The 141980-nt window shown below is 45.7% G+C and overlaps 9 protein-coding genes and 2 pseudogenes across 13 annotated transcripts in view; 5 read left to right on the top strand and 6 right to left on the bottom strand.

Moving 5' to 3' along the window:
* Positions 1-2633, top strand: part of dnajb5 (DnaJ heat shock protein family (Hsp40) member B5) — a 9610-nt gene extending 6977 nt beyond the window's left edge. For 2 of the 3 annotated variants that reach the window (XM_055919992.1, XM_055919993.1), the window contains exon 4: positions 2326-2633. In XM_055919992.1, coding sequence (XP_055775967.1) covers positions 2326-2559 — 234 coding nt within the window. In that variant the 3' untranslated portion in view covers positions 2560-2633. The remainder of the gene's footprint in view (positions 1-2325) is intronic. The other variant, XM_055919991.1, reaches the window with a different exon arrangement.
* A 2649-nt stretch (positions 2634-5282) lies between these two features.
* LOC129852866 (aldo-keto reductase family 1 member A1-A-like) lies at positions 5283-7354 on the bottom strand (annotated as a pseudogene).
* Positions 7355-9907: 2553 nt separating this feature from the next.
* LOC129853673 (transitional endoplasmic reticulum ATPase-like) lies at positions 9908-20020 on the bottom strand. The gene is made up of 17 exons (XM_055919989.1): positions 19872-20020; positions 18710-18821; positions 18359-18531; positions 14920-15062; positions 14691-14821; positions 14340-14471; positions 13852-13954; positions 13577-13710; positions 13207-13342; positions 12982-13094; positions 12105-12269; positions 11859-11981; positions 11558-11770; positions 11108-11416; positions 10753-10908; positions 10497-10651; positions 9908-10406 (listed from the first exon to the last, which is right to left on the bottom strand). The coding sequence occupies exons 1-17, from the start codon at positions 19886-19888 to the stop codon at positions 10301-10303; spliced, it is 2421 nt and encodes an 806-aa protein (XP_055775964.1). The 5' UTR covers positions 19889-20020; the 3' UTR covers positions 9908-10300.
* A 490-nt stretch (positions 20021-20510) lies between these two features.
* fancg (FA complementation group G) lies at positions 20511-34270 on the bottom strand. 3 transcript variants are annotated; one of them, XM_055919986.1, is made up of 13 exons: positions 34058-34270; positions 28946-29045; positions 28661-28786; positions 28388-28563; positions 28080-28215; positions 27856-27986; positions 27627-27773; positions 27389-27546; positions 26872-27258; positions 21717-21757; positions 21470-21613; positions 21268-21382; positions 20511-21095 (listed from the first exon to the last, which is right to left on the bottom strand). In XM_055919986.1, the coding sequence occupies exons 1-13, from the start codon at positions 34130-34132 to the stop codon at positions 20993-20995; spliced, it is 1839 nt and encodes a 612-aa protein (XP_055775961.1). In that variant the 5' UTR covers positions 34133-34270; the 3' UTR covers positions 20511-20992. The 3 variants fall into 3 exon arrangements, with proteins under 3 accessions (XP_055775961.1, XP_055775962.1, XP_055775963.1); XM_055919987.1 differs by lacking the exon at positions 34058-34270 and adding an exon at positions 29435-33279; XM_055919988.1 differs by lacking the exons at positions 28946-29045; positions 34058-34270 and having other exon boundaries at positions 28638-28727.
* A 10261-nt stretch (positions 34271-44531) lies between these two features.
* LOC129853671 (neurofilament medium polypeptide-like) lies at positions 44532-48763 on the top strand. Its single transcript, XM_055919985.1, has 4 exons — positions 44532-45372; positions 46305-46504; positions 46616-46740; positions 46888-48763. Exons 1-4 carry the CDS (start codon positions 44586-44588, stop codon positions 48077-48079), a joined length of 2304 nt encoding a protein of 767 aa, XP_055775960.1. The 5' UTR covers positions 44532-44585; the 3' UTR covers positions 48080-48763.
* A 5865-nt stretch (positions 48764-54628) lies between these two features.
* On the bottom strand, positions 54629-69117 carry LOC129853670 (THO complex subunit 5 homolog). Its single transcript, XM_055919984.1, has 20 exons — positions 69009-69117; positions 64485-64599; positions 64130-64273; positions 63914-64027; positions 60611-60708; positions 60342-60488; positions 60121-60235; positions 59706-59838; positions 59375-59452; positions 59162-59208; positions 58137-58236; positions 57089-57197; positions 56911-57012; positions 56697-56793; positions 56483-56594; positions 55922-56025; positions 55600-55687; positions 55336-55451; positions 54998-55188; positions 54629-54908 (listed from the first exon to the last, which is right to left on the bottom strand). The coding sequence occupies exons 2-20, from the start codon at positions 64575-64577 to the stop codon at positions 54845-54847; spliced, it is 2052 nt and encodes a 683-aa protein (XP_055775959.1). The 5' UTR covers positions 64578-64599; positions 69009-69117; the 3' UTR covers positions 54629-54844.
* Positions 69118-69786: 669 nt separating this feature from the next.
* Positions 69787-77575, bottom strand: tfip11 (tuftelin interacting protein 11). Its single transcript, XM_055919981.1, has 15 exons — positions 77473-77575; positions 76816-77034; positions 76501-76672; positions 76155-76323; positions 75902-76029; positions 72991-73152; positions 72683-72874; positions 72371-72550; positions 72108-72242; positions 71862-71968; positions 71531-71699; positions 71066-71309; positions 70697-70839; positions 70377-70542; positions 69787-70277 (listed from the first exon to the last, which is right to left on the bottom strand). Exons 2-15 carry the CDS (start codon positions 77022-77024, stop codon positions 69928-69930), a joined length of 2526 nt encoding a protein of 841 aa, XP_055775956.1. The 5' UTR covers positions 77025-77034; positions 77473-77575; the 3' UTR covers positions 69787-69927.
* A 50-nt stretch (positions 77576-77625) lies between these two features.
* Positions 77626-80290, top strand: srrd (SRR1 domain containing). The gene is made up of 7 exons (XM_055919983.1): positions 77626-77948; positions 78102-78142; positions 78297-78508; positions 78780-78878; positions 78968-79119; positions 79196-79241; positions 79366-80290. The coding sequence occupies exons 1-7, from the start codon at positions 77800-77802 to the stop codon at positions 79618-79620; spliced, it is 954 nt and encodes a 317-aa protein (XP_055775958.1). The 5' UTR covers positions 77626-77799; the 3' UTR covers positions 79621-80290.
* A 10-nt stretch (positions 80291-80300) lies between these two features.
* On the bottom strand, positions 80301-98486 carry si:ch211-166a6.5 (clustered mitochondria protein homolog). The gene is made up of 28 exons (XM_055919980.1): positions 97953-98486; positions 93202-93311; positions 91124-91295; positions 90139-90276; positions 89790-89947; positions 89553-89707; positions 89038-89160; positions 88790-88922; positions 88554-88646; positions 88230-88396; positions 87904-88086; positions 87275-87673; positions 87031-87104; positions 86840-86944; positions 86599-86699; positions 86373-86525; positions 85547-85609; positions 85179-85411; positions 84934-85018; positions 84689-84842; positions 84436-84575; positions 84245-84325; positions 83957-84082; positions 83719-83828; positions 83527-83620; positions 81948-82064; positions 81773-81852; positions 80301-81674 (listed from the first exon to the last, which is right to left on the bottom strand). Exons 1-28 carry the CDS (start codon positions 97999-98001, stop codon positions 80978-80980), a joined length of 4293 nt encoding a protein of 1430 aa, XP_055775955.1. The 5' UTR covers positions 98002-98486; the 3' UTR covers positions 80301-80977.
* A 7556-nt stretch (positions 98487-106042) lies between these two features.
* On the top strand, positions 106043-113531 carry LOC129852865 (phospholipase DDHD2-like; annotated as a pseudogene).
* A 16199-nt stretch (positions 113532-129730) lies between these two features.
* LOC129853665 (transforming acidic coiled-coil-containing protein 1-like) overlaps positions 129731-141980 on the top strand; it is a 35689-nt gene continuing 23439 nt past the window's right edge. Inside the window, exon 1 of the mRNA XM_055919976.1 lies at positions 129731-130365. Coding sequence (XP_055775951.1) covers positions 130301-130365 — 65 coding nt within the window. The 5' untranslated portion in view covers positions 129731-130300. The remainder of the gene's footprint in view (positions 130366-141980) is intronic.

Raw genomic sequence — 141980 nt, 5'->3', positions numbered from 1 at the left:
TGTTTGATATGTGAGAGCATAAATATCCTACAACTCATATGTTTGATATGTGAGAGCATAAATATCCTACAACTCATATGTTTGATATGTAAGAGCATAAAGATCCTACAACTCATATGTTTGATATGTGAGAGCATAAAGATCCTACAACTAATTTGTTTGATATGTGAGAGCATAAAGATCCTACAACTCATATGTTTGATATGTGAGAGCATAAATATCCTACAACTCATATGTTTGATATGTAAGAGCATAAAGATCCTACAACTCATATGTTTGATATGTGAGAGCATAAATATCCTACAACTCATATGTTTGATATGTGAGAGCATAAATATCCTACAACTCATATGTTTGATATGTAAGAGCATAAAGATCCTACAACTCATATGTTTGATATGTGAGAGCATAAATATCCTACAACTCATATGTTTGATATGTGAGAGCATAGTCACACGGCTCCATACCAACATTTTCAGTTGTTGGGACCAGCCCATAATATGGTCGCACCAACATTTTGTTGCGGGGTCACGCAGTAGAAAAAACGGGTTGCCTAATCATTTTGTTAAGTAATTCAACCTGCTTCATTAAGTACTAGAATGAAATGGTATGATCAATAAATTAATTTGAATGCACAATTCCAGATATTTTTATGATGCACACCCTAAATTGTCACGAATTTTGAGTTTGACAATTAGGCAATTGTTGCTAGTGTATAGCAACTGTCAAAATGCAGTCCCAGCATTTGTAGATTTTTTTTTGTTCAATAGAAATTAAGTAACTATTTTAGGGCACAAAAATCACAAACAAATTCATTTGGGGCTAATTCCCAAATTAAGAAGTAGTTAGCTAGATTGCAAACAATAAATCTAGCCTAATATTAGACTACTGATAGTTAGACTACTGATAGTCTGCCGTATTATTTACACCAGTAAATGTAATATATAGGCCTATGTGGTCACCTTGAATGGCCGACGTGAGTGCCCTATGTTCAATAGTAAGAGTTGATCAATAGAATTCAGACCTACAGAACGCTGGGACCCAATTCTCTTCAGTGTTTTTCTGGGATTGTGTCTTGAAATATTGCGCAATCAGAAAGCGTTTCTCTACTGCTACGGACAGAGCTCACAACGGAGAAAGAGTGAAAGTGCAACGCAGCAAGCAGGAACTCTATGACGACTGTCTGACCAGAAGGCTAGGTGTAAATGTTTTGCAAGCCTTACCTATTCATTCAACCAGTTTAATACTAAAGAAGCCATCCATCCTTGATGAGAGATCAGCAGAACGATAGAACCTTTAAGAGCGTGTGAGAAGTCTTGAGGGTGCGCTAAATGAAAGTGGGCAAATGCTGGCAAAGTTTTACAAATGTTGCCTCTTGAGATTAGATGAAGTAATCCCAAATGCAATCAGTTGTTTTTAAGAATGCAAGTATAATCAGATTATTCATTTTTGTAATTAATCCAAGCTGAGTAGTTACTTTGTTTTTGTATTCTGATTACTCAGCTACTACCCAACCCTGGCCCTAGGTTAGGGTTGGAGTTTAGTATGGTGTGCTGCCTGCTCTGGGTAGGAGTTGCAGATCTAGGATCAGTTTACTTTTACTTAATTGTAGGGTGCAAAACAGACCTAAGATCAGTGGACACCCATGTTTCAGTCTCTCTCTCTCTGTGTGTGTGTGTGTGTGTGTGTGTGTGTGTGTGTGTGTGTGTGTGTGTGTGTGTGTGTGTGTGTGTGTGTGTGTGTGTGTGTGTGTGTGTGTGTGTGTGTGTGTGTGTGTGTGTGTGTGTGTGTGTGTGTGTGTGTGACCACGACCTCAGCTTATTCGGTCTTACTTCAGTAGCTGTAGAAATGAGATCACACTCTAAAATTAGCCTCCTGTGCACTCTACAACCCCCCCAACTATCAAAGCTACACACACAAGCACACACACACACTGGGGTTTTCCAAGTTCGGGAAACTTGTTTTAGTGTCAGAGAGGGAGTGATCCATTGTAGATGATGATGTCATTCTGTTCCACTCTGAGCGCCAAGTCATGTTCTCTAATGTTCTCCAGTTGAACCTGTGTTCCAGACTGCTAAACTGGAACAGATACTAGTTTACTACGTCCATAGCTCCCGAAACACACGTTTTCACCTATCCTTAATCACTGAATTAATGAACAACTAACAACATATGATTTTGTCATCATTGGGTGTGAGTAGAACAACTATGTGCAACGCCAAGAGGAACAGATTGAGAATCACTGTTGTAATGAAGCAGTCATATAGTAAACATGCTTGTGTCATATGATACAGTAGTAAACCCTCTCATATCCCCCTCCCCCAGGCACTGTGTGGCTGTACGGTGAACATTCCCACCCTGGATAACCGCGTCATCCCGCTATCCTGCCATGAGGTCATCAAGCCGGGGATGGTAAAGCGGCTGAGGGGGGAGGGCCTGCCCCTCCCTAAGAGCCCCACTCAGCGCGGCGACCTCATCGTAGAGTTCACGGTTCGCTTCCCAGACAGGATCCCTCCCCAGTCCAGAGAGATCATCAGACAACACCTACCCCAGTCTTAGGACAACACACCACCCCCCCCCCCCAGACTCATTACCCCCCCTACACTCCTCCCTTCCCCAACCCCCCAGACTCATTACCCCCCCCCCCCCCACACTCCTCCCTTCCCCAACCCCCCAGACTCATTACCCCCCCTACACTCCTCCCTTCCCCAACCCCCCAGACTCATTACCCCCCCACACTCCTCCCTTCCCCAACCCCCCAGACTCATTACCCCCCCACACTCCTCCCTTCCCCAACCCCCCCAGACTCATTACACCCCTACACTCCTCCCTTCCCCCAACCCCCCAGACTCCTTACCCCCGTACACTCCTCCTTTCCCCAACCCCCCAGACTCATTACCCCCCACCCCCCAGACTCATTACCCCCCTCCCCACCTCCCAGACTCATTACCCCCCTAGCCACCCTTCCCCACCCCCCCAGACTCATTACCCCCCTCCCCACCTCCCAGACTCATTACCCCCCTAGCCATCCTTCCCCACCCCCCCAGACTCATTACCCCCCTCCCCACCTCCCAGACTCATTACCCCCCTAGCCATCCTTCCCCACCCCCCCAGACTCATTACCCCCCTCCCCACCTCCCAGACTCATTACCCCCCTAGCCATCCTTCCCCACCCGCCCAGACTCATTAGCCCCCTAGCCATCCTTCCCCACCCCCCCAGACTCATTACCCCCCTAGCCATCCTTCCCCACCCCCCCAGACTCATTACCCCCCTAGCCATCCCTCCCCACCCCACCACATAGACACAAACCGTTTTTACCAGTTGGACCCAACCCCTCTTCCCCCATTTCAAGAACTCACTGTTTCTACCACACAACACAACATGAACACTTGTATTTTTAAGGGAAAGTTTTTTTTTCTGGGAATGACAAGAGGACCTCCAGTTTTCGGATGTTTTTGTTTCTTTTCGCCCAAGCGCACACACACGGACATGGCGAAGTGATACGGAGGAACGGCTCAGCGTGGCTTTGGCTTTTACCGGAACTCCTTTTCTTAATGCTCTTTTTTTCTACACATTTATCAAGGGTTTTATACATCCCTCTGATCCTCTTCTTATGGATGAGTTGAGAGGAACACTTTATTTGAAAAAGAGAAGATTGTCCAGGATTTTCCAGAGGAAAGTTAAAAGTGGATTATTTTATTGTTTATCTACCAGCAGCTTCAGTCTCTGCTCCCCGTTTTAACGTAATCATCTGTTTCTGTTTCTAATGTTTAATAAAGCATAATGTGTGAACTCTGTGTTATCTGCTGGACAAGGCTACTGCTACAGCCACTACTACCAGGTCCTCCCAGTGCAGAACCACTGACATAGATATATAGTTTGGCAAACATATTTTGACATTTGGATTTGCTCACTATAATCAGCACTTGAAGTGCAAATGAGCCAGTAATTCTTGTGAAAGGTTTGGTTGTAACATGGTGGACAGTTTGCTGAACTCTGTATCTATGTCTCTGGTCCAGACCCCCTGACTGGCTGAGAACCCCAACAGCCCAGCAGTGTGTGATCCACTTTGGCCCTCAAATTCAACTACGGACCTCGAAGCCTTTTCCACTGCTTTCCCCCCCATTCTTATCCCTCTAATCAGGGACTGATTTAGACCTGGGACATCAGGTGTGTGCAATTAATTAAAAGGTACAACAGAAAAGCAGGCTCCGGACCTCATAGGGTAAGAGTTGAATACCCCTGCACTATGGGTCATCATCATATAGGTCAGGGCTTAACCTTCTGGTTTTTACCCTCTCCTAATCAGGGACTGATTCAGACCTGGGACACCAGGTGAGTGCAATTAACTACCAGGTAGAAACAAAAGACAGAAGGGTTTTGGTCCTCCAGGACCAGAATTGAACCATTTCATCTAAGTCTGTCATCCATAGGTGCTTTGGTCCCTGTGGTGTGTGGCTCTCAAAGGGAATGATTAAGTCTTTAATAACTGCCTTAAGCTCTCCCTGACTCAATGAGTGACTGGTAAGTGCCTTAACTTGGAGACACACACATACACACACTCAGTGTCCACAGGTTAAAAGCAGAGAATGTGAAGACACATTTCTATGAAACTTTATGATAGGTTTTGTGAAACACATTCAATGTAAACCTGCCCAGATAGCCAGGACTGATCTACTGTGGATGCGGTCTTTTGGCTGTGGGGAGTTTAGTGGGAGTGATACTGTATGCGGTGCTTGAAGTGAAGGAATGAAATAGATGCTGGTACTCATTTTGGTTCCCGGTACTGTTTCTATTAAATGGAGACCCTTTTCTTGGTCTTTTTGCCACTTGTAATATGTTTTCTATTGAAGAAATATCTACAGCAGAGCTCTCCAACCCTGTTCTTGAAGAGCTACAGTCCTGTAGGTTTTCACTCCAACCATAATTTAGCTCACCTGATTCTAGTAATTAGCAGGTTGATAAGCAGAATCAGGTTAGTTACAACTGGGGTTGGACTGAACCTACAGGAGGGTAGCTCTCCAGGAACAGGGATGGAGAGCCCTGGTCTACAGTATAGAGGAATATGTAAGGAAACAGAATGATACGGTTGTTGCTCCCTGCCTATAGGTTGTGCCAAACGTATTTTCATGTTCACACACAGATACAGGCGTCGAGAGAGATTGACAGAAATCAGAGGGACTCTATCTGAATCTAATCATGATGCCTGTCAAGCAGAGCAGCCACAGGGTCTCTGGATGGGGTGGGGCTAAAGCAGGAAGTGAGCCTTAGCCTGGCGCTGTGTGAGAATGTGTTTTCCTGCGACTGAGTGATTCTCGCTGTTCCACAGCTTCTGTACTTTTGACAAAGTTTCTCATGTGAGTTGAATTTTACGACAACCAATAAACCAAGTATTGAGCTATGTATGGTCTTTTTTGTTTATGTGAGGAGTTATTTGTAGCCGACCCCCTTTCGACTGCTTTCACCTATCATCACACTCAGCTCTGTTACTTCAAGGACAGAAGGAAAGGATGATGTATCTATCATTTATTGTCCAACAATCTCACAGATTAGATATCCACACATCGGAACACTGGATCAGTTGGAGTATAACAAAATGAAGGATTAGAAACAAATATATTTTCGCACTAATAATGAATTAAGATGTATGTGGATTCTTACTAAGGGAACATGAGCTGCATTACAGATGGTTCTTGTCTGATCAAATATTCAAATCTCTAGTGACTCAGATCCAAGAATTCTGTATAAATAAAATTTGTGTGGGTCAGCAAATCAAATGTATTTATATAGCCCTTAGATCAGCTGATATCTCAAAGTGCTAAAGAGCTGACTCTAGATCAGGTCGGGAAATGAGGGTGGTCTGCGTCCCTCCACTCTCTGTCCCTCTGAAGAGAACACGCACAGTTCCATTCAGTACCACCACAAAATCCCCATGGCTCAACTGAAACTCAGCATCTCAGTAGTCTCATATGGCATCCTCGTCTATCTAGTTGTGACTAGGGAATGAGGCTGTATATAAGACTATTGACCTGCACCCTGAGGTCTCATCTGAGACAATCACAACTCACCTCCACAGCCAGGATGATGTACCTCTCGTTTCTGTTGAACGACTCGATCTGCTCCAGGTCTTCATCCGACAGAAGTCAAACACCTGTCAATCAAACAAATTCCCACTCAAGAAAACAATCCCAGCAGCTACACAGAATTATAGCCTGTAGTTTCCTAGAATCAGCCAGCGAAAAGTCACATTTTGGGGAAGAGGTGAGTAGTTTCCAAACTGGTAAAACATCATGCAGTTCAATTGGTATTTCTTCCACTAGATGGCGCTGTCCTCCTGACCTGCAGATTCTGCAGGATTCTGGAAGGAGTAACGCTCTTGGGGATGCAGACCACCCCTCTCTGTACCTGCCACCTGGAGACAGAGAGACACACACACTTGAGCATTGTTAATTACACTACGGCTAGTTACACTGTGTTACGTGAGTATATCCTGAGCAGGGGTCTTTCTGTGGTGGAGGGTGACAGCCCCCCAGTCCAGGGTCCTGCAGCAGGCAGGATTCGTCAGGCAAAGCCCTGGACTGCTCAGCACTACCCACACACACCTACCTGCAGTCACTCAGCAGCTCGGCCTGGGACAGGCATGGGTGACACTCCACCTACTAACACACAGAGTGAAACACCATTACAAAAACATACTGTACACACACACAGTCACATACCTAGTTGAAGATAGACAGATCAATGCCTCGGACCAGCCCCTTATCAACCAGGTTCTCCATGGCAACCCAGGTTTCCCAGTAGCGTATGTCATCGTAACACACACTGCCAACAGTCCGCTTGGGCATCAGCTCTGTCCCACGCCTGGAGAACACGCAGGCAGCTCAGAGGGCTAACATGTGTGGGACAAATTCAAGGTGTGATTAGGCGTATGTGTGTGTTGCTCACTGGAAGGCTGTGGGCCAGTACATAAGGTAGAGGGCCAGGTATTCCAGTCCCAGGTGTATTAGACTCTTACTACAGGCTGTCTCTACGTAGTCAGGTTGATGCTGGGTGTTACACAGCTTAGAGGTCAGAAACACATCCTCATGACGCAGGGCCTGGGGGACTGCACAGGGGATCAACACACTTAACACACATACACCATATGTACAAAAGTATGTGGACACCCATTCAAATTAGTGGATTCGGAAATTTCAGCCACACCCGTTGCTGACAGGTGTATAAAATCGAGCACATAGCCATGCAACCTCCATAGACAAACATTGGCAGTAGAATGGCCTTACTGAAGAGCTCAGTGACTTTCAACGTGGCACCGTCATAGGATGACACCTTGCCAACAATCAGCTTCCTCATCTGGCAGTCCGACGGACAAATCTGGGTTTGGCGGGTGTCAGGAGAAAGTTACCTGCCCCAATGCATAGTGCCAACTGTAAAGTTTGGTGGAGAAGGATTAATGGTCTGGGGCTGTGTTTTCATAGTTTGGGCTAGGCCCCTTAGTTCCACTGAAGCGATATCTTAAAGCTACAGCATACAATGACATTCTAGACAATTCTGTGCTTCCAAATTAGTGGCAACAGTTTGGGCAAGGCTCTTTCCTGCTTCAGCATGACAATGCCCCTGTGCACAAAGCGAGGTCCATACAGAAAAGTTTTGTTGAGATCGGTGTGGAAGAACTTGACTGGCCTGCACAGAGCCCCGACCTCAACCCCATCGAACACCTTTGAGAGGAATTGGAACGCCAACTGCGAGCCAGGCCTAATCACCCAACATCAGTGCCCGACCTCACTCGTGCTCTTGTGGCTGAATGGAAGCAAGTCACCGCAGCAATGTTCCAACATCTAGTGGAAAGCCTTCCCAGAAGAGTGGAGGCTGTTATAGCAGCAAAGGTCTGGACCAACTCCATATTAATACCCATGATTTTGGAATGAGATGTTCGAGCAGGTGTCCACATACTTGTGATCATGTGTAGCTTTTAAAGACTTTTCGTAATGCTCTTTGATCAAACTTCTACTTTTCCTTGACCTGATTATTGCTTCCTCCTGCTTCACCTGGAGACGCAGATGGTCAAACCATACACACATACACAAATTGCATCTATTTTTTATGCCAATTATAGGTGTCCTGACACTTCTTTTTGCAATTAAACTAGATTTTCTTTCCAGTTGCGTGCTTGCACATGCCTTCTCATTTATCCTATCACCACAATAGGAACAAGAATGTTTCCGCATGCTCGTGTTACGGAGTTAACGTACCATTAACTCATTCCACAGGTAGGTTGAAATGTTGGTTTAAAATTTTATCTTTTAATAGCATTCTGACCTGTCCGGGAGCGCTCTTCCAGGTGCCCAGACGACAGGGTCACGTAGGAACTTATGGTTCAGACCAGAGGTTCTGACAGGCAGGCAGACAAACACATTATGAATTAATGGAATTGTATATGAGGTAGCAACATGGCATCTAGCGCTAGAGGTCAAACCATCTCTATAGGACTCGGAGAATGACCCAGATGACCGGGAGTGAGCTGCAAGTCACCATGACTAAGTCTGAATGCGGTGTTAGATTATCACTCATGTCGGAATTCATCAACTCAGCACAGGGGTCTCACGTGTGACAAGTGCTTATATCATCTGAGACAGGGGTATGATGCCCCATATACATAGTACAGTTAAAACAGCCAAATCCCCCCGTTTCTCGGTCTCGCTTTCAAACATCTCTGAACCCATCATATTTTAACGATATTAATTTAGCTTCTGTAGCTAAATAGCTAATCCAACTATATGAGTCACAGGCTGGCTTGAACACATTTCTAAATAATAGTATCATCCTATTACATTATGTCACGTGATAGAGAGTTGTATTACAGCATAGTACAATACCCAAAGCAGGTTGAGTGGTCTGAGGTCATGCTGCTTAAATCAGAATTACCCCCGCTACTTGTTTCAGCTTCAGTTTAAAATTGCGTTTGCTACCATCTATATATACCTTTTCAACGCTGCTCTGAACTTCATGGCGCGCAAATAGTGACGAAAGAATTAAGACAATAGTGCAGCTTAGTCACAACCATCCTGGCGCCTTTCCACCTGTGGATAGAGTAAAGGTTCCCTGTAATGTGAGAAGTTACATCCGTGTATAAATAACATGCTAGAGTAAATAACCGTAAGGAGTGATAGTTCTTATGTCTGTCAGCCAGTGTGTAATGTTCAGGCGTCATTCTGGTTTTAGACAAGTTCAAAGTCTGGCTGGATCTGTAACCCAAATTGTTGGAAAACAGCCCAAACGGACTTTACGCATCTAGAGGAACAGGGCCCGAAACAGCCCACCTGCAAATAAACCATTTGTACTCGTAGACAGAATAACACTCAGGCGCATTAAATACATTTGAATATAAACAATCAATATCATGTGCGTCAAAGTGTAAATGGCGGTTTTTGCACCCTGGGATGAGCTGGTCAGGTAAGTGGGACACAGTGTGGTCAGATAAGGGATTGCAGACATTGAAACAATGGCCACCATTTTGGATATAAACGTTAATGACAGCTCATGCATTCAACTCCTACCCATTGTAATTTAATTTACAGGTATTTAACGCAAGGTTGTCATGGTGGTATAGTGACCAGGTTTGGAAGGACACTAGGGTTAACACTCCTTCTGAACAAGCTTGTGTTATAACTAACCCTGAAGACCTAAGGGCTCAGGTTAGCGACCAGAGCAAAAAGGCTTTTTAGCACAGTGGGCTAACACGGTCCTAAAGCATGCAGATGTCCTGGGTTCAATACCCGGTCCCACAATAGGTCAGACCTCTGACATCCCATCTAAAGGAATGAGAACCTGGTTAGACAACTTTGTTATGGTGAACCTGGTGTCAAACAAGGAATTGGAACAGACAGACATCAATAACGTCAAACATTGTCATTTCGTGAGATTTTATTCAACATTTTCAAACTTGTCATACATTATATGCTACTACTCATAAAAAAATTAAGTCATTAGCTATTCTTTAATCCCCTTTTATAGTCTCGCATAGAATCCCACAACTAAAACCAGTCACATGGGATTGTAATAAACTCAGAATGAGGCCACTCAAGCCCCCCCACCCCCATCAACCAATCACCTCTATCCACTGCCCCCCTTCCAGATCAAACCAGGCAGCTACATGTTGTTTTCTCCACCAGAGAGGAATCATACAAAAAGAAACACATGAAAGAAGCACAGAGTCCTAAAAATGGTCAATTGGGTTTGAGTGTTTGTACAGGTATGATAACAGAGCTGGCCACCATGTGGCACCGTCCATCCGTCCATCTATCCATACAGGTCATCATCATTATCCTCGTTAAACACTGGCCCCCCACCAGTGCCCCCAGTACCCTGGCTGGGACCACTGCCCCCTGCAGCATTGGAGGGGAACCTGGGAGAGAGACAATATTCACCATTAAAAAAAAACACACAAAAAAAAAACACCACCGACCCCACCTCGCAGTCTCAGTCACACCCGTACCTGAAGCTGCCAAATCCTCGGCTCTGCTGCAGTGTCTGGGCAAACATCTCGTATTTGCGGATGTCATTGTCACTGACGGAGCGGCGGGCGAATCGCATGGCCTCCTCAAAGTGGTCCTTCCTGATCTCAGGCACAGGGTCGTCTTCCTCCACCTCCTGGAGACGAGGAGAAAGGTTAATTGAAAAAGAGAAAAGTAGACATAAGGAGAGAAACATTAAATGAGCAAGTGAGGTGTGTGAGCGAACTGTGAGCTGACCATAGCAGAGGGGTTGGTCTGCCTCTCCCTCTCCCGGCGAATCTCGTTCTCAATGCACTCTCTGATAGCCAGCTTACAGGCCCGCTGGCAGATCTCTGTAAGGTCAGCACCCGAGAACCCATTGGTCATCTTAGCCAGGAAGTCCAGATCAACATCCTACAGGACAGACGGAAGAGACCGGGTTTAACCAATCATCTTAAAGGATATGACAGATCTATAGCACCTGAAACATCTTACAGATTGGTGTGAGCCACTAAATCTTGTTACATTTATATTATAACGGCATCATCAGCCCTTGCTACATTGGCATGATGACAGGCGTAGAAGGGTGGACTGTTGGGGAACTGTGTTTTACCTTGCTAATGGGGCTCTTCCGGAGGTTAGCCTTGAGAATATTGATCCTGCTCTTCTCGTCAGGCAAAGGGATGTATATGAGCTGATCCAGACGGCCGGGTCGGAGGATGGCAGGGTCGATGATGTCGGGGCGATTGGTGGCGCCAATGATGAAGACGTTCTTCTTGCTGGACATGCCGTCCATCTCAGTCAGGATCTGGTTGATGACACGGTCGGCCGCTCCACCACCGTCTCCCACATTACCACCACGTGCCTTCGCTATGGAGTCCAACTCGTCAAAGAACAACACACATGGAGCTGCCTGGCGAGCCTGCACACAGAGAAACACACAGCATTGAACCCTGCGGTTCAATCTCCTAACACCCCAGTTTTTCTCCATGTTGATTTAGAATCTACTATAGTGCACTAATACAAAATGTTCACTTATTGTTGGGGAGTCACTATGTCATACCTTGTCAAAGATCTCCCTGACGTTAGCCTCTGACTCTCCAAACCACATGGTGAGAAGCTCAGGTCCTTTAATGGAGATGAAGTTAGCCTGGCACTCGTTGGCAATGGCTTTGGCCAGCAGGGTCTTACCGCAACCCGGAGGCCCGTAGAACAACACTCCCTTTGAAGGGGTCATACCGAACTTCAGGAACTTATCTGGGTGCTCCACTGGGTACTACAGGGAAAATAAGAAGTAATTAGGTATGATAATGTGTAATTAGGTATGACAACGTGTAAGGTTAAACTATGTGCGCACGCCTTACCTGCACCAGCTCCTGCAGCTCCCGCTTGACGTCTTCCAGTCCTCCGATGTCCCCCCAGGTGATGTTAGGAACCTCCACCACTGTCTCCCTCAGAGCTGATGGGTTACTCTGGCTGAGAGCCCACTGAAACAAATACCCACGTTTAATATAAAAACACATAACAGGTAGATGTATAGTTATTATATGCAGGATTGTGATGTGTGTAGTCTACCCTACGTAGCTTACACTTGGTAGAGTGTTTCTTACCCTAAAGTCGTCCATGGTAACGGCAAGGGAGTTCATGACCTCCGCATCGATGGTCTCGTCCTCCAGGTCGATGAGGTCCATCTTCTTCCTGATGGCCTGGAGAGCAGCCTCTGAGCACAGGGCAGCCAGATCAGCACCCACGTGGCCGTGGGTCTCATTAGCCACCTATACAAAGAAAGACAGAGGGAGTTAACACATGCAGGAGCCCCTCAGAACACAATGCTGACAGTTAAATGGGTTTGGCAAATGCAGGGCTGGGCAGTAAAAATGATACTGGTATTCATTCACGGACCGGTTTGGATTTTTACTTTCTCCAACACAAAAATACCGTTATAGTTGTTACATTAAAGTTGTTCAGTAATGTTTAGAAGATTATGGTAATCATACATTTTTAAAATCGCCAGTAAGAAACTGCTAAATGCTGAGAACTGCTAGCAAACTTTCTAGCTTGCCAAACAGATCCCCAGAAATCGTCCGACTAACCCTAGTGGCGAAAATAAGAAAGAGTATTACTAAGACAAAAGAAATGACACAATGATAAATTAGTGCATTAAATAAATTACGATATGCTGGAATTTATCAATAATGCAAATGGACACCCATTGATCGAGTATCATATGCAAAGTTGTACAAACCAGAATACTGTCAGTTTGGCCTCTATATTTGGTTGAACGGTATAAAGCAAACAGAAAAGGAGAAAACCCATTAAAACTACTTAGAATTAATTTGTTGCCATGAACTACACAAAGCATACATTTTCTAACAATTATTCGGAAACATCAAATACCGTCAGAAACTAGAGAAATAGTAATATGATATTTGGCCCATATCACCCAGCCCTAGGCATATGAGAAACACCCAAAGAGTCAGCACACACCTGCTCAAGGTCAACATCATCATTCAGTTTCATGTTCTTGGTGTGGATCTGCAGGATCTCCAGTCTGCCTGTAGCATCGGGGATACCAATGTCCACCTCCTTGTCAAAACGCCCTGGACACACACACACACACACACGTTATAGCATTGGGAAAACCTATACACAACACCTGCACAATAAAACATCAATAACACCCTGTATCCAACAGATAGTGTGTATACGTACCAAATCTTCTAAGCGCAGCATCTATGCTGTTTGGTCTGTTGGTGGCTGCCATGACAATGACATGAGCTCTCTGCTTCAGCCCGTCCATCAGGGTCAGCAGCTGAGACACGATACGCCTCTCCACTTCTCCATGAGTCTACAAACACAGTCAACATAACAGCATGAAATGTCTCTCCATCTAACAGTTGGTCTACAGAAAATTTCAGATCACCATTTATAGCTGCTATACTTTGTCTTTATTAAAGTGTCATTGTTGGGTGACCTATTACTGTCCTTTAAAGGGGATTTCAGGTTCCTTTGTATTCCATTTTGATTAACCTCTTCTGCACATCAACCAATATACACCATTAATACCCATTCCCTCTCTCACCTTCTCTCTCTTGGGAGCGATAGCATCCAGTTCATCAATGAAGATGATGGCAGGAGAGTTCTTCTCAGCCTCCTCAAAGGCCTTCCTCAGGTTGCTCTCACTCTCTCCAGCCAGCTTACTCATAATCTCAGGACCTACGCACACACGGACCGGCACACAGACCAAGAGAGGTCATACTGAGCAAAATCAAAACAGCTACCACAAAATGACAAAAGAATAGTGATATCATGGACAGTGATCCTCTACCAGGGACCGGGTAAGGTTTAGCATCTCACCGTTGATGAGGAAGAAGAAGGCTCCGGTCTCGTTAGCGACAGCTCTGGCAATCAGGGTCTTTCCTGTACCGGGAGGTCCGTACAGCAGGATACCACGGGGGGGCTGGAGGAAAGTGGAGGTACATGTCAATCTCCTTAGTGTTGACGACAGGGGACATTTCCAATACAACAAAATGTTTCCTATGCTTATGCCAACTGAAATCATTGACTTTAAAAGTCAAGAACGCATGCGTTTAAACTCTACTAATCAAAAAAGTGTATAGAGGCTGACAGAAGGCCTAGAACCTTAAAACTAAATGCTGGACCTCAAAGCCAAATCCACTGCTTTAATTCATTGTTCCCCTCTAATCAGAGACTGATTTAGACTTTGGACACCAGGTGAGTGGAATTAATTATCGGGTAGAACCCGAAAACCAGCAGGCTCCAGACCTCATAGGGTAAGAGTTGAATACACCTGGCCTAGAAGATAGGAGCTCTCTGTGTTTTACCTTGACTCCTATAGCCTTGAACAGTGCAGGGTGTCTGAGAGGGAGCTCAACCATCTCCTTGATCTGAGCCAGCTGCTTCCTCACTCCTCCGATATCATCGTAGCCCACCTCATTCAGGGACTCCTCCTCATCCTACAAACACAGGAAACGCACAGAAGTAAGTCTGAGGGTAGGTTTGCTTACCGTTTGCCGGGTATTGGCAGGGACTTCAGGATACATAGGTCACGATTCAATATCGATAACACCCCCCCTGTGGCTGTGGACTTCGGGAAAGCAAGCACAGCTCCTACATTTCCATAGGCTAAATGAAGAGTGCTCTGCCCACAAGTGATGGTGTAGGTTGTGACCCACCTCTCTCCTGATAGGCTCTCCCTCGCAGTGGATGACTGTATCCGGGGCGACGATGCAGTAGGGGTTGGGGTCGGTCTCTACCACCTTGAACTCCACCGCACGCATACCCCCCCGAACCAGGAAGATATCACCTACACACAATGCCATCACATAATTAAATACAAAACAAATTCTATTGTTCAGTCTCACTTTGGAAACAAAATGATTGTTAACAGGTGTGTGTACTGACCCTTGCGGATGGGCCTGTAGGCCTCTAGGAAGTAGGGTTTGAGGTAGACCTCAAACAGGTTGCCAGTGATCCCCTCGACTGTGTCATCAATAGGCAGAACATGAATCCTCTTCCCATACTTTACATCAGGACATGGCTGGATACTGTAGCAGGAGAAAGAGAAACACTCATCTCAATTTGCTTTGGGAATATTATTTATATATCAAATCGTATAGGTCACATACACAAGATTAGCAGATGTTATTGCGAGTGTAGCGAAATGCTTATGCTTCTAGATCCGACAGTGCAGCAGTATCTAACAGGTAATATCTAACAATTCTACAACAAAACCTAATAATGAACAAAATCTAACACACAATCTAGTAAAGGAATGAGAATATATAAGTATTACATATGGATGAGCAGCGACAGAGCGGCTAAGACCCAATAGATCGTGAAGGACAGTATATACATATACGAGATATGTAAACATTATTAAAAGTGGCATTATTAAAGTGGACTAGTGTCCCATTTATTAATGATAGGGACTAGTGTCCCAATTATGGCCAATGATATCAAGTCTGTAGGTAGGCAGCCACCTCTGTGCTAGTGGTGACCTTTTCACTGTCTGATGGCCTTCAGATTGAAAAACAGCTTCTCTCCCTCTGTCCCAGCTCTGATGCACCTGTACTGACCTCTCCTTTTGGATGGAAGCAGGGTAAACAGGTAGTGGCTCGGGTGATTATTGTCCTTGTTTTTTTTTGCCTTCATCAGATGTTGTAGGTGTCCTGAAGGGCAGGTAGTTTGCCCCCGGTGATGTGTTGTGCAGACTGCACCACCCTCTGGAAAGCCCTGCGGTTGAGGGCGGTGCAGTTGGCGTACCAGGCGGTGATACAGCCCGACAGGATGCTCTCAATTGTGTACCAGTAAAAGTTTGTGAGGGTTTTCGGTAACAACCCATATTTTTTTTCACCCTCCTGAGGTTGAAGAGGCGTTGTTGCGCCTTCACCACACTGTCGGTGTGTGTGTGGACCGTTTCAGTTTGTCGGTGTACACCGAGGAACTTAAGACTGTCCACCTTCAATGCTGTCCCGTCGATGTGGATAGTGGGGTGCTCGCTCTGCTGTTTCCTAAAATCCACAATCTCTTTTGTTTTGCTGACATTGACAGAGGTTATTTTCCTGACACCACACTCCGAGGGCCCTCACCTCCTCCCTGTAGGCTGTCTCGTTGTTGTTGGTAATCAAGCCTAACACAACACCCTGGTGTCGTCTGCAAACTTGATTGAGTTGGAGGCGTGCATGGCCACGCAGTCGTGGGTGAACAGGGAGTAAAGGAGAAACCTGAGAACAAATCCTTGTGGGGCCCCAGTGTTGAGCATCAGCGGAGTGGAGACGTTGTTTCCTACCTTGATCACCTGGGGGCGCCTCGTCATGAAGTCCAGGACCCAGTTGCACAGGGCAGGGTCGAGACCCAGGGTCTCAAGCTTAATGATGAGTTGAGGGTACTATGGTGTTGAATGCTGAGCTGTAGTCAATGAACAGCATTCTTACATATTCCTCTTTTTCAGATGGGATAGGGCAGTGTGCAGTGTGACGGCGATTGCATTGTCTGTGGACCTATTGGGGCACTAAGCAAACTGGAGTGGGTCTAGGGTGACGGTGATATGATCCTTGACAAGTCTCTCAAAGCACTTCATGATGACAGAAGTGAGTGGTACGGGGCGATAGTCATTTAGTTCAGTTACCTTAGCTTTCTTGGGAACAGGATCAATGGTGGCCATTTTGAAGCATGTGGAGACAGCAGACATGTGATTGATTGAATATGTCCGTAAACACGCCAGCCAGTCTGCGCATGCTCTGAGGACGCGGCTAGGGATGCCGTCTGGGCCGACAGCCTTGCGAGGGTTAACACCTTTAAATGTTTTACTCACGTCAGCCACAGAGAAGGAGAGCCCACAGTCTGTGGTAGCGAGCCGTGTCGTGGCACTGTATTGTCCTCAAAGCTGTTTAATTTGTCTGGGAGCAAGACGTCGATGTCCGTGATGGGGCTCGTTTTCTTTTCGTAATCCTTGATTGTCTGTAGACCCTGTCACATACATCTCGTGTTTGAGCAGTTTAATTGCTTGTTTGATTGCCTTAGAGGGAATAATTACACTGTATTCGGTCATGTTTCCAGTCGCCTTGCCATGATTAAATGCAGTCGTACATGCTTTCAGTTTTGCGCAAATGCTGCAAATGTTTCTGGTTAGGGAAGGTTTTAATAGTCACAGTGGGTACAACATCTCCTATACGCTTCCTTATAAAAACTCGCTCAGCGAGTAGGTCAATGTTATTGTCTGAAGCTACCCGGAACATATCCCAGTCCGCGTGATTGAAGCAATCTTGGAGCATGGAATCCGATTGGTCAGACCAGCATTGGATAGAAATAAGCACATGCGCTTCCTGTTTTAGTTTCTGCCTATAGGAGGGGAGTTATAATATGGAGTAATGGTCAGATTTGCCAAAAGGAGAGCGGGGAGAGGGCCTTGTATGCATTGCGGAAGTTAGAGTAGCAGTGGTCGAGTGTGTTTCTCGTGTACTGCAATCGATGTGCTGATAGAATTTAGGTAACCTTGTTCTCAGATTAGCTTTGTTCTAATCCCCAGCTACAACAAATGCAGCCTCAGGATATATGGTTTCCAGTTTGCATAAAGTCCAGTGAAGTTCCTTGATGGCCGTCTTGGTAGCCGCTTGTGGAGGGATATACACAGCTGTGACAACCGAGGAGAGTTCTCTTGGGAGATAATACGGTCGGCATTTGATTGTGAGGAATTCTAGGTCAGGTCAACAAAAGGACTTGAGCTCTTCTATGTTGTTACAATTACACCATGAGTCGTTAATCATGAAACATACACCCCCCGCCCATCTTACCAGAGACGTTTGTTCTATGCACTGAAAATCCCGTTGGCTGTAAGGACTCCGACAGCATGTACCCAGCTAGCCATGTCTCCGTGAAACAGTAGGTTACCATCCCGGATCCCTCTTTGGAAAGCTACTCTTGCCCTAATTTCGGCAACTTTGTTAACTAGGGACTGGACATTAGCGAGTAATATACTCGGAAGCTATGGGTGGTGTGCGCGCATCAGAAGCTTCACTAGAAGACCACCTCGGCACCATCTCCTCCGACAGCGTTGTTTTGGTAAGCCTCGAATCAGTTCAAATGCCCTGGCAGGTGAAAACAAAGGATCCGCTTTGGGAAAGTCGTATTCCTGGTCGTAGTGCTGGTAAGTTGACGTCTCTCTGATATCCAATAGTTATTCCCGTCTGTATGTAATAACACTTAAGGTTGTTTGCTGGGCTAACAATTTAAGAAATACAAAAAAAAAAAAATGCAGTTTCCTAAGGACTTGAAGCGAAGCTGCCATCTCTATCGGCGCCATCCAGTTAATATACAGTTGTGTGTGTGTGTGTGTGTGTACCTGATGACATCCCCCAGACGGACACGGAGATTGTTGCGGACCACACGGTTCATGCGGACCTTCTCATCAGAGCAGGTGTCGTCAGACAGGACAATACACACAGACTCCCTGCGCTTCTTCCCCTTCATCAGCACTGTGTCGCCACGGAACAGCTGCAGCTCATCCATCTTTGCCTAAAAACAGAGCACGAATGACATGAATTTTACTAAGTGTACTGAATACGTAGACAGCAGGACCAGATCTTTTCCATACAAGCAGCAGTGTACCAAAATAAGACATAATAAAATAATTACATTCTGGGATTCAAAACGTGAACACAAATCCACCCAATGACCTGTATTTTAGGCCTACCTGAGAGAGAGAGACCACACTGTTGTCCTCGTTGATGGATTCATCGACAATCAATCTGTTTGGTCTGGTCTTCTGCTTCAGAATCGCAGTGGAAAGGTCATCATTTTTGGATCTAGTTCAAACAGAAACAAAAGCGACAAATTAAAACTCAAAGCTGACCGTTAGATAATTCGCAGTTGTTACTCCATACACATCATTCAGTCCTTGTCTTATTCAGATTATTGATTTAGAAACGTAATTTTCGTAGTCAGCTAGTCAACTATGCTAATGTTAGATAACTCGGCATAAATACTGTTAATTCATCGCCAGCTAGCAAATGTTGGCTAGCTAGCTACCGTTAGCTCAGCAGCAGTGAGCAGATGACACAGCAAAAGGACAACTTTTGGGATCCCGAGCTACGGTTATTAAAACATTGATGTCGCTAACGTTAGCTAGTTCGGTATATAAACCTTATTGCATTAGCTAGATATCTAGTTTACAATTTCGCAATATGCCATACTCCTAAATTACCTAAACCATCATAAAACTAACCGTTTTTTTAGTTAGCTAGGCTGGTAACGTTAGGCTAGTATGTTAGCTAAGCCAGTGACAAGGCCGACATTTTCACCCAGCTTTGAGTTAGCTAGCCACTTACATTACCTAACGTTAGGTAGCTAGCGAGTTGGCTAACTAGTAACTTTTAACGAATTGAGTTTGCAGTAACTTAGACATTTCCTGCCTCTAATTTATCATCATGGTCGTTGGATGAGCTTGTCAAGCCTGCAGGCCCGTGTCACAAGCTAGTTAGCTTACATAGTTAGTAAAATGTGCCGGTAGGCCCAGCCAACTTAGCTTGACAAAGCGTAACTTAACTAGCTAACGTTAACTTCCTACCTACAAATGTTTGTCAATCACTAACAGTAGTTTTGTCAATCCCTAACAGTAGTTTGGGTCATTCCAATAACTGGTCCAAATTACACTTTACATTAACTCATACGTTAGTTAGCTAGCTAAGTTAATTCGTAACGTTAGTAGGGCATGACATATACACTAACTAGCTAGCTAACCTTAGCTGAGGTATAATACTCGAGTTTACTAACACGCTAGTGAAAATATACTTTTCTAGATGTGTTGGCTGTTTAGCTAACGGTAGTTAGCCAACTGGTAACACATTTCTACTTACTCTCCCCCCGAGGCCATGGTCCTACTGAAATAGTATGTATAAATAAAAAGTAGCTCGCTATTTGTGAAGCGTCACTGGCAAAGTAACTTCACACCGTTCTCTTCAGTTCCAATGGCTACTGTTGTGGACTCGAGCTCTCAAATCGATGCATAACGAGACAAACCTACAACATTCGAGAACCCAATCACATAGGCCGTTTTAACATTTCTAGAACCTTGTGACATTTGTGACCAATTGGATCCACAGACAGTTAGTGGGCGACGTCCATGCACTCAGACGCATTGGCTAAGGCGCCTGTCATTAAACTGCTATGTTCCAATCAGAGTGCACCGCGTTGATGCTATGGCGACATGGCAGATGCACTCGATTTATTGAAACCGGCTTAGTGGCATTATCGGTCCATTCTCTGGTCCATATCTCGACTCTGCCTCGGTTTGTTGGGGCGTAAAATAAGTGCAATCCTCCATATCACGCTGACTGTATATAATCACTGTGTTTCTTTATCTCTCTCGAGCTAACCTTATAGCACAAGTTCATCCTAATAGCAAAACAGAGACAGTTGTTTTTACCAGTAACAGGGGCTTGCTAGCTCCAAATCTCCCACACTAAACATTCATTAAAACAATAATCGAGACAGAAGAGATAAACCACACTCTTTATGGTGCTGAGTAAATACAAAATAATTTCAAACAAAAATATTACATATTTACAGAAATAAGGTTACATCGTATCATATTTGTCATATCACAATAATGTACTGCTGCCACATTATTACATAAGTCACTCAGACAGAGCACTGTGGCATTCCCAAAGAGTTGCCTGTCCTGTTCCTTCTGTATGATGAACAGGACAGGCAACTGCCTCATCAAGCAGTATGGCTACGGCTCACAGTTGGTCTACAGAGTTCTAGTCTCGAGTGGCCATCCTCCAAAATCTTGGCTGGGCTTCAGAGGTTAATAGTGTTCAAACTCCACTTAATTGGAACTCCATTTCAGCCAGGATATGAACCTCACACTATGTTGGGTGGGTAAAACCAGCTTGTTCCAGGTACAGGGCTTACTAAGCCTTATGAGGACATCCCAGAGCCTATGTGGACACGCCAGTGTTTCTGGAGACACCCCCTAGCTGTGCTGAGTGTTGATGAACTCCTCCACTCTGCGTCGGAGGTCACTGAGGTCCAGGGAGGGGCCAGTCTGGGGGTCCAGCAGGTACAAGGGAACACCTCTGGAAGGAGAGAACGCAGACAAACAGAGCGTTAGGATGTGTCTCAAATGACACCTATAACTCTCAATTTTATACTCAAAACAATGTTTTTCAAACATATTTTCCCATTTGTATTGCGAGTAAATCCAGGTGATCATTTGTAGTGAACCATTGACCACTGATGTCATCTTACTCTAATGATGAAGTTGTGCTGGAGCTCTGGGTCTTCTCCCAAAAGGCTGCAGCCTCCTGTCTCCTTCCCAGCCTCCACAGAACCTCAGTCAGCCACAGCCCAGCGCTCGCACACCCTGTATGCACACCCAGGGGCTGGATTACAATCATGTATTACTTACTAGATACTAGTCTACATAAAGACAATTTAACCCTGTAGTTGCCTGGTGCAGCCTGCAGGCTGAGCTGTAGGTCTCTCAGGGATTCCCTCTTCTGGTCTCTGTGTGTGAAGCTGATTCCTCTCCCTGCCAGAGCCAGCCCTTTCAGCCTCTGCAGGGTCCTAACACCTAGCTCCAGCTTCACACAGCCTGCAACACACCAACACATGTCAAGACAACCTCCAGATACACAAATCAACAAACATACATACATCAATTGATACATGTCCAAGTGGCCAGTCTGAATACTCACCTTTCTGTTTAACACACACCTTCATCAGCAGGTTGATGCACCTGAAACAACACACACTCCTTCAGAACTGGAACACACTTCCTCAGAACTAGAAGACACAGTTTCAGCACTCATGTGTAAGGACTGATGCTCACCTGGTGGAGTCGGTAACCCAACTAGTCTAATGGGAACTTCTATGTTTTGATGTGATGCGATGTGAACTTCGCCTGGCGCAGCGTGATGCGATATGAGACTCGCCTGGCGCAGCGTGATGCGATATGAGACTCGCCTGGCGCAGCGTGATGCGATATGAGACTCGCCTGGCGAAGCGTGATGCGATATGAGACTCCCCTGGCGCAGCGGGCGAAGCGTGATGCGATATGAGACTCCCCTGGTGCAGCGGGCGAAGCGTGATGAGATATGAGACTCCCCTGGCGCAGCGGGCGAAGCGTGATGCGATATGAGACTCCCCTGGCGCAGCGGGCGAAGCGTGATGCGATATGAGACTCCCCTGGCGCAGCGGGCGAAGCGTGATGCGATATGAGACTCCCCTGGCGCAGCGGGCGAAGCGTGATGCGATATGAGACTCCCCTGGCGCAGCGGGCGGAAGTGTGATGCGATATGAGACTCGCCTGGCGCAGCGGGCGGAAGTGTGATGCGATATGAGACTCGCCTGGCGCAGCGGGCGGAAGTGTGATGCGATATGAGACTCGCCTGGCGCAGCGGGCGGAAGTGTGATGCGATATGAGACTCGCCTGGCGCAGCGGGCGGAAGTGTGATGCGATATGAGACTCGCCTGGCGCAGCGGGCGAAGTGTGATGCGATATGAGACTCCCCTGGCGCAGCGGGCGAAGTGTGATGCGATATGAGACTCCCCTGGCGCAGCGGGCGAAGTGTGATGCGATATGAGACTCCCCTGGCGCAGCGGGCGAAGTGTGATGCGATATGAGACTCCCCTGGCGCAGCGGGCGAAGTGTGATGCGATATGAGACTCCCCTGGCGCAGCGGGCGAAGTGTGATGGGATATGAGACTCCCCTGGCGCAGCGGGCGAAGTGTGATGCGATATGAGACTCCCCTGGCGCAGCGGGCGAAGTGTGATGCGATATGAGACTCCCCTGGCGCAGCGGGCGAAGTGTGATGCGATATGAGACTCCCCTGGCGCAGCGGGCGAAGTGTGATGCGATATGAGACTCCCCTGGCGCAGCGGGCGAAGTGTGATGCGATATGAGACTCGCCTGGCGCAGCGGGCGAAGTGTGATGCGATATGAGACTCGCCTGGCGCAGCGGGCGAAGTGTGATGCGATATGAGACTCGCCTGGCGCAGCGTGATGCGATATGAGACTCGCCTGGCGCAGCGTGATGCGATATGAGACTCGCCTGGCGCAGCGTGATGCGATATGAGACTCGCCTGGCGCAGCGTGATGCGATATGAGACTCGCCTGGCGCAGCGTGATGCGATATGAGACTCGCCTGGCGCAGCGTGATGCGATATGAGACTCGCCTGGCGCAGCGTGATGCGATATGAGACTCGCCTGGCGAAGCGTGATGCGATATGAGACTCCCCTGGCGCAGCGGGCGAAGCGTGATGCGATATGAGACTCCCCTGGCGCAGCGGGCGAAGCGTGATGCGATATGAGACTCCCCTGGCGCAGCGGGCGGAAGTGTGATGCGATATGAGACTCCCCTGGCGCAGCGGGCGGAAGTGTGATGCGATATGAGACTCCCCTGGCGCAGCGGGCGGAAGTGTGATGCGATATGAGACTCCCCTGGCGCAGCGGGCGGAAGTGTGATGCGATATGAGACTCGCCTGGCGCAGCGGGCGAAGTGTGATGCGATATGAGACTCGCCTGGCGCAGCGGGCGAAGTGTGATGCGATATGAGACTCGCCTGGCGCAGCGGGCGAAGTGTGATGCGATATGAGACTCGCCTGGCGCAGCGGGCGAAGTGTGATGCGATATGAGACTCGCCTGGCGCAGCGGGCGAAGTGTGATGCGATATGAGACTCGCCTGGCGCAGCGGGCGAAGTGTGATGCGATATGAGACTCGCCTGGCGCAGCGGGCGAAGTGTGATGCGATATGAGACTCGCCTGGCGCAGCGGGCGAAGTGTGATGCGATAAGAGACTCGCCTGGCGCAGCGGGCGAAGTGTGATGCGATATGAGACTCGCCTGGCGCAGCGGGCGAAGTGTGATGCGATATGAGACTCGCCTGGCGCAGCGGGCGAAGTGTGATGCGATATGAGACTCCCCTGGCGCAGCGGGCGAAGTGTGATGCGATATGAGACTCCCCTGGCGCAGCGGGCGAAGTGTGATGCGATATGAGACTCCCCTGGCGCAGCGGGCGAAGTGTGATGCGATATGAGACTCCCCTGGCGCAGCGGGCGAAGTGTGATGCGATATGAGACTCCCCTGGCGCAGCGGGCAAAGTGTGATGCGATATGAGACTCCCCTGGCGCAGCGGGCGAAGTGTGATGCGATATGAGACTCCCCTGGCGCAGCGGGCGAAGTGTGATGCGATATGAGACTCCCCTGGCGCAGCGGGCGAAGTGTGATGCGATATGAGACTCCCCTGGCGCAGCGGGCGAAGTGTGATGCGATATGAGACTCCCCTGGCGCAGCGGGCGAAGTGTGATGCGATATGAGACTCCCCTGGCGCAGCGGGCGAAGTGTGATGCGATATGAGACTCCCCTGGCGCAGCGGGCGAAGTGTGATGCGATATGAGACTCCCCTGGCGCAGCGGGCGAAGTGTGATGCGATATGAGACTCCCCTGGCGCAGCGGGCGAAGTGTGATGCGATATGAGACTCCCCTGGCGCAGCGGGCGAAGTGTGATGCGATATGAGACTCCCCTGGCGCAGCGGGCGAAGTGTGATGCGATATGAGACTCCCCTGGCGCAGCGGGCGAAGTGTGATGCGATATGAGACTCCCCTGGCGCAGCGAGTGAAGTGTGATGCGATATGAGACTCACCTGGCGCAGTGTGATGCGATATGAGACTCCCCTGGCGCAGTGGGCGCAGTGTGATGCGATATGAGACTCCCCTGGCTCAGCGGGTGAAGTGTGATGCGATATGAGACTCCCCTGGCGCAGCGGGTGAAGTGTGATGCGATATGAGACTCACCTGGCGCAGTGTGATGCGATATGAGACTCCCCTGGCGCAGCGGGTGAAGTGTGATGCGATATGAGACTCCCCTGGCGCAGCGGGTGAAGTGTGATGCGATATGAGACTCCCCTGGCGCAGCGGGTGAAGTGTGATGCGATATGAGACTCCCCTGGCTCAGCGGGTGAAGTGTGATGCGATATGAGACTCCCCTGGCTCAGCGGGTGAAGTGTGATGCGATATGAGACTCCCCTGGCGCAGCGGGTGAAGTGTGATGCGATATGAGACTCCCCTGGCGCAGCGAGTGAAGTGTGATGTGATATGAGACTCACCTGGCGCAGTGTGATGCGATATGAGACTCCCCTGGCGCAGTGGGCGCAGTGTGATGCGATATGAGACTCCCCTGGCGCAGCGGGCGAAGTGTGATGCGATATGAGACTCCCCTGGCGCAGCGGGCGAAGTGTGATGCGATATGAGACTCCCCTGGCGCAGCGGGCGAAGTGTGATGCGATATGAGACTCCCCTGGCGCAGCGGGCGAAGTGTGATGCGATATGAGACTCCCCTGGCGCAGCGGGCGAAGTGTGATGCGATATGAGACTCCCCTGGCGCAGCGGGCGAAGTGTGATGCGATATGAGACTCCCCTGGCGCAGCGGGCGAAGTGTGATGCGATATGAGACTCCCCTGGCGCAGCGGGCGAAGTGTGATGCGATATGAGACTCCCCTGGCGCAGCGGGCGAAGTGTGATGCGATATGAGACTCCCCTGGCGCAGCGGGCGAAGTGTGATGCGATATGAGACTCCCCTGGCGCAGCGGGCGAAGTGTGATGCGATATGAGACTCCCCTGGCGCAGCGGGCGAAGTGTGATGCGATATGAGACTCCCCTGGCGCAGCGGGCGAAGTGTGATGCGATATGAGACTCCCCTGGCGCAGCGGGTGAAGTGTGATGCGATATGAGACTCCCCTGGCGCAGCGGGTGAAGTGTGATGCGATATGAGACTCCCCTGGCGCAGCGGGTGAAGTGTGATGCGATATGAGACTCCCCTGGCTCAGCGGGTGAAGTGTGATGCGATATGAGACTCCCCTGGCTCAGCGGGTGAAGTGTGATGCGATATGAGACTCCCCTGGCGCAGCGGGTGAAGTGTGATGCGATATGAGACTCCCCTGGCGCAGCGAGTGAAGTGTGATGTGATATGAGACTCACCTGGCGCAGTGTGACGCGATATGAGACTCCCCTGGCGCAGTGTGATGCGATATGAGACTCCCCTGGCTCAGCGGGTGAAGTGTGATGCGATATGAGACTCCCCTGGCGCAGCGGGTGAAGTGTGATGCGATATGAGACTCACCTGGCGCAGTGTGATGCGATATGAGACTCCCCTGGCGCAGCGGGTGAAGTGTGATGCGATATGAGACTCCCCTGGCGCAGCGGGTGAAGTGTGATGCGATATGAGACTCCCCTGGCGCAGCGGGTGAAGTGTGATGCGATATGAGACTCCCCTGGCGCAGCGGGTGAAGTGTGATGCGATATGAGACTCCCCTGGCTCAGCGGGTGAAGTGTGATGCGATATGAGACTCCCCTGGCTCAGCGGGTGAAGTGTGATGCGATATGAGACTCCCCTGGCGCAGCGGGTGAAGTGTGATGCGATATGAGACTCCCCTGGCGCAGCGAGTGAAGTGTGATGTGATATGAGACTCACCTGGCGCAGTGTGATGCGATATGAGACTCCCCTGGCGCAGTGGGCGCAGTGTGATGCGATATGAGACTCCCCTGGCTCAGCGGGTGAAGTGTGATGCGATATGAGACTCCCCTGGCGCAGCGGGTGAAGTGTGATGCGATATGAGACTCACCTGGCGCAGTGTGATGCGATATGAGACTCCCCTGGCGCAGTGGGCGCAGTGTGATGCGATATGAGACTCCCCTGGCGCAGTGGGTGAAGTGTGATGCGATATGAGACTCCCCTGGCGCAGTGGGTGAAGTGTGATGCGATATGAGGCTCCCCTGGCACAGTGGGTGAAGTGTGATGCGATATGAGGCTCACCTGGCGCAGTGGGTGAAGTGTGATGCAATATGAGGCTCACCTGGTGTAGTGGGTGACAGCCTGCTTCCAGTCCTTGAGGTGGGAGTAGCAGTGGGCCTGGAGAAGGTAGGCAGCCCCAGACCACAGCACCACACCCAGCCGGTCCAGGCCTAACCCCAGCTTTTTTGGAGACCCAGGCACAGACGCCTCCATGGGCTCCTCCAGCAACAGCCTCTCTGGGAGCAGCTCCAGAGTCGTACTGATGACTTCATCACAAAGTGCCAGGCAGTCTGCAGGCCGCTGGGCCGTCAACAGGGAGGAGCCAGCCTCCAGGTAGAGCTCAGGTAACCTGGGGGGGGGAGGGGCCTCAGAGAACCCCTGAGACAGCTGGTGGTCTGACTGAAGAGCAGCTAGGAGGTCCAAGTAGTGCTCTACACCCTCTGACACACTACAACACAAACACACAACCATAGGATAGCACACTACAAGATAAACAACAGTGGTACAAATTCAACCCTGTCAAATCTGAAGAAGTTCCAAGGAGGTATGTTGACAATGTTGGCTATCTGGGAACTTGCCTTCCGTGGAGCACACACTTCTGAGCCAGACTGTGTAGTACGCTGAGGGGGGAGGGGACAGAAAGCAGGCTGGATAGGGATTGGCCAGGGAGCAGAGAGGCGGGACAGATGATAGGTGGGGCCACAGCAGGCTGGGTGGCAGGTGGCATCATCAGAACCTGGCACAGACACAAAACCCATCACATCTCAGTCAACTACTGCCTCAGACAGATAGCTTTAATCTGTGTGTGTCACTCACTGAGTGTAGCAGACGTAGAGCCTGGATCTCTGCTTGTGTGTTTCCCAGCTGCCTGTAGACCAGGATGCTCTGGTGCAGCGCACACACACACCTCACGTCCGTCTCCAACGCCTTCCTATAACACTGCATAGCACTGTGTGGACGACCCTGCACATAAACACATCTCAGTGGTCGTCACTCTCTCTCTCACCATGCGTCTGAAGGGCTTGTGAGGTGTGTGTGTTTTTACCGTGCGGCTGAGGCAGAGGCCTGTGAGTGTGTGTATCTGGGCCAGCAGTTCTCTGGGGGCCAATGGGAAGGAGTCTCTCTGAAGAACAGTCAGGGCCTCTGAACACCGCCCCTCACACAGCAGCTCAGCACCTGCAAAGGTAAGGACAGGTAAGGGTTAAACCTCTCTGACCTTGGACAGGTAAGGGTTAAACTAACCAGCATGGGGAGCTCAATGGTTCAGACCTTGAGCGATGACAGTGCAGATGAGAAGGAGGTCTTTTAGATCCCTGGGGTGCACTAGCACCGCTGGCCTGACTGCACTCCTCTCCACAGTCACCTCTCGTGCCCCCAGTCCCTCAGAGAGAGATCGCAGCTCTTCCTGCAGACAGAGGGAACCAGAAAAACATGAATATTTGTGATGTCAGTGTGTAACGGTAAGGAACTATTGTTTCAAGACCTAATTTCTGATTACTTCATCATGACCTAATACGCCAATCCTAGTGTTTTACACACAGAGAAATCCAATAACAGGTTGGTTTCACACACACTACCTGCAGCTCCTGTATGTGCCCCAGTCTGCAGGTAGACAGCCAGAGAGCCCAGTGCAGACAGAGCAGCTGCAGAGTACAGGAGCGCAGGGAAGGTGTGGAACCCAGGGACTTTAGAACCATACACCAGAACACTGGGGGGTTGGGAGGTGGACGATCACAACCTACAGCACCTAGAGCTGCACAAAGTATAGGGGGTGAGGTGAGAGAGATGGGGGAAGAGGGCAAAGATAGATATGTGTGTGTTTCCTACCTGTGTGAGTGTGTGTTTCGTACCTCTCTCCAGGCTGTGTGTGAGGAGATGCTCTGCCTCAGTGAGTTGTGTCTGACTGAAGGAGAACAGACAGCAGTTATACACCACTGTCAACTCCAACTGGACATGGGCCGGCACCGCAAGTACACCTGGAGGGGAAGGGAGGTGAGGGGGCGGGAAGGGATGGAGTGGAGGTGAGGGAAGGTGGGGTGGATGGAGAGAGGAGGGGGGGATGAGGAGTGGAGACTTATCTGTATGACTGTTTTGGGGGTGCTAGCTTAAATTAAATGCCATCTTAGATATTGCACCTTGTATTTTCTGTAGTAGTTTGTGACTCTCCACGTAGCACCATTTCAGTAGTGTCAGACCCTGTTCCCGTGTTACTGCGTCTCCTCTGTCACAATGTTGCTGAAAAGACACGTTTGTTAGGGTGTTTTCACACTTGGTCCCTTTCAGCCAATTTTTGTGAACTCAGAGCTGTTCGCTTAATTTTCTGTTCAGTGTTAATGCTCCAAAGGAACTCAGACCCTTAGAAAAGAGCCCTGTAGCGAACTGAACCGAGACCATATCGAGAAGTGGTCTGAGTTTGGTACACTTGAATTCCATGGTGCTGTTTCCTTTTTCAAGGCAATGTGAACACCAACCTCTCCAGGTTTGCATGTTATTATTCCCACACCACACAATAGGCTACTGCAACACTGTTTCCCCTGCCAAATCCCCTCACATTGGTGCCACCATCCATTTGGCGACAGATACATACATTTCTTTTGCAAAAAAACAATATGGCATTTTCCTACCAGAGATGGGTTTCCATCAAATTGACTTGAGGAGAAAAGGCTGTGCGTGATGCCGTAGTGCCCATAAAACGACATTAACGGTTAATTTCCAATGTATCGAATAAAAAATACAAGCTAAATGATTTTCCACAAATGTTCAACTCTACTGTTTGCATTATATAAGGTGTGCCCCCTCTGGTATTGGCAAGTGCGCTCCAGCCAACAGCTTGCAGATACAAGCTGGTATAGCCCACTGGTATAGCCCACTACATGATGAAATTATTCAGGACAAAATAGCGATCATGTCACCAGAATAAGACAATCAATATTTATTGGAAAGGAGCACCAAGCTGTGCACTTTAACCTGTGAAATTCATCTTAACTTATTTCATCTGTAGCCTAATAAATGATTAGGGTGCAATTGCTGCCCGCAATTTGGGGGGTTCCTACATCTTTATACTTGGTCATTTTTTAAATTAGGATAGTCGGGAGGCGGGGCGTAGCGGAGTGGACTAATCCATTGTGGAGGCTGCAGGATCGCACACCAGTATCACATCACCAGTAGTACATTTACCGTTAATTTCCAGTTACTGTCATTTCTATTAAAATGGGCCCCCGAGTGGCGCAGCAGTCTAAGGCACTGCATCTCAGTGGTAGAGGAGTCACTGGTTCGATTCCAGGCTGTATCCAGGCACCCAATCAATGGCTGTGATTGGGTGTCCCATAGGGCGTCGCTCAATTGGCACAGCGTCATCCGGGTTAGGGTTTGGCTGGGGTAGGCCGTCATTGTAAATAATAATTTGTTCCTAACTGACTTGCCTAGTTAAATAAAAACTATGCATTCAATATACTATTATTACAGTCTTGTGGGCACGTTGTTTGCAACAAGTTTTGGTTTATTTCATTCCATTTACGAGTGGTCAATTTATTAAATTGTCTTTTGTTTGGAGCGCTACTGTCAATCTTGAGTAGGAACACGCACCTTTTTATGCATAGAAGTAGGCCTAGGCTACCTGGCCTGCGCGTAAATGTAGGCCCTTTAACTCACCACCACTGTGGAGTATCTCAGTCATTTTTTTCACCTCAAAACAGCAAGTAAACTAAGTGTGTTTTTACATCCATTGATAATGACAATTCCTCAACGTAGCCTAATTGAAAATCTTTTCAGTTCTCTCGCTTTCGACAACCACAACATGAAAGAGGGAAAAATGTCATGCGCCGATGCCTCTCTGATTACTTCTTATCCCTTGTGCAAATAGCTTACAGCTGTGTCTGTCCAGAGCTCACTGGCACGGAAACTGAGGGCCCAGAATAATTTATACAATGCTGCTAGCACGAGCTTTGGGCTGGACCAAGTTGATACAATGTTTCAGGTTCATGCCTAGCCAATGTGATTTATAGGATAATTATTTTTAAATCGGGATATTTTCTACCTGTAGGCTGCAATGTTTTAATTTGTTGGCTTAATGTAGGCTATTTTTACATATCGGCAATGACAATAGAAGTTACAATGTTAAAAGTATCATTTTCATTTAGATAGAATTTGGATCAACCACATGACATGGATCTTGAGATAAGACTATTATAAATTAAATGAAACTAACGAAAATGTGCATATGAAAATCATAACTGGAACGCAGATCAGTGGAAATGGTATGATAAATTGGCACTCCAAATGGAAAAGGTTGCCGACCGCTGGCGTAGCCTATTACCGGCAACTTCAGGAGCATAATGGCAGAATCTGCGGTGGTCAGGAACAGTTTACATTTTTATTCTGGTTAGGCTATATTGATCTCTGGCTCCCTCTTAAAATGAAGACACAAATAATGTTTTATCAAAATGCATAATGCATCAGACAAGCTCAGAAGCATACATATAGTTGCTTTTATTAAAACTTTGGGTGTGTCTACATATGGCAAAATACAATCGATTGGTTGAAAGAACAGACTGTCTACTAAGATTTTTTTAGTCGGGGACAGCCCTAGACCACACGACATGTCATCGCGTGACTCCAAGTTCACTTCCATATGATGTTATTATATCAATATGCTCATAAAAGCGTTTCCACCAAGATTTCTCGCATAAATCATTTTACAGACAAAAAGATCCCACCTTGTCTAGCGTATTTGGTTTTGTCGACATTTGAAAAGTTTCCATCAGGCCTGTCATGACATTTTTTATCCGACATGTACTTTACGTGCATAAAAAGGTTGGATGAAACCTGGTTGATGATGAAAAACGTGTGCAGTTTTTTGTATATTAAATCTCAATTGTCTAGCGTGAACAGAAATGCAAAAATGTGGAGTTTTGTACCGACACGATGTTCAAACTATTTGTTTGCATTATGTGACCTACAGGCTGAGAGAGCTTCATAAACTGTTTATTTGATGATGGGTCTTGAATAGTGTGAGAAGACAACAATATTCGGTGAGAATCGCAACATAGAGCTAGCATTGATTTTGTACCCTTAAAGGGACAGTAGCCTACATTGGGTGTACAATTTAATTACATAACTATTTAATCTGAAGTTAGTGTTACCAATAACATTCACATGTTAATATTATCTTCTGATTATAATTGTCTCAACTAAATGCAATCTATTAGCTTCCAAAATGTAAATAGGCACAGTGCATTTGGGAAAGTATTCAGACCCCTTTACTTTTCCCACATTTTGTTACGTTACAGCCTTATTCTAAAATTGAATTAACAGGTTTAGAAATGTTGCAAAATTATTGAAAATAAAAACTGAAATATCACATTTACATAAGTATTCAGACCCTTAGTACTTTTTAAATACATTTTCTAAAAACCTGTTTTCACTGTCATTTTGGGGTATTTTGTGTATATTGATGAGGAAAATATCTGTCTGATAAAGGGTTATCATGACTCTCAGATCAATTACATTCCACGAGTCATTGGACGAAGGCGTTTTCTGTAGTTGGGAGTTTAAGAGCCGTGATGCTTGGTCTGAACATTAGCACGCATCGCTTGCTGTACGGTTTTGGAAGCAAAAGGCCCTTCTCTCTCATTTCATTGAGAGTTTTTTTTATTTATCCACACTTTTATAGGGTAAGTGTTAGGGTTCCCACACAGCCATATTTCCATGTTATGAGCACTTGTTTATGGAAAACAGACTGATGAGAGAGTGGACTACCTGTGCTAATTAGCTATCTGCATCTCCGAACTTGCGCGTAAACGGAAGACCGACATCATAAACGTGTTGTCACTAAAAAATACTGTCGGTTGCAATTGTGTTAAAGCAGTGTACAGTAAGTGTATATTTTGCATTTGTGAAATTGTTGATGTGATATTAAAGTAGAGGGATTTATGTTTCAAGAACCATATCGCAATTGAGAATTGATTCACGTTTAAATGGAGTATTTGGCTGTTTTGGCTTCCAGAGCAAATTCTCCCTTTAAACAGAACATGTAAGGTCCCTGGACTAAGGAGTAACATTAGGCTCCTTTAGTCCATTATTGAGCTAGCTGTCTGATAACACATGCTAATGGAATGGCTTGTCCTGCACTTTGTAAAAACCCAGAGTGCATTGAGTTAATGTTGGAAAAAGAAATTGGTTCCTTTCCTTCATGTCTAATGGTGTATTCTCATATAGTCCTCTTTAAAGTGAACTCTGGGATAAAAAAAAAAGCGAAATAACTGTTCTCTTTGTATTCACATTGTCCTTGCCTTTGAATGAAAACTCAACTCTTTTGCCAGTTTACTTCACCTATTTTGTGGTCTGAGTCTTTGCTTTCACATTCATTGCTATGTTTACATGTTTACATAGCAATGAATGTGAAAGCAAATGCAGATGAGCATGCAGATGAGCTTCCCTGAGACGGTTTCTGACAGTTTGTTCAGAAATTCTTTGGTTGTGCAAACCCAGTGTCATCAGCTGTCCAGGTGGCTGGTCTCAGACAATCCTGCTGGTGAAGAAGTCAGATGTGGAAGTCCTGGGCTGGCGTGGTTACACGTGGTCTGCGGTTGTGAGGCCAGTTGGACATACTGCCAAATTCTCTAAAATTACATTGGAGGCAGCTTATGGTAGAGAAATTCTGGCAACAGCGCTGGTGGACCTTCCTGCAATAAGCATGCCAATTGCACACTCCATTAAAACATCTATGGCATTGTGTTGTGACAAAACTGCACATTTTATAGTGGCCTTTTATTGCCCCCAACACAAGGTGCACCTGTGTAATGATTATGCTGTTTAATCATCTTCTTGATATGCCACACCTGTCAGGTGGATGGATGGATTATCTTGGCAAAGGAGAAATGCTCACTAACAGGGATGTAAACACCTTTGTGCACAACATTTTTGAGAAAGAAGCTTTTTGTTTCAGCTCATTAAACCAACACTTTACATGTTGCGTTCATATTTGTGTTCAGTATAACGTTAACTGCCGAAATTCAATTGATTGAGGGTAACAATTTGTGGTCAAGAAGGGATCCATCATTTGTAGAAAGTTTAGGAGAATTTACGTGACAGGTTGAGAATTAGGAAAAGGATTAGGGTTAGCTAAAATGTTTAAAAAATATATATATATCGCGTATACTTTTGACGTAAGTTTTACAAATGTTGGATCCATCTAGACATGACCCTTCTTTTGTTGGCTAGCTAGCTAGCTAGCTATAGTAGCTCACCTTCCACTTGTCTACGACAGCGTTATTTTCTTCAGTCCATCTGTCCAGCAAACATGGAGCAGATACGTGAGACATCGTTGTCACACAATCCTTTACAAATCATTCAAAATACAACCGCTCATGTTTCTTTGTTGTTGTTTCGAACTTTCCCTCTCTGGAGTCAAAGACAGGAAGCTATTTGTCAGCGAAGAATGTTCTTTCCGGCGTACGTCCATGTTGCTCTACCGCCGCCTACTGGATAAAGCAGGTAACACTCTCGATTCCATTCAAAGGGGCTTTAATGGCATGTGAAACATGTTACATTAGTAAAGCATGTGGGAAAAAACAAAAGTGAAAATAAACTAACGTAAAAATAAAAAAAATACAAATGCACAGTAAACATTGCACTCAAATGTTATCAGCTATGTACAGTGATTTTAACAATGTGCAAATAGTTGTAGTGTGAACAGCAGGGGACGATAAGAAAACAGATAATATCGGTTGTATTTACCAATGTTGTACGTACTCCACTGGTTGCCCTGTTTCCATGGCAACGGGTCACAAATCTTGCTGCTGTGATTGCACATTGAAGTATTTAGCCTAACATATATTTACATTTACATTTAAGTCATTTAGCAGACGCTCTTATCCAGAGCGAATTACAAATTGGTGCATTCACCTTAATATATGGGAGTTTATCAGTGTTTGACTTGTTTTCCAATTCTTTGTGGATCTGTGGGAAATATGTGTTTCTAATATGGCCATAACTTTAAAAGGAGGTAAGGAAGTGCAGTTCAAATAAAATTAAATCAACTTTACACATATTGTAACGACCCTGGGTTTATAACCGCGGAAAACGACTCTGCCGCGCGAGCTAGCTTTTGCGGCACAGTCGATAGCGCGCCGGACCTCGGGCTCGAAGGTCGAGGGTTCGAGACCTGCTTCCTGACTGTTTCATTAAAAATATTTTTCAGATGTTATCGCAGGTGCAAATGTCAGAACGAGCAATGTCAGAGTCCGGAATATACTGTAAATATATTTGTGTGTATAAAGACTATGGACAGTATACAGTATGAATAGAAAATATATGTACAGCAGTAGATATTTTTTTATTCGATTTTTATTTAATCTTTATTTAACTAGGCAAGTCAGTTAAGAACAAATTCTTATTTACAATGACGGCCTAACCCGGACAACGCTGAGCCAATTGTGCGCCGCCCTATAAGACTTCCAATCACGGCCGGTTGTGATACAGCCTGGAATCGAACCAGGGTCTGTAGTGACACCTCTAGCACTGTGATGGTATATAGGATCAGCCTTGACTAGAATAGAGTATATACATATGAAGTATAAAAAAAATGTATGTAAACATTATTAAAGTGACCAGTGTTCAATGACTATGTACATAGGGCAGCAGTCTCTAAGGTGCAGGGTAGAGTACCAGGTGGTAGCCGGCTAGAACAGTAACTAAGGTTCAGGGCAGGATACTGGGCGGAGACCAGTTAATGGTGACTATTTCCAGTCTGATGGCCTCGAAATAGAAGCTGTTTTTCAGTCTCTCGGTCGCAGTTTTGACACACCTGCACTGTCTTCTGGGGAACAGGCGTGGGTAGGGTGGCTGAGGTCCTTGATGATATTCTTGGCGTTCCTGGGACATCTGGTGCTTTATTACATTGACCCAGTTCAATGTAACATCAATAGGTTTTGGCTACTACATGTTACTCAAATGTTCCCTATACCCATTATGAGGTTGCTATAACCTGGGCTGTTTTAATATTGCCTCCTGAGAGTTTCAAGTTCCTTGCTCTCCACATCACCAACAAACTAACTTGGTACAAGCACATCAAGACAGTCGTGAAGAGGGCATGACTAAACCTATTCCCCCTCAGGAGACTGAAAATATTTGGGATGGGTTCTCAGATCCTCAAAAGGTTCTACAGCTACACCATCGAGCGCATCCTGACTGGTTGCATCACTGCCTGGTATGGCAACTGCTCGGCCTCCGACGGTAAGGCACAAAGGGTAGTGCGTACGGCCCAGTACATCACTGGGGCCAAGCTTCCTGCCATCCAGGACCGAGCGGTGTCAGAGGAAGGCCCTAAAAATTGTCAAAGCCTCCAGCCACCCTAGTCATAGACCGTTCTCTCAGCTACCGCACGGCAAGCGGGACCGGAGCGCCAAGTCTAGGTCCAAGAGGCTTCTAAATAGCTTCTACACCAAACCATAAGACTCCTGAACATCTAATCAAATGGCTACCAAGACTATTTACATTTCCCCCCCTTTTATGCTGCTGCTACTCTCTGTTTATTATTTATGCATAGTCACTTTAATAACTCTACCTACATGTACATATTACCTCAACTAACCGGTGCCCCTGCACATTGACTCTGTACCTGTACCCCCTGTATAAAGCCTCACTATTGTTAGTTTACTGCTGCTCTTTCATTTTTTATTTATTTTTATGTATTTTTCTTAAAACTGCATTGTTGGTTAAGGGCTTATAAGTAAGAATTTCACTGTAAGGTCTACCTATTGTATTTGGCACATGTTACAAATCAAATTTGATTTGGTTTCACCACACTGTCTGTGTAAATGGACCAATTCATGTTGTCAGTGATGTCTGTCACATTGGTCGGGTATTCTGCCACTGTGTATTCTCTGTTTAGGGCTAGATCGTATTCCAGTTTGCTCTTTTTTTTTGTTTATTCTTTCCAGTGTGTTAAATAGTTATCCTTTTGTTTTCTCATAATTTGGTTGGTTCTAATTGTGTTGCTGTCCTGGGGCTCTGTGAGGTCTGTTTGTGAACAGAGCCCAAGAACCAGCTGGCTAGGTTCCTCTCTCTGTAAGTGAGGGCTTTGTGGTGTAATGTGTGGGCAACACTTCCCTTAAGGTGGCTGCAGAATTGGTTTTCTGGATTTTGATAATTAGCGAGTATAGTCCCAATTCTGCTCTGCATGCATTGTTTGGGGTTTTGCGTTGCACATTAAGGATATTTTTGCAGAATTCTGCATGCAGAGTCTCCATTGGGTGTCTCATTTTGGGAATTATTGTCACGCCCTGGCCTTAGTATTCTTTGTTTTCATAATTATTTTAGTTAGGTCAGGGTGTGACATGGGGAATGTATGTGTTTTTTGTAGTGTCTAGGGTGGTTGTAAAGTTTAGGGGGTTTATTAGAGTAGTTGGGTTTATGTTTAGTATAGAAGTCTAGCTGTGTCTATGGTTGAGTGTAGGTATCTAGGAAAGTCTATGGTTTCCTGAATTGGGTCTCAATTAGAGACAGCTGGTTATTGTTGTCTCTGATTGGGAGCCATATTTAAGGCAACCATAGGCTTTAGCTGTTTGTGGGGAATTGTCTATGTCAGTGTGTAGTGTTTGTGTCAGCACTATTTATATGTATAGCTTCACGGTCGTCATTTTGTTAGTTTTTTTGTATAGTTGTTAGTTTCTTGTTTTTCTCTCTTCTATAATAAAAGAAGATGTACTTTCCACGCGCTGCGCCTTGGTCCTCTCTCAGTCCCTTTGACGATCGTGACAATTATTGGTTGGTGAGTGGACCCCAGACCTCACAACCATAGAGAGTAACGGGTTCTATAACTGATTGAAGTATTTTTAGACAGATCCTAATTGGGATGTAGAGTTTTATGTTCGTTTTGATGGCATTGAAAGCCCTTCTAGCCCTCTAGTCTCTTAGATCGTTTGCAGCCTTGTGGAAGTTACCTGTGGTTTTGATGTTTAGGCAGAGGTACAGTTGAAGTCGGAAGTTTACATACACTTAGGTTGGAGTCATTAAAACTAGTTTTTCAACCACTCTACACATTTCTTGTTAACAAACTATAGTTTTGGCAAGTCGGTTAGGACATCTACTTTGTGTATGACACAAGTATTTTTCCAACAATTATTTACAGACAGATTATTTCACTGTATCACAATTCCAGTGGGTCAGAAGATTACATACACTAAGTTGACTGTGCCTTTAAGCAGCTTGGAAAATTCCAGAAAGTTATGTAATGGCTTTAGAAGCTTCCGATAGGCTAATTGACATAATTTGATTCAATTGGAGGTGAACCGGTGGATGTAGGCCTATCTTCAAACTCAGTGCCTCTTTGCTTGACATCATGGGAAAATCCAAATAAATCAACCAAGACCTCAGAAAATAAATTGTAGACCTCCACAAGTCTGATTCATCCTTGGGAGCAATTTACAAACGCCTGAAGGTAGCACGTTCATCTGTACAAACAATAGTACGCAAGTATAAACACCATGGGACCACGCAGCCGTCATACCGCTCAGGAAGGTGACGTGTTCTGTCTCCTAGAGATGAACGTACTTTGGTGCGAAAAGTGCAAATCAATCCCAGAACAACAGCAAAGGACCTCGTGAAGATGCTGGAGGAAACAGGCACAAAAGTATCTATATCCACAGTAAAACGAGTCCTATATCGACATAACCTGAAAGGACGCTCAGCAAGGAAGAAGCTACTGCTCAAAAACCGCCATGAAAATGGGGACAAAGATCATACTTTTTGGAGAAATGTCCTCTGGTCTGATGAAACAAAAATAGAACTGTTTGGCCATAATGACCATCGTTATGTTTGGAGGAAAAAGGGAGAAGCAGGCAAGCCGAAGAACACCATCCCAACCGTGAAGCATGGGGGTGGCAGCATCATGATGTGGGGGTGCTTTGCTGCAGGAGGGACTGGTGCACTTCACAAAATAGATGGCATCATGAGGAAAGAAAATTATGTGGATATATTGAAGCAATATCTCAAGACATCAGTCAGGAAGTTAAAGCTTGGTCGCAAATGGGTCTTCCAAATGGACAATGACCCCAAGCATACTTCCAAAGTTGTGTCAAAATGGCTTAAGGACAACAAAGTCAAGGTGTGGCCATCACAAAGCCCTGTCCTCAATCCTATAGAAAATTTGTGGGCAGAACTGAGAAAGTGTGTGCGAGCAAGGAGGCCTACAAACCTGACTCAGTTACACCAGCTCTGTCAGAAGGAATGGGCCAAAATTCACCCAACCTATTGTGGGAAGCTTGTGGAAGGCTACCCAAAACGTTTGACTCAAGTTAAACAATTTAAAGGCAATGCTACCAAATACTAATTGAGTATGTAAACTTCTGACCCACTGGGAATATGATGAAAGAAATAAAAGCTGAAATAAATAATTTTCTCTACTATTATCCTGACATTTCAGTCTTAAAATAAAGTGGTGATCCTAACTGACCTAAAACAGGGAATCTTTACTAGGATTAAGTGTAAGGAATTGTGAAAAACTGAGTTTAAATGTATTTGGCTAAGGTGTGTGTAAACTTCCGACTTCAACTGTAGGTATACATCTTTGTATAATCTATGGCAACGGTATCTAGAAAGAATTTGCATTTATTGTCCTGGCAAGTGGAACTTTTTTGGAACACCATTATTTTTGTCTTACTGCGATTTACCATCTGGGCCCAAGTCTGACAGAATCTGTGCAGAAGATATAGGTGGTGCTGTAGGCCCTTCTTGGTTGGGGACAGAAGCACCATATCATTTGCAAACAGTAAACATTTTACTTCAGAGTCTAGTATGGTGAGGCAGGGTGATGCAGACTGTTCTAATTCCCTCACCAATGAATTGATATATACTGTATATATATGTTGAAAAGGGTGGGACTCAAGCTGCATCCCTGTCTCGCCCCACGGCTCTTTATTGCCAATATTAACTGCACACTTGTTTGTGTACATCGATTTTAGAATAGCTTTTTTGTTTTGTAAATTAGGGTTTGCAAGGTGTACACGTGGTCTGCCGTGTGATATTTTGGTAAGAAGCCATTTTGCCATTTGCTCAGGACATTGTTTTCACTGAGGAAATGTTAGTCTGCTTTTGGTGATACTGCAGAGGATTTTCCTGAAGTTACTGTTGACGCAGATTCCAGTGTAACTGTAGAGGTCAAATTTGTCTCCATTTTTATGGACTGGGGTGATCAGACCTTGGTTATAAATATTGGGAAAGATGCTAGAGCTGAGCATAATAATGACGAGTTTAAGTATAGGCCATTTTAATTTGTGGTCTGTGAATTTTATCATTTTGTTTAGTATACCATCAACACCACAGGCCTTTTTGGGTCGAGAGTTTGTATTTTGTCCTGTAGCTCATTCAATGTAATTGGAAAATCCAGTGGGTTCTGGTAGTCTTTAATAGCTGATTCTGGGTTTTGCAAATGATCATGCATATGTGTTTGCTCTTGGTTCTTTGTTATATGGCCTAAAATGTTGTTCAAGTGGTTCATCCATACATCTCCATTTTGGATAGATGGCTCTTTGTGTTGTTTGTTTAATGTGTTTAAATTTCCACAGCAGTGATTTTATTCTGTATTCTTCAATCACAAGAGAGCTGTTTTATGACATGCTGTTCTTTATTTTTTATTTGTGTATTTCTTTACTGTTTTAGTGTTTCCCCATAGTGAATGCGTAGGTTCTGGTAATCTGTGTTTTTGGTTGGATAGGCTTCTCAATTTCTTTCTTATGTTTTTATATTCTTCATCAAGATTTCTCATTTTTGTTTTCTTAGGTTTTCTTCTAGAATGTTTTTATTTGATAATTCCTACTGCTAAGTTCACACCTTCACTATTGAAGAGAAACATTTTGTCTAGGAGGGATTGTGGTTGGTCAATTGTTTTTTGGTACGTTTCTACACTACCCTCCTTCCATCTGTAGCATTTCTTAATAGCATGCAGTTTGTTCGGCTTCGCTATCTCATGGCTGAGTATTGCTCTGTTCAAGTAGGTTGTGATTTTGTTGTGGTCTGATAACAGTGGTCAGTTGGCTGACTGTGAACGAGCTGAGAGACTCTAGGATGAGTTTGGTGATAAAAAGTTGTCCATAGTACTATGGCCAAGAGATGAGTTGTAGGTTACCCTACTGTAGGAATCCCCTCGAAGCCTACCATTGACTCTGTACAGATCCAGTGTGCGACAGAGCTAAAAAAGTTGTGACAAAAAAGGTTGTTTTGTTGTAGCTGTGTCTAGGGGGGCATATTTGGGAGGGAATGCTGTCCACTCCAGGTAGGTGCTTGTCCCCCTGTGTGCTGAAGGTGTCAGGTTCTTGTCGAGTTCTGGCGTTTAGATCACCAAAGACAAGTACATGTCACTGGACCTGGAAATGGTTGAGATCTCTCTCTTGCTCACTCTCTTACACACACACACACACACACACAATGTAATATCATCCAAAACGTTAAATGTACAGACGCTGACTCATCTATATGAGGCCTGCCAGTAGAGCTCTGTCTTCCCAAGGTCACTCTCTTCACCCTCCCTCCATCATCTCTCTCCTCCCTCCATGTCCATCAAGTCTATCTCCCCTTCCTCTTCATCTCCCTCCTCCCCTCTTCTCTTACTTCATCCCTTTTCACTTCACTTGCCTTCCTCAAACTTCAAACTGATTGACATTCCAAGGACTGAGAATGCAGGCCACCCCTCCACCCCTCCATTCTGGCTCAGTGATCTCTGCTCCACTCGCAGTGAACTCACAGTGCTTTTGGAAAGTATTCAGACCCCTTGACTTTTTCCACATTTTGTTAGGTTACAGCCTTATTGTAAAATGGATTAAATTGTGTTTTCCCCCTCATCAATCTACACACAATACCCTATAATGACAAAGAAAACATTTTTTTTTTTTTTGCTAATTTACATAAGTATTCAGACCCTTTACTCAGTAATTTGTTGAAGCATCTTTGCCAGCGATTACAGCCTCAAGTCTTAGTGGTTAGAGCATTGGGTTCGAATCCCTGAGCTGACAAGGTCAAAATAAGTCATTCTGACCCTGAACAAGGCAGTTAACCCACTGTTCCCCAGTAAGCCGTATTTGTAAATAAGAATTTGTTCTTAACTGACTTGCCTAGTTAAAAAAATATTTGGCACCCCTGTATTTCGGGAGTTTCTCCCATTCTTTTCTACAGATCCTCTCTAGCTCTGTCAGGTTGGATGGGGAGCATTGCTGCACAGCTATTTTCAGGTCTCTCAGGAGATGTTCGATCGGATTCAAGTCCGGGCTCTGGCTGGGCCACTCAAGGATATTCAGAGATTTGTCCCAAAGCCACTCCTACGTTGTCTTGGCTGTGTACTTAGGGTCGTTGTCCTGTTGGAAGGTGAACCTTAGCCTCAGTCTGAGGTCCTGAGCACTCAGGAGCAGGTTTTCACCAAGGATCTCTCTGTACTTTGCTCCGTTCATCTTTGCCTCGATACTGACTAGTCTCCCAGTCCCTGCCAGGGAAAAATATCCCCACAGCATGAAGCTGCCACCACCATGCTTCACCGTATGGATGGTGCCAGGTTTCTTCCAGAGGTGGCGCTTGGCTTTCAGGCCAAAGAGTTCAATCTTGGTTTCATCAGACCAGAGAATCTTGTTTCTCATGGTCTGAGAGTCTTTAGGTGCCTTTTGGCAAACTACAAGCAGGCTGTCAGGTGCCTTTTACTGAGGAGTGGCTTCCATCTGGCCACTCTGCAGCACACGACCAATCAGGCCTTTATGGTAGAGATGGTTGTCCTTCTGGAATGCTCTCCCATTTCCACAGAGGAACTCTGGCGCTCTGTCAGAGGGACCATCGGATTCTTGGTCACCTCCCCGACCAAGGTCCTTCTCCCCTGACTCCGGGCGGCCAGCTCTAGAAAGAGTCTTGGTTGTTCCAAACTTCTTCCATTTAATAATGATGGAGGCCACTGTGTTCTTGGGGACATTCAATGCTACAGTCATTTGTTGGTACCCTTCCCCAGATCAATGCCTCGACACAATCCTGTCTCGGAGCTCTACGGACAATTCTCAGGTGTGTGCCTTTCCAAATCATGTCCAATCAATTGAATTTACCACAGGTGGACACCAATCAAGTTGTAGAAACATCTCAAGGATGATCAATGGAAAGAGGATGCACTTGAGCTCAATTTCGAGTCTCATAGCAAAGGGTCTGAATACTTATGTAAATAAGGTATTTCTGTTTTTAATTTTTAATACATTTGCAAACAATTCTAAAAACCTGCTTTCGTTTTGTCATTATGGGGTGTTGTGTGTAGATTGCTGACGTAACGTAACAAAATGAGGAAAAAGTCAAGGAGTCTGAATACTTTCCGAAGGCACTATATATAGTGGATGTAGTGAGTAACTGGGACTAGAAGCATGTGGAGTGTTTATTTCGGGTCTAAATGTGATACTCTGTCTGATAAATATGTGATTATAAATGTGATTCCAAATATGTGGCAGGTAGCCTAGCGGTTATTAATAAGAGCGTTGGGCCAAAGAGTTGCTGATTCGAATCACCATGCCGACTGGGCTTCTGTGAGTCGTTCTGGATAAGAGCATCTGCTAAATGACAAAAATGTCAATGTGATGTGAGAGTTTGTGACTGAGAAGGCCATGACAACGTATGGGTCTCGGTCTGAGGGTGATCACCTGCCATATAAGAGAGAAAATACAAGGGTTTGTGCAATGTTGACACGTGCAGAAATATTTCAGTCTTTGTATCCAAGATCGTGACGTTATAACGTTGTGGAAAATGGGTCTGCAGAACTTTACAGTGACCGAGAAATATTTAAGGTGTTCCTTTAAGATTTACAGCCGTGTGTGTGTGTGTGTGTGTGTGTGTGTGTGTGTGTGTGTGTGTGTGTGTGTGTGTGTGTGTAGCCTGAAGGAGTCTGATCAATAGGTGCTGTAGTAGGGACAGAATTATCCTCCTCAGACACATTCTTCCAAATCAGCTGACACACCTACAAGGACCGCACTAAAATAGCAGTGTGCGTACTTAATTCTCCGCTGTCTGATTTTTCAAAGAACCTGCGTTATTGACAGCGGTCATTCTGATCTATCCACTTATATACATTCTGAGGATCATGATGAAGACGTCAAACCTCACACACTGTTATGAGGTGTAAAGTTGTCAGTGGACCAGCCAGGTGTGTGTGTGTGTGAGAGAGAAGGAGAGCGAGAGAGAGAGAGAGGGGGGAGAGACAAAGAGGACGCGCTGCTTTCTGCTGATGTGCAGTCGGATTACCTCTGCAGTGTGAGTCTGCAGATCCACTCCAACCCACCTGGGGGACACACCTGGCCCACTGACAGAACCACACACACTTTCACTGTCATGTTTTCACAGCACTGACAAATAGAAAGAAGAGCTGCACATTAAACGTTCAACTAGTCCAAACACAATCATATCATTTAAACCCAGTTTGTATTAACTATATACTTTTCTTCTGATGAACATGGTATTGTGGACATCATTTGTTTCAAAAAGTTGAAGCCTATAGGCCTAGGTCTACTGTAACGAACATGGCACATAATCCCATTGTGGGATAATATCATACAATTGGACATTTGGGTGAAAATTCAAGAAGCCTATCATGCGCTGTATCATGGTGTTTCTGTAGTTAGTCTGTGTGATAAGGAAGGAGTAGTGATGACGATAGCGAAGATGTCTCTTTAAAGAGAGAGATTGTTCGTGCTGAGTTGTGACTTTCTCCTCCCGCGGTATAAAAGCTCATCTCTCTTCACCCTGCCGCAGTCTGCATCCGGCTTAGAGATGAGCTACCCAATGGACTACCTCTACGGCCACGGCTCCTATTCCAGGACACCACAGGGACACTCTGCCCGGCCCGCCGCTTCCCTCTCCTCCTCCGGCTACCACTCTCAGCCATGGACGACCTCCCAGCGCCGCCGCCCGGCCTACAGCCAGGCAGCCTCTGCCGACAGCTTGGAAATCTTTAATGGCGACATGACTCGGAGGAACGAGAAGGAGATTCTGCAGACACTCAACGACCGGTTCGCCGGTTACATCGACAAGGTGCGGAACCTCGAGCTGATTAACTCGAATCTGGAGCAGGAAGCGGCTGCGCTGCGACAGAGCCAGACGGGGCGGGCTACCGTGGGAGAGCACTATCAGCGTGAGCTGGGGGACCTGAGGGCTATGGTCCAGCAGTTGACCGGGGAGAAGGCACGCACACTCTTGGAGCATGACCACCTTGAAGAGGACATCCAGCATGTGCGGACCAGGCTCGAGGACGAGGCACGCAGCCGGGAGGAGCTGGAGTCCGCAGCACGCGTCATGAACAAGTATGTGGATGAGTCTGGGCTCGCGCGGCTGGAGCTGGACAAGAAGCTGTTCGCGCTGCAGGAAGAAGCCGCGTTCCTGAAGAAAAACCACGAGGATGAGGTGGCCGAGATGCTTGCACAGATCCAGGGTGCACAGGTGAGGTTCGAGGCTCGAGACACGATCAAGGCGGACGTCACGAGCGCACTGCGGGAGATCCGCGCACAGCTGGATGGCCACGCGACTAAGAGCGCAATGCAGGCAGAGGGATGGTTCAAAGGTGAGAGGTGCAACTTTATATCAATCTACCTTAATATCTTTAATACCCACCTGGTTTTACCGAGTGGTGGTGAGAAAGACAGTTTTATAGTCTTATAGGACTATAATGTGTGGCCGTGCGGTGACGCATCCTTGTTCGCTGTCCATGGCCCTGAACTTGGGAGCGCTTTGGTTTTACAATCAAATAGGCTAATGGTACATAGTGGTGCATATAGGCTATTATCAATCCCATTTGGGACATTGATGCCTCGTAAGATCACCATTGGAAGCAAACTGCTTTAAACTCTCTAGGCTATATATTCAGCTAAACCTGCGTAAACATCATCCAATGAGTGCATACCAATTACTATAATGACACCTTGAGTGACAAGGGTACTTTCGAATCAAACGCCATAGTTATGAAATGATAGACTATGATTGCACTTGGAAAAAAAATTGGATGTGAATAATGTGGTGAAATAGCCCACTGGTTTATTTTATGGAGAGGACTAAGTGTTCTGTCTGGTGTAAACTCGTGTCTTTAACTATCTGTCCACCTGCCGCCTGTCACCTACAGTCCTGTTTGGAAAATCTTATTACTGTTCATCATGCATTCCTGCCGCAGGCAACTATGAGTCAGCAGTATTAGGTCCCTAAAAACACAGATGGCGCATTCAAGACTCCTTGGAAGTTTCTTTTGACAAGATTTATCAATATGTTGTTCAGTGTCATGTATCTGAGTCAGACCTCTGACAGACAGACTGTCAAGGTCACTCCTTCCTGGAGGAGAGGATGTGTGTTCTCAGTGACAGACCTTTACTAAAGCTCAATACAGAAAAGCATTCAGGCACCTGGCCAGTACTAAGACAGGAGACTATTTTATAATTTTGGGTTATAGCCCCTGTCCCCATGACCTGTAACACCCTGTCTCTGACCCTGTCCCCCCTTCTGAAGTGCGTATGGAACGGTTGGCGGATGCAGCTCACTCTAACACGGATGCAATCCGCGGTGCCCAAGAGGAGATAGCCGAGTATAGACGGCAGCTGCAGAGCCGCACCATCGAACTGGAGACCCTCAAAGGAACCAAGGACTCGTTGGAGAGACAATGCATGGATAGTGAGGACAGACACCATGGAGATATCCACTCCCTACAGGTACACTCCTCTGCCTGACTGACCATCAGTCTGGCTTTTCTCTTTCTCCTTCATTGACACACATTGCTCACCAACGTGTGTGTGTGTGTGTGTGTGTGTGTGTGTGTGTAGGAGACCATCCACCAGCTGGACGGTGAGCTGAAGAGTACTAAGTGGGAGATGGCCAGTCAGCTTAGAGAATACCAGGAGCTGCTGAACGTCAAGATGGCTCTGGACATAGAGATAGCTGCTTACAGGTGGGTCAGGGGTTCTGGGTGAGAGGTTAAAGGTGTTCAGACTGGCTCGGAACAACCTTGCTCTTGGAATATATATCTTTTTTAAACAGGAGACTGTATTGACACACCCAACTCAGACTGTACTTCCCATGTTCTTCCCCTAAACAGGAAGTTGCTGGAAGGGGAGGAGACTCGGTTCCTATCTGGGCCAAGCCTGTTCTCCTACTCCTCCGTTCACCTTAAGCTGAAGGGGGAGGAGCTCTCAGACACAGTCATACTGGAGGAACAGACGGATGAGACACAGGTCACTGAGGTGACAGAGGAAGGAGAGGAAGAGGAGAAGGGTGAAGAGGAAGAGGGGGAAGGATCTGAGGATAAGGGAGGAGAGGAGGAAGAGGGTGATAAGGAGGAAGAGGAAGGATCTGAGGATAAGGGAGGAGAGGAGGAAGAGGGTGATAAGGAGGAAGAGGAAGGATCTGAGGATAAGGGGGAAGAGGAGGCAGGTGAGGTTAAAGAGAAGTCTAAGTCACCTGAGGAGGCTGCTTCTCCATCTAAGTCTCCCATCAAAACCCCCCAGCCCAAATCTCCCGCCGTCAAATCCCCTGAATCCAAATCACCCCAAGCCAAATCTCCCCTCCCCAAATCACCCGCCAAGTCTCCTGCCCCCAAATCTCCCACAGAGAAATCTCCCCAGCCCAAATCCCTGGCTGTGAAATCACCATCTAAATCTCCCCCTAGCAAATCCCCAGAGTCTAAGTCCCCTCCTCCCAAGTCCCCCCTCCCCAAGTCTCCTGAACCCAAGTCCCCCATCCAGGAGAAGGCCAAGCCCCCTGCAGAAGACAAACCAGCCAAGGAGGAGAAGAAAGAGAAGGAACAACCCCAGCCTGTAAAAGAGGAGAAGAAACAGGAGCCAGAACCCAAGGAGAGAGAGAAGAGTGAGAGCCCGCCTAAAGAGAAGGCTGAGGAGAAGAAAGACAAACCAGATCCCAAGGAGAGCAAGCCAGAGGAGACCCCAACACCTGCCCCTCCTGCCGCCGCCTTGGCCAAGCCTGCAGAGGAGAAGCCCGCCCCCGCCAAGGAGAGTCCCACCCCTGCTAAGAAGGAAGATGAGAAACAGGCCCCATCCAAAACAGACGACAAACCTCAGGCAGAGTTGAAGCCTGCCCCCAAAGAATCACCAGAGAAAACAGAGAGCAAGAAAGAGAAGAAACCAGAGCCCAAAGAGGAGGTGAAGGAGGACAAGCAGGAGGCCTCTAAAGGGTCCGACAGTACAGAGGTGAAGGATACGAAGGTGGAAGGGAAGGCAGAGAAGGACGAAAAGTCCTCCAGCACTGAGGTCAAAGAGAAAGCCATGAAGTGAATCACTAACGCATTGTGTATGAGCCAAGAGGAGTGAGAGAGAGAGACGCCAAAGAACTATCGGGGAGGGATGGGAGGGGGAAGGGAGGGAGGGAGGCTACTGAAGATCTGAGCAGCCTTTGTCTCCTACTCTGCTCTGGCCTTCCTTTACAAACAGTAAACAAGCAAAGCAATAGTGTTTCTCTAGTTACTAATCCCTGGGTACTCAACCCTGATATGATGCTTCTTCTAATATATGACTGTAAAGAATGCAGAATGCTCTAAACTCTATCTGAATGTGTCTGACTTCCCGTCAATAATAACAAGTGCATTAAACAGCAACATCGCTCTGGCTGGGAGCACAGCACAGTGCCATGTACCTTCTGAAGCCTTCAAGGGCAGAGATGTCAACAAATGTCTATAAAAGATTGTGTCAAATGAATATATTGTACTGTTTGTGTGTATTTATGACGATATAAATTAGTATATTATATTGACGGCTATAAAAAGCAGAGAGACTATGAACCCGCTCATTGTGCACCTTAAACAGCTCCCTGTCTGATGGTTGTGCTGAGTCACTGTGCTGTTGTTAGTATGCTAGGTCAGGGAGGATAACTCTGAAGTCAGGGATGACTGTGCCATGTATAAACTGCTGAGAATATGCAATACAAACTGATGTAACTAATAAAAGGTTCAAACTGAACAATTTCTGTGTGTTCTCATCATTATATCATTCTAATACTAAAATATACTCTGGTGTGAATTATACTGATTGTCGCGGTGATGGTCTCGACCTGACCTGGGCAAAGACGTCAATTCAACGTCTATTCCACATTGGTTCAATGTAATTCCATTGAAATGGCGTGGAAACATTGATTCAACCATTGCGTGTCCAGTGAGAAACAAATTGCTGGCTAAAATATATCATTTACTGGTATAGTACTGAGGTACTAGACAAATTATATCGCTTACGTCTAGTTCCTCTCATGTACAGTTGAAGTCGGAACTTAGGTTGGAGTCATTGAAACTCATTTTTCAACCACTCCACAAATTTCTTGTTAACAAACTCTACTTTTGGCAAGTTGGTTAAGAGATCTACTTTATGCATGACAAGTAATTTTTCCAACAATTGTTAACAGACAGATTATTTCACTTATCACAATTCCAGTGGGTCAGAAGTTTACATACACTAAGTTGACTCTGCCTTTAAACAGCTTGGAAAATTCCAGAAAATTATGTAATGGCTTTAGAAGCTTCTGATAGGCTAATTGACATCATTTGAGTCAATTGGAGGTGTACCTGTGGATGAATTTCAAGGCCTACCTTCAAACTCAGTGCCTCTGCTTGACATCATGGGAAAATCAAAAGAAATTAGCCAAGACCTCAATTTCCAAACGCCTGAAGGTACCACGATCATCTGTACAAACAATAGTACGCAAGTATAAACACCATGGGACCACGCAGCCGTCACACTGCTCAGGAAGGAGACGTGTTCTGTCTCCTAGAGATGAACGTACTTTGGTGCGAAAAGTGCAAATAAATCCCAGAACAGCAGCAAAGGACCTTGTGAAGATGCTGGAGGAAACCGGTACAAAAGTATCTATATCCACAGTAAAACGAGTCCTATATCGACGTAACCTGAAAGGCCGGTTTGCAACTGCACATGGAGACAAAGATCGTACTTTTTGGAGAAATGTTCTCTGGTCTGATGAAACAAAAAGAGAACTGTTTGGCCATAATGACCATCGTTATGTTTGGAGGAAAAAGGGGGAGGCTTGCAAGCCGAAGAACACCAACCCAACCGTGAAGCACGGGGATGGCAGCATCATGTTGTGGGGGTGCTTTGCTGCAGGAGGGACTGGTGCACTTCACAAAATAGATGGCATCATGAGGCAGGGAAATTATGTGGATATATTGAAGCAACATCTCAAGACATCAGTCAGGAAGTTAAAGCTTGGTCGCAAATGGGTCTTCCAAATGGACAATGACCCCAAGCATACTTCCAAAGTTGTGGCAAAATGGCTTAAGGACAACAAAGTCATGGTATTGGAGTGGCCATCACAAAGCCCCGTCCTCAATCCTATAGAAAATTTGTGGGCAGAACTGAAAAAGTGTGTGCGAGCAAGGAGGCCTACAAACCTGACTCAGTTACACCAGCTCTGTCAGGAGGAATGGGCCAAAATTCACCCAACTTATTGTGGGAAGCTTGTGGAAGGCTACCCGAAACATTTGACCCAAGTTAAACTATTTAAAGGCAATGCTACCAAATACTAATTGAGTGTATGTAAACTTCTGACCCATTCCCAGCATTCTCTGTACTAGGGTTAAATCTGTTTAATCTTCGTTGAGAGAGACTTTTTTGTTTTTATTTGATGTTCTTGATTTAAGCTGCTGTGGTAAAACCTAAAATATTGTATTGCAATTTCTTGAATGTGATGAAATAAATAAAAGCTGAAATAAATCATTCTCTCTTCTATTATTCTGACATTTCACATTCTTAAAATAAAGTGGTGATCCTAACTGACCTAAGACAGGGAATTTTTACTTGGATTAAATGTCAGGAATTGTGAAAAACTGAGTTTAAAGGTGCAGGTAAACCTCCGACTTCAACTGTACATGCCAGTTCTACACACTCTGAAGAAAGGAACAGTTCTGAACGGAACACCAACTGAGGCGGTATGAAAAGCACAGCGGAGGTGAGGAAGATGAGAGGTGTGAGGATCTCACTATGTGGGTGTGTGTGGGTGTGTGTGTGTTCTGCATTGCGGCTGAGGAGTGCACCTCCCCTCCCTGCTCTGACATCACATAGCCTGGGCTCATACATAAATCAGGTGTTCTGGAGAACAGAGCTACCTGAACAGAGCGGTTCCCCCTCTTCTTTCTACTCCACAACATCCTGGAGTTAGAGAATACAGCTGCCCCCTGCACATCTCTCGCGATTATCCTTAGGTTAAGTCTCTCCTCCTCATCGCACCCTCATTTGAACTCTCTTCTATACCTGCTCCACAAAGCTAGCCTGCTGAAACGGTAAGCATGGATCAGAACAGTCCAAAAGCATAATCATCATAAATAATATGATAACGTACATCTAGTAGATCGATTCTGGAGTAACCTGCCAAGCCAGAGATGATCTACACCAGTTCACCTGAGGCTCCATGCATGTGCTGCTAAAGACAGAGCAGTGAGACCACATTATGAGAAGTGCTATAAACAGACATCACAACCTTTATTTCATAACAAAGGCTTCCATTACACTTTGATGTCAGTTTTAGAGTCCTGTCTATGTCCTTGATGTGACAGTTGTCCACAATCATTGTGGAAACTACAGTGGAGTCAGTAGTTGTGATATGCTGTGGAGTTACAATGGAAACAATGTTTTCCTTAGGGACTGGAGAGCATGTACAGTGCCTTCAGAAAGTATCCACACTGCACACTGCCCTAACCCATCTGGACAAGAGGAATACCTATGTGAGAATTCTGTCCATTGACACCAGCTCAGCATTTAACACCATAGTACCCTCCAAACTCGTCTTCAAGACCCTGGGTCTGGACCCCGTCCTGTGCAACTGGGTACTGGACTTCCTGACGGGCCGCCCCCAGGTGGTGAGGGTAGGTAACAGCATCTCCACCCCGCTGATCCTCAACACTGGGGCCCCACAAGGGTGCGTTCTGAGCCCTCTCATGTACTCCCTGTTCACCCACGACTGCGTGGCCATGCACGCCTCCAACTCAATCATCAAGTTTGTGGACGACACTACAGTGGTAGGCTTGATTACCAACAACGACGAGACGGTCTACAGGGAGGAGGTGAGGGCCCTCGGAGTGTGGTGTCAAGAAAATAACCTCACACTCAATGTCAACAAAACAAAGGTGATGATTGTGGACTTCAGGAAACAGCAGAGGGAGCACCCCCCTATCCACATCAACGGGACAGTAGTGGAGAGGGTAGTACGTTTTAAGTTCCTCGGCGTACACATCACGGACAAACTGAATTGGTCCACCCACACAGACAACGTTGTGAAGAAGGCGTAGCAACCTCAGGAGGCTGAAGAAATTCGGCTTGTCACCAAAAGCAATCACAAACTTCTACAGATGCACAATCGAAAGCATCCTGTCGGGCTGTATCACCGCCTGGTACGGCAACTGCTCCGCCCACAACCATAAGGCTCTCCAGAGGGTAGTGAGGTCTGCACAACGCATCACTGGGGGCAAACTACCTGCCCTCCAGGACACCTACACCACCCGATGTCACAGGAAGGCCATAAAGATCATCAAGGACAACAACCACCCGAGCCACTGCCTGTTCACCCCGCTATCATTCAGAAGGCGAGGTCAGTACAGGTGCATCAAAGCAGGGACCGAGAGACTGAAAAACAGCTTCTATCTCAAGGCCATCAGACTGTTAAACAGCCACTACTAACATTGAGTGGCTGCTGCCAACATATTGACTCAACTCCAGCTCACTTTAATAATGGAAATTGATCAAAAATGTATCACTAGCCACTTTAAACAATGCCACTTAATATAATGTATATGTATATACTGTACTCTATATCATCTACTGCATCTTGCCATCTTTATGTAATACATGTATCACTAGCCACTTTAAACTATGCACTTTTATGTTTACAGACCCTACATTACTCATCTCATATGTATATACTGTACTCGATACCAGCTACTGCATCTTGCCTATGCCGTTCTGTACCATCACTCATTCATATATCTTTATGTACATATTCTTTATTCCTTTACACTTGTGTGTATAAGGTAGTAGTTGTGGAATTGTTAGGTTAGATTACTCGTTGGTTATTACTGCATTGTCGGAACTAGAAACACAAGCATTTCGCTACACTCGCATTAACATCTGCTAACCATGTGTATGTGACAAATACAATTTGATTTGACACCTCTTGACTCATACAAATTGACACATACAAATTATCTATAAAAAGGTCCCTCAGTCGAGCAGTGAATTTCAAACAGATTCAACCACAAAGACCAGGGAGGTTTTCCAATGCCTCACAAAGAAGGGCACCTATTGGTAGATGGGTAAAAATAAAAAAGCAGACAATGAAATATCCCTTTGAGCATGGTGATGTTATTAATTACACTTTGGATGGTGTATCAATACACCAAGAAGAAAGGGAATATTCCCGAGTGTCCGAGTTACAGTTTTGACTTAAATCTGCTTGAAAATCTATGTCAAGAGCTGAAAATGGTTGTCGAGCAATGTTCAACAACCAATTTGACAGAGCTTGAAGAATTCTGAAAATAATACATGGGCAAATGATGCACATTCCAGGTGTGGAAAGCTCTTTGAGACTCATCCATAAAGACTCACAGCTTTAATAGCTGCCTAAGGTACTTCAATCAAGTATTGACTCAGGGGTGTGAATACTTACGTAAATTTGGCATTTATGGATTTCATTTTTAATATATTTGCAAACATTTCTAAAAACATGTTTTCACTGTGTCATTATGGGGTATTGCACATAGACGGGTGAGAAAAATATATACTGTACAGTACACCAGCCAAAAGTTTGGACACACCTACTCATTCAAGGGTTTCTTTTTTTATTACTATTTTCTACATTGTATAATAGTGAAGACATTAAAGCTATGAAATAACACATGGAATAATTTTAGTAACCAAAATGTTACACAAATCAAAAAAGATTTTTTTATTTTATATTCTTCTGTTTTTATCATCTTTTTGGTTACTACATTATTCCATGTGTTATTTCATAGTTTTGATGTAGAAATAAAGAAAAACCCTGGAATGAGTAGGTGTGTCCAAACTTTTGACTGGTACTGTATAGTTAATCCATCTCGAATTAAAGCCGTAACAACAAAATGTGGAATATTTTAAGGGGTCTGAATACTTTCTTTAGGAAGTTGCTCTGTTGACATAGAGATGCTGCATCGCCCTGAATTCTGACTGTATATCACCATAAACGTTACGTTTCTCCTTGAATTCTTTCCTCATGATCATTAGGTTTCTCCTTGGGGTTGTAATGGCAAAATGTAATCTCTTTATGCCTGATGGATGACTGTGTATTAACAGGAGACAACCTGCAGCAAAAAACGTCCTCAGAATGATCATCATGGCATAAGGAGCCCCAAAAAACACAGTGGCTACATCCTAACAGCGGAATGCTTGTCCTGCAGGGGAGAGGGCTACTGGCATTCTGTGATGCTGCACCAATGTCCGTTTAAACCCAGAGCAGTGATCCAGTCCACCAGTAGTCCTGTTATCAGCTCTTACTACACTAACTACAGGATAGAGAACGCATTTTTAGGTGTGTGTGTGATAATGTATTCTCTGTATTTCCAGAACAAGTGGGCATGAGTCAGCTTAGAGAAGTGCTGAGCCAAGATAATATAAGCCATAAAATAATGTGATCCGATGCAGAGGAAAGAAAACAAGAGGGAGAGAGGGAAGGCAGGGAGAGATAATGAAATATGCAATAGCTAAAAGAGGCGGAAGAAAGGAGAGGTAATTCATGATAGAATACAGCTGAACATAAATCATAGCAGCGAATAACAAAAAATGCAGAGAACTTGCTGATTCAAACAAAATCACTAGCTTTTTATTGTCCAACCAACACACAGAATGTGTGAAACTAAAACAGACAAAACTACATTGTATTAAAAAAGAGAGGGGGATAAGAGGGCAGGGACGTGGCAGAAGGTACAGGTCAGGGATGACTGAAGAAGCCCTGAGGTGGGCTATGAAATCAGGTGTAAGATATAAGAGGTGAAGGGATAGCGGTTAAGGCGGAGGTCAGCGGTGACTGAAGAAGCCCTGGGGGTGGTTGTACTTGAACGGCTTCAGACGGTTCGGACCCCTGAAACACAACCAGAGAGAAACACGCTGTCAGAAATACTGAGAAAGGAGTGTGTGTGTGTGTACGCGCGTACGTGTGTGTGTGTGTACCTTACGGTGCGTAGACACATCTTCTCTCTGAGAAACTCCCGTGGTCCCTCCACGCTGTCATCCTGTCCGTCGGTCTCCAGGTATACGTCCAGACAGACACACAGACGAGCCACCTGATTGGTTAGCAGCTGGTGCCCTGGGCGGGGCCCCTGGAGCTCTGACTTAAACACATTCACCTCACTCTCCATGGCCTGGGGGAGCGGTTACACATGTCAGTCACAGCCGGTGTGCATGACTAACCAGTGACATCAAAGGACATAATAGAATATAGAGATCCTCCCCTGGGTTAGAGTCTCATATTCAGTGTGTGATGTGTGTGTGTGTGTGTTTACACTCACTCTAAGGTTGTCATCTGTACGTCCGCTGCACTCGCCCTTCCAGCTGAGTGAAAGAGCAAACAGAGGAGAGATTTCTGGATAGCGGGGGTTCAACACCACTGCAGCCTGAAGACGAGCTGAGGGGGGAAGGAGAGATAGCTTATGGTTCCAGACTTTTCTAAGGAATCTTATGGTCAAAACAAAGCAAAGAGAGAGGCCTCCATTTCTTCAGGAATGTCTTCATATATTAAGTAGTGAAGCATCACTTTGGGCCCTGATCTTTACCTGTTCCTCTCTCCACCACAGCCATGAAGAACAGGTCAGTTTCCCGAGCCAGACCTGCGTCTGACACATGCTGCGTGAACGACAGATTCTAGAGAGATAGAACACACAAAGAAAAGTAAGCCACCAGTATACGTTTTACTTAATTAAACCGCCTTGTTTTATACAATGCTTTTTATAGTAACACCATTTTCACCGCAGCTCCAATGAGAGCCAGAAGTTATAGTGAGTGTGAGGTTGAGTTGTAGTCAAGTTTGTGCGCTTCCTGTGTACTCCTCGATTGCGTAGCGAGATGAAACAAAACGGGAGGTTGTGCGTGTCTTACTGTGTACTCCTGATGTGACATGGTTGTCCAGCGAGCCAGGCGGGAGAGAACCTTAGCAGGGAACAGGTGCTGGCACTCCGTGGACACTGGAACTATACTGTGCTCTGAAACCAGACAAACAATACCAACAGCATGCAGGAGTTATTTTGTCTGTGTGTGTAGCCAGAGATGAGAAATGTGAGTAGAACTGTTTATGCCGGGCCAGACGTGTGTGTCCCTAGTGAGGAGAACCGTTTGTGCAAGGCCAGACGTGTGTGTCCCTAGTGAGGAGAACCGTTTGTGCAAGGCCAGATGTGTGTGTCCCTAGTGAGGAGAACCGTTTGTGCAAGGCCAGATGTGTGTGTCCTTAGTGAGGAGAACCGTTTGTGCAAGGCCAGATGTGTGTGTACCTAGTGAGGAGAACCGTTTGTGCAAGGCCAGATGTGTGTGTACCTAGTGAGGAGAACCGTTTGTGCAAGGCCAGATGTGTGTGTACCTAGTGAGGAGAACCGTTTGTGCAAGGCCAGATGTGTGTGTACCTAGTGAGGAGAACTGTTTGTGCAAGGCCAGATGTGTGTGTACCTAGTGAGGAGAACTGTTTGTGCAGGGCCAGACGTGACTGGACTCGTCCTCTCAGCAGCTTCATGGTGCTTTCCATGTGACTGGCACTAAGAGAACTGCCTGCACGCAAACCCTGAAAAACACACATACATAGCAGGTATAGACACACACAGAAAGCACACCCCATAGCAGGAGCCATTTTACTATACACAACGGCAGGGCCACCCACACACACCTCTGGGGCATCACTGGGGAACTGCAGTCCTCCTAGACTCTGCACCCACAGGTAGGGATGACCCAACTCTGCCACATAGTCTCCAAACGAACTAATCCTGCAAGAAAACACAACATAATCAGCCAAACTGATCCTACAATCATCAAACAATATCTGTATTGATACTGAAGCAACTGTACAATACGGGTGTCCGGCGTTAGGGAAGCATCCATACCCCACTTTATCAAACTGGTAACGGTTAGCGGGGTTGGGTGTCTCGCGGCCCTGGTCATTGGCATACAGGCAGTTGAGCAGCGTGTCGGAATTTAACAGCTCCCTGAGAGAGAGAACACAATTGTTACAGCACAAGTCGCACACTCCAAACTCCACAAACACGGGTCGCTGACACGTACCCTGCGCTGATGGCTCCAGTGAGGTCTGTGGCGGTGGAGACTTTGGCCTTGACAGTCATGATGTTCAGGTTCATCAGGTAGTAGTTGAACAGATGCAGCACGCTGCCGTCTAGAGACACAGAGAGAGGAGGTTCACTGGGTCTGTCTGTGAGCATGATGCCATCTACTACATATATATATATTCTATTCGGCAAACAGGGAGATGAGACGCGTGTCTATGTGAGCGTGATGCCATCTATGTACTGTGGACTGTAAATTGCCTCTCTGCCAAAAGGTTCCACCTGCAACAGTCATCTCAGTGTAAATTGACACTTAATTATATAGTACAATGTATAGTATGATGTCATGGTGTCACTGCCCCAGTCTGCCACGTAGTGCTACTGTGCAGGTAGGTTTATAGGACAGGTTGAGCCAAGGAGAGGGACTGTTTATACCCTGCTGACAGGGGGAGAAGACGAGGGGCGGAAGAAAGGAAATGGAGATGAGAAGAGGGAGGGGGGGGTGGAGAAGGAGGAGGATGTTCAGCATTGCAGGCATAACTTCATCCATCCACTGATAGGCGGGCGCGGACAGTGCGTGTAGGTGGAGCTGGCAGCAGTGTCGGGCTGCAGCAATGTAGGGCTGCAGCAGTCACACCTTATTCTCAACATATTTTCATCAGCCTCCTCTTGCTCTCTCCGTTGTCCTCTAAACCACGGGCAGTTTTGGGCTGTTTGCTGCATTAAAAGCAGTGTGTGCGTCAGTCTCTCAGGGTGTCATTGGGTTCTGTCTGACTGCAGAGGCAGGAGAGGAGAGGTGACCTTGTGTAACCTCTGTAGTGATGTCATTGCCCATTGGACAAGAACAGTTTATTTACTGTCATCTAAGCTCCAAAACATAATCGAAATAGGACAAATACAAGAACCCACCTATTTATCATCATATACACTGTCCACAGAATCCTCATCAGCACGATTAATATCAGTTCCTAACAGTCCTATCATATAGCGCTGAATGAGCCTCTCTACTGTCCCAGGGAGACTGAGAAGCAGGAACAGTATGTGTGTACCTTTGCATTTGAGGTCCAGGCAAAGAGAGAGAGGGTGTCTCTTCAGCATCTCACGTCTCTTATCATCCAGCTGACCACCTGTAGTAGGTCGCCTCCTCTTCTACAGACAGACATACAAATGGGGGAGTATTACCATTAGTATTTTATCATGCCATCATGTTCTACTGCTCATTATAAACTGGGTGGTTCGAGCTCTGAATGCTGATTGGTTGACAGCTGTGGTATATCAGACCGCACATCACAGGTATGACCCCAGAAAATATTTGTACTGCTCTAATTACGTTGGTAACCAGTTTATAATAGCAATAAGGCACCTCAGGGGTTTGTGGTATATGGCCAATACAAGAACAGCCCTTAGCCGTGGTATATTGGCCATATACCACATCCCCTCATGCATTATTGCTTAATTAATCAGATGTACGGATGTCTGGCCCTGGTCTAAAATAGTGCACTATATAGGGAATAGGGTGCTCTTTGGGACACAATCTAGAAACCCAACAGATCTATCATTGCAGCCAGCTATAGGAGGACAGAGTTAACCTTGGCTTGCCCTTCACCTCAGAATTATTTCAGAGAGAAAGACTAGATGAAGGGAGGGAGGGAGGGTCAGCTGAAGTGTAGTGACAGAGCAGCAGTAATGTGACCAGGCAAATCACAGACGGACAGTTGTCTTCAGCAAAAATATGAATAAATAAATAAATTATAAGAAAAGCTTGGCTGTATGTGTCGGAGTGTGTAAGGTGTGTGTGAGGAGTAGAGTATGACTGCCAACTGCGGGTGGGCTTGGGTTACAGTGACCCATCTTATCCATGCTTCCCAGAACCCACCACATGGCACCTGTCAGGAAGCGATCAATAGACCTCCTTTCCCTGTCTGCTATAACATTGTGTGTGTGTGTGTCAGCAGAGGTTGTTGGGACAATGTGTGTAGAGGAGAGGTGAACTCTGTGACACTGATGTGTGTGTGTATGTGTGTACAGAATGGTATTAGAAGGGCCTCTAGTGGCAGCATGGTGTGGGACAGACCGTCTTCTCCTGCTCCTCCTCTGCATCAGAATCACCAGAATCATCATCTAGAGAGGAGAGACAAATCAGAACACACACACTTCAATGCCCACACTATTCTCTAATTCACCACTGCCCCGTCAAAAAATACACACAGAGCGTTCTGTATTTAATCACTGCCCTGTCGAACACACAGTAGTCATTAACAGGCAGCCAGGCATGCTGCAGTCTTACCCTGGGAGTCCTCTGGAGGTTTAGACAGAGCTTTAGCCTCGTCCACGTCTCCACTGATGGACACACTCAGGCTCTTATCTGAAACACACACAAATACAAACATGAAAACCACATGTCCTCGGACTTCTGTTCACAAGAAAGTAAAGAAGCTAACGAAGATCCGTTTTGGATTGATACGTCGTCAATAAAGCGGTGAACTGGGAGCATAAACAGTGTGCGGGCCTTCCTGTTCTTTACAAGCATCCTTTACTAGCCCAGCGCCTAAAGTTTAAGGAGGGTGCATATGATCAAACTTTTCACAAAATGTAAGTAAACATACAAAAACACTCACCGCAGGCCTGTCCGTAAGCGCTGGCCTGTACCAGGAGGACGTAGAGAGAGGGGGGAAGGTGGCGGGCGATCTCTGTCTGTCTCTGGGTCTGTTCAAACGGCATTGACAGGTACTCCTGAACCGGGAGGGATGCCTGAGGAGTGAGACATGTTTAGGTTTCAGGCCTGGTAGGTCACATTCTGGGTACAAGGCCATTTCAGAAGGCCCTGCCTGCAGTGTGTGTTATCATGCACAAGTCCAGCCATCCATACCAGTCAGAAACCTGGACTTGTAAAAGCTCTGTGGGACTGGTGTTGTTCTGTCAATTGAATGCTGCTATGGCTTCCAGGGATATTTAAGTTCACTTTGCTTCATTGTACCTGTGTAATCGCATTGCGTCCAGGTTCTAGGGGGTGTGAGAGAGTGTGTGTGTTACCTGCATGATAGCGTTGAGTCCAGGCTGTAGAGAACTCAGGTGTTCCTTCTTCACCTCAATGCCTTTCTGGATCTTCTCCTTACTGGACAGAGACTCCTTGTACTGCTCAGCCAGCCTACACACACACACACACACACAAAAAGTGCCCAGAGAAAAGTGGGAGTTCATGTACTGCTTAGGCAACCTACAGAGGAACAACAGTGTCTCAGTGTATGTGGCACCTCTTCCTCTGCTCCAGTTCCCAGTCCAACCTGGCCAGTGTGAGTTGGTGGGGGTCGTCCTTAGTGAGGGAGGTGCGGGAGATCTCAGGGGGGGCCTCCTGGTAGAACTCATCTACACTCACCAGATCTATCTCCTCATGTTTAGACCTGGACACACACACAAAATCAACAACTTAGAAAAGCGCAGTACTCTCGAAGCTTCTCATTCCTGGACTTAGCCCTTCAAACTTGGAGAAAATGTGAATTGGATCCCCTCCAATAGTACTGACTTGAACTCCAGACACTTGCTGATCTCCTTCTGCAGGTGCATGACCTCATAGAGCAGGTTCTGGAGCTGCAGGTGCAACACATCCACTCTCTGCTTGCCCTGGAGGGAGAGAGGGGAGGAAGGGGTGTTAGATGCTTTCTGTGGGTGTGTAGAGGGTTTTTGAAAACGTTACGTGTGAAAGTGTATATACAGTGAGGTCTAAAAGTATTTGGACAGTGACAAATGTTCTGATGTTTTGGCTCTTACTCCAGCACATGACTATGAGGTTAAAGTGTTGACTGTCAGCTTTAATTTGAGGGTACTGTCATCCATATCTGGGGAACCGTTTAGAAATTACTAGAGGTCGACCGATTCTGATTTTTCAATGCCGATACCGATTATTGGAGGACCAAAAAAAGCCGATACCGATTAATCGGACGATTTTTAAAATGAATTTGTAATAATGACAATTACAACAATACTGAATGAACACTTGTTAAAACTTAATATAATACATCAATAAAATCTATTTACCCTCAAATAAATAATGAAACATGTTCAATTTGGTTTAAATAATGCAAAAGCAAAGTGTTGGAGAAGAAAGTAAAAGTGCAATATGTGCCATGTAAAAAAGCTAACGTTTAAGTTCCTTGCTCAGAACATGAGAACATATGAAAGCTGGTGGTTCCTTTTAAGATGAGTCTTCAATATTCCCAGGTAAGAAGTTTTAGGTTGTAGTTATTATAGGACTATTTCTCTCTATACCATTTGTATTTCATATACCTTTGACTATTGGATGTTCTTATAGGCACTTTCGTATTGCCAGTGTAACAGTATAGCTTCCGTCCCTCTCCTCGCCCCTACCTGGGCTCGAACCAGGAACACATCGACAACAGCCACCCTCTGAGCATCGTTACCCATCGCTCCACAAAAGCCGCGGCCCTTGCAGAGCAAGGGGAACAACTACTCCAAGTCTCAGAGTGAGTGACATTTGAAACGCTATTAGCGCGCACCCCGCTAACTAGCTAGCCATTTCACATCGGTTACACCAGCCTAATCTTGGGAGTTGATGGGCTTGAAGTCATAAACAGCTCAATGCTTGAAGCACAGCGAAGAGCTGCTGGCAAACGCACTACAGTGCTGTTTGAATGAATGCTTACGAGCCTGCTGCTGCCTACCATCGCTCAGTCAGACTGCTCTATCAAATCATAGACTTAATTATAACATAATAACACAAAGAAATACGAGTCAAACCTGGAAACTATCATTTCGAAAGGCAAACATTTATTCTTTCAGTGAAATACGGTACCGTTACGTATTTTATCTAACAGGTGGCATCCCGAAGTCTACATATTGCTGTTACATTGTACAACCTTCAATGTTATGTCATAATAATGTACAATTCTGGCAAATTAATTACAGTCTTTGTTAGGAATAAATGGACTTCACACAGTTCGCAACGAGCCAGTCGGCCCAAACTGCTGCATATACCCTGACTGCTTTCACGGAACGCAAGAGAAGTGACACAATTTCCCTAGTTATAAGAAATTCATGTTAGCAGGGAAAATTAACTAAATATGCAGGTTTAAAAATATATAATTGTGTATTGATTTTAAAGAAAGGCATTGATGTTTAGGTTTGGTGCAACGACAATGCTAAATCATCACCCGTTTGGCGAAGTAGGCTGTGATTTGATGAGAAATGAACAGGCACCGCATCGATTATATGCAACGCAGGACACGCTAGATAAACTAGTAGTATCATCAACCATGTGTAGTTAACTAGTGATTGTAAAGATTGATTGTTTTTTTAATAAGTTTAATGCTAGCTAGCGACTTACCTTGGCTTCTTGCTGCCCTCGCGTAACAAGTAGGAGCGCAATGTAAGGCAGGTGGTTAGAGCGTTGGACAAGTAACCGAAAGGTTGCAAGATCGAATACCCGAGCTGACAAGGTTAAAAAATCTGTCGTTCTGCTCCTGAACAAGGCAGTTAACCCACTGAAAATAAGAATTGGTTCTTAACTGACTTGCCTAGTTAAATGAAAGATAAAAGAAAAAAAATTGGAAAGGCAAATACCGGTCTATATAAGGTCCCACGGTTGACAGTGCATGTCAGAGAAAAAAAACAAGCCATGCGGTCAAAGGAAATGTCTGTAGAGCTCCGAGACAGGATTGTATTGAGGCACAGATCTGGGGAAGGGTACCAAAACGCTGAAGCGCGTAGCACTTAAAAACGGCCTGTCCTCTGTTACAACACTCACTATCGAGATCCAAACTGCCTCTGGAAGCAACATCAGCACAAGAACTGTTTGTCAGGAGCTTCATGAAACGGGTTTCCATGGCCGAGCAGCCACACACAAGTCTAATATCACCATGCGCAATGCCAAGCGTCGGCTGGAATGGTGTAAAGCTCGCCGCAATTGGACTCTGGAGCAGTGGAAATAAGTTATTTGGCAGTCGGACGGAAGAATCTGGGTTTGGCGGATTCTAGGAGAACGCTACCTGCCCGAATGCATAGTGACAACTGTAATGTTTGGTGGAGGAGGAATAATGGTCAGGTGCTGTTTTTCATGGTTTGGGCTAGGCCTCTTAGTTCCAGTGAAGGGAAATCTTTACGCTACAGCATAGACGATTCTGGACATTCTAGACGATTCTGTGTTTCCAACTTTGTGGCAACAGTTTGGGGAAGTCCCTTTCCTGTTCCAGCATGACAATGCCCTTGTGCACAAAGCAAGGTCCATACGAAATGGTTTGTCGAAATCAGTGTGGAAGAACTTGAATGGCCTGCACAGAGCCCTGACCTCTACCTCATCGAACACCTTTGGGAGGAATTTGAACGCCGACTGCGAGCCAGGCCTAATTACCCAACACCAGTGCCCTACCTCACTACGGCTCGTGGCTGCATGGAAGCAAGTCCCAGCAGCAATGTTCCAACATCTAGTGGAAAGCCTTTCCAGAAGAGTGGAGGCTGTTATAACAGCAAACGGGGGGCTCAACTCTATATTAATGCCCATGATTTTGGAATGAGATATTCGACGAGCAGGTGTTCACACACTTTTGTCCATGTCGTGTATCTGTATAGTTGAAAATGTGATGGTAACACATTGAACTTTAGATTTTTAAGTGAAAAAGTACATTGTGTTCAATAAGTCATCATGCACTGATTTTTACCCGCAACAAGTGCATTTGGTGTCAACCCACTCCTGATTGGAAAATAAGCGTATTTTCTTTATGTGGATTCTACAATATTCGCATGACAATTTGTCGCCAACTGGATGGAAACCTTGCTATTGTCCAAATACCTTTGGACCTCACTGTATATGTACCTCATGTGTTTGGTCTCTCCCCCTCTTCAGTCTCATGTGAGCCAGGCGGTTGAGTTTCTTCAGGCTCATAAAGTGGATACAGCTCTGCATCCTCTTCTCCTCTACCTCAGCACACTGGAGGGAAGGGCAGACATCATGTGGGTCAGAGCAATTTGCTTAAAAGACAGAGTAGCGTCTGATTGTATAGGACACTCATTTTCTGACGGTGTGTCTCACCCCATCCTTGGCACCGTTGGCTTTCAGCTCCTGGATGTCGTTCATCAGTTTTGCCAGAGCTTCACAGGTCAGTTTATACTGCTGGTAGTCCTCTTCAGGGTCCCTGCCATCCAGCTCCACCTCCTCACTGTACACACGTATGTCCTGAAAACACACACAGTCAATTTCAGTAACGCTCCCTCCCCTCCTCTCTCTATACTCCTCTGCCTCCCCTCGTCCTACAGTTCTCAACTTGCGCCCGCCCACCCGTATCTGCTGTCCACTCCTTTGCTCACCTAGTTTTGAAAACCCAGACAACAGCACCATTGGTATATTGTGGAAGGAAACCCGTCTGTCTAGAGAGACTAGTGCTCACCTGGTCCCCCTCTCCGCGGCCGCATTTCCCCTCCGGTGTTCCCGTCTCGCTGCGGAGCACTTTCGACTTGCGCTTCTTCAGGGCGTCAGACATGGCTTGTGAACGTCAGAGGACACTAAATACAGAAAACATATTAATATAGAAAGCTAGCTAGATACGCTAGGCACGACAGAGATATTGGAGAAAGGAGGAGATAGGAATCCCAGTGGCCAATGAACGGAGAAACGTATAACGCCCCACCCAGCAGACTGTCAACCAATCACGTTCATTGTCATGCTGCGTAACGCAGTTGCTAAGATAATCGTCACACAATCCATTTAAAAGTACGAGATAGTCGAGAAACATGCATATTCTCCTCGAAAGTACATGTCGTATAGCTTTGAAATCGTGACATTACAGAGAATTAATTATCTCTAATCTCAGAAAATATTTGTAATGTTGAGCTTCTAGTTCACGTAATTCATGCTCATGTTGGGTTTTTGTGCTTGCACCCAATTGACTCCCATTCACTTCTTGAAGGAGTGCTTTCTTTGCAGGATTGTACCCAGAATACACTGCACAGCCCATTGACAATGTACGGGCAACGTACATAATGGGGATTAATTCAAATCCAATGGAGATTCCTATCTCATAAGTACTGCATCTCTGGCCCATAGAGATAGAGCACTTGCCTTTATATCTGTGCCATTATAGTGTCTGTACAACCTATAGAAATCCCCACCCAGTTGACAACGGAAGCATGGTGGAAACCCTCAATGGCAATAGTGGTGAGGAGGAGATCAGAAGAAATTTTGCCATTGACGTTCGTGTCAATTAACACGTAACATTCCTGGATTACTCACATGAATAAAGTCAGATTTACAGTGCATTCGGAAAGTATTCAGACCCCTTTTTTACACATTGTTACAGCCCTATTCTAAAAATGATTAAATGTATGTTTTTTTCTTTCCAATACCCCATTGGGACAAAGTGAAAACAGGTTTTTAGACATTTCTGCAAATGTCAACAAAAAATTACTAAAATATCTTATTTACATAAGCATTTAGAGCCTTTGCTATGAGACTTGAAATTGAGCTCAGGTGCATCCTGTTTCCATTGATCATCCGTGAGATGTTTCTACGAGTTGATTGGAGTCCACCTTTATTAAATTCAGTTGATTGGACATGATTTGGAAAGGCACACACCTGTCCATATAAGGTCCAACAGTTGACAGTGCATGTCAGAGCAAAAACCAAGCCATGAGTTTGAAGGAATTGTCAATAGAGCTCCGAGACAGGATTGTCTCAAGGCACAGATCTGGGGAAGGGTACAAAACCATTTCTACAGCATTGAAGGTCCCCAAGAACACAGTGGCCTTCATCATTCTTAAGATTGGAACCACCAAGGCTCTTCCAAGAGCTGGCCGTCCGGCCAAACTGAGCAATCGGGGGAGAAGGGCCTTGGTCTGGGAGAAGCCTCCAGTATTTATGCTGCAGTAGTTTGTGTCGGGGGGCTAGGGTCAGTCTGTTATATCTGGAGTACTTCTCCTGTCTTATCCAGTGTCCTGTATGAATTTAAGTATGCTCTCTCTAAATCTCTTTCTTTCTCTCTCTTGGAGGACCTGAGCCCTAGGACCATGCCTCAGGACTACCTGGCATGATGACTCCTTGCTGTCCCCAGTCCACCTGGTCAAGCTGCTGCTCCAGTTTCAACTGTTCTGCCTGCAGGTATGGAACCCTGACCTGTTCACCGGACATGCTACCTGTCCCAGACCTGCTGTTTTCAACTCTCTAGAGACAGCAGGAGCGGTAGAGATACTCTGAATGATCGGCTATGAAAAGCCAACTGACATTTACTCCTGAGGTGCTGACTTGTTGCACCCGACAACTACTGTGATTATTATTATTTGACCATGCTGGTCATTTATGAACATTTGAACATCTTGGCCATGTTCTGTTATAATCTCCACCCAGCACAGCCAGAAGAGGACTGGCCACCCCTCATAGCCTGGTTCCTCTCAGGTTTTGGCCTTTCTAGGGAGTTTTTCCTAGCCACCGTGCTTCTACACCTGCATTGCTTGCTGTTTGGGGTTTTAGGCTGGGTTTCTGTACAGCACTTTGAGATATCAGCTGATGTAAGAAGGGCTATATAAATAAATTTGGTCAGGAAGGTGACCAAGAATCTGATGGTCACTCAGAGAGCTCCAGAGTTCCTCTGTGGAAATGGGAGAACCTTCCAGAAGGACAACCATCTCTGCAACACTCCACCAATCATGCCTTTATGGTAGAGTGGCCAGATGGAAGCCTCAGTAAAAGGCAAGTAAAAGGCAAATGACAGCCCGCTTGGAATGTGCCAAAAGCACATTAAAGACTCTCGGACAATGAGAAAAAAGATTCTCTGGTCTGATGAAACCAATACTGAACACTTCGGACTGAATGTTAAGCGTCACCTTTGGAGGAAACCTGGCACAATCCCTACGGTGAAGCATGGTGGTGGTGGCAGCATGGTGGTGGCGGCAGGGACTGGGAGACTAGTCAGGATCGAGGGAAGGATGATTGGCGCAAAGTCCTGAGATACTTGATGAAAACCTGCTCCAGAGTGCCCAGGACCTCAGACCGGGGCGAAGGCTCAACTTCCAACAAGACAATGACACTAAGTACACAGCCAAGACAACGTAGGAGTGGCTTCGGAACAAGTCTCTGAAATGTCCTTGAGTGGCCCAGCCAGAGCTTGATCTAACATCTCTGGAAAAAAACAAATAATAGTTGTGCAGCGACGCTCCCCATCCAACCTGACAGAGCTTGAGAGGATCTGCAGAGAAGAAATGGGAGAAACTCCTGAAATGCAGGTGTGCCAAGCTTGTAGCGTCATATCCAGGAAGACTTGAAGCTGTAATCGCTGCCAAATGTGCTTCAAAGTACTGAGTAAAGGGTCTGAATACTTGTACAGTTGAAGTCGGATGTTTACCTACACCGTAGCCAAATACATTTAAACTCAGTTTTTCACAATTCCTGACATTTAATCCAAGTAAAAATTCCCTGTCTTAGGTCAGTTAGGATCCCTACTTTCTTTTAATAATGTAATATGTCAGAATAATAGTAGAGAATTATTTATTTCAGCTTTTATTTCTTTCATCACATTCCCAGTGGGTCAGAAGTTTACATACACTCAATTAGTATTTGGTAGCATTGCCTTTAAATTGTTTAATTTGGGTCAAACGTTTTGGGTAGCCTTCCACAAGCTTCCCACAATAAGTTGGGTGAATTTTGGCCCATTCCTCCTGACAGAGCTGGTGTAACTGAGTCAGGTTTGTAGGCCTCCTTGCTCGCACACGCTTTTTCAGTTCTGCCCACAAATTTCCTATGGGATTGGGGTCAGAGCTTTGTGATGGCCACTCCAATACCTTGACTTTGTTGTCCTTAAGCCATTTTGCCACAACTTTGGAAGTATGCTTGGGGTCATTGTCCATTTGGAAAACCCATTTGCGACCAAGCTTTAACTTCCTGACTGATGTCTTGAGATGTTGCTTCAATATATCTACACAATTTTCTTTCCTCACGAAGCCATTTATTTCTATTTACCAGTCTCTCCTGCAGCAAAGCACCCACACAACATGATGCTGCCACCCCCATGCTTCACGTTTGGGATGGTGTTTTCGGCTTGCAAGCTTCCCCTTTTTTCCTCCAAACATAACAATGGTCATTATGGCCAAACAGTTCTATTTTTGTTTCATCCGACCAGAGGACATTTCTCCAAAAGTATTATCTTTGTCCCCATGTGCAGTTGCAAACCGTAGACTGGCTCTTTTATGGTGGGTTTGGAGCAGTGGTTTCTTCCTTGCTGAGTGGCCTTTCAGGTTGTCGATATAGGACTAATTTTACTGTGGATATACAGTGGAGAGAATAAGTATTTGATACGCTGCCGATTTTGCAGGTTTTCCTACTTACAAAGCATGTAGAGGTCTGTAATTTTTTATCATAGGTACACTTCAACTGTGAGACGGAATATAAAACAAAAATATAGAAAATCACATTATATGATTCTTAAGTAATTAATTTGCATTAATGCTGTGATTCTGATGCATTCAAATTTATAGCAACTGAAGCATTCGCCGTGCACGTGTTTACATACTTCTGCGCATGCTTCAGATGATAACTCTGAACGCACTTGCACCCAGCGCTTTGAAAGTTGATGTAATTACAAATCTGTGGCTAGTCTTACATTCCTTACATCCCAAAAGGGCCAACCGCATGGTCGGACAACAGGTAAAGTGAAGGCTTTGTAGAGGTCATTAGGAAACTTTCCTGATTCAAACGCTCAATGCTGCCGACGTAGAATTCAATATCGGGTTTCCAGGCAATATGTGACTATGTCCATGCCAAAATGAGTTATCCACGATGAGTCCTCTATATCTATGATCTGGCCAAAATTGCAAATATTTTTTAGAACGATGGTGTTGCTAGCTAGCTAAAGTTAGTAAATGTACAAGCTAGCTATCAAAGTAGTAATAACAAATATTGCAGGCACCACACACAATATACTCACCAAAACGATATAAAATACGGAAAACTAAATCAAGGTTCATTTGTCCATTTAGCTCGTAGTTTCCAGTTAACGCAAAGTACTATGGGTAACAGTCTTCTTCGTTGGTCACGGCAGCAGGTACATTAGTGAGGCATACCGCCATCTAGGGTACTGGAGTCCCGCGCCTCAGCTAGTTCATTTTCTTTAATAATTAACCTTTATTTAACTAGGCAAGTCCATTAAAACAAATTATTTACAATAACAGCCTGCCCCAGCCGACACTGGGCCAATTGTGCGCCGCCCTATGGGACTCAATTATGGCCGGTTGTGACAGCCTGGAATTGAACCAGGGTCTGTAGGGTCACCTCTAGCACTGAGATGCAGTGTCTTAAACCGCTTTGCCACTCAGGAGTTCTCTTCTCACTAGAAGTTGTGCAACAGTGGTAGGTAGGCAAACATACATAAGGGCTCCCGAGTTGTGCAGCGGTCTAATGCACTGCATCTCAGTGCTAGCGTCGTCACTACAGACACCCTGGTTCAAATCCAGGCTGTATCACAACCAGCTGTGATTGGGAGTCCTATAGGGCGGCGCTCAATTGGCACAGTGTCATCCGGGTTAGGCCATCATTGTAAACAAGAATTTGTTCTTAACTAACTTTCCTAGTTAAATAAAGGTTAAAAAAATGGGTTTCAGTCAGCCAAAATGCCTATTGTGATTTTACAGCCAAGTAATTTAAACTCCTACGAGGAATACTCTTGGCTTGCAGCGGTGAGTCTACAACAAAAAATAACTTATGTAGAAAGTCAAATCATTTATTCATGGTTCCAATGACATATTTCAGTGATCACCAGCTGAATATCAAACTTATTACAAACAAATGACAAGCGTGCTGCCTCTACACAGCATTCACCTTATCTCCATCTCTATGTACTCCCTCTATCACTTGGCCATATCTATGAGACTCTGTAGGGACGTAGGGACCCAGGTCTTCTCTCCCTGTACGAAGACCACTCCTCTGTCTATGTAGATGACGATACGTCCAAAGGTGTACAGCTGTTTGCCCTCGTGGCGTTTGGCAACCAGCGGCATGAAGACAATGTTGTTCTCCTCAGCCTTGGTCTGGATCAGGTCTTTGAAGTTGGTGGGCAGGCTGGCACCGATGCCTCGCTGCGCCACGCTCTCAGCATCCCGGCGCTCCTGCAGAGCCTCGTACTGGAAGTCTTTACGACGCTCTGTGTGTGTGAGGTATGCTATGTTCTCACGGGCACCAGGCTGCATGTACCCCCCACCTGCAGAAAGAGAAGGGTGCGTGCGTATCATATTAACCTATGCCAAAGGTCGGTGATCAATTCATGTTGTTTGGAACTGTGTGTGTGTGTAATACGAACCAAGGCCAGAGGAGACAGCGCGGTTCATGATGTCCAGAGCTTCGTTGAACTTGTCCTTAACGAGTGGCTGAGCCAGAACAGCATCACTGAATATGGACTTCCAGCCCAGGTACCACTTTGTAATCTCCTCATAGTTAGGACTGTTACTGAGCCACGAACACAGCACCTACACAAACAGACAAACACACAAATCAATTATCTCTGCATAGTTATGAACATTTACAGACTATTTAGGTAAAAAAAAACAGCACAGGTAAACACATCAGGAGTAAGTCAATTGTCATTAAGCACAACCTCTGTGCTCTCACACACATACATACCTGTAGCCACTTGGAGAAGAAGTGTTTGTCCAGCAGTGATACGAGGCTGGAGGGAGACAGCATGCCCTCCCAGTCCAACACCCAATTGAACGGCTCCATCTGCTGCTGGTGAGGATTTATTACCAGCTCCCCCAGACACAGAGCTATAGGGAAGGAGAGTAGGAAGTAAGAAACTACTGTTCTACTATCCAGTAATATTTGTCTGCGTCCACATTTTGGCACCCCATGTCCTTTATAGTGCACTACTTATGACCAGAATTTGTCAAAAGTAGTGCACTATCTTGGGAAGAGGGTGACATTTGGGACGCACAGCGTAGTGTCATTCAGCTGGCTTCAGGGGCCACTGACGGTAAGTGTGTGTATGTTTACCTAGTTTAGGGATTATGTTTTTGACCATGAAGGCCTCCCAGGCACCGGGCGTGAACACGTCTCTCCATGGTTGGAGGATGAGGCGGGCAGAGTCGTCACTCGGGTGCCAGCGCTGCAGCGCATTGGCCAGTTTACTGCGGATGGGCGGGTAGAGAGGCTCCAGACGTGATTGGAGCAGAGGCAGCCAGGGGTGGAGCCAGGAGTGGATGGGCACTGTGTCGGTCAGGGGGTTCCAGCTATCCACCTATGAAAGAGAAGGGGTGGGGTTAGTGGGGGTAATATGAGTGCATTCATGATGTTTATGGTTCTGGGTAGAAAAAAGTGACGCTTTGAGCTACCCCACCAAGACCGAACTACTTTACAGTTGTGAATTGTTTCTTCCTTTCTTAACAGAAAGCTTGGCACCACATCACGAGACTTCATCTTTGTATCACTGGTATAGCGCTGATGCGTGTGTGATTCTACCTCTCTCTGCAGCCTGGGGAAGAGGAGTTGTTCCAGGAGGTGGTTTAGTATCCAGAGGGGCAGCAGAGGGGCCCAGACCTCCACACAGTCCACCATGGGTCCTACCATACGAGGCTGCCACCCCGACACACACACTCGCAGCACAGGGATCCACACCTCCCACAGCAGCCTGTACACACACACACACACACACACACACACACACACACACACACACACACACACACGTTATATTCACTCGCATAAGGCTTGACATTCTGGTATTTTTCCCACTTGCCCACTGTGCACACACAGACACACACCTCTGAGGTGTGAAGTGGTATTGATTTACCTGTGGTAGGGGTCCATGTGTGCTTCAGGGGCGTTGGCGTGGTGAAGCTGATCAGACTCCAGGATGGCTCGCCACTGACCCACCTCCTCCAGACCATATGAACTGTCCTACAGACAAACAGCACAAACAGCAGGACTCCAGCAGGAGTGGAATGAACTAGGAGTACATGCAAGTGTTTTCATGCACTTGGTGGTGCTTCCACAACTAAAAGGTGGAGCACGCAAGGGAGTGTGTGTGTGTGTGTACCTTGAGAGGATCCCATGTGCGTAGTTTCTCTCTGAGTAGTGGATGTACTACAGCTGCAGCCAGATCTCCCAAACCTAAAGTCTTGTACTCCTCATAGAACTCACTCTGTAGAGTCTCAAAAACGCCAGCACACTCCTAGAGAGAGTAAGACGGAGTAAAATACAATAAAGAAGAGTTTGTACCACAAGGTTCAATACTGGGACCACTGTTATTCTCCATCTTCAACAATGACCTGTCCTGAGAGAGCACAAACATGTGTGTACCTGCAGGCTGGGTCCTACCCCAGGTGCAGTCTCCCCGCTCTGAAAGCGATCCACAAGCTGCAGTACTGCCTCTAGCCTCTGGATGGCATCCCGTTCCGTCCCGATCCTCGTCTGCAGACCGGAGCTCTCGTGGCTTAGAGTCACCACCACATCACGCTCATGCTGCAGACGCCGTGAGGACTACAGACAGACAGGGGAATATATTGTGAGTTTATATGAGTTTCTGAACTCTCTGGAAATAGTGTTATAGTAATTGGTGAGATGTGTCGTCTCAGAAGCAGAAAGTTGTGTATCCTAGGGGTTAGGGGCTACCTGTAGTATGTCTTGTTCAGTCAGGTCGATCAGTAGTTGCAGGTTGTGTTCCAGCTCTGGCAGGGCAAAGCCAGACGTCTTCTGCTCACGTGTGGCCACGCTCAGTGGAGCCTCCTCTGGTACACTGAGTTTGTTAGTCATCTGACTGTAGCTGTAATACACCTTCTGTTCCCTGCCTGTCATATCTATCACCTAGAGAGAGGGGGGGAGCATTTTTTTCTTCTTAAATTATAAAATTCAAGCGTTTAAATCAGTTTCTGGATACTTAAATGTGTAACTGTGTGTGTGTGCGCGCAAGTGTCCCCCACCTTGACCTGAGCCAGTTCTCCAGCGGGTGTCTGTGTGGTCCGTCCAGCTAGCTTGCCTTTAGCCTTCAGCTCCTCTACAGTCCTGTAGGAATACTTTGGTTTCTTCTTCCCTCCACCACCTGCAGGGTCCCTACGCCACTGACCTAGCTCCCTCTGGAACTCCTAGAAAAAGGGGGATAAAGGTATGTTAAATCAAATTGTATTAGTCACATGCGCCGAATATCCCTTACAGTGAAATGCTTACTTACGAGCCCCTAACCAACAATGCAGTACGAATAAGAAATTAAAGTAATTAAAGAGCAGCAGTAAAATAACAATAGCGAGACTATATAGAGGGGAGTACCGGTACAGAGTTAATGTGTAGGGGCACCGGTTAGTCGATGTACATGTAGGTAGAGTTATTGAAGTGACTATACAGAGTAGCAGCATTGTAAAATTGGGGGGGGGGGGGGGGGGGGGGGGGGGCAATGCAAATAGTCTGGGTAGCCATTTATTAGATGTTCAGGAGTCTTATGGCTTGGGGGTAGAAGCTGTTTAGAAGCCTCTTGGACCTAGACTTCGCGCTCCAGTTCCACTTGCCATGCGGTAGCAGAGAGAACAGTCTATGACTAGGGTGGCTGGAGTCTTTGACAACTTTTAGGGCCTTCCTCTGACACCGCCTGGTATAGAGGTCCTGGATGGCAGGAAGCTTTGCCCCAGTGATTTACTGGGCCGTACGCACTACCCTCTGTAGTGCCTTGCGGTCAGAGGCTGAGCAGTTGCCATACCAGGCAGTGATGCAACCCGTCAGGATGCTCTCGATGGTGCAGCTGTAGAACCTTTTGAGGATCTGAGGACCCATGCCAAATTTGTTCAGTCTCCTGAGGAGGAATAGGTTTTGTCGTGCTCTCTTCACAACTGTCTGTGTGTGTTTGGACCATGTTAGTTTGTTGGTGATGTAGACACCAAGGAACTTGAAGCTCTCAACCTGCTCCACTACAGCCCCGTCAATGAGAATGGGGGCGTGCTCAGTCCTCTTTTTCCTGTAGTCCACAATCATCTCCTTTGTCTTGATCACGTTGAGGGAGAGGTTTTGTCCTGGTACGACACGGCCAGGTCTCTGACCTCCTCCCCATAGGCTGTCTCGTCGTCGTCGGTGATCAGGCCTACCACTGTGGTGTCATCAGCAAACTTAATGGTGTTGGAGTCGTGCCTGGCCGTGCAGTCATGAGTGAACAGGGAGTACAGGAGGGGCCCCTGTGTTGAGGATCAGTGCAGCGGATGTTGTTACCTACCCTTACCACCTGGGGGCGGCCCGTCAGGCAGTCCAGGATCCAGTTGCAGAGGGAGGTATTTAGTCCCAGGGTCCTTAGCTTATTGATGAGCTTTGAGGGCACTATGGTGTTGAATACTGAGCTGTAGTCAATGAATAGCATTCTCACATAGGTGTCCTATGTGGTGCTTTTGTCCAGGTGGGAAAGGGCAGTGTGGAGTGCAATGGAGATTGCATCATCTGTGGATCTGTTAGGGCGTTATGCAAACTGTAGTGGGTCTAGGGTTTATGGGATAATGGTGTTGATGTGAGCCATGACCAGCCTTTCAAAGCACTTCATGACTCCAGACATGAGTGCTACGGGTCGGTAGTCAATTAGGCAGGTTACCTCAGTGTTCACGGGCACAGGGACTATGGTGGTCTGCTTACAACATGTTGGTATTACAGAGTCAGACAGGGAGAGGTTGAAAATGTCAGTGAAGACACATGCCAGTTGGTCAGCGCATGCTTGCAGTACATGTCCTAGTAATCTGTCTGGCCCTGCGGCCTTGTGAATGTTGACCTGTTTAAAGGTCTTACTCACATCGGGTGCGGAGAGCGTGATCACACCGTCTTCTCGGAACAGCTGGTGCTCTCATGCATGTTTCAGTGTTATTTGCTAGAAACGAGCATAGAAGTAATTTAGCTCGTCTAGTAGGCTCCTGTCACTGGGCAGCTCTCGGCTGTGCTTCCCTTTCTAGTCTGTAATGGTTTGCAAGTCCTGCCACATCCGACGAGCGTCAGAGCCGGTGTAGTACGATTCGATCTAAGTCCTGTACTGACGCTTTGCCTGTTTGATGGTTCGGAGGGCATAGTGGGATTTCTTATAAGCTTCCGGGTTAGAGCCCCGCTCCTTGAAAGCGGCAGTCACTGTGGGGACGACGTCCTCGATGCACTTATTGATAAAGCCAGTGATTGATGTGGTGTACTCCTCAATGTCATCGGAAGAATCCCGGAACATGTTCCAGTCTGTGCTAGCAAAATAGTCCTGTAGCTTAACATCTGCGTCATCTGACCACTTCTTTATTTGATCGAGTCACTGTTGCTTCCTGCTTACATTTTTGCTTGTAAGCAGGAATCAGGAGGATAGAATTATGGTCAGAGTTGCCAAATGGAGGGCGAGGGAGAGCTTTGTATGCATCGCTGTGTGGGGGGTAAAGGTGGTCCAGAGTTTTTTCCCTCTGGTTGCACATTTAACATGCTGATAGAAAGACCGATTTAAGTTTCCCTGCATTAAAGTCCCCGGCCACTAGGAGCACCGCCTCTGGGTGAGCGTTTTCCTGTTTGCTTGTGGCGGAATACAGCTCATTGAGTGCGGTCTTAGTGCCAGCCTCAGTCTGTGGTGGTATGTAAACAGCTACGAAAAATACAGATGAACACACTATCTACCTAGAGTTGTCTATAGCTTATCATGAGATACTCTACCTCAGGCGAGCAAAGGCATACATCATTAAACCAGGTACAGATGTTGTGCTCACAAATCTAAAAGGACCGAATAGGAGACTGGAATATAGTGGAAAGGTCATCACTGCATTGTTTATACCTAACCAGTTCCTTTCAGATCTGTGCGCAGACTACAGAAGTGGTTGAGGATGGGGAGAAACAGAAAGAGAGAGCTACCTTCTCCTCCTCCTCCTCGGAGTCAACCACAGGGAAGTCCTGTAGTGACTGTTTGGTTCTCTCGTTGCCGTAGGCGCCCACCGCCCCCTTTCCCTTCCGAAGCTTTGCCTCGATGGGGTTCAAAATACCTTAGGAGAGAAGGTTCAGAGGTCAGACCTGAGGAGAGAGGCAGCATTCGACAGAGGACATTTGAACCTTAACAGAAGAATTAGCAGAATTCCCCTCTTTCTCATGCTCTCTCTCGCATACCCACCCTGGGCATTCTTCCCCAGTCCTTTCCCTGGTACATAGCCCATCTTCTGGAGGAGTTTCTGGCCAATCCCCTTGGTGTGTTTCTCCCAAGTGCCCAAGTCTCCTCCAGCTCGGATACCGGCCGCAAACCCTGTCCTCTGGGACTGGCTATTGCCACGGAAATTACCGCCCTGGAGAAATCAGACAGAAGAGGTTAAGACAGAGTTAACCATGCAAGTACGACAAAAATCAATCCTCCTAATAATTCTGTCTATTGGTCATTAATACGTGAGTCTGTGTTGAACCTTTGATTCACAGAACCTAATGCTCCTTCAAGGTCCCATAAAACACACACCACACACACCTACCGTCTGCAGTTTCTTAGGTGCAGTGTCGCGGGGTGGGGGTTGGGCAGGAGGAGTGTTGTCATTGTCAGAGTCATCTGACCCTCCACCTATCTGCTGCTGTTGCTTCTCCTCTGCTGCAGACTTGCGCAGCCCAGCACTCACAAAACTCACAGGGGCAGAGTAGTCCTTAGACCTGGGATTAAGAGTAGACACAGACCCAATGAAGACCATGAGATTGTGACATCCATCTCTGCCACCGTCTCCTCTTTCTGAATGTGTGTGTAGTTTAGTCATCAGCATTTTATCAGGTGGAGTGTACAGGAACCAGCCTCCTACCTCTTCCCTCCGAAGCTGGGTCTCTCATCGTCGGAGTCTCCCCTCTCTGCCCAGATGCCATAGACAGCCTCTTCTTTGGTCTGTCTGTGTCTTCGGCGCTCCGGGTTAAACTCATTGGCCAGGTCCCATTCTGTCACCTCAAACTTCTCTACCTCCACCCCCTCATCCTCCTCCTCTCCCTGCCGTCCGTACAGGTGGGACATAGACATGGCTGGGTCTCTGAGAAGAAAACAGTTATTCAAGCCTTCATCGTTAAGGAATAGTTAACAGAAATTACCCAGTCACTTCCTCATATGGATGATTAAAACGTAGGTTGCGCATACACTATACATTCTATGGACTACACTTTTTAGAAAGTAGTAACGTTAACGTTTGATATTTATTGTCTGGACTTGCTTGCTTTATGGCATAGGCTTTATGGCGAAACAACTGAAGTGATATGACCCTGTTAGCATGCAGAATATACAAGTTGACATTGATAAAGCTGATTTAGATCTATATATTGTTAGCTAGTTATATATTAATTCTAGCTACCAAACTAGCTAAGTTAGTCTAACGTCGTCATGGGACATCAGGTTTCCTGCTCTGGCTATGCGTTGTTGGAGGGACCAGCTCGATTTACATGTATAGGAAAGTAAATTGAACTTAATTACTTACCTGAACTGCTCAGTTGTTGCAACTATCGATGAACGCAAAAATATATGGACAATGTGTACCGCTATCTAGCTAGCATTGTAACGAAGACGAAACCCCAAGTACTTCCCCTTGACAAATATTACACCGGAAGCAAAAGGGGTTTGCGTGCGTAACTTTCAAAACAGTCCCCCTTGTGTTGCCAGAAATACTAGCTACTAACTTTTGTTTTATTAATTCTCCCTACGATAACACAATTAGTAACAGTATCATTATCATAAATTCATGAGTCTAATATCTGTGTTGGTTAGGTGAGCTGTTGTGTGGATGTAGATAAGCGAACTATTCCAGATGCCGAACAGCGGTGAGGAGTGGCAGGTGGCCCGGCGACGGAAGGGAGCAGGCCGCAGAGGGAAGATTCCTCACACGGCCTGTCATGAACCTGGACACGCCGACGCTGTGGACACAGACAGGACCAAACAAAGGATCACAGAAACCATGTAAGAAGAACAAAGCTATTAAAATCAAGGATTATCCTGACTGTTCCCATATGTCATTCAATGTACTGTATTGTACAAAGGTGGACAGTAGGCCTATCTAATCACAGCAGTTGACACAAATATAACTATGTTGCTTTATTTCTTCCACTGTAGGGCTGAACTGAGGTGTGCAGACTTCTGGTTTGAGTGGAGAGGTGCGTAACAGAACTCGAATGGATAATCTTGTTCCGTATCCGGTCCCAGTTGGCCAGTCCCATAACTTCCAGCCTCTACCAATAGCGACACACTAAACCTGAAAGAATTGGATAAGTGTAAACACTATGGTAATAGAGTTCCTTCCTTTCTCAGATCGACTGACGGCTGTGGGTAAGGCAGACTCCCCAGAGGTTGGAGGGGACCCAGCAGCAGGCTCTGACCCAGGACCTGAGGGTAGGGACCGGGCCCGGGAGGCCCCTAGCGGCCCACTGGAGTGTGTGTGTTATGGTCTGGGCTCCTTCTCTTCCTGTGTGACAGCTCGTTACCAACTAGCTATGCTGCTATTGATTCTGGAGTCACTACAGGTACTCGCTCTCTCTCTCAAGACCTAAGACACGGCCTAAAGACACGGCTTCACTGTATTCCTCCTGTCCCACTCTAGATTCCCATGAAGAAGTGCAGTGTGTAATGGAAAAGGGGGATACCTAGTCAGTTGTACAACTGAATGCATTCAACTGAAATGTGTCTTCCACATTTTACCCAACACCTCTGAATCAGAGAGGTGTGGAGGGCTGCCTTAATCGACCCTATATTCCGTACTATACTGTATGTAATGTATACTGTATTCCTGTCTAGATCCCTATGGAGCAGTGCAGTGTGTACGACCCTGTGTTTTCCTCAGGGGAGATGGAGGTACTGAGACAGCTTGGCCTCACCGTGCTGACTGAGAACGAGGTGTGTGTAGAAGAAATACAGAACACAATTTTTGTCTCTGGAGATGGACTAATGAAGTACTATTGTATTCATGTGTATGATGTCATCAGGAGGGGAAGCGAGCAGTGTCGAGGCCAACTCTTTTCTACCTGATGCATTGTGGGAAGGCTCTGTACAACAACCTGCTGTGGAAGAACTGGAGTAGAGATGCACTGCTTCTACTGACTATCATAGGAAACAGCTTTGCAGGCATACAGGACAGGTGTGTGTGTAGGTGTGTGTGTGTATGTGTGTGTGTGTATGTGTGTGTGATCCTCTAACGATTGTCTTTTCTTCAGGATGATTCAGAGAGAACTCAAGAGAGACTACAGCTACATAGCACACGTATCCTTTGAAACTAAGTACAGTGTCATTAGAAAATAGATATACAATAGAAATGCAGTGTAGCTACATATAGCTACACTGTCTATGGAAGTATTTGACCCTTAACCCCCCCTGTGTGTGTCAGGCTGTGTGTGTGTGTGAGGAGTGGCCCCTTCCATGCCCGTCCCGACTCCTGGACATCTTCAATGACACTGCCCTCATCACCTTCAAGCCCAGCAGCCTCTGCAACCTCCCACAATCCACCTGGGGGGAAGCACCAGAGCCCCAATACCAACACTGCCCCGATCTGGAGATCATACAGAGGCCCCCAGAGATGAGAGAGGTGGAGGATGAAGGAATCATTGTGGTCTCTGTGGTTCCCAGTGAAATGAGAGAATAACAAGGATTTTTTTTGCCCTTGTAATCCTTTGGTGGGACATTTTCTTTTTGGGGTAAATTTATTTTCAGAGTGGAAAAACGCGTTAAGTTTAAACTTAAACTAAAACTAGATATAAAGTATGTAGAAAAGTCAATGAACATATATATTTTTTTAATAATATAATCTTTGAGAACTAACAATCACCAAAATAAAAGCTAGACAGGGAGAATTGAAAATTCCCAAAACAATGAATTTAGCAGTATTCCTTTTGTTATTATGTTTGAACAAAAGAACACAGCATTATCCATGGTGAAATGCATATAATTGCAGGAAACTAGCTTTAAAACTGCAACATTTTCTCTCAGCTCCATGGCAGAATATATAGAATTGCAGGAAATGTCTTACTTTTCGATACAGCACCAAGATAGGGTCCTCTAAAATGTAGCCACGCCGACGGTCATCTGTGCTCACTACTACAGCAAACCACGCCCACCCCTAAGCCCCTTTTTAATCCAGGAAAAACCCTGGATAGGATGGTGGATACTGGACGTAAGCCAAGTCTGATTCACTTCCACAGTCGGAAAATCTGGCAGAAGTGTGTGAGTGCTGCGGACCTGAATGTGTTTGTTGATCTGTGGAATGTATGTATGTTATCAAATTTGGAGGAAGAATAAACAAAAAAGAACAATTACCAGACTGCCTCTTTTTCCCAATGTTTTTATTATTTTGGTTCAGTTGTGTAAGTGTAAACATTCAGTTTTATGCTGTTATAACAGTTGATTTATCTGTAACTAAATTAGACAACAGCAGTAAGAAAAACACTGGTTTGTTTAACAGTCAAGAGTAAAATGTTTAATATTGAAAAAAAGCAACACAAAGTGTAGCCCTCTCCCAGTATCAGTAAAGAAACCACCAGGTCAAGGACAATGGTACACTTCTATATTCTCTTTCTGCTTTTGTTTTTCATCTCATCCTCCACAGCTCTCTGCTCTAAAGATTCTGATCCAGCTGAATCAACAGCACCGTTAATAAGTTACCGCCTTGTTGGCAGCTGCCTGTCTGTCCTATGACTCCTCTCTATGGTCATTTGCTCTTTTTTATTTTATTTTTTATTTTTCCTTTATTTAAGTAGGCAAGTCAGTTAAGAACAAATTCTTATTTTCAATGACGGCCTAGGAACAGTGGGTTAACTGCCTTGTTCAGGGGCAGAACGACAGATTTTTACCTTGTCAGCTCGGGGATTCGATCTTGCAACCTTCCGGTTACTAGTCCAATGCTCTAACCACTAGGCTCTTATGATGGTCCCTCCCTCTCTGTCTTCACTCTCTGACACCATTGTTCCATTAGCTAGCATCTCACCCTCTGCTGTGACCAGTGTTTATTTTGTTTGGCTGATGGTCGTCGAGGCGTCCCTGTTCGCAAAGACCTCCTGAGGCTCTGATTGGTCATTGCTGGTGCTTGGCGTTCCATTCACACCGCTGACCTTATCTGACCCTGGCTTCTCATTGGCTACCTCCACATCGTTGTCTGATTGGTTTCCCTCCGATTCTAAACCTCCATTTTGTGTCAGACTCTGGCTCTCCTCTATACAGTCTCTGACTGGCTCAGTTTGCCTTTCCTCTGTAGCCATCAGGTTTGCCTCTCCATCCTCTGTCCCTGTGTGCTGCTCAGCCTCTGGGGCAGCTCTGTCTTCATCTCCATCTCTCTCACTGGATTCTACTACAGCTCCACTCTCTACTGCTTTACTCTCTGCTGCTGACCCCTCTACTGCTGAGCCCTCCTCCACTACTATGCTCTTTACTACTGAGCCCACATTTACGGACCAGTCATTGGCCTCCAGTTGATGGCCGTCCACTGTCTGTTTGTCGGCTGTGTTCTTCTCTGGATCTACCTCTTTTGGGAGCTCCTCACTGGTGGTCTCCTGGACTACCCCATCCTCCTCTTCCTCTCTTTCAGGGGTCTTCACTTCCTTTCCGTTCACTGTTTCTGTGTGTGTGTTGTCTGGTTTGGCGTTAGCGGCCTCCTCTGCCTCTCTCTGTTCCATCAGCTTCTGTTTGAACTCCAGGAGCCTGTCACTAAGAGACCAGACCACGCTTAGTTTCATGTCTGCTAATATAATTTTGGTAATATATGAATACATATATATTAATACAATCCTTCTCTTGTGTGTTACCTGTGGCTTGGTGTCCTGATGCCTGTGACCAGGGCCAGCTGCTCCAGAGTGGTCTCAGCTGAGGGAGACAGAGACTGCCCCTGGGGAGAGAGGAGACAGGCAGAAGGGAATTTAATGGTCACCTTTTCTGGACCTTTATTTAGTACACAAAGAGAACAGAATAGGGTTTTATTACCTCAGCTGTGAGCGGGTTCCCGCCTTGTCTCAGAGAGCGTTCCACACGCACTGCTTGCTGGGTAATTGAACGCAGGAACTCATAGCTGCAACGTCTCTGGGGGTGGTCCTCACCATACTGACAGAGACAACAGGGTTACACACAGACACACACACACCTATGTGAGAATGCTGTTCATTGACTACAGCTCAGCGTTCAACACCATAGTGCCAACGAAGCTCATCACTAAGCTAAGGACCCTGGGACTAAACACCTCCCTCTGCAACTGGATCCTGTACTTCCTGACGGGTCGCCCCCAGGTGGTAAGAGTAGGCAACAACACGTCTGCCACGCTGATCCTCAACACTGGGGCCCCTCAGGGGTGTGTACTTAGTCCCCTCCTGTACACCCTGTTCACCCACGACTGTGTGACCAAACACGACTCCAACACCATCATTAAGTTTGCTGATGACACAACAGTGGTAGGCCTGATCACCGACAACGATGAGATAGCCAATAGGGAGGAGGTCAGAGACCTGGCCGTGTGGTGCCAGGACAAAAACCTCTCCCTAAATCTGAGCCAGACAAAGGAGCTGATCGGGGACTACAGGAAAAGGCGGGCCGAACAGGCCCCCATTAACATCAACATGGCTGTAGTGGAGCGGGTCAAGCGTTTTCAAGTTCCTTGGTATCCACATCACCAACGATATATCATGGTCCAAACACAACAAGACCGTCGTGAAGAAAGCACGACAAAACCTTTTCCCCCTCAGGAGACTGAAAAGATTTGGCATGGGTCCCCAGATCCTCAAAAAGTTATACAGCTGCACTATCGAGAGCATCCTGACTGGTTGCATCAGGGCCTGGTATGGCAACTGCTCGGCATCTGACCGTAAGGCACTATAGAGGGTAGTGCGTACAGACCAGTACATCACTGGGGCCAAGCTTCCTGCAATCCAGGACGTATATAAGAGGCGGTGTCAGAGGAAAGCCCATAAAATTGTCAGAGACTCCAGTCCCTCAAGTCATAGACTGTTTTCTCTGCTACTGCATGGCAAGCGGTACCGGAGCACCAAGTCTAGGACCAAAAGGCTCCTTAACAGCTTCTACCCCCAAGCCATAAGACTGCTGAACAATTAATCAAATGGCCGCCAGACTATTACATTGACCCCTTCCCCCCCATTTGTTTTGTACACTGCTGCTACTCGCTGTTTATTATCTACGCCTAGTCACTTCACCCCTTCCTACATGTACAAATTACCTCTAACCTGTACCCCCGCACACTAACTTGGTACCGGTACCCCCTGTATAAAGCCTCGTTATTGTTATGTTATTATTGTGTTACTTTTAATTATTTTTTACTTCAGTTTATTTGGTAAATATTTTCTTAACTCTTCTTGAACTGCGCTGTTGGTTAAGGGCTTGTAAGTAAGCATTTCACGCTAACGTCTACACTTGTTGTATTCGGCGCATGTGACAAGTAAAGTTTGATTTGATTTGACTCACACACACACACACACACACACACACACACACACACACACACACACACACACACACACACACACACACACACACACACAGTATGCTAGGTACAGACCAAGCTGGTGAAGGCAGACAGAGCTTCTTTCTCGTGGTTCATGGCAGAACGATAGTCTCCCACTCCACACATCCACTGGGACAACAGATGCTGACTGGAGAGGTGGGGGAGATAGAGTGATTGAGTAGTGACTTGGTTGATTGGTTAATTGATTGATTGGTTGAGAGAGTGAGGGATTTAAGCGATTGATACCTGAGAGCAGTGTGCACATCAGTGGGGCCAAAGAAGGAAGTGTTGATTTTGAGTGCGCTCTGTAGGAACTGCCCTGCTTGTTCGGTCGGCAACACCAAACCTAGACAGCTCTGAGAGAGAGGGAGAGAGTTTAGTCTCCTCTAACAGGTCTTGGGGGTGTAACAGTGTAGGGGTGGGTTAGGGTATGGCAGACTCACTTCCAGTATAACGTTGTAGGTTTGGAGTGTAGCAGACTTACGTCCAGTGTAGCGGTGTAGGGGTGGTCCTCTCCATGGACTGTGAGCATCAGGAGACGGGCTCTGAACAGACACCTCTGAGCTAGAGTAGACTCTCCTCCAGCGAACACATACACCGCCAACAGAGCCTACAGGACACACACCTCATTCACTTAGCTAAAGATGACTCGGATTACAAATAAATAAGGTAAACAAAGGCCAACTTGTTGTTTATTGATCCTTGGGAGTTTTGATATGCCCAGAGGACGGTGGTGCTTTGAATGAGTAATGGATGACAATGTGGTACTTACGTATTGTTGGATAGTGTTGGGGTGGTCAAAGCCCAGGACTCTCTCACTAATGACCACAGCCTTGAGCTGAACACTGCGGGCCTGGTGGGTTGTGGGTGGGGGTAGAGAGGCACAGGATAATAGTGAGTTACACAGCCGTACATATCCTATGCCTTACATTTGAGGCCATAATCTGAGGTGTGTGTATATACCTCTGTGGGCTGGCCTTGTAAGTAAGCCACTCTGGCCATCAGGCTTAGACAGGAGCAGGCCTCCGCGTTCAGGTCGTCACACACACGACCAAACAGATACGCTGCCTCCTTCAGACGCTGATACGCCTGCTCCATCATGCCTGGGGGACGGGAAAACATACATATCACATCCGCTGGTGTCAATGACAGAAATACACACACCAACAAACTCTAACCAGGTGTGTTGAACCAAGCAGTGACCCGCCCACCTCACCTTTCTGAACGCTACTCTGAGCAGCTCGGAACGCTCGCGAGGCATCATGTGTCGTCATGGTGACATGCTTAACAACAGGAAAAATGTTGAGCACGTCGTCTGGACCAATGGGAGCCTTAGTTCGGTTGTCGAAGAAGTACTCTCTCAGTCGCAGCTGAGGGACACACATAAAGATTGTGAGGTCTGTGTAAGAAGGTGTGTGTATGTGTGTGTGTACTTGTGTGTGTGTGTGTGTGTGTGTGTACCTGTAATCCAGTCTTCAAACAGAACTCTCTAAGCAGGGAGACCTTCTGCAGCCCATACGTCTCTACTAGGTGGTCAGCAGTGGAACTGCAACACAGAGACACATAAAGCATCAGCTCACACTAACTACTGGTATTATTATACTATCATAATCATTAGGTGACAACGCAAGGAACTGTACAAGTAACAAGTGATGGACTAATTGATTGATTAATCGATTGATGACTAATTCATTAAATGTGCCAACCCTAGGCCGTGAGTGATGTCATAGGTCTCTGCTGCGTCCTGGCCAATCAGGATCCAGAGCTCGGCTCCACTGAGTGCACTCCAGGCAGTACTGTCTGAAGCTCCTCCCCCACGACCCCGCCTCCTGGACCTCTTCTTAGGCTCCTCCACTGTGGGTGCGGTGCTGTAATGGGCAACCAATAGGCAGCAGAGGAAGTGACTGACAGCTGCAGAGAGACTTGACACCTCCACACCCTGTGGACAGAGGAGAGGAGGTTGTTATGGTTACAGACAGTTATGACGCTTTCCCTACACCCAGTCAAGGAACTGACCCCAGACCAGTCAATAAGGACTGTGATAATGACACTGTAATGAAGACTCTTTCAGTACCTGCAGGAAGTTGTTGAAGATCCTTCTGGAAGAACGAACCACAATCTCTCCAACAGCCAGCCTCTGTAAGAGAGAAAAGCGAGGGTGCGTGACATTTAGAAAATCCCTATCATCACAGCGCTTATAAAACATTTATTAGGTGGGTGCTTATATTTGTCCTGTTTCCCACCTGTATATACGCATGTGTGAGTTAGAAACTCCCCCTGAGACTGGGGTCATAGTTAGCCAGGGTCTGCCATTATCAACAGCAACAATTAGCAATTAGGTTTAAGTACCTAAGGGCACATCAACAGATTTTTCACCTTGTCCATTCGTGGATTTGAACTAGCAACCTTTCGATTACTGTCCCAACGCTCTTACCGCTAGGCTACCTGCCACTCCTATATATATATATATATACTGTATATATACATGCATTGAGTGTACAAAACATTAGCAACCCCTTCCTAATACTGAGTTGCAACCCCTTTTGCCCTCAGAACAGCCTCAATTTGTCAGTGCATGGACTCAACAAGGCGTTGAAACCATTCCACAGAGATAGTGGCCCATGTTGACTCCAATGCTTCCCACAGTTTGGCTGGAAGTCCTTTCGTGGTGGTCCATTCTTGATACACACGGGAAACTGTTGAGCATGAAAAACCCAGCAGGGTTGCAGTTTTTGACACAAACCGGTGACATCAATAAGGGATCATAGCTTTCACTTGGATTCACCTGGCCAGTCTATGTCATGGAAAGAGCATGTTCCCAAAGTTTTGTACACTCAGCGTATGTATATCCTGTTCTTTGAGTGCCGTTGCATTGTGTGTGAGTGAGTTTTGAGTCTGACCATTATATGTCTAAGCCGCTCCTTGTGTTCTGATTGGCTGATGGCCTTGGTCAGCTGCCCGAGGTAGCGGAGATTGATGCCCTTCTGGTGTAGCGCCTGCTTCAGCGTAGCGCCATCTAGAGGCATCTCACTGCCCTGCAGGCATGCCTCCACCTGAGACACACAGACAGCTAGAGTAAGAGACAGGTTAATAAACTGAACTCCAGGAATAGAGAGCTCCACTCACGATGGCAGGTATCTGTTGTGTGATGATGGAGGCTGCAGCCTCTCTAAGTAGCCTCTCCTGCAGCCTCACGGCCTCATGGTCACTCTTGGGGAACGTCACGTCTGAACACACAGAGGGGTGAGACAGAGACAGGGTCAACTTTTACACTCTGGTATGCCACAGCAGTGGTTTTGTCTCAGCTGTATGGGGAAGGGGAGGGGGTGTTGTGTGTGTTCGTGCATGTGTGGAGCAGATGGGATACCTGGGGAGAACACGCTGGGGTTGAAGCGCATCTCAAAGATGATGTCACTGACTGATCCCACATCTTTACAAGCACCTCTCACTGCATCTGTACCTCGATGGTCACCTGGTAACACATACACACACAAAATAACATGTCAGCTCTGATAGTCTTGAAATCTAGAGCAAAAATAAAAAACGTCCTTTCCTCACCTGCTTTTACACACTCCTCCACGCCTCCATTCTCTTCCATCCTTTCTTTGCAACGGCGAGTGAACTGGGACTGTCTGGAACAGAGGGAGGGAACAATCTTAGAAACAACACAATACAACAAAAAAACATTTAGAAATGTGACATCTTACTGCAGAGTTACGGTAAACGTCAGACTGTCCCACATGCATACAGTACATAAGAATTATTCCTACAGTATAGCTAACTAGAGGTGTGTAGTACTGACTTTTCCTGGATGAAGGCCTGCAGCAGCTCTGGTCTTAGCCTGCAGAGGCCATGAGGGAACCTCCTGGGCAGACCTGAAGTGCTCTGGTACTGCTCTGGCCAGCCCTCCTCCCATGACCCCTCCTTCTTCTCCACTTCCTCCCTCTGCCTCCCTCCCTCAGGGCAGTAGTTGGCATCGGCCGGCAGGCTCCTGAAGAGGTCTAGCAGGTAGAACCTCCCATCAGCCCCCAGCAGCCCCTGGGCGTCAAGTGCGGTGAACAGGGGCACCTGGTGGCCGTTGGGCCCCACTACAGCGTGTCTCTGCAGGTTGAGGCCTTTAGCAGCCTGAGCCAGCAGCTCCAAGAGACAGCGTCGGTGGGGGGACTCCTGGGGCCCAGCGCCCACCCCGTACAGAATACCCCTAGGGGAGAGAGAGAGGGAGAAGGAGGGAGAGAGGGGGAGAGCAAGGAAAGGAGTGAGAGGGGGAGAGAGAGATAGGGGGAGAGAGAGGGAGGGGGTGAGAGAAGGTAGCAGAAGGTGAGGGTGGCATGCCCCCGACAAAGACTAACTGCAGGTGCAAACACTGTCCTAATTAAACAAATCACTGGGGAGCATATAAAAGCTAATGTTTATGTTCTTATTGAGTTGTACCTGGTAGGAGCAGAGGGGCCCTGGTCCTGCTCTGGGCTCTCCAGGCCAGGGGCCAGGCCTTGGGCAGACAGACGGATCCCCCTGTAGTCCACGGTGGCGGTGGGCAGGGTGTGGAGGCCCTGGAGCGCCCCCTCCAGGTCACTGTAGGACTGTACACCCCTCAGCTCCAGCCTCTGGGCCACCCTGGGAGGGAGGGGTGTGTTGTTATACAGCAGCATGATGGGTTCAACAGGATTTTTTCTATGATTATACACTATGAAAAAGACTGGTCATTCTCTAGCTACATACAATGAGATCCTCTGAAGACAAGCTGAACAAGATCTTACCTGCGTCCCCTCTCGCCCCCTAACGCCATCCCTGCTCCTCCCTGGCTCAGGAACAGCCCGCCCCACAGGAAGGCGGGGTCATCAGGACCTCCACTGATAGGCTCTACACAGCCGTCAATAACAGTCTCCGCACCCTGGGCCACTGCCCACACAAACGCACTGTTCACCTGAATGAGAGAGAATGATGTATTTTCTAGAAATATCTAAATAGCCTTACAGTTCAAGCACAGCAGCATGACAGATCCTGTTTTGAGAGCAACAATAACAGCTTGTCAGCAGTGAATACTTCCTGGAGGACTCCTAGTGAGTATGACGTGTGTGTACCTGTAGTAGAGCTCTGTCTCTCTGTAGTCTCTCCTCCTGACTGCCCTGAGGCAGATCTCTGGCTGCCTGTAGCTCCTCGTTCCAGTCTGGAACCTTCACATCACAAACACCAAATCAATCAGTTAATTGGTCAGTCAGTCAGTCACTTGGTCGATTGGTTTTTCGTCCGTCCGTCCTTTGGCCAAAACACTGAGAAGAGCTGTTAAACTGTGTGTGTGTGTGTGGGTGACACAGACCTGTGCTCCAGAGTGTTGATCCAGTCCCAGCCTGCTGAGAGGATTTCTGTGGGAGTGGGAGGCTGATGGGGAACCCAGCCAGCTCAGTGTGCGGTAGGGAGTCAGCATCATTTCTACTGGTGGCAGTTGGGGCCTACAGGGAGACAGACACTACATTACACACACGGAACGTAGGGTCCGTCACTGTGTGTGTGTGTGTGCGTGTGTGCGTGCGTGCGTGCGTGCGTGCGTGTGTGTGTGTCTGTTACCTGGCTCTGAGAGTGGCGAGTGCCTGTTTGAAGGCAGGACTGATGTGAGAGAGCAGGTCAGTGAGGCAGTGACTGACTGGAGAGGACGAGGTTGGCCGAGGATCAAACACCTCTACTGTAGACCTAGAACACACACAACACACATTGCTGTTGTCATTGCTGTGATAATAACAATATGCAGCTGGGATATATTGACTGAAGTAATCTCGTATGGATAACATGTAGAGTGGGGTCCGAAATGATTGACACCCTCGATAAAGATTAGCAATATTGACAGTATAAAATAAATAATTCACATATTGAATGGGAAATTCTATTATGTTATACTCATACAAATGCTCAAAGAAAGAGCAATTGTATTTGTATAAAGTAATATAATTTCCCTATATTTTTGCATAAAATATAGCTCAGTATTTGAATCATTTATTTTATACAGTCATTATAGTTCATCTTTATCAAGGGTGTCAATCATTTCAGACCCCAATGTATATGCCTGTTACTTCTGAGAACCTCACCTATTCAGGAAGAATCCTCGTGGACAGGATGTGATGTCACATTTGCGACTCTCTAGGGTCACCACAGTGATGTACAGGAAGTCCCCTTGTAGCTTTCTGTGCCCAGGGGGCGGGTTCCAACAACTGAGTGACAGGTCCTGCAGAAAACTGGGAACCTTAGGAGAGAGGCACAGAGTCAGAGAGAGAAGAGTGTGTGTGTGTGTGTGTGTGTGTGTGTGTGTATGTGTGTGTGTGTACCTCTGGCTGAGTGTTGTGAGGCAGCATGGCCAGTAGTGGTCTCTCTGCGGCTCCAGGGAGGAGGTACTCAGGAGGAGCTCCATCCTGATTGGCCGGGTCAGTCTTTGTGTTGCTGGACGAGCGTTTCAGGCTTTTCCCATTGGCTTGGACAGAAGAGTCTACAAAACATGCAGAAAGAGAGGAGAATGGGCAATATACTTGTTAGTGTTCTAAGCTGTACGAATAGAGGGGCTCTTTTTCATAGTCCTTCGAGCTGGATAGGAACAATTACCTTGGAAATATGACGAGTGTGGGATTCCTTACAGTGTGTGTGTGTTTGTGTGTGTTAATGTGTTTGTCACGTGCGTACCTGTAGAGTGTGTGTGTGTCAGTGAGTCCAGCAGGCTAGGTGATCGTCCTTCCATCAGAGTATCGTTTGGTCCAACAGCTCTCAGCAGCTCCAGCACACGAGCCAGATGAACCCTTGCAGATCTGGGGGAGTATGGCTCTGGAGAACAGAGGACAAAAGACAAGCCATACTCCAATGAGCACGATGGTTAATTGTTATAGTTCTACAGGCACTGACCTTTCCCGCTGACACATGCACACGCACGCACGTGCGCACACACACACACGTGCTCACACACACACACACACATTAAAACATGAACTCACGAATGCATGAACACTTGAACAAACGTACATACACACACACACCTCTCTCTCTCTCGACTCTCTACCTCACACACACACACACACCTCTCTCTCGCTTGACTCTGTACCTCACATACACACACAGGCATAGACCTGCCCTGCTGCTGGGTTTTTCCCTGGCTGTTTTGTATTCAGACAGAAAAGCAGTCTGGTTGGCAGAAAGATTATCAATGTGCCAAGCCTGCTGCTTTGATGTTCTCAACCGATCCAGTACTTTGATGTTAACTGAGTCAGCAGTGGTAGAGAGAGAAAGAACAAGTAAATAAAATAATGCCTTTCGTGAACTAACACTCGCACTTTACCTTTTTCCCCTTTACTAGGTCTGACTTTGCTGTTAGCTACTATGACCTAGCTATCTTAAGATGAATGCACTAACTGTATGTTGCTCTGGATAAGCGTGTCTGCTAAATTACTCAAATTTAAATTCAAAAAGGCAGAGGAAGAGAAAGAAAGAACGAAAAAAAGAAAGAAAGAAAGAAAGAAAGAAAGGGGAAGACAGAGAGGCTAAGTTTCAAATGGCACTCATATACAGTATATAGTAGGCCCTGGTCAAGAGTAGTGCACTACTAAGGGAATAGGGTGCCATTTGGGATGTAGCCATGGAGACAGTAGTATTGTATGTCATGTAGTTCTTCTCCTACCATCCACCAGGCGGAGCGTGGCTCCTGGTCTGAGGTTCTTCAGGCTCTGCAGCTCTGTCAGGGGGTCAAGGGTCATCCCAGAGAGGGCCAATGAGAGGCTGGAGCGAGGAAACACCTCCTCTCTCCCCAACACCGCCATCACAGCCTCCTGAACCAGCCAGAAACCATGGACCTACGGAGATACACACAATTATTGTATTTTTTTATCATAAAGAATAAGGTTTTGAAGTGTCTGTCCTATATATAGGAGATATAAGAAAGCTCAGGAAATATTTTCGTTTTTTGGACACATATTGAACCTCTTATTTTTGTTGGCACAAAACTACCTCCATACTTCCATTAATTTTCATGGGTTACATTCAGACGAGTCCTGTGACACTTGTGGATGGGTCCTAAAGCAAAACGGAGAACACCATCGTGTTCGTGAGTCTCCCCTTTCCATAGTGGTGTTATATTAGTTTGTAGTCCCAACGGTTCGAAAGCATTATCAGAGAAACACCGCTGTAGCTCCAGTGCATTTTGTATTATTCTGTATGTGAATCCGAGACACTCTATTTAATTTGATATGTTACATTTGGTATGGTTACATAAGTCCCAAAGGTTGCGAGTTCGAATCTCATCAACGACAACTTTAGCATTTTAGCCCGTTAGCTACTTTTCAACTACTTACTACTTTTTAGCTACTTTGCAACTACTTAGCATGTCAGGTAACCTTAACCCTTTTAGCTAATCCTTTCCCTAACCTTAAACTTAACTCTTTTAGCTAACCCTTCCCCTTTAACCTGACTCCTAAACTTATGCCTAACGCCTAACCCCAACCCCTAGCCTAGCTAACAATAGCAAGCTAGCTAACTTTAGCCACCTAGCTAGAATTCGTCTTTCCAATTCGTAACATATGATACGTTTTGCAAATTCGTACCATATTGTACATTTTGAAAATTCTTAACATATAATATGAATTGTAATTCGTAATATATCATAGGAAATCGGTGATGGACATTCACAAATTAATACATACCATACGAAACGCAACATATCCTACTAAATGAAGTGTCTCGGATTACATACAGAATAATACGAAATGCTCTGAGACCAGGTTAGCAGCTTGGCCACCTTCCACTGCAGATGCAAAAGGCATTGGCGGATTTGATGGATTATCCATATATCTCAAGCTTAAATTGATGGATTTTGATGGGGATTATTTTATTATGCTACTTAGATAACAGACTCAAATTAATCTACACTTTCACAGGCTTGGCCATACATGCACATACATGCACTTGACTGGTCATTACACAATATATAGTGGTCCTTAGAATAGTTAGTGGGTGAACTTGGCATTATTATACTTAACAAGTTTGCATTTCGCTACACCCGCAATAACATCTGCTAAATAAGTGTATGTGACCAATAAAATTGGATTTGATGCTTCCACATTTAGATTGACTGTGGCCTAATGGTATGTAGTCACTAGTGTGATATGAATTAATGGTGTGCTAATTTTGTTCCCTTTCACCTCCTGTTCCACCCTCACTGCAGGTCTGTATCCGTTGAGGTACTATTGGATGTCCCACCCTACACTCCTGCATCCAGTTCCTTCAGATGTGCATAACCTGGAGGACAGGGGGCTCTGGGTTGTTTAAAGGTCCAGGCCCAATGTGTGAGAATGTGTCGTGTGTGTCCCTGTCAATGATTAATTTATATATACACTATATATTTTAAGCTATTTTGGAAGCTATAAAAGTAATTTATTAATGTCACACTACATTCATTTTGCCACATTTATCCTATTACAGACACCTTAATCCATACTTTGTAATTATATTATGAGCGCAACATTTTTTTTAATGAAAGAATACATAAAAACTTTTTCCTTGAAGTACAATTTTTTTGGTTTACTAATGTTACTTTCTCCACGACAACAACAAAAATACTTAAATGCATTTAATACTGTAGAATTCCATTAATACAGCTGACCGGTGGCTTCAAAGCTTCTCAATGGCCAATACAAATCATCACCAATCCAGGGTTTATATAAATCATTGGTTACTATGTGTTAGTGTCTCTCTTTGTTTTACCTGCAGCTCAAATGGTTCTACTCCAGCCCCTTGGATCTTCACAAGGAATGATGGGTTTTCTTCCTCCTTCGTACCAGCAGCTGTTTTCCCAATGGTCAGTGTGAGTGTATCTGATTAAGGGAGGGAATGAACATGCCAATAGGATCATTAAGAACAAACTCTAACCCCTGGACATGTTCAGGTGAATTATGGTCGCAGAAACGTTGTATATCAGACTGTTGCGTTGCAGTGGGATTATCATTTTTTTCAAGATGACACAGTAGCCACCTTTAGTGCCGCTTTGAGAGAGAGTGTATGTGAGTGTGTTGTGTGCCAGAGAGAGAGAGAGAGAAGGAGGAAAGGAAGAGGTTCCCGACCTCAACACACAGACAAGAGCAGGACCCAGCATGTGTGAGGGGTGGGTCTGCGTCTGAGTTGGCAGTATTTGCCTAGAAGCTGTGATGTCACCTCAGAGTTAAGGGACTGCCACACCCAACCCTGGCATGTGAATGCCTACACACACTCACTGACACATAGTCACACAGAGACACACACACACACATACACACCGACACTCACACTCACTCACCATACAGTTTATGGCACACACAGACCTGATCAAGTACTGCAGCATGCACATTGCGCTTACACAAAACCTCTTAAGCTGTCAGTTCCCGAAATTGGAAACTAGAATTATATGTATATGTTTACCACCGTTTTATAAGTCAGAAGACAGAAATCCAGACCTTCCTAGGACCATTAGGTGCGGCAGGTAGCCTGGTGGGTAGAAGCGTTGGTCCAGTAGCCGAAAGATTGCTGGATCAAATCCCCGAGCTGACAAGGGAAAAATCTATCGTTCTGAGCAAGGCAGTTCCCCGGGTGCCGAAGACGTGGATGTCAATTATGGAAGCCCTCCGCACCTCTCTGATTCAGAGGGGTTGGGTTAAATGTGGAAGACACATTTCAGTTGAATGCATTCGGTTGTACAGCTGACTAGGTATCCCCCATTCCCCATGTAAAGGTCCTCTGTTGAATAAAATGGTATTTGCCTCCCTTTACTTACTTACTTACTTTATTGTCCCCATGGGGAAATTTTGTTGCAGTGTCATGTACACATATAAAGTGGCGTTAAATACAAAACAAGATTGACAATACAACTTTCAATAACAGTCACGCACCAATAAAAAAAAATAATAGTAAGAAATAAGAAATAAAACATTTATAACATTTAAAACAAAGACTAGCCTGCTGGCCTTACGTGTCATGTTTTGTCTTTGATCTTCATGTCTTGTCCCTGTGCTTCCCTCTGCTGGTCTTATTAGGTTCTTTCCCTCTTTCTATTCCTCTCTCTCCTCCTCCCTCTCTCCCTCCCCCGCTCTCTCTCTCTATCGTTCCGTTCCTGCTCCCAGCTGTTTCTCTTTCTCCTAACGACCTCATTTACTCTTTCACACCTGTCCCCTATTTTGCCCTCTGATTTGAGTCCCTATTTCTCCCTCTGTTTTCTGCTTCTGTCTTTGTCGGATTCTTGTTTGATGTTTGCTGTTCTGTGTCCTGGTTCCGCCCTGTCGTGTTTTTGCCTTCATCAGATGCTGCGTGTGAGCAGGTGTCATCTAGGATATATCCTGGAGTACCGTTTTGTTTAAGACTGGAATAAAGACTCTGTTTTTGTTAAGTCGCTTTTGGGTCCTCATTCACCAGCATAACATTACGGGGTCAATGGGAACATTTGCCCGAGCTATTTAAGAGGGATATCACACCTGGCACAAATGATTGTCTCGTTCTATTTTTCCTGCTGAGGGGTGCCCTATACCTGCGCCCAGAGGGGAGTAATTCAAAGTCCAGGTACAGGGGGTGACTTGGGTCTAAAATGATTTTGTGAGCCTTACGGAGGGCCCTGACCTTAAAGATCTCATCCAGGCCTGTCTGTTTGACTCCAAGTACCTTACTTGCTGTGGTAATAATCCTTTGGTGGTCCTTTGGTGGTCGGCTGCATCATTACATCAATTTATATCACTTCACTGCGAAGTCACGTCAAAAGGGATGGTCCTTAGAAAAACATTTATCCTGCAGGTGGATCTAAATACATAACTTTCATTCATCTACGATAAAGAATGGGACCTACACACTTTCTTAAACCTAAAAGTAAAGAAGTAATTTTGTGAGGAAGTCAAACAAAAAAAGTTTTACGTTGAAGGCAGACACATTGCATAGGCTCAGAACGACAAAATCGAGCCCTTTACAAAGCCCTTCTCCCCTTGTCTATAGGAGGGACGCACGCTGTTTAATGGCCCAAATGTTGATTTAGACGTGCACACATTGAACAGATTTTGATGTCATGATATGTTTGGTAAAATAATAAAGAAGGTGAAATATTTTGGGTATATGTTCCTCAAAAAGATTAGAACTATATATGGACATATTATAAAATAAGAAAAGGCTTATTCATTATTTTTTTGTCATATCATTATATTTGTTTATGTTTTATTATACATTTATTGTGTATTAGATGATATAGGTTGAAAAGTGTTTTTTTGTCAGACATAAATAGATAACTCAAGATAACTAAAAAAATCTGTCATTCATTTTGACGTTTTTTGCTGAGGAGATCCTAGTCGCGCAATTTTACATCTAACTACGATGTTTGATGCAGTATTTCTCAAATACAAAATGTACATGAAAACGAGTCGTCTCTCGTTGAATTACAACAAAGACTTTATTGAAGAATTCCTACTGTTGACCAATCACCTACAAAAGAACGTAGACTTCAGCTACCGACTTCAGCTTTCCTCGAGAAAAAATGTTGGGTGCCTGAACGTCCGAAAAAAAAAAAACGAACAGAAAACGTCACAAAATGTTGTCATAAATATGCAAAACTCTTACGAACTGTTTTGGCTGGGAAGCATGCAGACTCCAGTTAGGTTATCTTAGATCAATTCTGACTATTTTGGCTACGGCGTCTCAAAATGGACAAAAGTACTATTGTGGCTTTTTTTCCCTCGTTTTTCAAGGGAAGCTGCCAGCCGCCAGCCAAACTGAAGAACTGACGCTTTACTCCCCTCGACTCCAGCGGCCAAGAGCCACCAGACCTGGTGGCAATAACATCTGCCCTCCTCTCTCAGACACACACACCTCTAACATTCCTACTTGATAAAAAGTTACACTCCTATCACATTCCAGATTGAACTCTCATTAGAATATATTAGTTTTGTCCTTTTAGTGTCGAACCAAGTCTAACAATTATACAGCTCTAGTTGTACCTATATATTAGAGGTACAACAGTGTCCAACATTATGGGTAACCTTTACAGTTGAGTTTCGAGATAATAATCTGTCAATCATCTGGCTGCCCCCGGTAATATGCCTACTCACAGGGGAGATATGCCAGGGAAGATAACAACCCCCCCCCCCCCCTCCACACACACACACACACCATCACTCACTACATAGGTATGGATTCATGAGAAAACACACAAACGCACACACACTATCACTCATTCTATACACACCACCCCTGTATTGGGTGAGAGTAACACAGAGGCAGATGTGTGTGTATTTAGTTACTTGGGCCATTACCATGAGAAATATGCTCACGACACAAATATGGAAGAAGGGGTGTGTGTGTGTGTGTGTGTGTGTGTGTGTGTGTGTGTGTGTGTGTGTGTGTGTGTGTGTGTGTGTGTGTAAGCAAGGAAGAGGGAGAAAAGCCTCCCTTGGAATAAGGGCACAATAAACTGTAGCATGCAGAGAGATGTGGTGTGGCGAAGAGGAACGACACAGAGCAGATATTATGTATTAGGTACATTCCTGCATCTCCTAGGAATGTATGTAACGGATGTGAAATGGCTAGCTAGTTAGCGGGTACGCGCTAGTAGCATTTCAATCAGTTACGTCACTTGCTCTGAGACTTAAGTAGTGTTGCCCCTTGCTTTGCAAGGGCCTCGGCCTTTGTGGAGCGATGGGTAACGACCGTGCTTCGTGGGCGACCGTTGTTGATGTGTGCAGAGGGTCCCTGGTTCGCGCCCGGGTCGGGGCGAGGGGACGGTTTAAAGTTATACTGTTACATTGATGCTGTTGACCCGGATCACTGGTTGCTGCGGAAAAGGAGGAGGTTGAAAGGGGGGTGAGTGTAACGGATGTGAAATGGCTAGCTAGTTAGCGGGTACGCGCTAGTAGCATTTCAATCAGTTACGTCACTTGCTCTGAGACTTAAGTAGTGTTGCCCCTTGCTTTGCAAGGGCCGCGGCTTTTGTGGAGCGATGGGTAACGACTGTGCTTCGTGGGCGACCGTTGTTGATGTGTGCAGAGGGTCCCTGGTTCGCGCCCGTGTCGGGGCGAGGGGACGGTTTAAAGTTATACTGTTACATGTACATAATACATACAATTGTTTCCTTCAACAACATGGCTTAGTAATTGGCAGTGTTGAAAACTATACAACCAGAACTCTGGTCATTATTCTCTCTACATAGGATTTGTGTTCCCTGCAGACAGAGTCAGGCTTCCTGACTCTACCTGCCTTTAACAATGCCACACTGTTAGTGTTGCATTGGCAGAACAGACCATTTGGCAAGACAACAACAGTTTGACTGAAAGAGAACCAGACTGGAACCAGGCTACAGCAGACCAGCAGTGCTACAATAGCCCCCTGTAGGGCAGTCTGGAACAGCAGAGAAAAAGAGAGACCGTATGGAAAAACAAGGAAGTGGGAGAAAGTGAAAGAGAGAAAGTGTTGTGAAACAGACACCAGAGCAAGGCTGAGCAGTCGTTCTTTCTCACCTGACGTTCCCTGATCTCCTCCTCCTCCTCTCTTCACTTTGTCCTTCATGTTCAATTTCCTTTTTTGCTGTTCCCTCACTCTCTTGTTTCTCTGTGCTGGCACGCGGTTGCTCTCTCAGACTTGCTGTTCCCACTCTCTTCTCTTCCTCCGGTCAGAGTGAGATTGAGTATGTTTAGGAGTTTGTGTGTGTGTATTTGTATATGCAAAGTGTGTGTGGGAGCAAGTGAAAGAGTGTAGTGAGTTCCACCAAGCTAACTCTGCTTATCGTTTCCCCTCTGGAAGATAACCACACCCTCCTATTACTCAACTCTCCCCTTCCCCCTTTCTGTAACTCTCTCTGTTTCTCCCTCAAAGCTGCTGTGCCTCGCCTAGGTGTTGAAAATGGGTGTGTCTGCTCACTCTTGCTCTCTTCAGTCTCTCAATTCAATTCAATTCAAGGGGCTTTATTGGCATGGGAAACATGTGTTAACATTGCCAAAGCAAGTGAGGTAGACAATACACAAAAGTGAAACAAACAATACAAATTAACAGTAAACATTACACATACAGAAGTTTCAAAACAATAAAGACATTACAAATGTCATATTATATATATACCGTGTTGTAACAATGTACAAATGGTTAAAGCACACAAGTTAAAATAAATAAGCATAAATATGGGTTGTATTTAAAATGGTGTTTGTTCTTCACTGTTGCCCTTTTCTTGTGACAACAGGTCACAAATCTTGCTGCTGTGATGGCACACTGTGGAATTTCACCCAGTCTCTCTCTCTCCACTCTCTCTCCTTATCCTTCCCCCTCCCCCTCTACCCTCACTCCCCCTCTTTTTCTCTCTGCCCTGGAGGAAAGGTGTGATCATGCTATCCACACACACCCATCAAACTAATCACACACACACCCAGGGATGTGGGAAATGGGAGTCATCACACATACATTATGGTGACCCACACATTTACATAGGGAACAAGGAACACATGCTATGAAACTCTCACCTTTCACAGAACATGAACGTAAAGTTACAGATGTCTTGGTTAGGCTTGGGGATGGATCGGTGTGTAATGTGTGTAGGGATGGAGGAATGGGGTGTGTGTGTGTGTGTGTGTGTGTGTGTGTGTGTGTGTGTGTGTGTGTGTGTGTGTGTGTGTTTGTGCGCGTGTTTGTGCGCATGTGCATGTGCAGGGCTTCCCTTTGCAGGAATGCCAGTTTATCCTTTTACTGCCATGGGATAAATCAGGGTCACACAGAGTGTTTCTTGGTAGTCTTAAACAAATCTACTTTGAAACAAAAGTATACACCTCACTCACACACATGATTATGGGCTTAAAAAGAAGACACCTGTACCATGTCAGATATAGAGTTGAAATGTATTCCATTTTGAGTTTGCATCCCAATATTACACTTTATATACATCAAAGAAGACTGAAACATTACAAAACCGTTTGTTCGACATAGAAACATCAGATTTTCAGCGGGTAAAAAAAAAAAAGTTGATTAATTATGACATTATAAAAAATATGAATAACATTCCACCCATGAGGCCACTAGAGGGCGATTTGTTCATTTGACTGCAGGCTACAGGGGTTGGTATTGGTACAGCTTCTTTCGAATTCCATCCTAGAGACAGTTATATATCACACACAGAGCCTCACCTCCTTATCATAGTGCCTGTGGCAGGGAGAGCAGTCAGAAATATAATAGTGTTCGAGGAATGAAACCTGAGCACCCAAAGAGGTAGGATTAAGTGTCCTATAGCCCCTGTTCTAAGGTCAGTTTTGTATCCTAATGATCAGGCTTAAAGTTATAACCTACAGTTCTAGGCCTAACTACAGGTAATAATATATAAACTACTCCACTGGGCACAGATGTAAATTCAACATCTATTCCACGTTGGTTCAACGCAATTTCATTGAAATTCATCAAGAGCTTCAAGTTCCTTGGTGTCCACATCACTAAGGACCTATCATGGTCGAAACACAACAACACAGTTGTGAAGAGGGCACGACAATGCCTATTCCCCCTCAGGGGGCTGAAAAGATTTGTCATGGGACCTCAGATCCTCAAAATGTTATACAGCTGCACCATGGAGACTATCCTGACTGTTTGCATTCCGGCTTGGTATGGCAACTGCTCGCAATCTGACCGCAAGACGCTACAGAGAGTAGTGCGTACAGCCCAGTACATCACTGGGGCCAAGCTTACTGCCATACGGGACCTTTATACCAGGCGGTGTCAGAAGAAGGCCCTAAAAATGGTCAAAGACTCCAGCCACCCAAGTCATAGACTGAATGTTCTCTCTGCTACCGCACTGCAAGTGGTGCCAGAGCGCCAAGTCTGGGACCAAAATGCTCCTTAACAGCTTCTACCCCCAAGCCATAACACTACTGAACAGCTAATCAAATGGCTCGCCAGATTTTTTGCATTGGCTCCCCTTATTTTATAATAATTTATAATAAAATTCTGCTCTGACTCTCTTGCACATGCTAATACACTGACTGGACTCTAACCACACACTCACACATACTACACAGACACTCCAACACACACACACACACACACAGACACAACACACACACACATTCCTTCACACTCTTCACGCTGCTGCACCCCTGTTTTTATCATCTATGCATCGTGACTTTATCCCTACCTACATGTACATATTATCTCAATTACCTCAACAAACCCGTACCCCTGCACATTGTCTCAGTACCGGTATATAACCTCATTATTGTTATTTTAATTGTGTTACTATTTTTCCTTTAGGTTATTTAGCACATTTTTCTTACTTACTTTTTAAAAACTCTGCATTGTTGGTTAAAGGCTCGTAAGTAAGCATTTCATGGTAAGGTTGGATTAGGCGCATGTGACAAATAAAATTTGATTTGAAACAAAGTTGATTCAAGTTTTCAAAGTATTTCTGCCCCTTTGTTTCATATCTAGTGATGCAGAAAGAAATAGGAATAATAACGTTATAGCTATCCCACCTCGCGCAGCAACCCTCAAGCGTCTGCATGCTTCCCAGACGAACATGTTCGTGCATATATTATGACGACATTTTGTGACGTTTTTGTTGATTTTGCATTTAGGTGAGGGTTTTTCGCCTGTTCGGGCACACGACATTTTTTCTGAGGCAAGCCGGAATTCGGAGCCGAAGTCTACGCCCCTTCGACGGTGATTGGTCAACAGTAGGGATTCTTCAGGAACGTCTCTTGTCGTTCAACGAGAGACGACTCGTTTTCATGCACATTTCTTTACTTAGTGATACTGTACCAAACATCTTAGTTAGATATTAAATTGAGGGACTAAGATCTCCTCGCCAAAAAGTGTCAAAGTAATGACAGATTTCTTGAGTTATATTACATTAATTGTGATAATTTTGAAGAAGTAAACTGTCTACGGCGACTCAAAATGGACAAAATAAAATTCCTGCTTTTTTCTCGTTTTTCAAGGGAAGGTATTTTAAGGGAGTATGCGAGTACACTCGCTCGGTTCGCATAGCCGTGTTCGGTTAGCTGCCAGCCGAATTAAAGCATGATGACGCTTTCCCTCGACTCCACCGGCAAAGAGCCACCAGACCTGGCGTCAATAACCCCCCTCTCTCTCTCTCTCTCTCTCTCTCTCTCTCTCTCTCTCTCTCTCTCTCTCTCTCTCTCTCTCTCTCTCTCTCTCTCTCAGATTGAAATCTCACTAGAATATATTATTTTTGACCTTGTAGTGTCTAACCAAGTTTGACAATTATACAGCTCTGGTTGTACCTATATATTAGAGGTACAACAACGTCCAACATTATGGGTAACCTTTACAGTTGAGTTTTGAGATAATGATCTGTCAATCATCTGGTTTCCACCGGTGATATGCCTACTCACAGGGGAGATACACAATATCACTCATTCTATACACACCACCCCTGTATTATGTTTAGTTACTTGGGTCATTGCCATGAGAAATATGCTCACTACAAAACTATTATAAGGGGGGGTAGATGTGTGTGCGGACAGGCATAAAAGTTGGTCTAACTACTAAAGTGAGACTTTATCCTCGTGTTTCTTGGATATTTACTTTGTTTTGTTCACTAGTTTGGTTGTTTTTCAATGTTTTAGTGTGCTTCCACTGCTAGTGATACTCACAGGCACACGTGAAGACTCGAGTGGCCCGTTAAAGGGGCAGCCGACATCTTTTGGCACTCCCCCTCCGTTGTAAAACATATTGAGATAAACATTAAAATATTTATTTTCCTTGAAGTATAAACACGTTTTTTCCCTTAAAGTATATATATTTTTAGATGACTTATGTTACTGTCCCCACAACAAGAAAATAATGTCCTTGAAACATTTAATTTAAATACTGTAGAATTCTATTCATTCCTATGGAGAACTGCACCTACTGGAAAGTGCTAATATGGCCGACTGGTGGCTTCAGTACGTTCCAGACAACTGGGAACTCTGGGGGAAAAAACAAGCCCAGACTGGGAAAAATCGCTTTGAAAGGTCATACAACTCGGAATTACAAGTCGCAAATTTGGCATCTTTCTAGCGCTCTGACTTTCTGACCTGAAGTTCACTGATGTCATGATTTCACCACAAGTTTTTTTGAGTTCTCAATTGAAAATTGAAAGCACCAACACTACAGCGAAGTGATTATCGCACACTCTGGGTAATCGGATAGCTAGTTGTGAATGTTTTCAACAAATGTTGCTAGCTACATGCTTTTATTGATTAGGCAACCCGGGGTTAGTTTAGTGACAGGGTGGCACTTCTGTATACATGTAACAGTATAACTTTAAACCGTCCCCTCGCCCCGACCCGGGCGCGAACCAGGGACCCTCTGCACACATCGACAACGGTCGCCCACGAAGCAGCGTTACCCATCGCTCCACAAAAGCCACGGCCCTTGCAAAGCAAGGGGCAACACTACTTAAGTCTCAGAGCAAGTGACGTAACTGATTGAAATGCTACTAGCGCGTACCCGCTAACTAGCTAGCCATTTCACATCCGTTACACTCACCCCCCTTTCAACCTCCTCCTTTTCCGCAGCAACCAGTGATCCGGGTCAACAGCATCAATGTAACAGTATAACTTTAAACCGTCCCCTCGCCCCGACACGGGCGCGAACCAGGGACCCTCTGCACACATCGACAACAGTCACCCACGAAGCAGCGTTACCCATCGCTCCACAAAAGCCACGGCCCTTGCAAAGCAAGGGGCAACACTACTTAAGTCTCAGAGCAAGTGACGTAACTGATTGAAATGCTACTAGCGCGTACCCGCTGACTAGCTAGCCATTTCACATCCGTTACATACAGTCATTGGTCTGTAGTGTTAGAAAATTTGATGTGAGTGCCCTGACCGACTGTCCTATCAAACTGTCCAGATCAGCAGCAGGTCAGTTCATATTGTTTTTGGACTGCCTTCTCTGTCCTGACTAGCTACAATTAGCTAGCTAGCAACGGGCACTGCACTGACTGATGTGAGTCTGTTATAGCTAACTAGCAAGGACTGAACTGTGGTGTTCAATCATGTAGCTACTCCAGGGTAGGGATCTTGAGTAGCGCAGAGGTCTAAGGTACTGCATCACACTGCTAGAAGCATCACTACAGATCCAGGTTCGATCCCAGGCTGTATCACAACCGGCCGTGATGGGGAGTCCCATAGGGCGGTGTACAATTGGCCCAGCATCGTCCGGGTTAGGGGAGGGTTTTGCTGGGGTAGGCTGTCATTGTAAATAAAAATGTTTTCTTAAACTGACTTGCCTAGTTAAATAAAGGTTAAATAAAAAATAAAAACCTACTAGCTAGATAGATACAGCGACCAAGGATAACTAGCAATAATAATAGCTAAAGCTAGGTGAAAAATCTGTCAATGTGCCCTTGAGCAAGGCACTTAACCCTAATTTGTACTGATAAGTTATGGCTGACACTGTAAAACAACACATTACACTGCGCCTTTCCAGGGTATGTGACAATAAAAAAATACAATTTAAACCTGCAGCCAGGCTAAGAAAGCTTTGCCTTATGGCTGGCTGCCTAGCGTAGCTAAGCCAGAGGTCTATTAATTAGCTAAATAGCTTGGCTTCACTGTCATGAGCCTCTAGTATAAGCCAGGTAGCTGGCACTAATTTGACCTGTGCTCCTGACTGCTGTTGTAACGGCAGCCTTCCTTCTCTTCAAGAGAAGAGGAGGTGTAGGAGGGATCGGACCAACACGCAGCGTAGCCAGTGCTCAACATGTTTAATAAATGATAAACAGAGAACACTTACAAATACAAAATAACAAAAAAGTGGCAAACCGATACAGTCCTAGCTGGTGCAGAGAAAACACAGAGACAGGAAACAACCACCCACAATCCCCAACACAAAACAAGCCACCTATATATGATTCCCAATCAGAGACAACACAAAACATCTGCCTCTGATTGAGAACCATATTAGGCCAAACATAGAAACGGACAAACAAGACACACAACATAGAATGCCCACCCAGCTCACGTCCTGACCAACACTAAAACAAGCAAAACACACAAGAACTATGGTCAGAACGTGACAGCTGTTCTCTTTCCATCTTACAAGAGAAACCTATTAAGTTAACGTGCTGCCATAATAAAGAACTGGCACTTCTGTTGTCATCTGGACTATTGCTGATCTAATCTTAAACAGAGATGCCATGCATGGGTAATACCAGTACTCTCTGGTGTATCTCTGGCTAATGCTCAGAGTTTAGCTAACATGGTTGTTTTCTTGTTATTTGTCTTTCAGTTCCTCTGTTAGTTCCCACTGATCTGGCTCCTAGCCTGGCACAGAGCATCACACAGACAACACCCCTGTGGTAACTGCCTCCGTACCCAACTCTCTCTCTCTCTGTAGACCTGAGATGTCAGGGTGATGTCAGAGGGCGTGGGCCCGGGGGGGGGGGGGGGGGGGGGGGGGGGTCTCAGCTTGGCCCCACCCGCATCGTTCAGGACCTGTCTGACACACCTGCACACACACCTCTGGACAAGCTTTTCGCTACACCCGCAATAACATCTGCTTGTGACCAATAAAATGTGATTTGATTTGAATACACCTGCACACACACCTCTGGACAGGAACACACCTGGGGCTGAGCTAGGGACCGATTCAGCTGTAAGTAGAGGAAAAAAGGGGAAGAAAGGGGAGGAGAGGAGGCAAGTGAAAGAGCGCAAAGTAGAGGAAAGGAGAGGAGATGCTTGCAGTGATAGAGAGAATAAAGCAGGGCTTTGTTTATCCCGGCAGAAGTCTTTTACTCGGCTATTCTCGCCTGTCCTGTCCTGGTCTCCTCTCTGATCAGTTGGAGCTACAGGGACAAGGGACAACTTCCTGGCTAATGTTAAATTATTCCTGGCTGTAACTGTAGAATTGTGTGATTGTGGAGAGACTGCTCTTTGTAGGCCGTCATTGTAAATAAGAATTTGTTCTTATCTGACTTGCCGAGTTGAATAAAGGTTAAAGAAAAACTAAATATTGTGGAGGGGAAGGTAGATCGAGCTACGTCTTGGTTGTGACGCTATTACCTCACTAGAATAGCCGCTATGGATTTCAATTAAGTTTTAAACTAGATTTTCTCAGTTTAGGTGAATGCAGAAAACAAATGAGGACTAAAGGATTGGTTTTGGTTTGGCAGAGCTAAGTGTTATTTAGACATTTTAGTTTCTTCAGTGTTGCTTCATGTGTATTTGTAGAAACACAGATTTCTAGTTCGTTAGTTACACTGCAAGTAACAGTATAATGTCATAATGATGTTACCACTACAGGTGTCTGGTGTGGTGGGTGAGACATCTCCTTTTTTCACTTGCCCCTTCGAGTTCGTTGACATGGAGCCTACCCCACCCCTCTACCAGCCTGTACACCCCCATTGGTTTTACTGTCACTGTGCAGACTCCAAGGACTTGTGGCTCCCCATCTGCAGAGAGGACTCGGAGAGACTGGAACAGGCTTGGTCTACCGGTGAATGAGGAGGGGAAGTAACAGGAATAGGTAGTGAGTGTGGAACAGCTGTTGGATGAGATATCATAACATTCCTCTGGTCTGCGGCCCACTGGTTCAGTCCCTGCTGCTGCCAGAGATTAGATGAATAGACTAGATGAATAGGCAGTGTGAGCATGTGAGTGCGTCACATGCTCACACTGTCTCTGTATCTGTTTGATCTGGGTTCATTGAGAATCTGTGTGTGTGTGTGTGTTGTAGGATGAGAGGACAAGGAGGAGGAGGTAGTGGCAGTAGATGGGGAGAGGTATGCTGTGTACTGGGAGCAGGGTCTGTCAGAGTATCGGGTCGGACCCCCCTTTGCCTCCAGAACAGCCTGAATAATACCTACATGTTTCAAGCAAACCACCATAGTCCCTGTGCCTAAGAACGCCAAGATAATCTGTCTAAATGACTACCGCCCCATAGCACTCACATCTGTAGCCATGAAAGGCTTTGAAAGGCTGGTCATGGCTCACATCAACACCATCATCCCAGAAACCCACTCCAATTCACATACTGCCCCAACAAATCCACAGATGACGCAATCTCTATTACACTCCACACTGCTCTTTCCCACCTGGAAAAATGGAACACCTCAGCGTTCAACACCATAGCTCATTACTAAGCTAAGGACCCTGGGATTGAACACCTCCCTTTGCAACTGGTGGTGAAGGTAGGCAACAACACATCCGCCACGCTGACCCTCAACACTGGGGCTCCTCAGGGGTGCGTGCTCAGTCCCCTCCTGTACTCCCTATTCACCCACGACTCCGTGGATGGGCACAACTCCAAATTCCAGTGGTGATTTAAAGCATGTAAATCTTGGTGGGGCAAGATCCCCAACATTTTTTTTAGATGCATGCCAGCAAATACACTACACAACACAACACTGAACAATACATTAATTGCACTATAACAGTGACAAGCGGTGCCTACAAACTGTTAGGGCCTACATAAAGCTGTCCCTATAGCAGAGCTTTCTTTTCAGCACCATGGAGTGAATCCTTACCACAGTTACACCTAGCTATCAGCGGAGCCTTGTCTGGCAGCAAAACAATTAGTTTACTGCCTTCTTAAAAAACATAGCTGATATGGCTGACCATATCTCCCTGGCATATTACATAATTTATGCAGCAGCATATAAGATATTTTTGGACTCACCTTGTGTGTGGCGGTCCTTCATTGACAAATTTTGTCATCAAAGGAAAAGATTTACAATTCTGAGTTGGATGACCGTTGAAAACGTATTTTCCCAGTCTGACTTCCCGGTTGCAATGCTTGCGGTTAGCCAATGTCACCGATTCCTTCCGAACAACTCATTGTTGAATTTGCGATATCCAACTTGTTGTGTAATGTTTATGTCCGATGGCCGATGAGCACCGATATGTTTTATCTATAATTTATCTTCATATGACAAGGATTAAAACTGATTTGCCAGTAGATTGTCTACTTGATTTATGACAATGACTGCTAGCTAAGATTTTGAAAGTATGATGTTCATGATCAGTACAATCAAAGCTACTGTAGATATAACGTGATTTGACGTCATTTTATCTGTGGCCAATGACCATGAGCCTTCCTGGAAGGGCACTTCTAATGTAACTCTATGGCAGCACCCAAAGGGCTCACATTCTTGATGTCTACCGTTACTAAAGGCGGGTGACAGTGTCCCCATGAGTGACAGAACACTGAGCCAATCACGGTGCAATGTTGAGCCAATCACGGTGGAATGCTCCTATTTTCTGCAGGCCTGCCCCATCACCACAGAAAGCACTAAGCTACGCTGAAACACCTGCGTTTTGGAGCTGCCTGTTTGTATGCGGCTTTATTAACTCAATGATATGTATATAATTTTCTTAACTTGTTTGCAAACTGATATGTAACACGTATTAATGCCAAAATAACATTCAAAACAGGCAAGCCCCCCCCCACCCAAAAAAAATATTATATATATATTGTCACGGCTCCTCCTCTGCATTGCAGGGGCGGTTCCTCCTGCAGGCAGAGGAGGGTCGTTAGTGATTGGAGCCACCTGGGCTCAGGGTATAAACTGTTTCACTAATCACCTCTCTCTCTCTCTCTCTGCTCCTCCAGGTATGATCCTGTTTTGTTTGTTCCTTTGTAGTTTTGCATAGTTTTCACTCAGTCATATTCACACACACAGATTCACACGTCCATGCACTTTACATACACCTTACATTATGATACTTCCACACCTCATTCCTTTTTCTCAGTTTAAAGTTAATAGTTTGATTTATAATAAAGAACCTTTTTAATTGGCCTATACCTGTTGTTCGTGTCCCCTCATTTTTGTCACAGGCTATGAGCCGGCTTGTGACAATATATACATTTTGAAATTATTTTGAGCAAAACATTTGGGGCTCATAGAGTCCCACCTGCCCTGAATGACGGGTCGCCACTGCCAACACCATCATTAAGTTTGCCAACGACAACTCATAGACTGTTCTCTCTGCTACCCCCGAGCCATAAGCGTGCTGAACAGTTACTCAGATGGCTACCCGGACAATTTACATTCACCCACCTTTATTATTTATTTCTTTGTCTTAATTGTTTTACACTGACTCCCTTGCACTGGCTCTATGCACACCCACTAGACCATATGCACATACTCACACATACTATGCTGACACTCTAACACACACACACACACACACACACACACACACACACACACACACACACACACACACACACACACACACACACACACACACACACACACACACACACACACACACACACACACACACACTCAAACATACACAAATGCATATAGACGCAAACCACACACACACACTCACACATAAACACATTTTCACACATGCTGCTGCTACTATGTTTATTATATATCCTGATTGCCTAGTCGCTTACTCCTACCCACATGTACATACTGTATTACCTCAATTATATCAACTACCTCATTCCCCGGCACATTGCCTCGGTACTATTTCTCTTTTTAACTCTGCATTGTTGGGAATGGACTCATACGTAAGCATTTCACTGTAAAGTCTACACATGTTGATTTGAATTCTTCGAGGCCTGGAAACATTGCTCAATTGGTATCAAGGGACCTAACGTTTGCCAGGAAAACATTCCCCACACCATTACATCACCAGCCTGTACCGTTGACACCATGCAGGATGGAGACATGGACTCATGCTGCTTATGCCAAATTCGGATTTGGCTATTAGCGTGACGTAACAGGAACCGGGATTCGACGGACCAGGTGACGTTTTTCCACTACTCAATATTCCAGTGTTGGTGATGGCGTGCCCACTGGAGCGGCTTCTTCTTGTTTTTAGCTAATAGGAGTGGAACACGGTGTGGTCGTCTGCTGCAATAGCCCATCTGTGACAAGAACCGACGAGTTGTGCGTTCCAATAGGCTGTTCTGAACACCACTGTTGTACCGCGCTGTTATTTGCCTGTTTGTGGCCTGCCTGTTAGCTTGCACGATTCTTGCCATTCTCATTCGACCTCTTATCAACAAGCTATTTTCTCCCACAGGACTGCCGCTGACCGGATGGTTTTTGTTTGTCACACCATTCTCGGTAAACCCTAGACACTGTCGTGTGTGAAAAGCCCAGGAGGCCGGACGTTTCTGAGATACTGGAACCGGCGCCCCTGGCACCGAAGATCATACCACGCTCAAACTTGCTTAGGTCACTCGTTTCGTCCATTCTAATGTTCAATTGAACAGTAACTGAATGAATTGATGCCTGTCTGCCTGCTTTATATAGCAGGCCACGGGCTCACTGTCTATAGGAGTGAACCATTTTATTGAACGGGGTGGTGTACCTAATAAACTAGCCTCTGAGTGTATGTCTGCTGCAGAGACAATATGGAACATAAGCTACAAATCGATACTTGTAGACAAATATCTATATAATAGAGAGTAAATACAGATAGAGGGAGAGGGTGCAGACATGTCAATTAGGTAGCGACCCCCCCATCCCTAATTAACATGTCTGCACCCTCTCCCTCTAGCTGTATTTACTCTCTATTTTCCCTCTTCACCCTTAACCCCCCTTCCATGGTCAGCTGATCATGCAGTACCAGCCAATTGCGTTGCAGGAGGAATGGGTCTCATCCCCCTCGGAGCAGACACGCCCACACACTGTCAAGAGTGGCGTCAACAACATGACAGCAGAGATATCTGTGTTTGTGTGTGTGTGTGTGTGTGTGTGTGTGTGTGTGTGTGTGTGTGTGTGTGTGTGTGTGTGTGTGTGTGTGTGTGTGTGTGTGTGTGTGTGTGTGTGTGTGTGCGCGCGCGCGTGCGTGCGTGCGTGCGTGCGTGCACGTGTGTGTGTGTGTGTGAGAGAGAGAGATTTACGGTTTGCCCTCTGATCAGTCTCCAAGCCATTTAGTATAATGGATTACCTCTAGTTGCCCTACTAAACTCATTTTAGGTGTGTGTGCTAGTTTTTTTGTCCTCTAACTGTCTGTGTGTGTGAGAGACATGCGTCCTGCTCTACTGAAGGCCTGTCTGTGTGTGAGTACATGCGTCCTGCTCTACTGAAGGCCTGTCTTTGTGTGTGAGAGACATGCGTCCTGCTCTACTGAAGGCCTGTCTGTGTGTGAGTACATGCGTCCTGCTCTACTGAAGGCCTGTCTTTGTGTGTGAGAGACATGCGTCCTGCTCTACTGAAGGCCTGTCTTTGTGTGTGAGTACATGCGTCCTGCTCTACTGAAGGCCTGTCTATGTGTGTGAGTACATACGTCCTGCTCTACTGATGGCCTGTCTTTGTGTGTGAGTACATGCGTCCTGCTCTACTGAAGGCCTGTCTGTGTGTGTGAGTACATGCGTCTTGCTCTACTGAAGGCCTGTCTGTGTGTGTTTTTCAGGTGATAGATCACCTGGTATTCATGGATCACGGCATCAGCCTCGCCTGTGACTTCCGCTTCAGATCTATCATACAGTGTGGTGAGTGTCTGTGTAGTGAATGACTTCAGGAGTGGGTGTATGTGTTAACTGTGTGTGTTTGTTAACTGTCTGTCTGTAGTGAATGACTTCAGGAGTGCGTCCCTGTCCCTGCTGGGGAGCGATTACAGGAGTGGCCAGGAGTAGGGCTGGGTGGACAGAGTTGAGTTCCAACCTGTCAACTGGCATAGTGCACTACATGGACAGGCCACTGGAATAGCCGAGTAAGAACACATACAGATAAGCGTCCTCAGTCTACTCAACCAGTATTTACTACTGCATTTTGACACATCGCTTTCTCTCTCACCCCTTCTCCCCCCCCCTCCCCTCTCAGGGACATCCAGAGGTTCACTCTCCCCAGTATCAGTCGTCTGAGACCATTCACCTTTGACACTCTCTTCTACAACAGTCCCACCTACTGCCAGACCACAGTGGACACTGGGGCCTCAGAGGTTAACAAGCTCCACTTACTGTTCAAACACAGACACCCAGAGTTTACTGGAGCAGTGTCTGTGGTTGGACGCCTCATGGGTGAGACACATAATACACAGATACAGACACTCCACAGAATATGACTTATTTGACAACCATTCTAATTACAATTCAATAAAGAATGCAACTGTCTAGGAAACATGGCACCTATTGGAATCCTACATCTTTAAACAGGATTAGCTTATCTTTATCGCTGACCTTTTATTGAACAACCTCAGATTCACCTACAGGTTTGCTGATCCAGTTTGACCTGCTGACCAATCAGAAGACCGGATCAGGAGAGGCAGACAGAGATGAGGTAACCAGGTCTTTACAGTGACAGACTCTGTGTCTGTAGTATTACATACAACCTGACTGACACACCTCAAGCTAAACTCCATATAATAAAATCTCACAGTGGATTCATTAAGTGTGCTACACTTACATATATAATGTTACTCATCCTAGCCTCTATTGTCTATATGAGGGGGCACTGTAGGCCACTATTGATAGACATCCTGCTGTACAGTACAATTCATATCTAGATGCCACTTTGTTAATGCTATAGACATCACAGTGTATGAATGTAATGACTATCCCATTATATTTATGATCTATAACATGATAACCCCTCCCTTTCTTGTCTGTCCTGTAGGGGTGTAACCGTGACCACTTCCCTCTGACCTGTGATGCATTGGCGCAGGCTCTGTGCAGAATGGGCCTCCAGGAGCACCTGGCTACACTACAGAGCGTGGACCTAGACCGTGACTCACTGGTGAGACTGTGTGTGTCTTCATCTCTTCTCTGTCTTCCCTCAGGCTCTGTGTGACGAGACTGACCTGACGGAGCTGGGAATCTCTCTGGGACCGAGGAAGAAGATCCTCCGCTTCATACGGAAGAGACACTTCCTACAGGTTAGGGTTCATAAGCTCACAAAGTACTTTGTGGGTCTCAGTAGGAAGTAGGAAAAAGCAGATATTCATTAGAATTAATGTTTCTGTGTGTGTGTAGGAGGGTCGGCAGGGGACGGTGCTTTTGGCCTCAGGGCTGCAGACCCTACCAGGTCCCTCAGACGATGCCCCCTCTCCCATGGATTGCCTTGGCAGGTAGTCTCCAGGGGAGTCGGCACGGCGACAGCAGTTTCTATGTGGTCTGGGACCACTGTACCATAGTTTCTGGGAGGCTAGAGAACCGTTGAAGATACATATGGTGCATAGGATGCACATGGGGTGATGTGTATGTAAATACCTAAGTTGATTTATAATGTTATATAGGAATTATGTATGTGAAGATATAAAAGGAGAGAGTACTATTCCCGAATATGCTGTATAAATAGAACACTAGTGTAAAGGAGATATAATGGGTTACAAGAGATTTAATGAAGTAACTTGCACATCCACACGTAGTGGTGTAAAAAGTATTCTGAGAAATGTTTAGAGTGGTCCCTTTGTGGATTATTTGATAAAGATAAGGTTAAAGCATTGTATGACTGTCTAAAGGGTCTGGGGGGAAAAGTATCCGACAAAGATTGGCGCATATCCACTTTTGGTAAAGTTACGGGACTTGACTAATCCCTAACCAATAAAACTACAAATGCTTATGAGAATTCCTCCACCCCGGTAATACATTTGGAAAGAAAACCCATGCCCTGTTAAATGGAACCAATGAATGTTTACCATGTAGAGACTTAACAAAAATGAAGGCTACAATTTATTGTACTCCCGATGGAGTTTTTGTTGATATCCCAAAATGATGAAGTTCTAAGGCAAAATTTAACCACTCTCCGAGAAGGAGTTGGAAACTGGCTCTGTTTCCCAGTCTATCCTGTCTCAGGTGCCAGACTTATTATGGACAGAGCACTCCATCTACAGTGGACTAATAGACAGTGCCAGCCCAGTTATAATACATGTTGATCCCAGAAAGTTTCTCTCTTCCCTTCTGAATTGGCCAATATATTCGATAAATTCATCGAATTACATGTTAATCTTACAATAATAGACATTTAATAAGTGTGAAGCAGAAAGTGAATGTCCAACAGAAATTGGTAATAAATATATAGATTAACATTGTTAGGGTAGAGTAAAATTAAAACAATGCCTTCCAATAAGGAGAAAGTGATCATGTTTGTTTTGTTTTTAAATCTTACAATAGGGGTAAAAGCAGAACATTGTAAGAGAGTAATCTGTGTGTATTAGCAGTAGTGAGAATGTTTTTTTCTTCTGGAAAAAGTGAATGGTAATATTAGTGGCATTCAGATAGCACTCTAATAATGCAATATCTTAGTGATTTGAAGAAGTAAATGTTTCAATACAAGGTCACATGACGAACAGAGGGATTGAGAATTGGGACTGATTATATTAGAGGCTGACATCTGTAGTTTGGGTTAGAGATACGCTTCCTCTGGACAAATAGATAAGCTGCCAGTGAAAGTGAGTGGTACTCACTGAACTCAAACAGGCTGTAAGGGACATAGTGTGACATTTGGGACAGAGGTATGAATAATTGAATAAGAGACATTTTTGACAATTTCCAATTATTATTACTCAATTCTATAGTTTAGGTAACACCAGTGATTTAAGTAAGAAGGTAATGTCATCTAAAACAATAATCTGTTTCCATTATGTGGAACTGTGTCGAAAATTAAAGTAGATCCAAGTAAATGTTTTTAGTTCCGAATATTGAGCTGATAAGCCAGCACCAACTTTTTGAAGGACCTAGCAGATTTGTTAAACAACAGGTTTCATATTTTGGCTAGTTGATGTCACAGGGACAGTCAGTACAGTCAGTATTTTCTTCACATGCCTACCTGTAAAAGGGAAAAATATATGTTGGTAAGGGTTGACTCCTAATGGATTGAAGTTTTCGGGGAGTGAGTGAGTGTAAGCCAATTTGCAAAAATGGTTTCAAATGTGTCTTGTTATTCTCTTTGTATTAAGAATATTGGTAGAAGTAATAATTTGTCGTACAGTGAATCGTTTGCCTGGATTTCCTGAATCAGAAATGCCCTAAACTAAACGGTTGTTCTGGTCTGTCCTCTTTCGAGGTTATGGCGAAGGTAACCACAGATGGTGTCTAGATGCATGGAAGGGATAATTAATCCGAGAACAGTGTGAGCCTCACCGCCTCTAACCGGCTGAATTAATGACTACAATGGCTTTCACTATGGCCCTGTCCTTCCTGAGTCCGAGCCAGCAACCTGTGCACAGCGTCCAGTCGAAGCTATCAACTGCCTTTTATCTCAGGAGTGCGGCATGTGTCCACGTGGAGTGAGCATGGAGAGAGATCCCGTCCAAACTTCTCATGCTGCTGATGTACTGGTTGGAAAAAGGACAAGATATAATGGACCGTAAAGGATCATGGTGGCTCAGGTGAGAGAAATCGGGACATTATCAAGGGCCATCCACTTTGAACATGAGCATTGGACAAACTGAAACACTATCTGAAGAAGAAATGGCAGAAGAATGAGTGCCGGGAAGGAGGGGGTGGTCAACCGTGCCCGTAATTGATTTAGGCTTGTTTGTTTATTTGGGGTATCAGGTTGATCTGTCATTAACATGCCACTCACGACAAAAGCTCCAGCTGAAATGTCATTGCCAGAATCCATTAATGAAATTGTGTAATGAAGCATATGTGTAGCTGTATGAAGCGAACGTCTTAAGTTAAAACCACCGACCCCGGACTGGGGACCCTTGCAGCGGGCCCCGAATAGACGGGAGACTCTGGCAGCACCGGAGTGAAGGGCGACTCTGGCAGCTCCGGAGTGAAGGGCGGCTCCAGGCACTCCTGACTAACGGGCGGCTCCAGGAGCTCCTGACTGACGGGCGGCTCCGGCAGCTCCTGACTGACGGGCGGCTCCGGCAGCTCCTGACTGACGGGCGGCTCCGGCAGCTCCTGACTGACGGGCGGCTCCGGCAGCTCAGGACAGACGGGCGGCTCCGGCAGCTCAGGACAGACGGGCGGCTCTGGCAGCTCAGGACAGACGGGAGAACCTGGAGGGAGGAGACGGAGAGACAGCCTAGTGCGTGGGGCTGCCACAGGACCCACCAGGCTGGGGAGACCTACAGGATGCCTGGGGTATGGAGGAGGCACCGGATGGACCGGGCTGTGGGGGAGCACTGGAGCTCTGGTGCGCAGCCTTGGCACCACTCCTCCAGGCTGGATGACCACTTTAGCCCGGACCCTCCAGAGTGCAAGCACAGGTTGAACCGGGCTGTGGGTGAGCACTGGAGATCTTAGGCTCAATGCCCACATTCGCCCGGCACGGGCGGAGAGCAGGCATAGGACGCACTGCACCCTCCCAGCGCCCCGGAGACACAGCACAAAGAGCCGGCGCAGGATACCCTGGGCCGAAACGGCGTACTGGAGACCAAATGACGAGTATGAAATGACGAGTATGAAAGATCGGACCAATGTACAGCGTGGTAAGTGTCCATTTGAATGAAATGCAACTGAACACTGAATGACAAAACAAAAAGAGAAATGAACGAGACTGAAACAGTTCTGTATGGTAAAACACAGACACAGAAAACAACTACCCACAAGCCATAGTGGGAAAACAGGCTACCTGTAACGGCTAGGGATTGGACCAAAGCACAGCGTGATAATTTGACATAATGAAGTTTATTAAAGTAAAGACGAAAACCGAAAACACTTCAACAAACTACAAAATAACAAACGAACGTAGACTGACCTAAAACATGTGAACTTACATATAACGAAGAACGCACGAACAGGAACAGACTACAAACAAACGATACAGTCCCGTGTGGTAACATATACGAACACAGGAGACAACCACCCACAAACAAACAGTGTGAACAGCCTACCTTTATATGGTTCTCAATCAGAGGAAAAGTCAAACACCTGTCTCTGATTGAGAACCATATAAGGCTAATTACAAACCACCTAAACATAGAAACACAAAACATAGAATGCCCACCCCAACTCACGCCCTGACCAACTAAACACATACAAAAATAACAGAAAACAGGTCAGGAATGTGACAGAACCCCCCCCTCAAGGTGCGAACTCCGGACGCACCACCAAAAGTCTAGGGGAGGGTCTGGGTGGGCATCTGTCCACGGTGGCGGCTCAGGCTCTGGGCGTGGTCCCCATCCCACCATAATCACTCCCTGCTTCCGTATCCCCCCCTCAATGACCACCCTCCGAATAACCCCACCTAAATTAAGGGGCATCACCGGGATAAGGAGCAGCACCGGGATAAGGGGCAGCTCAGGACTGAGGGACGGCAGCACCGGACTGGATGGCGGATCCTGGCTGGCTGGCTCTGGCGGATCCTGGCTGGCTGGCTCTGGCGGATCCTGGCTGGCTGGCTCTGGCGGATCCTGGCTGGATGACGGCTCTGGCTGGTCATGGCTGGATGATGGCTCTGGCTGGTCATGGCTGGATGACGGCTCTGGCTGGTCATGGCTGGATGACGGCTCTGGCTGGTCATGGCTGGATGACGGCTCTGGCTGATCCTGTCTGGCGGAAGGCTCTGGCTGATCCTGTCTGGCGGAAGGCTTTGGCTGATTCTGTCTGGCGGAAGGCTCTAGCGGCTCCTGTCTGGCGGACGGCTCTGAAGGCTCATGGCAGACGGGTGGCTTTGCAGGCTCATGGCAGACGGGCGGCTTTGAAGGCTCAGTATCAACGGGCAGTTCATGCGGCGCTTGGCAGACGGACAGTTCAGACGGCGTTGGGCAGACGGGCAGTTCAGGCGCCGCTTGGCAGACGGGCAGTTCAAGCGCCGTTGAGCAGACGGGCCATTCAGGCGCCGCTGGGCAGACGGCAGATTCTGGCCGGCTGAGACGTACTGTAGGCCTGGTGCGTGGTACCGGAACTGGAGGTACCGGGCTAAAGACACGCACCTTCAGGCTAGTGCGGGGAGCAGCAACAGGGCACACTGGACTCTCAAGGCGTACTATAGGCCTGGTGCGTGGTACCGGCACTGGTGGTACCGGGCTGAGGGCACGCACATCAGGGCGAGTACGGGGAGAAGGAACAGTGCGTACAGGGCTCTGGAGACGCACAGGAGGCTTGATGCGTGGTGCCGGAACTGGAGGCACTGGGCTGGATACACGCACCACAGGGAGAGTGCGTGGAGGAGGAACAGGGCTCTGGAGACGCACTGGAAGCCTGGTGCGTGGTGTAGGCACTGGTGGTACTGGGCTGGAGCGAGGAGGTGGCGCCGGAAATACTGGACCGTGCAGGCGTACTGGCTCCCTTGAGCACTGAGCCTGCCCAACCTTACCTGGTTGTATACTCCCCGTCGCCCGACCAGTGCGGGGAGGTGGAATAACCCGCACCGGGCTATGTAGGCAAACCGGGGACACCATGCGTAAGGCTGGTGCCATGTAAGCCGGCCCGAGAAGACGCACTGGTGGCCAGATATGTAGAGCCGGCTTCATGGCACTTGGCTCAATGCTCAATCTAGCCCGGCCGATACGAGGAGCTGGTATGTACCGCACCGGGCTATGCACACGTACAGGAGACACCATGCGCTCTACTGTGTAACACGGTGTCTGCCCGTACTTTCGCTCTCCGCGGTAAGTACAGGGAGTAGGCGCAGGTCTCCTACCTGACTTCGCCACTGTCCCTTTTAGCCCCCCCCAAGAAATTTTTGGGGTTTACTCACAGGCTTCCTACCGCGTCGTCGTGCTGCCTCCATTCGCCGGTATCCCTCCTCGCACTGCGCCAGAGAATCCCAGGCGGGCTTCGGCACTCGCCCTGGGTCGATCGCCCACCTGTCGATCTCCTCCCACGTAGTGTAGCCCAGATCCCTCTCCTGCTTCCGAGCTAGCTCCTCGAAACGCCGCCTCTCTGCTTTCGCTGCCTCCAGCTCAGCTTTGGGGCGGCGATGTTCTCCTGCCTTAGCCCAGGGTCCTTCTCCATTCAATATCTCCTCCCAAGTCCACGAGTCCTGGTTCTTCGGTCGCTGCTGCTGGTCCCTCTCACGCTGCTTGATCCTATTGTGGTGGGTGGTTCTGTAACGGCTGTAACGGCTGTAACGGCTGTCCTCTTCAGACGAAGAGGAGGAGTAGGGATTGGGCCAAAGTGCAGCGTGATAGTTTGACATAATAACGTTTATTAAAGAAAACACGAAAACTCTTCAACAAACTACAAAATAACAAAACGACGTAGACGAAACCTGAACATGGAACTTACATAAATACACGAAGAACTCACGAACAGGAACAGACTACATCAAACGAACGAACAAACCGAAACGGTCCCGTGTGGTGCAACATACACAGACACAGAAGACAACCACCCACAAACAAACAGTGTGAACAGCCTACCTTTATATGGTTCTCAATCAGAGGAAAACGTCAAACACCTGTCCCTGATTGAGAACCATATAAGGCTAATTACAAACGACCTAAACATAGAAACACAAAACATAGAATGCCCACACCAACTCACGTCCTGACCAACTAAACACATACAAAAATAACAGAAAACAGGTCAGGAACGTGACACTACCTAAGTATGATTCTCAATCAGAGACAACGATCGACAGCTGCCTCTGATTGAGAACCATACCAGGCCAAACACAGAAATACAAAACCTAGACTACAAAACATAGAATGCCCAACCCAACTCACGTCCTGACCAAACTAAAATAAAGACATAAAAAAGGAACTAAGGTCAGAACGTGACAACATGTCACAAAACAAACAATACCTCACAATATGTGGTGCAAAGAACTGAACTAAACAGTGTGTCATAATGTGTCACAGGTGATCAGAATTCAGGTGATTGGGATCTGGAGAGTGAGCTGCGTTCAGGGGATCTATGTGTTTGAGAGTGAGAGTTGGATGTAGACGTTACACCAACGTGTACTGTGGTGCATTATAATTTGTTGGAACCTCTCCATAATATAATGGCCTAGTTATAGTCACGGCTTTATATTTTCCTTAATATTTTGGCTTGAACTTGGAGCCACGTATTTGGGTAAAATAGCCACATATGTGGGATAAGATGGCTGATAATGATACATATTTAGGATTTATAGAGTCCCATAGCCATAGATTCCCCTAGCCTCTACCTGGAAATTGAAGACTGCTGATTTGGGCCTCTCAAACCACTTAGTTTGAGGCTACTACTAGCTAAAACAGTATTTTCTGACAGACTAGTTACAAGAGTATTTCAGTGATATCCACTGACTGATTTTAAAACTGTAGATAATAAAACTGTAGAAATAATTTTGATTAAATCAATTGCATTAATTAACTAAAGTATTATCTTAACTTGAATGTGTTATATTGATGCAGTATCTCACTCTCTCTTCAGTAGTGTGTTATTTTCAGCCCTTTCCTCTCAGCATATCTAGGCTTTTAAACACTCTTTTCTTAGCATCTCTCACCTGTTGCTCTGCTAGCTCCGACCCCCCCCCCCCTCCTCCTCCTCCCCTTCTCGTCATACACCTGGCCTCTCCCCTCTCCCATGCTACTTGCCCCCTCCCAGAGCCCTGATTGGCTGCCTGGCTTTTCCAAGTGGTTGCTGCTTCCTGAAGCGCAACTTAATTTTTTCTATAACTCCACTTGTTCATTTCACTCACAAACTTTACTTGTTCCCTCCCCTTGCTCAGTAAACTCTCCCACTCCACTCTCTAACTCCACTCATTCACAATTTATACCAATCTTCCCTTTAAACAGCAGTCACTAAACTTACGACCTGGTCCAGAAACACTTCTTATTCTCTAGCTAGCTTCATCATCTGCAGATCTGACAGAACCATCTAGGTGTGTGCAAAATGGCAGAAACTTCCCTAAGCCTACTGGAAGGCTAGGTGGAGCCAGCATCCTTTTGGGTTTTCCTTCCCAACCCCTATTACCAGTCTGTTCAACCTCTCTTTCGTATCGTTCTAGATCCCTAAAGATTGGAATGCTGCCGTGGTCATCCCCCTCTTCAAAGATCCTCGACAAAGCGGATCATTTTAGAAAGAGAGGGTTCCGATTGTCTAGCCCAGCTGATTTGTATGGGTCCAGGTTTTGCAGCTCTTTCAGAACATCTGCGATCTGGATTTGGGTGAAGGAGAAACTGGGGCGGCTCGGGCAAGTAGCTGCGAGGGGTGCGGAGCTGTTGGCCAGGGTTGGGGTAGCCAGGAGGAAAGCATGGCCAGCCATAGAGCTGGGAGGAGGTGCTCTTGTTCTCCATGGACTTTACAGTGTCCCAAAACTTTTGGGAGTTAGAGCTAAAGGATCCAAATTTCTGTTTGAAAAAGCTAGCCTTTGCTTTCCTGACTGACTGTGTGTATTGGTTCCTGATTTCCATTAAGAGTTGCATATTGCGGGGACTATTTGATGCTATTGCAGTCCGCCGCAGGATGTTTTTGTGCTGGTCAAGGGCAGTCAGGTCTGGAGTGAACCAAGGGCTATATCTGTTCTTAGTTCTACATTTTTTGAAAGGGGCATGCTTATTTAAGATGGTGAGGAAATTACTTTTAAAGAATGACCAGGCATCCTCGACTGACGGGATGAGGTCAATATCCTTCCAGGATACCTGGGCCAGGTCGATTAGAAAGGCCTGCTCGCAGAAGTGTTTTAGGGAGCGTTTGACAGTGATGAGGGGTGGTCGTTTGACCGCGGACCCATAGTGGATGCAGGCAATGAGGCAGTGATCGCTGAGATCCTGATTGAAAACAGCAGAGGTGTATTTGGAGGGCAGGTTGGTCAGGATAATATCTATGAGGGTGCCCATGTTTACGGATTTAGGGTTGTACCTGGTGGTTTCCTTGATCATTTGTGTGAGATTGAGGGCATCTAGCTTAGATTGTAGGACTGCTGGGGTGTTAAGCATATCACAGTTTAGGTCACCTAACAGAACGAACTCTGAAGATAGATGGGGTCAATCTATTCACATATGGTGTCCAGGGCACAGCTGGGAGCTGAGGGGGTCTAAAACAGGAGGCAACAGTGAGAGACTTATTTCTGGCGAGATGAATTGTTTTAATTAGAAGCTGGAACTGTTTGGGCATAGACCTGGAGAGTATGACATAACTTTGCAAACTCTCCTCCCCCTTTGGCAGTTCTATCTTGACGGAAAATGTTGTAGTTGGGTATGGAAATCTCAGAATTTTTGGTGGCCTTCCTAAGCCAGGATTCTTAAAACCACACGGAAGGATCTAGGCCAGATCCTCCTATTTTAGGGACCGACTGTGGGTTTCTAACCAATCAGATACTTTTTGATCATGTCTCAAAAATAACCGATAGAAATTTAGGATAAAGTCACTTATTTTTTACTTTGCCTTTGACTTTATTATTCCTATAATACATATATAAAGACTGACGATTATGCAGGACAATGATTCCTCTCCTTTGTGTTTAGTGGTTGTATATCAGTACGTATCAGTCCTGACTACCAAAAGGCTAACACTTTACTTAGATGCTGCATAAGACCTCATAAAAGCATTTATAAAGGGTATAAAAACATGTAGGGCATTGACTCTTTGTCATGCATATAAAGCCTTTATGAATGCTTTATTATTGCTACATATCACCACCCTAAGTAAAGTGTTACCATAAAAATGATATTCTGATGTCACTCCTCTCTAGCATAACTGACTGACTGACTGACTATGGGTAATTAAGTTGTTTTATTTATTTGTATGATGTAAAGGCTAAGTATTTCAACTATTGTAAAAATAACTATGATATATATCTTTAATGGAACTGACACAAGAAATGTTTTCCTCCAAGTACTTCATCGGAGAGTCAGGAATGTATGAGGTGAGCAAGGGGGCAGGGTTGTCTTGTTTCGGTGTGTCTTGTGAGTGAAATGCAGTATCCTGCTATACAGGATATGTCAGCAGCACCCCTGTAGCTATACATACATTCCCTCTCTCTCTGGAGATATCTCTGACACTGGTTTCCAGGGTTGGTTTCAATTCAGAAATTGACCCCAACATTGAAGAGAATTGGAGTTGGAATTTCAGTGTACTTACTGAATTGACCCCAACTCTGCTGGTTTCACTGTCAGTCAACCAGCAACAAACCCACAGCAGTCCTTTAACATGGCATGAATCATCACTGACCTCACTCTCCTCTGCTAGTCAGAGCTAGCTGAACAATAGCTCTGGTCCAGTGTGTTAGGTGCGGCTTAATGTAATGCACTGGACCAGAGATAGCTGAACAGTAGATCTCAGTTTCTCAACATTCTTCAACCACAGAAGAGGCTTGGAGGTTCTGACTAGGCAGCTGATTCCCTGCTTAAAATGGCCTTTGTGAGATATCCCTAATCTCTGACGCCTAACCTCTGACCCCTAACCCCTGCTCTGTGAGCACTCACCCTCTGCTTCACTCCCAAATTATGTATTTTGTTCTGTTAACATAAAGTTTTGCACTTCGTGACATTATGTATTTAAAACCAAAATGTATAATAATAATAACATTTAATTTGAAGCTGACTGGTGTACCGTATTGCTTGATATAAGCATATATGGGCCTTATGTCTTATTATTAACTTAAAATATGATGATATGATCTCTATGTAGAATTTTTTAACTGACTCAAAATTGTTGTGTAAGTTAGTCAAGATCATTATGAGATAACACATAAGGTAATATACAGTATACTGTATTCTAGTCATGGCTCATCCTATATAACTTGTGTTGTACACACCTTTTCTATTCATATACTGTCCATACTGTCTATGCACACCATGATATGTATATACAGCACCAGTCAATAGTTTGGACACACCTACTCATTCAAGGGTTATTCTTTATTTTTACTAGTTTCTACATTGTAGAATAATACTGAAGACATCAAAACTATGAAATAACACATATGGAATCATGTAGTAACCAAAAAAGTGTTAAACAAATCAAAATATATTTTATATTTGAGATTCTTCAAATAGCCACCCTTTGCCTTGATGACAGCTTTGCACACACTTGGCATTCTCTCAACCATCTTCATGAGGTAGTCACCTGGAATGCATTTCAATTGACAGGTTTGCCTTGTTCAAAGAATTTATTTCCTTCTTAATGCATTTGAGCCAATCAGTTGTGTTGTGACAAGGTAGGGGTGGTATACAGAAGATTGCCCTATTTGGTAAAAGACCAAGTCCATATTATGGCAAGAACAGCTCAAATAAGCAAAGAGAAACGACAGTCCATCATTACTTTAAGACATGAAGGTCAGTCAATGCTGAAAATTTCAAGAGCTTTGAAAGTTTCTTCAAGTGCAGTCGCAAAAACCATCAAGTGTTATGATGAAACTGGCTCTCATGAGGACCGCCACAGGAAAGGAAGACCCAGAGTCACCTTTACTGCAGAGGATACGTTCAATAGAGTTACCAGCCTCAGAAATTGCAGCCCAAATAAATGCTTCACAGAGTTATCTCAACATCACAGACATATCTCAACATCAACTGTTCAGAGGAGACTGACTGAATCAGGCCTTCATGGTCGATTTGACGCAAAGAAACCACTACTAAAGGATACCAATAATAAGAAGAGACTTGCTTGGGCCAAGAAATATGAGCAATGGACATTAGAACGGTGAAAATCTTTCCTTTGGTCGGATGAGTCCAAATTTGAGATTTCTGGTTCCAACCACGGTGTCTTTGTGAGACGCACAGTCGGTGAACCGATGATTTGAGCATCTGTGTTTCCCAACATGAAGCATGGAGGAGGAGGTGTGATGATGTGGGGGTACTTCGCTGGTGACACTGTCAGTGATTTTGTTTTAATTCAAGGCACACTTAACCAGCATGGCTACCACAGCATTCTGCAGCGATACGCCACCCCATCTGATTTGGACTTAGTAGGACTTTCATTTGTTTTCAACAGGACAATGACCCAACACATATCCAGGCTGTGTAAGGAGAGAGCACTTCCTCCCAGCTGCCCACTGCACTGAGGCTAGGTAACACTGTCACCACCGATAAATCAACGATAATCGAGAATTTCAATAAGCATTTCTCTACAGCTGGCCATGCTTTCCTCCTGGCTACCCCAACCCCGGCCAACAGCTCCCCCCCCCCCCCCCCCCCGCAGCTACTTTCCCAAGCCTCCACAGCTTCTCCTTCACCCAAATCCAGATAGCAGATGTTCTGAAAGAGCTGCAAAACTTGGACCCATACAAATCAGCTGGGCTAGACAATCTGAACCCTCTCTTTCTAAAATGATCCGCCGCCATTGTTGCAACCCTTATTACCAGTCTGTTCAACCTCTCTTTCGTATGGTCCGAGATCCCTAAAGATTGGAAAGCTGCCGCGGTCATCCCCCTCTTCAAAGGGGGTGACACTCTAGACCCAAACTGTTATAGACCTATATCCATCCTGCCCTGCCTTTCTAAAGTCTTCGAAAGCCAAGTCAATAAACAGATCACTGACCATTTCGAATCCCACCGTACCTTCTCCACAGTGCAATCCGGTTTCTGAGCTGTTCACAGGTGCATCTCAGCCACGCTCAAGGTACTAAACGATATCATAACCGCCATCGATAAAAGACAGTACTATGCAGCCGTCTTCATCGACCTGGCCAAGGCTTTCGATTCTGTCAATCGCCGTATTCTTATCGGCAGACTCAACAGCCTTGGTTTCTCTGATGACTGCCTCGCCTGGTTCACCAACTACTTCTCAGACAGAGTTCAGTGTGTCAAATCGGAGGGCCTGTTGTCCGGACCTCTGGCAGTCTCTTTGGGGGTACCACAGGGTTCAATTCTCGGGCCGAGTCTTTTCTCTGTATATATCAGTGATGTCGCTCTGCTGCGGGGGATTCCCTGATCCACCTCTACGCAGACGACACCATTCTGTATACATCTGGCCCTTCTTTGGACACTGTGTTAACTAACCTCCAAACGAGCTTCAATGCAATACAACACTTCTTCCATGGCCTCCAACTGCTCTTAAACGCTAGTAAAACCAAATGCATGCTTTTCAACCGTTCGCTGCCCACACCCGCCCTTCCAACTAGCATCACTACTCTGGACGGTTCTAACTTAGAATATGTGGACAACTACAAATACCTAGGTGTCTGGCTAGACTGTAAACTCTCCTTCCAGACTCATATTAAACATCTCCAATCCAAAATTATATCTAGAATCGGCTTCCTATTTCGCAACAAAGCCTCCTTCACTCACCCTGCCAAACATACCCTCGTAAAACTGACTACCCTACCGATCCTCGACTTTGGTGATGTGATTTACAAAATAGCTTCCAACACTCTACTCAGCAAACTGGATGCAGTCTATCACAGTGCCATCCGTTTTGTCACCAAAGCCCCTTATACCACCCACCACTGCAACCTGTATGCTCTAGTCGGCTGGGCCTCGCTACATATTCGTCGCCAGAACCACTGGCTCCAGGTCATCTATAAGTCTATGCTAGGTATAGCCCCGCCTTATCTCAGCTCACTGGTCATGATAACAACGCCCACCCATAGCACGCGCTCCAGCAGGTATATCTCACTCGTCATCCCCAAAGCCAACACCTACGTTGGCCACCTTTCCTTCCAGTTCTCTGCTGCCAATGACTGGAACGAATTGCAAAAATCGCTGAAGCTGGAGACTTACATTTCCCTCACTAACTTTAAACATCAGCTATCTGAGCAGCTAACCGATCGCTGCAGCTGTACATAGACCATCTGTAAATTGCCCACCCAATCTACCTACCTCATCCCCAGATTGTTTTTATTTACTTTTCTGCTCTTTTCCACATCAGTATTTCTACTTGCCCATCACCATCTGCTCATCTATCACTTCAGTGTTAATTTGCTAAATTGTAATTACTTCGTTGCTATGACCTATTTATTGTCTTACCGCCTCACGCCATTTACACACACTGTAAATAGACGTTCTTTTTTTCTATTGTGTTATTGACTGTATGCTTGTTTATTCCATGTGTAACTCTGTGTTGTTGTTTGTGTCGCACTGCTTTGCTTTATCTTGGCCAGGTCGCAGTTGTAAATGAGAACTTGTTCTCAACTAGCTAACCTGGTTAAATAAAGGTTAAATAATTGTTTTTTTTAAAAGGGCTATTTGACCAAGAAGGAGAGTGATGGAGTGCTGCATCAGATGACCTGGCCTCCACAATCACCCGACCTCACCCAATTGAAATGGTTTGGGATGAGTTGGACTCCAGAGTGAAGGAAATGCAGCCAACAAGTGCTCAGCATATGTGGGAACTCCTTCAAGACTGTTGGAAAAGCATTCCAGGTGAAGCTGGTTGAGAGAATGCCAAGAGTGTGCAAAGTTGTCATCAAGGCAAAGAATTCCATGTGTTATTTAATAGTTTTGATGTCTTCACTGTTTTTCTCCAATGTAGAAAATAGTAAAAATAAAGAAAAACTCTTGAATGAGTAGGTGTGTGAAAGCTTTTGACTGGTACTGTACACTGAACAAAAATATAAAAGTAACATGCAACAATTTCAAAGATTGTACAGTTCATATGAGGAAATCAGTAAATTTAAATAAATAAATTAGGCCCTATCTATGGATTTCACATGACTGGGAAGATATGCATCTGTTGGACACAGACAACTTAAAAAAGTTTGGGCTGTGGATCAGAAAACCAGTCAGTATCTGCTATGACCACTATTTGCCTCATGCTGCCTGACACATGTTCTTTACATAGAGTTGATCAGGCTGTTGATTGTGGCTTGTGGAATGTTGTCCCACTCCTCTTCAATGGCTGTTTTGAAGTTGCTGGATATTGGCTGGAACTGGAACATGCTGTCATACACATCAATCCAGAGCATCCCAAACATGCTCAATGGGTGACATGTCTGGTGAGTATGCAGGCTATGGAAGAACTGGGACATTTTCAGCTTCCTTGAATTGTGTATAGATCCTTGTGACATGGGGCTGTGCATTATCATGCTGAAATATGAGATGATGGCCTAGGATGAATGGCACGACAATGGGCCTCAGGATCTCTTCCCGGTATCTTTGTTCATTCAAATTGTCGTTGAAAAAATGCAGTTGTGTTCATTGTCCGTAGTTTATGCCTGCCCGTACTATAACCCCATCGCCAGCATGGGGCACTCTGTTCACAACGTTGACATCAGCAAACCGCTCGCCCACACGACGCCATACACAGTCTGCCATCTGCCGGGTACAGTTAAAACCTGGATTCATCCATTAAGAGCACACTTCTCCAGCGTGCTTGTGGCCATCGAAGATGAACATTTTCTCACTAAAGTCGGTTATGACGCCAAATTATAGTCAGATCAAGACCCTGGTTACGACGACGAGCACGCAGATGAGCTTCACTGAGACTGTTTCTGACAGTTTGAGCAAACCCACAGTTTCATCAGCTGTCTGCGTGGCTGGTGATTGTGTGGCCGGTTGGACAAACTGACAAATTCTGTAAAACAAAGTTGGAGATGGCTTATGGTAGAGAAATTAACATTCAATTTCTTACCACAGATCTGGTGGACATTCCTGCAGTCAGAATGCCAGAATGATGTCTCAAAAACTGCACATTTTAGAGAGGCCTTTTATTGTCCCCAGCACAATGTGCACCCGTGCAATGATCATGCTGTTTAATCAGCTTCTTGATATGCCACACCTGTCAGGTGAAAGGATTATCTTGGCGACCAATAAACTTTGATTTAATGAAGAGTCTACTGTTAAAATACTTTTATTTCATAACCGTTGGCTCTGTGCTGTGAGAAGACTGAACCGTCACCCGAGAACAGAGACTGATAGCAGGGTCACTCAGATTCAGTAGTGAAAAAGTACCCAATTATCATATTTGTGTTAAAGTAAAGATACACTACATGGCCAAAAGTATGTGGACACCTGCACGTCCAATGGTGGTGAGCTTGACACCACTGCAGCCAACCCTTGGCACAGGTGATCTTAGGCTTGTGTGCTACTGCTCGGCCATGGAAACCCATTTCATGAAGCTCCCGATGAACAGTTCTTGTGCTGATGGTGCTTCTAGAGGCAGTTTGGAACTCGGTAGTGAGATTTGAGAAATGTTCACGCGCTACGCGCTTCAGCACTTGGTTGTCCCATTCTGTGAGCTTGTGCGGCATACCACTTTGTGGCTGAGCCGCTGTTGCTCCTAGATGTTTCCACTTCACAATAATAGCACTTACAGGTGACCAGGGCAGCTCTAGCAGGGCAGACATTTTACAAACTGACTTGTTGGAAAGGTGGCATACTATGACGGTGCCACGTTGGAAATCACTGAGCTCTTCAGTAAGGACATTCTACTTCTAATGCTTGTCTATGGAGATTGCATGGCTGTGTGCTCGGTTTTATACACCTGTCAGCAACGGGTGTGGCTGAAATAGCCGAATTCACTAATTTGAAGGGGAGTCCACCTACTTTTGTATATATATTGTGTATCTTAATAGAAAATGATTCAAGTAAAAGTGAATGTCACCCAGTAAAATACTGCTTGAGTAAAAGTCAAAGTATTTGGTTTCAAATATGTTTACGTATCAAAAGTAAATGTAATTGCTAAAATACACTGAGTATACCAAACATTAGGAACATCTGAAGTACAGATACCCCAAAAACTACTTAAGTAGTACTTTACAGTATTTTTACTTAAGTACTTTACACCAGTGCTCAGATTCCCTTCATCCTTTGACTGAGAAGAACGGTGTGCAGTCCAACCTCGGCATGCTCTCTCTCTCTCTCTCTCTCTCTCTGTGTGTGTGTGTGTGTGTGTGTGTGTGTGTGTGTGTGTGTGTGTGTGTGTGTGTGTGTGTGTGTGTGTGTGTGTGTGTGTGTGTGTGTGTGTGTGTGTGTGTGTGTGTGTGTGTGTGTGTGTGTGTGTGTGTGTGTGTGTGTTCGTGTGTGCGTGTGCGTGTGCGTGTGCGTGTGTGCGTGCGTGTGTGTGTGCATGCTAATGCTGGGCTTAGGGGAGGGGTCCTGACACACATTGGTTCACAGCAGGTAGAATGTCTCAGAACAACAGGGGCTGTGTTAATGCTCACCCCCCTTCTCTTTTCCTCCCACCATCCTTCTCTCAATTCAATTTAAATTTAAGGGGCTTTATTGGCATGGGAAACATATGTTTACATTGCTAAAGCAAGTGAAATAGATAATAAACAAAAGTGAAATGAACAATACAAAATTAACAGTAAACATTACACTCACAAAAGTCCCGAAAGAATAAAGACATTTCAAATGTCACATTATGTCTATATACAGTGTTGTAACTATGGGCAAATAGATAAAGTACAAAAGGGAAAATAAATAAACATAAATATAGGCTGGTTTTACAACCCTCTCTCCCCTCCCACCATCCCTCGCTCTCTTCCCTCTGTCTGTTGTTCAGCTGCCTAACAATAGGGGCGAGTCTCCCTCTGGAACAATACCCTCAGCCCTACCCTCCTTCCCTCTTCCCCCTTCACTGTTAGAGCTTAGTGGCCTTTACACCACCCCCGTCCCGCCCTCTCTCTCATTCTTTCTCACTCCCACTATCTCTCTTTCTTCAGAGAAGCTCTGTAATGCAAGGAATCTGGTCTGTGCAGGAGGGACCACTCGATCGAAAGAGAGAGAGAAGAGAGGAGAGGAGGGGTTAGAGGAAGCGATAGAAGGAGAGAGAGGGAGACGGCTGGCAGACATACAGAGAGAGAGGCAGGGACTGGCAGAATAGTTGACATGTGATCAGGACTCCTGAGCAGACAGACCATTCACCCTAGATACAACATCAGCAGCAGCAAGAGAGAGTGAGAAGGAGCTAGAAAGAGACAGAAGGAGCCAGAGAGAGAGACAGAAGGAGCCAGAGAGAGAGACAGAAGGAGCTAGAGAGAGAGACAGAAGGAGCTGGAGAGAGAGACAGAAGGAGCTAGAGAGAGAAGCAGAAGGAGCTAGTTAGTCAGGGATGTGGTGTGTGAGATGAGAAGAGGCTATAGTGGTCGTGCTCTCATCACTGGGATTCTACTATTTTCAGACAGTGGGAATATGGAGAGAGGGCTCTAAAAGAGATACGCCTGTCGCTTGGAATAAGATACAACACACACGCTACACACATACACACCCAGCGTTGTCATGGGGGGCTCCCTCAGTCAGCACAGGAAGAGCTCCTTCAGCTCCCCCAGAAAGAAGAGCAGCATGTGAGTACACAATCTATCACTGTTATTGTGTGTGTGTGTGTGTGTGTGTGTGTGTGTGTGTGTGTGTGTGTGTGTGTGTGTGTGTGTGTGTGTGTGTGTGTGTGTGTGTGTGTGTGTGTGTGTGTGCGTGTGCGCGTCTGTGTCCTTGCACACACATTATTGATCTTGTTCCTGTCCCGTGAGCATGTGGTTTAGTTTCCTGTGTAAATGTTGTGTATCGCTCTCTGAACAGGTTTCCCAGCATTGTCCATTAGCTAAAGTGCAGCAGAACCCGACACGACAATAACGCTTGTTTAGATTGAACTTATTTGACTTCAGAAAGGGGTATGATAGGGGAGATGTACAGAGAATTAGGGTCAGGAGAGAGATGTAATGAGAGAGATGTGATCAGATCTCCTGACGGAGACACTTAGTACTGAATATGCACAAGATGAGGTGGCATCTAAGGTGAGTGATCAATCAACAGAAGACCAACAGTTTATGCCCATTAATCAGGTGAATAATATAACACTATAATGCATTGTCTCATGATGGCCTCTGACTAAGTCAAGTGTTTAGGTGTGGTTGAATCACTTAAAATTCATTTAAATAAAAACAATTTTGGTCACATACACATGGTTGGCAGATGTTATTGCGAGTGTAGATAAATGCTTATGCTTCTAGAGCCGACAGTGCAGCAGTATCTAACAGGTAGCATCTAACAATTCCACAACCAAACCTAATACACACAATCTAGTAAAGGAATGGGATAAGAATATATAAATATAAAATATATGGATGAGCAATGACAGAGCGTCTAAGATACAATAGATAGTATAGAATAGATATTGTAGGATACAGTATACAGTATATACATATGAGATAAGTAATGCGAGATATGTAAACATTCTTAAAGTGGCATTATTAAAGTGACTAGTGTTCCATTTATTAAAGTGGCCAATGATATCAGTCTGTAGGTAGCCAGCCGCCTCTCTGCTAGTGATGGCTGTTTAACAATCTGATGGCCTTGAGATAGAAGCTGTTTTTCAATCTCTCTGTCCCAGCTTTGATAAACCTGTACTGACCTCGTCTTCTGGATGGAAGCGGGGTGAACAGGCAGTGGCTCGGGTGGATACTGTCCTTGATGATCTTTTTGGCTTCCTGTGACATCGGGTGTTGTAGGTGTCCTGGAGGGCAGGTAGTTCGCACCCGGTGATACGTTGTGCAGACCGCACCACCCTCTGGAGAGCCCTGCAGTTGTGGGCGGTGCAGTTGCCGTACCAGGCGGTGATACAACCCGACAGGATGCTCTCATTGTGCACCTGTAAAAGTTAGTTCGGACAAGTCACATTTTTTCAGCCTTCTAAGGTTCAAGAGGCGCTGTTGCGACACACACCCCAGGGACCTCCCGGTCGCGGCCGGCTGTGACAGAGCCTGGGCTCGAACCCAGAGTCTCTGGTGGCACAGCTAGCACTGCAATGCAGTGCCCTAGACCACTGCGCCACCCGGGAGGCCAGTGAAGCTTTTAATATTCACAGTGGGTACAATATCTCCTATAAAGTTCATTATAAACTCACTCACCGAGTCAGCGTATACGTCAATGTTGTTGTCTGAGGCTACCCGGAACATATCCCAGTCCACGTGATCGAAGCAATCTCGAAGCGTGGAATCCGATTGGTCAGACCAGCGTTGGATAGACCTAACCACAGGCGCTTCCTGTTTTAGGTTCTGCCTATAAGAGCGGAGCAACAAGATGGAGTCATGGTCAGTTTGCAAAAAGGAGGGTGGGGGAGGGCCTTGTATGCATCGCGGCACTTAGAGTAGCAATGGTCGAAACGTGTTACTCGCTCGTGTACTGCTATCAATATGCTGATAGAATTTAGGTAGCCTTGTTCTCAAATTCGCTTTATTAGAATCCCCAGCTACAATAAATGCAGCATCAGGATATATGGTTTCCAGTTTGCATAAAGTCCAGTGAAGTTCCTTGATGGCCATCTTGGGGGTTCGGGGGGGATATACACGGCTGTGACAATAACAGAGGGGAGTTCTCTTGGGAGATAATACGGTCGGCATTTGATTGTAAGGAATTCTAGGTCAGGTGAACAAACAGACTTGAGTTCCTGTATGTTGTTACAATTACACCATGAGTCGTTAATCATGAAACATTCACCCCCGCCCTTCTTCTTACCGGAGAGATGTTTATTCCTGTCGGCGCGATGCACTGAAAATCCCATAGGCTGTACTGATTCGGACAGCATGTCCCAAGCTAGCCATGTTTCCGTGAAACAGAGTATGTTACAATCCCAGATAACTCTTTGGAAAGCAACTCTTGTCCTGATTTCGTTGACTTTATTAACTAGGGACTGGACATTAGCGAGTAATATACTTGGAAGCGGTGGGTGGTGTGTGAGTATCCGAAGCCTCACTAGAAGACCGCTCCGGCACCCTCTCCTCCGGTGGCGTTGTTTTGGGTCGGCCTCTGGAATCAGTCCAAATGTCCTGGGAGGTGCAGACAAAGGATCCGCTTTGGGAAAGTCATATTCCTGGTCATAATGCCGGTTGTGCTGGTAAGTTGACGTCTCTCTGATATCTAATAGTTCTTCCCGGCTGTATGTAATAATACTTTTCAGGTTTTCTGGGCTAACAATGTAAGAAATAATATATATAAAAAACTAAATACTGCACAGTTTCCTAAGGACTAGAAACAAAGCTGCCATCTCTATCGGCACCATTGGTCTTATGGTAAAAGGCTGTTTTGGCCGTTTCTCCTCTCAAACGCCTCCTCCTATTTCTTTCTTTCTCTCTCTCTCTCTCTCTCTCTCTCTCTCTCTCTCTCTCTCTCTCTCTCTCTCTCTCGAATCGGGACCCGAAGGGGTGCATGTTTTGGTTTTTGTCTTAATACTACATAGCTGATTCAAATTATCACCACTTGATGATTAGTTGATTATGGGGTCCCGAGGACCGAGTTTGAGAAATCCAGCCCTAATCCATGGTAACAGAGAGCCAGTCCTCTCTTTCTCCCAGTAGTTCCCAGTGGATCATCACCATGTTAATGAGCTGCTGAGCCTTTTACACTTTCTACCCATTCACTGATGTCCTTCCTAGTCATACCCTGATGCTGCTCTGCTCTACCCATCCTGTTGTCACAGTGACTCAGCAGTACCACTGGCAGTATTAATGGTGTTGTCATCTTCTACAGCAGTTGTTGTTTACGCTGGAGGTCATTCCAATTGGTACTGAATGATCCAGAGTAGTGCAACTGTAGAGTAGAATGAGAGCCTTGGGCACTGAGTGGCTCTGAGACTTAGATCTGAGACTTCTTCTGTTAGCTTCTGTTAGCTGGAGCGCTCAGAGAATCAAAGGAGAGTCTGCAGACAGAGACATCTTTGTTTGGCTGGTTTTACATTAACAAGCCTAGAATTGGAAATAAACCAGTCAACTTTCTACTGGATGGGGATGTGCCCTCTCACTACACACTGTCAGGCTTCTGTGTGTACTGTGGGTTAGGCAGTGTTTTTCTAGGCAGTGTCCTTGTTTGTGTGTGTGTGTCTTTCTTTCTCAGTGTGTGTGTCTCTCTCTCTCTCAGTGTGTGTGTGTCTCTCCCTCTCTCAGTGTGTGTGTGTGTGGCTATGAGAGGAATAAGAAGTTCCGTAGCAGCATGAGATCTGGCCCTTATTCTCAGATCTATATTTAGCAAATCATCTTTTTCATTTTTAAGTGCAACAGAAATCTGCCTCAGTCCTCATTTCTCAATCCCCCCTCCACTCATCGCCCCTCCTCCATCTCATCCATTCCTTTTTGGAGTAGAGAGTGGCCTGCATTTGGAGCTCCTTTAGACCCTATTTCAGACTGTACTAGGCTGATCTATCCTTGGCCTGAAGCTCTTCCTCTCCTCCTCTCTTCCTCCCAACCTGTCCTCCTCTGTCAGTACTATATCAGCAACAATTCAGCTGTAGATAGACAGACATGGACCATAAGAGGAGGCCTTGTATGACCTTCAGGGTGTGTGTGTTTGGGAGTTCATGTGCGTGCGTGTGCGAACCATTGTTTGAGGAATTATGTATCCTTTGTGTCCCTGTATCGTTACACAATAGCCTGGTGTCTGTCTGTCCCCTGACCCTACTCTGTCAGGCCTCTCAGAACTCACCCCCAAAAATACCTTCCCCCAAATATTGGACTATAAATTGTGCCTTCATGTATTATACTTATGCTAAAATATTTATTATATTTTACTGAGCCATTTACTTTTATTTTCGTATTCTTATCTTTTATTATTTCTTATCGTTGTTGCATTGTCTATAAGAAACCTGCAAGTAAGCATTTAGTTGGATGGTGTATACCATGTGTATCCCGTACATATGACTACTATAACCCGATACTTGAAACCATCTCTCTCTCAGTTAGATGCATGTTCAAGCTGCTCAGCTCAATGTATTCTCCAGATTGTTATAGCATTAGAGTTAGAGACAGGGTAGGTTTAGATTGTTGACAACATGTAATCTATATTTCGTCTCCAATTTTTATTAAGTAAATTAATTAATTAGCACAATGAGCACCTGCTGTCTCTCAAATACATCATTACAGTTGTTGGTTAGCTAGCTAGCGAATTTTAGCCATATTAGCATTGACATGAAATCAGTCAAAACACCTCAAAACAAGACATACTATCAAAAACAAGATGAAACGAGCTGAAACAGTATAGTATTTTAATCATGAGTTCAGGTGGGCTTTCGTGCATCAGTAAACAAAGAAAAAGGAGGGGTGCTCAACAATAATGACAAAATCGCGAGAATGGCTTACCAAGAAAAACTTGCTTCTGCCTTGATTTTTTGGATCTCTTTGTCTGATTCACAGACACCCAAATATCACCTATGTATATTTTAACATGGACTATTGATTAACGAGACACACTATTTCTCTCATCATTTTATGCAATAATTTTTCATTTACCTAGAAACATAATATAATTATAACTGTTTTACATTGTTGTGTCTCAATTGGCCACTAGGCTATAAATATAAGTTATGTCCAATGGTCAGGTCACTCTGAGGAAGACGTCAGTTTGACCATCAAATGTCAGTCACCTGTTCACATCCTGTACAATGGATTAAAACTTCTTATGGCTGGGGGCAGTATTGAGTAGCTTGGATGAATAAGGTGCCCAGAGTAAACTGCCTGCTACTCAGTCCCAGAAGCTAAGATATGCATATTATTAGTAGATTTCGATAGAAAACACTCTGAAGTTTCTAAAACTGTTTGAATGATGTCTGTGAGTATAACATAACTCATATAGCAGGCAAAAACCTGATAAAAAATCCAACCAGGAAGTGGGAAATCTGAGGTTTGTAGGTTTGCCTATCCAATATACAGAGTCTTTGGGGTCATATTGTACTTCCTAAGGCTTCCACTAGATGTCAACAGGCTTTAGAACCTTGTTTGATGCTGCTACTGTGAAGAATGAGGGAAGGAGAGCTCTTTGAGTCAGGTGTCTGGCATGAGCTGACCACGCGCACTCACGTGATAGCAACCTGCGTTCCATCGCATCTCTGAAGACAAAGGAATTCTCCGGTTGAAACATTATTGAAGATTTATGTTAAAAACATCCTAAAGATTGATTCTATACATCGTTTGACATGTTTTTACAAACTGTAATGGAATTTCTTGACTTTTCGTCTGACCTGCGAGTCATCAATTTGAATTTTGGAACTAAACGCGCGAACAAAAAGGAGGTATTTGGACATAAATTTTGGACGTTATCGAACAAAACAAACATTTATTGTGGAACTGGGATTCTTGGGAGTGCATTCTGATGAAGATCATCAAAGGTAAGTGAATATTTTTTAATACTACTTCTAACTTCTGTTGACTCCACAACATGGGGGTTTATCTGTATGGCTTGTTTGGGCTCTGAGCGCTGTACTCAGATTATAGCATGGTGTGCTTTTTCCGTAAAGTTTTTTGGAAATCTGACACAGCGGTTGTATTAAGGAGAAGTTTATCTAAAGTTCCATTTATAATACTTGTATCGTTTATCAATGTTTATTATGAGTATTTCTGTAAATTTATGTGGCTCTCTGCAAAATCACCGGATGTTTTGGAGGCAAAACATTACTGAACATAACGCGCCAATGTAAACTAAGATTTTTGGATATAAATATGAACTTTATCGAACAAAACATACATGTATTGTGTAACATGAAGTCCTATGAGTGTCATCTGATGAAGATCATCAAAGGTTAGTGATTCATTTTATCTCTATTTCTGCTTTTTGTGACTCCTCTCTTTGGCTGGAAAAATGGCTGTGTTTTTCTGTGACTAGGTACTGACCTAACATAATCGTTTGGTGTGCTTTCGTCGTAAAGCCTTTTGAAAACGGACACTGTGGCTGGATTTACAACAAGTTTATCTTTAAAATGGTGTAAAATACTTGTATGTTTGAGGAATTTTAATTATGAGATTTCTGTTGTTTGAATTTGGCGCCCTGCACTTTCACTGGCTGTTGTCAAGTCAATCCCGTTAACGGGATCTCAGCCATAAGAAGTTAATTAAAGTGAGCAAAAATAAATAAATCTCTGCCTTTTTTTGGTTGAGTGCTCCAACTCCTTTTTACCTCAAGTTAGTATTTTTGGAAGTTTTTCTTGGTAAGCCATTCTGAAATTGTTTCTGTAGGTAATATTGGCATTCCTGAAATATTATTTGGTCGAAATTTGATTTGATATCTGAGAAATTTAAGATAATTGATGGCACCCAAATTTGACATTTCAATTTATATATAGATTCAGATAATATTCAATAAATATAGAACCGGACATCCAATTTAGACCAAACCTCTTCCTATCAATGAGTAAAAAGTCACGCAAAGACCTCCCCACACCCCATGCCAATCCCACCCCAACAACCAGTATACAGTATAACGTTTCAAGGTAAGACCCAGATGCAGACAATGTTGAAGTAACAACAGTTTATTAATCCAACAGGGGCAGGTAAAGACAGGTCAAGGGCAGGCAGGGGTCAGTAATCCAGATAGGCGGGGCAAAGATGCAGGACAGCAGTCAGTCTCAGGGTCAGGGTAGGCAGAGGTCAGTAATCCAGATAGGTGGGGCAAAGGTACAGGACGACAGGCAATCTTGGGGTCAGGGCAGGCAGAAATGGTCAACCAAGGAAAACTAGGAAACAGGAACACTCAAAAGACAGGAAGAGAGAAGAAGAACCCTGCGCCGGCGGGAGAGGAAGAGGGACGGATAAATCCTGCAGCTAGGGAGTCTCCAATGTAGGTCTCCATAGCCTTGGTCTCCGGTCCCGACAGAGAGTACAGGCGTCCCCGGGGCGGCGTGGTGCTAGGGAGAAGGTCAATCCCGCAGGGTTGGTGCGACAGAAATGAAGTGGCCCGGGCCTTGCTGAACACCTCCCGGAGGTCCTAGTACTCCGTGGGGATGGCGGAGAGATCCAGAGCACCTTCCGAGCCCCCAGGAAGAAGTCCTGAGGCAGGTTGCGCTGACTTCAGATGGGCATGGCAGAACGGACTCCAGCCCATGATGGCACCAGCAGACCAGTTGATGAGAAGATTGTGTCGCTGGAGCCAGGAGAATCCCAAAATCGCAGGAATCTGTGGAGACTTGATGAGCAGAAATTGAATAGTTTCACTGTGATTTCCTGACACCCGTAGGTTTATGGGAGTGGTATTATGAGTGACCCGGCCTAGAGAGCGCCCATCCAGCGCTCTAATATCCATGGGAATGGAGAGGGGCTGAGTGGGGATGTTCAGCTCCGAAGCCAGGGTAGCGTCCAAAAAGCCCCAGTGTCAATGAGGACCCAAAGAGATTTAGCCTGCTTTCCCCACAGCAGAAGGGCATGAAAAGGGGTGCCTGCAAGGGAAGCAGAAAAGTTATCTAAATGGCCCTCCAGAGTACTCGCTCCTACTGGTGAGCCTGGTCTTTTAAAGGACAAGAGTACACAGAATGACCAAGAGTCCCACAATACAGACAACTCTTCGTGTTGACCTTGTATTGCCATTCCACTGGTGAGAGCCCAGCTCTGCCTAGTTGCATAGGATCGGGAAGCGGTGAGTCGGCCGTCTGCGGAGACTCTCGGTGAAGGTCAGGAAGCCTCGGGTTCTCTCGGCAACAGGACCGTCGGGGACTTTCGGGATGACTCGGAGGCAAGGTGGACGTGTGTGCGAAATCAAAGTTCCTCTTCCTCCATCGTTCCCATAATCGCCCATCGATACAGATTGTCAACGCGATAAGGGAATCGAGATCCGTAGGTAACTCCCGAGCTGCAAGCTCGTCCTTGACCTCCTCCGAGACGCCGTATCGAACAGCGCTTCCTGGTTCCAAGCATGCTCTGCTGCCAAATTGTGGAAATCCACCGCATGGTCTGCCACACCGCAGGAGTCCTGCCGAAGCTGGATTAGCTTCTCTCCTGGAGAACGGGGCATCAAAAACCTTCTTCACCACTCTCACGAACCCCTTCAGACTAACGCATGAGACGGCGCTGCTAACAGCTGAGTTACTGAGGGGCTGTGGGGTTACCACTGTGGCCTCCCAGATAACCCGCGGAATTGCTCCAGCAAAATGTCCAACGCCCAGTTATGGCATTCAGCCAACATTTGGACCCCTTCCATAAAACCCCGAAGCAATTCCTTGTGCCTACCGATGGTGGCTCCTTGGGAGGAGATGGCGTTGCGCAGCTGGCCCTGGTCTACTGGGTTAGTCATGGCCAGTTCGTACTATCACGTTTCAAGGTAAGACCCAGATGCAGACAACAACAAAGTAACAATAATTTATTAATCCAACAGGGATTAGGCAGGGGTCAGTAGTCCAGATAGGTGGGGCAAAGGTACAGGACGGCAGGCAGGGTCAGGGTCAAGGTAGGCAGAGGTCAGTAATCCAGATAGGTGGGGCAAAGGCACAGGATGGCAGGCAGGCTCAGGGTCAGGGCAGGCAGAAATGGAAAAACGCTGGGAAAAACGCTGGTACGCTTGACGAAACAAAACGAACTGGCAACAGACAAACAGAGAACACAGGTATAGATACACAGGGGTTAATGGGGAAGATGAGCGACATCTGTAGGGGGGTGAAGACAATCACAAAGACAGGTGAAACCGATCAGGGTGTGACACACAGTATCAGTTCTCTATGTTTGACAAGTAGTATGAAGCTGTGGCTTGGAGTGTTGCTTCTTTATACTTTGTCATATATTCCCTGTGAATCTGGCTATGTGTCATGTCCTGATCTTAGAGATCCTTTTAATTCTCTATTTTGGTTAGGTCAGGGTGTGACTAGGGTGGGCAATCTAGTTTTCCTATTTCTTTGTTTGGCCTGGTATGGTTCCCAATCAGAGGCAGCTGTCTATCATTGTCTCTGAGGATCATATTTAGGCAGCCTTTTTTCCCACCTTAGTTTGTGGGATCTTGATTTTGTATAGTTGCTGTGTAGCCTGCAGAACTTTACGTTCGTTTTGTATTTTGTTGTTTTTCGGTGTTCATTTTAATAAAAGTAAGATGTTCGACTACCACGCTGCACTTTGGTCTCCTCATTCAAACAACGAGCGTAACACTATGTTTTGTTTGCTTTCATGAAGGACTGGCTTGAATTGTGAGGATGGCTACACAATTTATTTTTCATCATGAGCAAAATCTATTGGTTTTTCTACCAAAAGTTGCTTTTTTTTTTTTGGTGATCTATATAACACAAGAGACCAGCAAAATGGATAAAAGAGTCTGGCGGTATAGCAGGAACAGCATTATCTACTGGTCAAAACCTGGTATTTTCACACTACTTTATGGTAAATAATGCAAGCGACTTCAATTACAAATTTCTCTGAACAGGGGGAAAAAACATCCCCAGAGTCACAGGGAATACACTACACTGAATAGAGAAGCAATAATCAAAGCCACAGCTTCATACTACTTGTCATACTGTATATTGGTTGTTTGGGTGGGATTGGCAAGGGTTGTGGGGGATTTGTGGGTGGCGTTTTAGATTTTTGGGGATTCCTCATTGTAACGGTATTCCTCCTCTTTAACCGAAGAGGAGGAGTAGTGATTCGACCAAGGCGCAGCGTTTTGAAATGACATAATTTTAATAAAACAAGACGGGAAAAACACGAAACGAAACCACTTGAAATAATTAACAAAATAACAAAACAAATGAAGACAAACCTGAACAATACGAACTTACATATAACACTAAGAACACACGAACAGGGAAAATAGACTACACAAAAATAACGATGTACAAACAAACCGAACAGTCCCGTATGGTGCGACAAACACTGACACGGAAGACAACCACCCACAACGGAAGACAACCACCCACAACGGAAGACAACCACCCACAACGAACACTATGAAACAACCTACCTTAATATGACTCTCAATTAGAGGAAACGCCAAACACCTGCCTCTAATTGAGAGCCATACCAGGCAACCCTTAAACCAACATAGAAACAGAAAACATAGAATGCCCACCCAAACTCACGTCCTGACCAACTAACACATACAAAACTAACAGAAACAGGTCAGGAACGTGACACTCATGTCTGTCTTATTAGAAGGAAGAAGTTTGGTCCAAATCGGGTGTTAGGTACTATATTTATTGAATATTATCTGAATCATATCAATTAAAATGGGAAATTTGCATGCAATTAATTTGCAGAATTTCTCAGAGATAAAATTATATTTAAATATTTCAGGAATGCTAATCATATCTGTTACTAACTACAGAAACGATTTTAGAATAATCTGAGATGGTGGGTGTCGAAATCCTCTTCCATTTGCTTTTTGAGGTGGAAAGACCCAGTATATTCTAAAATATTCCATCATACAGGTAAAGGAAACACTTGAGTAAATGAGTGATACAAAATATATTGAAAGCAGGTGCTTCCACACAGGTGTGGTTCCTGAGTTAATTAAGCAATTAGCATCCCATCATGTGTAAAAATTCCCAGTTGGAGCAGCAACTGAGACAGTATTTTCCACCACCATCAACATAACACCAAATGATGAAATATCTTGTTGAAGAATGCTGTCGCATTTCTACAATAGAGTTCCAGACACTTGTAGAATAGGGTGGCCCAGCACACTATTAAGACACTTTATGTTTTTGTTTCCTTTATTTTGGCAGTTACCTGTAGGCCTACATTGAACACAACATATTTGATTTGATTTGACATATCCCAACATAACATCTCTAGACCTCCATGTAGTAAAGGTTCTACTGGACCTCTCATCTATAATGTGTGTCTGTGTGTGTTTTCCGCTCTGATTACAAGAAAGGGGAAAGGGGGATACCTAGTCAGTTGTACAACTGAATGCGTTCAACTGAAATGTGTCTTCTGCATTCAACCCAACCCTTCTGAATCAGAGAGGTGCTGGGGGCTGCCTTAATCAACATCCACGTCATCAGCGCTCAGGGAACAGTGGGTTAACTGCCTTGCTCAGGGGCAGAACAACAGATGTGTACCTTGTCAGCTCGGGTATTCGATTCAGCAACCTTTCATTTACTGGCCCAACGCTCCTACCCGCCAGGCTACCTGCCGCCCCAAGTTGGGCTTAGATTAAATATGCAGATACTGTTTTAAGGGAAAGGAAAGGGGGATACCTAGTCAGTTGTAAAACTGAATGCTTTCAACTG

The sequence above is a fragment of the Salvelinus fontinalis genome, chromosome 4 (assembly GCF_029448725.1).
Source record: "Salvelinus fontinalis isolate EN_2023a chromosome 4, ASM2944872v1, whole genome shotgun sequence".
Classification (NCBI taxonomy): domain Eukaryota; kingdom Metazoa; phylum Chordata; class Actinopteri; order Salmoniformes; family Salmonidae; genus Salvelinus; species Salvelinus fontinalis.
The sequence above is the reverse complement of the archived record's forward strand: the minus strand, read 5'-3'. Positions and strand labels throughout refer to the sequence as shown.

Bases quoted from the DNA above. Each gene is read 5' to 3' on its own strand.
- LOC129853673 (XM_055919989.1), bottom strand. The intron at 13,955-14,339 runs GTAAAACACAGA...ACTTTCCTCCAG, and splicing joins TCAAGGCTATAGGAGTCAAG to CCCCCCCGTGGTATCCTGCT. The intron at 11,417-11,557 runs GTATGACATAGT...CTCTGTGTGCAG, and splicing joins TCAGGGAGATCTTTGACAAG to GCTCGCCAGGCAGCTCCATG.
- fancg (XM_055919986.1), bottom strand. From the start codon at position 34,132: ATGTCTCACGTATCTGCTCCATGTTTGCTGGACAGATGGACTGAAGAA. The intron at 21,383-21,469 runs GCAACTACAGGG...GTGTGCATACAG, and splicing joins CAGCCTGCAGGCTGCACCAG to GGTGTGCGAGCGCTGGGCTG. The intron at 21,096-21,267 runs GTAAGATGACAT...CTCTCCTTCCAG, and splicing joins AGCACAACTTCATCATTAGA to AGGTGTTCCCTTGTACCTGC.
- LOC129853671 (XM_055919985.1), top strand. From the start codon at position 44,586: ATGAGCTACCCAATGGACTACCTCTACGGCCACGGCTCCTATTCCAGG. The intron at 45,373-46,304 runs GTGAGAGGTGCA...CCCCTTCTGAAG, and splicing joins GGCAGAGGGATGGTTCAAAG to TGCGTATGGAACGGTTGGCG. The intron at 46,505-46,615 runs GTACACTCCTCT...GTGTGTGTGTAG, and splicing joins GAGATATCCACTCCCTACAG to GAGACCATCCACCAGCTGGA.
- LOC129853670 (XM_055919984.1), bottom strand. From the start codon at position 64,577: ATGTCTGACGCCCTGAAGAAGCGCAAGTCGAAAGTGCTCCGCAGCGAG. The intron at 59,209-59,374 runs GTAAGACTGCAG...TCTCCTCTCTAG, and splicing joins ACCTCCAGAGGACTCCCAGG to ATGATGATTCTGGTGATTCT. The intron at 57,198-58,136 runs GTACACACATAC...CTGTGTCTCTAG, and splicing joins CCTGGACCTCAAATGCAAAG to ACGGCAGCGTGCTGCATCTG.
- tfip11 (XM_055919981.1), bottom strand. From the start codon at position 77,024: ATGTCTATGTCCCACCTGTACGGACGGCAGGGAGAGGAGGAGGATGAG. The intron at 76,030-76,154 runs GTGGGTATGCGA...TTCTCTCCTAAG, and splicing joins ACTGGGGAAGAATGCCCAGG to GTATTTTGAACCCCATCGAG. The intron at 72,551-72,682 runs GTAGCCCCTAAC...GTCTGTCTGTAG, and splicing joins CTGAACAAGACATACTACAG to TCCTCACGGCGTCTGCAGCA.
- srrd (XM_055919983.1), top strand. From the start codon at position 77,800: ATGCCGAACAGCGGTGAGGAGTGGCAGGTGGCCCGGCGACGGAAGGGA. The intron at 78,509-78,779 runs GTACTCGCTCTC...ATTCCTGTCTAG, and splicing joins TGATTCTGGAGTCACTACAG to ATCCCTATGGAGCAGTGCAG. The intron at 79,120-79,195 runs GTGTGTGTGTAG...TCTTTTCTTCAG, and splicing joins TTTGCAGGCATACAGGACAG to GATGATTCAGAGAGAACTCA.
- si:ch211-166a6.5 (XM_055919980.1), bottom strand. From the start codon at position 98,001: ATGAAGGACAAAGTGAAGAGAGGAGGAGGAGGAGATCAGGGAACGTCA. The intron at 87,674-87,903 runs GTACAACTCAAT...TCTCTCCCCTAG, and splicing joins GGCCCCTCTGCTCCTACCAG to GGGTATTCTGTACGGGGTGG. The intron at 83,621-83,718 runs GTATCAATCGCT...CCACCTCTCCAG, and splicing joins GATGTGCACACTGCTCTCAG to TCAGCATCTGTTGTCCCAGT.